General features: G+C 52.6%; 1 protein-coding gene across 2 annotated transcripts; it reads right to left on the bottom strand.

Annotated features, from left to right (window-relative positions):
- Window positions 1–36827: 36827 nt before the first annotated feature.
- On the bottom strand, window positions 36828–142712 carry THSD4 (thrombospondin type 1 domain containing 4). Of its 2 annotated transcripts, XM_029071429.1 has the most exons (18): window positions 142417–142712; window positions 134341–134455; window positions 132946–133015; window positions 125157–125506; window positions 123150–123498; window positions 122408–122510; window positions 100021–100157; window positions 49957–50161; window positions 48949–49124; window positions 46876–46972; window positions 45825–46079; window positions 44869–44998; window positions 44105–44309; window positions 42381–42554; window positions 40578–40751; window positions 39896–40075; window positions 38707–38851; window positions 36828–38015 (listed from the first exon to the last, which is right to left on the bottom strand). In XM_029071429.1, the coding sequence occupies exons 2-18, from the start codon at window positions 134370–134372 to the stop codon at window positions 37873–37875; spliced, it is 2925 nt and encodes a 974-aa protein (XP_028927262.1). In that variant the 5' UTR covers window positions 134373–134455; window positions 142417–142712; the 3' UTR covers window positions 36828–37872. The 2 variants fall into 2 exon arrangements, with proteins under 2 accessions (XP_028927262.1, XP_028927263.1); XM_029071430.1 differs by lacking the exons at window positions 100021–100157; window positions 122408–122510; window positions 123150–123498; ... (2 more) ...; window positions 134341–134455; window positions 142417–142712 and adding an exon at window positions 73738–73826.
- Window positions 142713–143666: the final 954 nt, after the last annotated feature.

The following is a 143666-nucleotide window of genomic DNA, read 5'->3' as shown; positions in this document are numbered from 1 at the left end:
GCATTCGAACCTATGACCTCTGACTCCCAAGCCCGGGCTCTTTCCACTGAGCCACACTGTTAAGTGACTTGCCTAAAGTCACACAATATTAAGGTATAGGTAGGTCTCACAAAGCTTGTTCACCTGCCTCCTTGCCAGATGTGCAGGGAATTGTGAAGAAGTGAGAATCTTGGAAATCTAAACTAGTGATGAGCAGCAGATCCGGACGCGATGCTCCTCTTGTGCCTAATGAGTTGAAAAGAAGAAGAGGGAGGAGGGTGCGTGCCGTGCCACGTTCCGGTCCGTTGCAGGTAATTAGCCTGGGAGAGGGCACAGACCCTGCCTTCTTGGCACCTCCGACTCTGGAGCTGGGGAGCGTAATTTTCTGGCCGGCCCTGATGCCAGCTCTTCCCGCTCCGGTCTGCCAACCGGCCCGAATTCTCTGCCCCTCGCCAGGTGGCAGGTGTCGGGGTCTTGGGCTGGGGAGAAGCAGGGTCTCATCGGTTGGTTGTGCTTGGCGTCCCTCTGACGGTCTCCTCGCAGCCTGCAAGAGCCTGGCTCCCTGCCGCCCCCGCCAGCCACGGCACTCGCCGGCCGGGAGTGGCAAGAGACATTTAGGTGAGGCCCCTGAGGGTTGGTTATGAACCTTGAGGGTAGAGGATTCACTTAGTGGCTAGAGCCTGGGAGTCAGAAGGACCTGCGTTCTAATCCAGGCTCCACCACTGCCTGTTGTATGACCTTAGGCAAGTCACTTCACTTGCAAGCAAAAAAATCACATTGGATACAGTCCCTCTCCCGCATGGGACTCACCATCTTAATCCCCATTTTACAGATGAGGTAACTGAGGCAAAGAGAAGGGAAGTGCTTGCCCAAGGCCACACAGTGGACAAGAGGAGGAGGCGGGATTAGAACCCATGACCTTCTGACTCCCAGGCCCGGGCTCTATCCACTCCATCATGCTGCTTCCTGGTACGCTGAAGAGATGCAGCGTGGCACAGTGGAAAGAGCCTGGGCTTGGGAGTCAGAGGTCATGGGTTTGAATCCCAGCTCCGCCACTTGCCAGCTGTGTGACTTTGGGCAAGTCACTTCACTTCTCTGTGCCTCAGTTCCCTCATCTGTAAAATGGGGATTAAAACTGTGAGCCCCACATGGGACAACCCGATCACCTCATATCCCCCAGCACTTAGAACAGTGTTTTGCACATAGTAAGTGCTTAACAAATACCACCATTTTTTTTTTACACTTTGGTGGGTCGATAGACCAATCAATCAATCAATTAATCGTGTTTATTGAGTGCTTACTGTGTGCAGTGCACCAGCCACTGAGGCCACCCATCCTGTTTCTTGGGGTGTGGCCACCCGAAACCGGTGAGGGTGTGTACCAGGACCATTTCAGACTGAACAGCCGCAGCCTTTTCTCCGCTCCTCTCCGAGCCCCTTCATTACAAAATAATAATAATTATAACAATAATGGTATTTGTTAAGTGTTTACTGTGTGCCAGGCACTGTCCTAAACACTCAGTCCCTGTTCTACATGGGGCTCACAGTCTCAGATCCCAGATCCCAGATGACCGAGGCACAGAGAAGTGAAGTGACTTGCCTCCAGTCACACAGCAGACAGGTGGCCGAGCAGGGATTAGAACCCAGGTCCCCTTGACTTGTAGGCCATGCTAGTGTCCCCCTCTCCCCCCCCGAATCAGAGGTCAAGAGATGGAACTGTGGATTTTCCGACCAGGCAGCTAAATCAAAGTCCAGAAGCTGAGAGATCAAAGCCCGGACCACACCGGGAGACTTTACGGAAAATATTAGGCATTACCTCTCAGATAGCTCCTGTTCATGACCAAAATGTTAAATAGAGGCATAACAAAACCTCACCCCTTCCTGTCTGGAGAGTCAGCAAGAGAATGTCACCTTTTCCAATCCCTGGAGTCGAGACTATTTCCTGGGGTCTTCTTTCCCACCCGTGGGACCTCTCGGAGGGAAGCGGGGCTACCGTGGACTGGGCCACTGGGTCAGGCCTCGGGGTGGTCACTGAGGCGACTGAGCCTCAAGTTAAGTGAACTGAAGGAGGGGTCTAAAAATCATCCTGCTGCCCCAGCTCTCTAGAAACTCCTGAGGGCTGCCCCGATTGTTCTCTGTCTGGAGAATAGTTGAGGGATAATCGACCTCGCGGCCGGAGGGGTACCTGCGTACACTTTACCCGTGAGGACTTCCCTTTTTTTATAGCATTTTTGAAGTGCTTACTATGGGGCAAACACTGTTCTAAGCCCTGGGGTAGGTACGAGTTAATCAGGTCAGACACAGTCCCTGTCCCGCATAGGGCTCACAGTCTAAATAGGAGGGACAACAGGTATTTAATGCCCATTTTACAGTTGAGGGAACTGAGGCCCAGAAAAGTTAAGTGATTTGCCCAAGGTCACCCAGCAAGCAATTGGCAGAGCCGGAATTAAAACGCAGGCCCTCTGAGTCCCAGGCCTGGGCTCTTTCCACTAGGACATGCTGCTTCTTCTCACCCCGTGGCATAGTGGATAGAGCATGGGCCCAGGAGTCAGAAGGTCATGGGTTCTAATCCCAGTTCTGCCACTTGTCTGTCATGAGACCTTGGGAAAATCACTTCACTTCTCTGTGCCTCAGTTACCTCATCTGTAAAATGGGAGATTGTGAGCCCCACATGGGACAGGGACTGGGTCCAACCCAAGCGCTTAGTACAGTGCTCTGCACACAGTAAGTGCTCAATAAATACGATTGAATGAATTTGCTTGTATCCACTCCAGGGCACACATTAAGCCCTTAACAAATACCGCAATTATTATTATTACAGTAAGCACACAACAAATACCACAGTTATTATTATTATTAGCTGTGGAGGGACAGGGACATCTGTCCCGATGGGACCACTGAGGGACCCGATCAGAGAGAGGAGCAAGGGTAGGGGCCGGGGCAGGGGACCGCCGCCCCCCGCCCCCCAGAGACTTGATAATAATAGTAATAATAATGATGGCATTTGTTAAGTACTTACTATGCGCCAGGCATTGTACTAATCGCTGATACTGATACAAGCAGATCAGGTTGGACACAACCCCGTCCCATGTGGGGCTCACAGTCTCAATCCCCATTTTGCAGATGAGGTAACTGAGGCCCAGAGAAGTAAAATGACTTGCCCAAGGTCACACAGCAAACAAGGGGCGGAGTCCAGATTAGAACTCATAACCTTTTGACTCCCAGGTCCGTGCTGTAGCCACTAAGGGCCTTGCTGCTTCCAGGCGTGGACCCTCCCAGGCACAGACCCCCAGGGACAGATCGGGCATTGATGTTAGATTGTTTATAAAACCCAAGGTGAGGCGTCCACCCCATTGATGCCCACCTCCCCGAGGGCATGCAGGACAGGTGGGCTGGCACATGGTCCAGAGTCAGCTCCCAGGCTGCAGTTAATAATAATAATATTAATAATTATGGTATCTGTTAAGCACTTACTATGTGTCAAGCACTGTTCTAAGTGCTGGGGTAGATAAAAGGTCATGAGATTCATTAATACATTCAATAGTATTTATTGAGCGCTTACTATGTGCAGAGCACTGTACTAAGCGCTTGGGATGAACAAGTCGGCAACAGATAGAGACAGTCCCTGCCGTTTGACGGGCTTACAGTCTAATGAGGTTGTCCCTCATGGGGCTCACAGTCTTAATCCCTATTTTGCAGATGAGATACCTGAGGCACAGAGAAGTGAAGTGGCTTGCCTAAGGTCACATAGCAGACAAGTGATGGAGCAGGGTTAGAACCCAGTTCCTCTGACTCCCAAACTCTTTCCACTGAGCCACGCTACTTCTCAGAAGGGAGCTTCCGAGTTCCCTGGCTGCATTTAGGAAGGGAGCTCTCCTGTCAGGGGAACGGGCAGGAGCAATCAAAATTAATTTTCAACTCAGGGCAGTGTTGAATCGGCCATTAACACTCTGCTCTGAGAGCAGCATTATCTAATTAGAGTGGAATGGCTCGCCGGGCTCCTGGAACCTCTCTTTTTTCAACGACAGAGGCCCGTGTCCTCTTAAGAGATTCATTCAATTCATTTAGTCTATTTATTGAGCTCTGACTGTGTGCAGAGCACTGTATTAAGCACTTGGGAGAGTACAGTGTAACAATAAATGGATATATTCCCTACCCACTTTGAGCTTACAGGCTAGAGGGAGATCTTGGGGCTCAGAACCCCCCAGCTGTTCTAGGGGTACAGGGACCATCCCCATGCTGTCTTTGGCTGACCGACTCAGCCCTCCCTAATAATAATAATTATTATTATGGAAAAAGCATGGGCTTTGGAGTCAGAGGTCATGGGTTCAAATCCCAGCTCGGCCACTTGTCAGCTGTGTGACTTTGGGCAAGTCACTTAACTTCTCTGTGCCCCAGTTCCCTCATCTGCAAAATGGGGATTAAGACTGTGAGCCCCACGTGGGACAACCTGATTCCCCTGTGTCTACCCCAGCGCTTAGAACAGTGCTCGGCACATAGTAAGCGCTTAACAAATACCAACATTATTATAATGACGATGGCATTTTTTAAGCACTTACCAAGTGTCAAGTACTATTTTAAGCATTGGGATAGATATAAATTCTTCAGGTTTGACACAGTCCCTGTCCCACAAGGGGCTCACCGTCTTAATCCCCATTTTATAGATGAAGGAACTGAGGTACAGAGAAGTGAAGTGACTTGCTCAAGGTCATAGAGCAGACAAGTAGCAGGGCCGGGATTAGAACCCAGGTCCTTTTGACTCCCAGGCCCGTGCTCTCTCCACTAATAATAATAATATTAATAATAATGATGGCATTTGATAAGCGCTTACAATGTGCAAAGCACCGTACTAAGTTCTGGAAAGGATACAAGGTGATCAGGTTGTCTCACAGTCTTAATGCCCATTTTACAGATGAGGTAAGTGAGGCACAGAGAAGTTAAGTGACTTTCCCAAAACCACACAGCTGACAAGCGGCAGAGCAGGGATTTGAACCCATGATCTCTGACTCCCCCGCCCGGGCTCTTTCCACTGAGCCATGCTGCTTCTCTAGGCCACGCTGCTTCCACAGCAGGCCAAGCGACTTTAATTCTCCAATTTACAATACCCTATGGCCAGGAGCCCGAGAGGCTTTCTGAGTACAAACCCGTGTCTCCCTCCTGCTAGAATGAAAGCTCCTTGAGGACAGGGAATAATAATTGTGCTATTTGTCAAGTGCTTACTATGTGCCAGGCACTGTACTAAGCTCTGGAGTGGATACAGGCAAATCAGGCTGGTCACAGTCCCTGTCCCACATGGGGCTCTCAGGCTCAAAATCCCCATTTTACAGATGAAGTAACTGAGGCAAAGAGAAGTGATTTGCCCAAGGCCACATAGCATCAATCAGTGATATTCATTGAGTGCTTACTGTGTGCGGAGCACTGTACTGAGCGCTTGGGAGAATACAATATAACAATATAACAGCATTGGTAGGCACATTCCCTGCCCAAGACAAGCTTACAGTCTAGAGGATGTGTCTTATTCATTCATTCACTCATTCAATCATATTTATTGAGCATTTATTGTTTGCAAAGCACTGTACTAACCACTTGGGAGAGTACAGTATAACAACAAACATGAAAGGAAGCTGGGTCACACAGATCCCGCTTCAGGCTTTCTGATTTACCAAACCAGGACCTGCTTCCTGGATCAAGTCTGGGTTGTCAGGTCCCAAATCATGGCAAAATTGGTTTCCTTGTCCTTCCGCATGCCCCTGACTTATTCCCTTTATTCATCTCCCCTTCCCGCCCCACAGCACTTATGTACAGATCTGGAATTTTTTTATTTATATTAATGTCTGTCTCCCGGTTCCTCTACCCAAGCCATTCATCTCCTCTCCTGTCTCTCGGGAGGCCACATGCAGGATGGGCAAAACCAGGAATTCCATCTCTCTCGGAGGGCAGGGGAGAGTTTTGTGCTCGTCAGGACACTGAGGACCCCCTTGATGGAGACAGGAGAGAATTTGTTTTGCCTGCATGGAGGCTCCCTTGCCCCCTGACCAGTGGATGCTGAATTTTCCCTCCTGGAAGAAGATTGATCTCCGCGTTCGTGGTACGCCCTTCCATTGGCTGCTGTCAAAGGGTGAGCTATGAGGAAAGGGGCATGTATCTTTCCCGTGACAACTCATTTATGATGTATTTAGTGCCTATTAAAACCATTATGGCCCAGATTTGGCCGGAGAAGCGGCCCGGCAATGTCACTAGGATGACGGAGAGCTGGGGGAGGAGCGGAAGGTATTATTCTCAACTCCTCGAGAGTTCCAGCCCTTTCCAGATCCTGTCTTCCCTGGGAGTTGATCAGCTCCTCCCCGGGGGGCCCACTGGGCAGGAGCCCCTCATCTTTCAGTGGCCCAAGATTGGCAGGTGACCGGGACTTGGATGACAGTGTGGGGAGAGCAGACATCCTGTAGATAGAGCAGGAGGGGTCTGCGATGGGGTGAGGGCACAGTTCTCTGTAGTCTTGGGGAGCCCGGCCTAGGACACGACCACATGATCTACTCCAGGGAACATCTATCCCAATATTCCAGGACCCCCAAGGGTGGATGGGAGCAGAAGAGATCTTCTTATCATATTTATTGAGCTCTTACTGTGTGCAGAGCACTGTACTCAGCTCTTGGGAGAGATGGGTCCTCATCAATGGAGGAATAAATGCAAAACCCATTCCCGCTCTGTGCCCCTCAGAGATCTTCTGAGGTGTGATGACTTTAATAATAATGTTGGTATTTGTTAAGCGCTTACTATGTGCAGAGCACTGTTCTAAGCGCTGGGGTAAACACAGGGGAATCAGGTTGTCCCACGTGGGGCTCACAGTCTTAATCCCCATTTTACAGATGAGGGAACTGAGGCACAGAGAAGTTAAGTGACTCGCCCACAGTCACACAGCTGACAAGTGGCAGAGCTGGGATTTGAACTCATGAGCGCTGACTCCAAAGCCCGTGCTCTTTCCACTGCGCCACGCTGCTTCTCTGATGCTACTTTAATGCTACTTTAATAAGGGTAGCATTAAGTAGGTACTTCCAGCGTGGCTCAGTGGAAAGAGCCTGGGCTTCAGAGTCATAGGTCATGGGTTTGACTCCCGGCTCTGCCACTTGTCAGCTGTGTGACTGTGGGCAAGTCACTTAACTTCTCTGTGCCTCAGTTCCTCATCTGTAAAATGGGGATTAACTGTGAGCCTCACGTGGGACAATCTGATTGCCCTGTATCTACTCCAGCGCTTAAAACAGTGCTCTGCACATAGTAAGCGCTTATCAAATACCAACATTATTACTTACTATGTGCTGAGCACTGTGCTCAGCAATGGAATAGATACAAGCTAATTAGATCAAACACAGCCTTATCCCATGCACGGCTCACAGCCTATGAGGAAGGGAGAAGAGACATTTTATTCCAATTTTATATATGAGGAAACTGAGTCACAAAAGTGACATGCCCTTGGTCACCCGGCAGGGTAGTCATGAAGCCCAAACTAGACATAGAACTCCTGACTTTGGACCGTAAGCTCACTGTGGGCAGGGAATGTGTCTACTTATACCGTACTCTCCCAAGCTCTTAGTGCAGTGCTCTGCACACAATAAGCTCTCAATAAATACGATTGCTTACTGACTCTTGACTCCCAGTGTTCTTTCCACGAGGCCGCAGGGATCCCCCACCCCCTTCCTAACAGAACCAGGTGGGGAGAAGTACAGTTTTAGCTCCATTCTGTGGGAGGGGAAACTGAGGCCCAGAGAGGTTAGGCAACTAACCTAGAAAGGTTAGCATAGTTCTTGCAATGTGTAGAAAGTCACCTAGCCAGACTGTAGCAAAGGTGGGCCTGGAAACCCAGTTTTCTGCCTCCCCATCAGGGGATCAGCCTGGCCCTTGCGGAAATATGGTCAGCAAGTTTAGAAATCGAGGGTGCCAATACTGGGAGACCCCACCAGAGCAGGGTCTTGACCAGTCAGGAGCTGGTCCACAGAGCGGCCCCCTGGAGCAGGGCCAGCTGATCCCAGAGGGGAGAAAGAGCCACCTCTATCTCATTCCAGTCAATCTTCCCTCATTGCCCTCTGGAGGGCCTTTTGCTGCTGAGATTTAAGCAGCATTTGGGAGCTGTGAAAAGTGGATGGTTTTCCCGGTTATTGAATCAGAGCAGGCTCCCCTTCCCTGATGGGTGGCACAGTGACTCCAGCTCTACCTTTTCATTTTTAATGGTATTTGTTAAACATTTACGATGTGCCAGGCACTATATTAAGGGTTGGGGTAGATACAAGCCAATCACGTTGGACACAGTCCCTGTCCCACATGGGGCTCACAGCCTTGGTCCCCATTTTACAGAAGAAATAACTGATGCTCGGAGAAACTGTGACATGCCCAGGGTCACACAGCAGACATGTGGCGGAGTCAGGATCGGAACTCAGGTCCTTCTCTCAGGCCTGTGCTCTATCCACTAGTCCATTCTGCTTCTCACCACGTGTTTGATGCGGGATCTTGGGCAAGTCATTTCGCTTCTCTGGGCCTCAATTTCCTCTTCCGTAAAATGGAAAGTAAATCTTACTCCCTCCTCTTTAGACTGTGAGGCTCATGTGGGATAGGGATTGTGTCCGATCTGATTCTCGTCTACCTCGGAGCTTGGGGTACAGTGTACAGTCTCTGGCAAAGATTAAGCACTTAACAAGTTCTTTCAAGAGAAAAAAAGGAGTTTTCACATCCCTTCATGGCAGTCATGGACAGTTCTTTTATACTCTATTACTTCCCCCTTCCTGTAATTTATTTTAGAGTCTGCTTGTGGTCCCCTCTGATCTCCAGATCCATGAAGGAGCTTTTCCCGCTCTTGTGAATGAACAGTGCTCTGCACACAGTAAGCACTCAATATATACAATCGATTGATTGATTGGTATTTTCATTCTTAAGCACCTGCCATCACTGCCTTTATCTCTAGTGGAAGTCAATGATTCTGCAGAACCAATTTTTCAAATTACCTAAGGCATTTGAAGAAGCCAGAGAAGAATGCAGAGTGACAATAATCCCACCCAATTTAGCCGCCTTGCCCAATTGGATGAGCCGGTTCTCAAATCTTTTTCCCAGGCCATCCATTAAAGTATTGATTGAAGCAGCCTTGGGACTGATTCATGCCCCCAGGTTGACACTGAATTATTGATGACTGTCCTTCCTGCATCTGTGACCACCTCCCCTCCTGATCCCCCCTGCCTGACATCAGCTAGTTCAAAGCCAGTCTCTCCCAGCTTGTCAGTGGGGCCATTTTGGGGGCTGCTGGGCAACCACCCCGCAGCCTCGTCTGTGGGGCCGCTCACTCTCTGTAGTGGATAAAGCATGGGCCTGGGCGTCAGAAGGTCATGGGTTCTAATCCTGGGTCCGCCACTTGTCTGCCTTGTAACCTTGGTCAAGTCACTTTACGTCTCTGTGCTTCAGTTTCCTCATCTGTAAAATGGGGATTGAGACTGTGAAGCCCATGTGGGATAGGGACTGTGCCCAAACCAATTTGCTCATAACCACCCCAGCACTTAGAACAGCCTATAGTCGGCGCTAAACAAAACTGAATTAATAATAATTATTATTATAATCATCCTGGTGTTCAACAGTGAAGCTGGCCTGCAGTGACCAGAGCCGAATGGTTGTTGGCCTTTATATCTCTAATTCTAATTATTTATATTGATGCTATTGATGCCTGTTTATTTGTTTTGATGTCTACCTCCCCCGTCCTCACACCCTCCCCTCCCTGAGGCTGGCCCAATAAACCTCGGAGAAACGGAGAGTTTGCTGTGGCTAGTGGTTCCTGTTCACCCCTCCAGAAACAACGAAGGGTCCCGAGGCCAAGCCGGGATTTTTGCTTGAACCAGAGGCCGTGGGGATTCTCAAACTCACACCCAAGGTCCCTTGTACTTTCTGCACTCTGGAGGCACCCGAGGGCTGGGCGGCTCACTGACTCCTGCTCTCACCCTCCGGGCCTGCCACAGTCTCTGTCCCTGACTGAACCGAATTTAGGGGACAACCGCCCCCCCCCCCGGCAAGATTTACTGACCTCCTCAGGTGCCCCCCAGGCCATCGTCAGCCACCGGGGGGTTCTGGAGAGGATCGGTGGGGAGACGCTTGAACGGTGCCAGATGGGCATCTGCTGTGCTGACCGGCACGGGCCAGTCTGCCCATCCACCGCCCGCCTCCATTCCAACACATCCACCCCCAAGACAGAATGGTGGAGTGGGAAACCAATCTCCCAGGCCACATCCCCACGCACGATACCGTCCGTTAGCTCCATTTATTCAATAACCCATCAAGGCCCGCACCGGAAAATAAATTCTAATTGTTGGAAAAAATGGGGGGTGAGAAATAAAATGACCCTGAAGGCTTCCAGTGAGTGTTTGAGAGAGTCCTTTAAAATGAGCGGCTTGGTAATTTTATAGCCAGCGAGTGAAAACACTGAGCTCATAATCGGTTTAACGGCCCAGTTATCCAGGAGACGGAAGGAGAGGTATTTGCTGAGGCCGAGGAATGCGGAGAGACCTGCTGTTTGACGAGAATAACCACCCCCCGCCCACCTGTCCTCTGCAGAACACTTTTCAATCAATGTTCTTGGGTTGCCCAAAGGCCCCTGATGGGGCAGGTGGCCCGCTCGTTTCCTTAAAGATGAAAACAGAGGACCAGAGAGGTCAAGTGACTTACCAGAAATCACACAGCAGGCCAGAGCTGCAATTGGACATAAGTCCCTTGTCTCCTAAATCTCTGCTTTTTCCACTGGGGCAGGGGGTGTCCTTTATACTGCAGGATTTCAATCTTGCTTTGAAGCCATTGCATGTGACCCCCACAGAAAAAAACACCTCACACCCTGGCCTCTAAGTTGCCCCCTACCCACCACCAGGGTATCAAACCACTCTTGCCTTGATCAATCAGTCACATTCATTTTTTAGTCAATCAGTCAATGGTCTTAGTCCTATTGAGCTTGGGTCAGGCCCAGAGCCTTGCCTTCCACTTCCTGAGGCTGAGGGTATCCTGCCACTCACCTGACACCCAGGAGAAAGTACCCAGCTCCCTTGCTGAGCCCCACATCCTCGCAGGTGTCTTTGGAGGTAGTTATAGGATTTCTTAGGCACTTATTGTTCATTCAATCATATTTGTTGAGGGCTTATTGTATGCAGAGCACTGTACTAAGTGCTTGAACCTTTAACCTTTAAATAATTTTAATAGTGATGGTATTTGTTAAGCACTTGCTAAGTGCCAAGCAGTGTTCTAAGTTCTGTGGGAGATACAAGGTAATCAAGTTGTCCCACGTGGGACTCACAGTCTTAATCCCCATTTTACAGTTGAGGTAACCGAAGCACAGAGAAATTAAGTGATTTGCCCAAAGTCACACAGCAGACAAGTGGCAGAGCCAGGATTAGAACCCAGATCCTTCTGACTCCCAGAACTGTACCCTATCCACTCTATCCTTTGCCTCAAGGCTACTCCTTCCCATTACCTGAACAGAGGGAGCAAGGGGGCCTTATCTGAGCAGCTAAGGAAACCAGATGGCCCCAGGATTCACTTCACATTATTGGCAGTTTTGTATTATCCGAGCACTGGTTTCTGTTTGGTTCGATTCTCCATTTGTGCATATAATTAGGTGTTGGAGGGAGTGACCTTTTCCATCCTCTGAAAAAGAGCTCTTTGTTCCTTCCTTGAGCAGAGGGAAGGGAAATCGGACTTAGAGAATCACGGTGGCCAGCAACGTAATCTCATTCAGTGTTCTCCAGATAAAGCCGGGCAGCATAATCTAGCCCCCGGTGCTTCCTGTGAGGAAGTCAGCGGAGACAGACCTGGAGGGCCGGGGAGTTTAATCTGACTGCCCTTAGAAATGGTCGGCTTCATGATCCCAGCAGGCAAGGGCCCTGGAGCACACAAATAAAATCAGCTGCAAATTACCCAATTAGTTCCATCCAGGGTGGCTGTGTCTCCGAAAAGGTGGACACTAGCTATCCCAAGAGGTTTAGGGGATAGTTTATGTCGATAAGGAGCTGGTACAGAGGTGGGCGGGGGATGCTGTCTGAAAGGAGAGAACACATTCTGGATGCATGGGCGAGGGATGACAAACGTCTACTGGAAATAAAAGAGATGGAAAATGTCTATGCGGAACATGACTGGTCTGATATAAGAACATCAGCCTCTGAGAAGATGTACAGGTCTGATAAAAGTGTATCTGCCTCTGAAAAGATGTACAGGTCTGTTATAAGAACATCAGCCCCTGAGAAGATGTACTGGTCTAATATAAGAAGAACATCAACCCCTGAAAAGATGTACAGGCCTGATAAAATAACATCAGCCCCTGAGAAGACTTATAGCATTGATATAAGAACATCAGCCCCTGAGAAGGTGTACTGGTTTAATAGGCGAACATCAGCCCCTGGGAAGATATACAGATTGGATAGAGGAACATCAGGCCTCTGAAAAGACGTACTGTTCTAAAATAAGAATACATACGTACGTATGTGTGTGACAGAGGGAGTGTGTATGTACCTACTTGCATTGTTTTGTTGTCTGTCTCCCCCATTTTAGACTGTGAGCCTGTTGTTGGGTAGAGATTGTCCCTATCTGTTGCCAAATTGTACTTTTTAAGCACTTACTACAGTGTTCTGCACACAGTAAGCACTCAATCAATATGATTGATTGAAAGAATGAATGAAAGAATATCAGTCTCTGAAGCAGGCCACATCCCAGCCCAACCACAAGGCCCACCCAGCACAGGGGCTCTGTCTCCACCCAGCCGACGTGGGGTGGTTGCACCCTGGTCCTCCACCACCATGGTTAGGGATGAACATCCCTGACTCTCTCCTCTCCATCCATGATTCTCTGCCAGTGGCCCAACATGAACTGTCTGTCACCCCTGATTCTCCCTTTTCCATCCCTGACTCTCCCCCAGTGACCCACCTCAAACCATCCAACACTCCTGACTCTGTCCTCTTCATCCCTGTTTCTCCCTGAGGGACCCAGCACAAACCATCCAACACCCCTGGCTCTCCCCTCTCTATCCCTAACTCTCCCCAACGTGACCTAGAAGGATGATTGTCCTTGGATCTTTCACATCTCTTCAAGAATCAGCTGATATTCCTGCCTGCATAGCTGTCTGTGGGAGTGAATTCTTTATTATTGATCCCCTCTGGGGGCAGAAATATTTCCTCCTCCTTTGAACCTGCCTGTATCCCTCTCCTATCTCCAAGAGGAACCCCTCATCCTGGAGGTGGGAGATTTGGGGAAGCATAATTTGTGTTTACCCTGTATATCCCCTCCCTGGAAACATTATCCAATCTTGGCTTCAGTGGTTCTCCTCTTACCTCACTGGCTGTTCATTCTAAATCTCTTTCACAGGCTCCTCCTTTGCCTCCCACCCACTAACCGAGGGTGCCCCTCAAGATTCAGTTCTGGATCCCCTTTTATTTTCTATCTAAACCTACTCCCATGGAGAACTCATTCGCTCACATGGCTTCAACTACCACCTCTATGCGGATGATTGTCAAATCTATAACTCTAACCCTGATCTCTCTCCCTCTTTACAGCCTCGCATCCACTCCTGACTTCTAGACATCTCTCCTAGGATGTCCTATTGTCACCTCAAACTTAACGTGTCCAAACCAGAACTCCTTATCTTCCCCCAAACCCTGTCCTCCCGCTGACTTTCCCATCACTGTAGAAGCATCCTTCCTGTTTCACGAGCCTGTAACCTTGGCATTATCCTTGACCCCTCTCTTTTATTCAACCCGTATATTCAATCTATCACTAAATCCTGTCGGTTCAACCTTCATAACATCACTAAAATCCATCCCTTCCTCTCCATCCAAACTGCTATCAAGCACTTATCCTATCTCTTTGTGATTACTGTATCAGCCTCTTTGCTGACCTCCCAGCTTCCTATCTCTCCTGACTCCAGTTCATACTTCACTCTGCTGTCCAGATGATTTTTCTACAAAATGTTCAGTTCATGTTTCCTCACTCCTCAAAAACCTCCAGTGGTTGCCCATTCATCTCCGCATCGAACAGAAACTCCTCACCATTCACTATAAAGGCCTTTATCACCTTGTCCCCTCCTACCTCGTCTTGCTCCTCTCCAACTACAACCTAACCTGCCCACTTTGCTTTTCTAATACCAACCTACTTACTGTACCCAATCTCATCTAGTCCGCCACCAACCACTCACCCACATCCTGCTTCTGATCTGGCACGTCTTCTCTCTTCTTATCCAACAGAAAATTACTCTCCCCACCTTCGAAGTCTTATCGACGGCGCATCTCTAAGAGGCCTTCCCTGACTAAGCACTCATTTCCTCTTTTCCCACTCCCTCTGCATCATCCTTGCACTAACTCCTCCCTTTATTCACCCCCTCATCCACCCCCAGCCCCACAGCATTTATGTACAGATCTGTAATTTATTTATTTATAGTAATGTCTGTTTCCCTCTCTAAACTATAAGATTTTGTGGGGAGGGAATATGTCTGTTATATTTTTGTGTTATATTCTCCCAAATGCTTAATACAATGCCCTGTACAGTAAGTGCTCAATAAATATGATTGACGATTAATTCCTAGTTCTGTAACCTCAAGCCCTACTTTTACTTCCTCCCCTTCCTATCCAAACCAGTTTATTCCCACTTTCCTTTCCTTTATTAAGGGCCGGGTACACTTCCAACTCTCTTACATTTCCTGAACTTGTATGAGAACAAAAAGGTGGTGTTTTTTTCTCAAGAAATGTGAATTCCCTCCTCCTCCTCTTTTTAATCAGTATTTCACAAGCATCTAGTACAGTGTTCCACCCCAAGGGGACTCTTAACAAATGCAAATACTTCCTGCCATATCACTACAAGAGGGAGGCAGATTCTCCTCTGCCTAGTTTGCAGATGAGGAAACTGAGGCCCAGAGAGGCAAAGCAACTTGTTCAAGTTCACCCAACAAATCCGTGGCACAGTCTGAAGGCTTCGATCCCGTTCCGACTCCCTGCCTGTGTCCCACCGGGATAATGAATGACACCTGGCAGCTGCAGCCTGGTTTTGCAAATCCGTTTTTCTCAATGACAATCTCAGTCTCAAATCTCTGGGGGCTCAGAGAAAGGTGGGCCCACCCCGTACCCTAATGGAAAGGGTCTGGGGCCTGAGAGTCAGAGGACCTGGATTCTAATCCCGGCTCCGCTTGCTGTGTGACCTAGGGCAAGTCACTTCACTTCTCTAGGACTCAGCTTCCTTATCTGCAAAATGGGGATTCAACCCCTTGGTCTCCCACCTGTTTAAATTGTGTGTCTTATCTGATTATTTGGTGCATCCCCCAGCACTTTGTACAGTGATTGACACTTAGTAATCATTTAACAAATATTATTATTGTTGTTGTTATCATTATTATTATTAGCTTGGGGTAAAACAAGGTCTTTTGTACATAGCCCGTTTTGCCTCAAAATTATGCTTCTGAAGAGGTGCCACAGATGTCCTCCAGCTTCTGGAAGTGTTAGCTTTCCCCACTTGGACATAAAATTCCATTTCTATTTCTCTTTTGCTGGATAGCACTCTAAAGCAAAAAAGAAGTCTCAACTCAGAAACTAGGGTGTGTCTACCTAGAGCTGGCAGAAGGGCCTGCCCCAAGACACCGCCACCTGCCAACTCTCTCCGGTCTCACATCACGGGGTGGGGGGAAATGCTGAGCACACCGAGGAGCCTGCCTGAGGAATCTGGGACGGTGCCTGAGGTTCCTAACCTCCATTCTGCTGAGGCAAGCAACGGCTAAAAAGCGGGACAGGCTGGGAGAGAAAAGCAATCTTTGCCAACGGGAACGGAGCAGCATTCTGTTATCCAATCAGGCCTGCTTCCATAGGGAGGACTCTACAGTGCTCCACGCCAGTAAGTGTTCAATAAATAGCATTGACTGATTGATTGGAGGGGCGGGAGGTGTCAGCTTCTATCATATTAATTGAGAGCTTGCTCTTGAGAGAGTACAACAGAGTTGATTGACACGTTCCTGCCCACAGCGAGCTTGCAGTCTAGTGGGGAGACAGATATAAATACAAATAAATAAATCACAGATATGGATATGTGTTATGGGACTGAGGGAAAGGTGAATAAAGGGAGCAAATCCGAGTGCAAGGGTGGGGCAGAAAAGAATAGAAGAAAAGGAAATGAAGGCTTAGTCAGGGAAAGCCTCTTGAAGGAGATGCACCTTCAACAAGGCTAAGGAGGGAGGGAGCGCGATTTTCTGTTGGATATGAAGAAGGAGGACATTCCAGGCCAAAGGCAGGATGTGGGCGAGAGGTCAATGGCGAGGCAGATGAGATTGAGGTACAGTGAGTAGGCTGGCATCAGAGATGTGAAATGTGTGGGCTGGGTTGTATTAGGAGGGCAGTGAGGTGAGGTAGGAGGAGGTAAGGTGACTGAGTGCTTTAAAGCCAATGGTAAGGAGTTTCTGTTTGATGCAGAAGTGGATGGGCAACCACTGTTTCCGTGGTAGAGGTCTCTCTGGGGCCCAGCCACCAAGGAACCACTGACAGGAAGCCCATGGACTTCTAGGAAGGGAGAAGATGTCAGAACTGCCTAGGTTTAGGGCCTCAGAATGGATCAGAAGGGAGGACTGGAGGTCTTCACCTCACGTAAAGAAGCCAGCAGTTGTGGCTACGACCAATCCATCGATCAGTGGTCTGTGCAAAGCGTCTTCTGAGGGCTAAGCCCTGAGCTAAGCATTTAGGAGAACAGGTCAGAAGCTAGACACACGTTTTCTGCCCTCAAGGAGTTTTCAATCAAAGTGGGGAGGCAGACAGTCAGAAATGATTTACAGAAAGTGGGCGCAATGGCCCATTCAGTCAGTTTCAAGCGACCGATTGAACAATCACTCAAAATTCCTAGGAGCTGAGAGCAGGGAGGGGTCTCGAGAGGTCAGTTGATCCAGCCCTCTGTCTCCAGACAGGAAAATAACTAACTCTTCTAGGTCAGACACCAGCCATTTCTTGCTTAAAAAGATTTCCAGCAATGGAGGCACCAAGCCTCACTGTTGTAGGGCTGTTTTCCTTGACTGGCACAAAGACCTTCTCTCCTACTGCAATTTAACCTCATTTCCTTGGGCCTAGAGTCTTATCTGTAAGTCGTCTGTCAATATGAAATTGTGACGCGGTGGCAGGAGGTGAACAAGGATTTGTCACCAAATCCTGTCAGTTCTATCTTCACAAAATAGCTAAAATCCATCTTTTCCTTTCCATCCAAACTGCCACTATGTTGATCCAAGCACTTATCCCACCTTGACTGCTGCTTAAGTCTCCTCACTGACCTCCCTGCCTCCCGCCTCTCCACTCCAGTCCATACTTCAATTTACTTGCAACCAACTCCTGCTCCGGTCAGTCCAGAGAGCTTCTCCTGGGGAGCCCCAGAACCTGGCCGAGGGGCGGACCCTCAGAGCCTTCCACCCCAGACCCTTCCTGCTGGGGTCTGTCAGACCCCAAAGAGACTTCTGGGTCTGCGCTTGTGTCTCGAGTTGGTCTGGTGGAGGCAGAGGGTTCCAAACTATCTCTCCTTTTACAGATGGCAGGATCTAGCCACGCCAAGCTCCCCAGGTGCAGGACTAGGTGCCTGCGGTGACGTGGCCCGGTGGATGGTGGGCCGGGGGGAGGTGGACCCCGGGGAATCTGCCATCCCTCACAGCCGCTCTCCTGGCACAGGGCCAGGTGGGTGGGTGGGCGGTGATCATGATAAACAATTGACGTCGTGATTGGGAGGAAGGCGTCCCCTCGGGCTACGACAGCGGGAACCACCTCACCAGCCCCCAAGGGATCCTGCCGCCCACCCAAGATCCAGAAGCGTGACTCGTGACTGTGCCTCAGCCCATGACGGTTCTTGGAAGAGCATTCATCTTCAGCAAATGATTCCTCCTCTCTTTTCCCCTTTGAGTTGCCCCCGCTCATGAGAGGCTGTGACTTCCTCGCCCCCACCATAATGGGGAAGAGTCTTCTGACAAACAACCATTCAACCACAAACTAGCACACTAATAAGAACTCTTCCACCTCTGGTTGCAGATAAAAGATAGAGAACCTCTTACTTCTGCTTTGGACACTGGCCGAGGCCAGGGGGTAACAAAAAAATAAGGAAACTCCTAGAGGCCCAGCCTTGGTGGATGATGAGGGCCACTTGCTTCGAACCATAGCCCAGTCAGTGGGTGTGGAACGAGTTTCCCCATCCCCCGTGCTTCGCCCACTTGCAGTGACTAAATGTCTTACTTGCCTCCGTGACAGGAGAGGCCTAGCAACCTGTCCCCGGTCACAAACTTGTGAGAATTTATTCATTCGGTCAACTGTATTTATTGAGTGCTTAGTGTGTGCAGAGCACCATACTAAACACTTGGGAGAGTACAAAATGACAATAAACAGATGCATTCCCTGCCCACAATGAACTTACCATCTAAAGTGGGAGATGGACATTAGTATAATTATAAAGTAAATTGCAGTTGCAGACATAAGTGCTGTGGGGCTGGGAGGGGCGATGAATAAAGGGAGCAAGTCAGGGTGATGCAGAAGGGAGTGGGAGAAGAGGAAAGGAGAGTTTTCCTTTCCATGCTGAGAAGCAGCGTGGTCTAGTGGAAAGAGCACGGCCATGAGAAGTGGAAGACCTGTGTTCTAAATCCACCTCTGCCACTCCTCTGCTGTGTGGCCTTGGGCAAGCTACTGAACTTCTCTGTACCTCAGTTATCTCGCCTGTAAATTGGGGATTAAAACTTGAGCCCCATGTGGGACATAGAATGCATCTAACCTGATCGTCTTGTATCTACCCAAGGGCTTAGTACAGCGCACGGTACAAAGTAAGTGCTTAGCAAATAACATTTTAAAAAAACCAATATGGCCCAGTTACCAGCTACTGGGAGATAGACAGATGGAACAATCCACTGGGCTGGTCAATTACGAATGGAGGCTAACTTTTGGAGCCAAGCTGCCTGTAGCACATTTGGGGGCCTGAGAGGCAGAAGAGAAAACAGCATCCGACCCTGCAGGTAGCAAATGCAATAGCAAAGGTAAGATACGTTTTCTGAAAGGATTTTTCCCTCGTCTACGATGGCCATGGTTCAGCGTGGTGGTCCCTGAGACAACCTAGGGGAACCCATCTGGTTTAGCTTCCTTGTGTGTGCCTCCTGATTGGTGCAAGAGCAGCCATGATTGACAGTAGACATCTGGGGGTGCCAGCAAGCCTGCCTTGCTTCCTCACCCTGTCTCTGAATTGTCTGCACTTAGGGAAGCAGGGTGGGGAGGATGGGAATGACAGGAGGGACATCAGCGTGGCTCAGTGGAAAGGGCACGGGCTTTGGAGTCAGGGCTCATGAGTTCAAATCCCAGCTCTGCCACTTGTCGGCTGTGTGACTGTGGGCAAGTCACTTAACTTCTCTGTGCCTCAGTTCCCTCATCTGTAAAATGGGGATTAAGACTGTGAGCCCCACGTGGGACAACCTGATTCCCCTATGTCTACCCCAGCGCTTAGAACAGTGCTCGTCACATAGTAAGCGCTTAACAAATACCAACATTTTTTTTTTTTAAATGTTCCCTGTCAATCAGAGAGAAGAACCAACGATCGTAATTTGGGGGCGGGACTAGTAGACTGCTGAGAACAGAATTCGGAGTCCAGCTGAGGATGTCGAGTCCTGGTTCTGCCCCGAAACACCAGGATAAGAGTTCTCCCAGGCTACCCCTGCAGAGAGGCAGGGTAGTATAGTAGAGGGAGCATGGAGTTGTGAGTCTTAGAACAGTGCTTGGCATATAATGTTGGTATTTGTTAAGCACTTACTATGTGCCGAGCACTGTTCTAAGCGCTGGGGTAGACATAGGGGAATCAGGTTGTCCCACGTGGGGCTCACAGTCTTAATCCCCATTTTACAGATGAGGGAACTGAGGCCCAGAGAAGTTAAGTGACTTGCCCACAGTCACACAGCTGACAAGTGGCAGAGCTGGGATTCGAACTCATGAGCCCTGACTCCAAAGCCCATGCTCTTTCATAGTAAGTGCTTAACAAATATCATCATTATTACCACTTGGCCACAGCCCTGCTGGGTGTCCGTGAGTGAGTCACTTAGCCTCTCTGGGCCTCAGTTACCTATTTTTCCAAGTGCACAGAACATAGGAAGTGCTTAATAAATGTTATTATTATTAGATAAAAAAATTTGAAAATTGATAATTTACCCAAAGCAGTCTCTTCTGGGCCTTGGCAGGATCCCTAGGAGAAGCAACTTGGCCTAGTGGGTAGAGTAGGAACCTGGGAGTCAGAAGGGCCTGGGTTCTAATTCTGGCTCTGCCGCTTGTCTGCTCTGCTTGCTTGGGCAAGTCATTTCACTTTTCTCTGCCTCAGTTACCTCATCTGTAAAATGGGAATGAAGACTGTGAGAGCCCCATGTGAGACAGGGGCTGTGTCTGACCTGATTTGCTTTAATCCACCTTAGTGCTTAGTACAGTGCCTGGCACATAGTAAGTGCTTAACAAATAACACAATTATTATTATTACTGAGGTCAGGGGGTGGGCACAGGAGATCGACTGTACGATCCTTTTCAACAGTGCTTGGCACATGGTAAGTGCTTAAAAAATACCATCAATTTTTTTCCCTCCCCGTCCCCCCTGCCCCCGCTCACACCAGAACAGGGCGCATTTCCCCAACCCTTCCCTGGAGGTTTACCCATCGCTACTCAAGCCTCCAGCGAGGAAAATGAAATTACTTCCATCTTGCAGTTTCGGTGACTCATCCAACGGGAGGCGATTTGATTAGCGTGAGCCGATGTCAACTAATATCAGCTTTATCTCTGGCACCACCCAGCACCTGGTTTAGGGGCAATCCAGAGCTAAGTCAGCGCCTCTGAGACGCCACCCACGAGCCTGATTACTTTTTCCAGGAAATCGGGCTTTCTGTGGGTTTCCATGAACTAGAAAAGCTTCCTGAACTACCGGAGACAGAGCCCAGAGACAACAGAAAGCAAAGCTGGAGAAGGGTGGGAAATGCATTACCCTCCCCCACTCCCCTCCTGGGGTGCTGGGACAGAGTGGTGAGCTAAAGCACTCTGGAAAATCGTTTCTGTGGTTGTGTGGCTCTTGCCGGGGGGGGGGGGGGGGGGGGGGGGGAGAGGGGTCTAACTGATTTCCTTCCATCAATAGATGGTATTTACTGAGCGCTGTGTGCAGAGCGCTTGGGAGAGTATAATACAAGAGAATTGGTAGACATGAGCCCTGATGCATGGAACTTTCAATATAGTGGGAAAGACAGACATTAAAATAAATTACAGATAGGAAAAGTGACAGGCTATAAAGAGAGGTACATAAGTCTGCGGGGCTGAGGGTGGAGTGAATATCAAGTGTTTAAGGGATTATCGAGACACAGTGTTGTGTTGAGGTGGGAATGGCATGAGTTTAGGTAGGAGGAAGAGAGTTTTGACTTCTTTGTCTCATCGGATCCTGAACCTCACTCTTCCGGTCAGCCCCACAAACGTCCACACCTGGACTTCCTCCTTGCAGCCTCTTCTTTCTCTAGTCCATCCTTCACTGCTTCCCAGGTCATTTATCTAATACATCATCCTGCACACATCTCCCCACTCCTCAAAAAATGGTTGTCCATCCATTTCCTCATCAAATAGAAATCCTTGCTATCGATCCTCAGGAAACCCCGCTGACTCCCACCTCTCCATCCCTGGTTCTCCCCCAGTTATCCATCATTGACCATCCAACACGCCTGATGCTCTCCTTTCCTTCTCTGACTTTTCCCAGTGACCCAGCACAGACCATCCAAAACCCCTGACTCTCCCCCATCCCTGATTCTCCCCCAGTGACCCAGCAAGAACTATCTAACACCCCTGATTCTCCCCTCTCCATCCATGACTTACCCCAGTGAGTGCCTTTAAGGCACTCACAATCAGCTCTCTCCTCCCTTCCTAGCTTTGCTCCTCCCCAAACTCTACCCAGCCTGCACACTTTGCTCCTCTAACCCCAACCTACTTATGCCTCGCTCTCATTTCTCTCACCATTGAGCTCTTGTTCATACTCACCCTCCTTCCTAAAATTCCCTTCCCCTTCATAACCGAAAGGCCAGTGCTCCTCGACTGACATCTCAAATCCCTCACCCTTTTTTCCCTCCCTCTGGGTCACTTATGCATTTGAGTCTATACTCATTAAGCACTTACCCTCTCACACACATGTACTTATCCACAACTTGGTTGCCTCCCTACCTGACATTTATCTAAATGTCTGTCTTCCCTCCTAGATTGTGAGCTCCTTGAGATCAGCAATTGCATTTATTTCCTCTATTATTCTCTCCTACGTGCTTCGTACAGTGCTCTGCACAGAATAAGTACTCAATAAATATCACTGATTGGCTAATTAATTACCTCTGGCCCCAACAACAGCACCAGGGCATTTGCAGGAATTGTGTGCTAGTTGACTTTGTTGGCCCCATCTTCATAATTAGGGATGGACCCTCCAACTCTCCTGACTCTCCCCACTCCATCCCTGACTTCCCTGACTCTCTCCCAGGGACCCAGCACCGACCATCCAACAGCCCTGATTCTCCCCTCTCCATCTCTGACTTTCCCCCAAACCAGAAACCCAGCACAGACCATCCATCAGCCCTGATTCTCACCTTGTCTCCACCCCTTTCTGCCCCCTTAGTTATCCAGCATGGACCATCCAATACCCCCGATTCTCCCCTCTCCATCCCTGACTTTCTCCAGTGATGCAGCAAGGATCATCCCAAACCTGTGACTCTCCCCACTCCTTGATTCTCTCTTAGTGACCCAGCACAGACCATCCAACACTCCTGACTCCCCCGCAGTGACCCAGAATGGACTATCAAACACACCCAATTCTCCCCTCTCCATCCCTGACTTTCCTCAGTGACCCAGCAAGGGCCATCCCACACCCCTGACTCACCCACATCCCTGAATCTCCCCCAGGGACCCAACACAGACCATCTAAACTCCCCTGACTGTCCCCTCTCCATCCCGGACTCTCCCTTAGTGACAGACCCTGCCGACCCTGTGAAGTAAAGCTTCAAGGACATGCGGGAAACAACGGGTGGTAGGGGGAAGGAAGCTGGAGTCCGGGCCTCCAGAGACTGTACAGTGGCCTGGTGGGTGGGGCCCAAAACCCACGGTGAGCTGCATCTGCCGTGTCCCTTGGTGTGGCCGGTCCATGCCCCGATCATGGGTGGGAGCACCTTCATCCCCAACCTACACCCAACTGGGCACGTGAGCATGGAGGGGGCACGAGAAGAGGCCGGGCACAGCAACTGTGCTAGGCAGTGCAGGACCCTCTCCCCGCCCCCCGGAAAAGTGAGACCTACCCGTGATCTGTTTTGCTTTGCTGTCTGTCTCCCCGGTTTGGACTGTGAGCTCGTTATTGGGCAGGGATTGTCTCTATCTGTTGCTAAATTGTACATTCCAAGCGCTTAGTAAAGTTCTCTGCACATAGTAAGCGCTCAATAAATACGATTGAATGAATGAACGGCCTAGTGGATAGAACACGAGCCTGGGAATCAGAAGGTCATGGGTGCTAAACCCAGCTCTGCCACTTGTCTGCTGTGTGACTTTGGGCAAGTCGCTTGACTTCTCTGGGCCTCAATTACCTCTTACCTCTTCTCTGGGCCTCAATTACCTCTTAGAGAAGCAGCGTGGCACAGTGGAAAGAGCACGGGCTTTGGAGTCAGGGCTCCTGAGTTCGAATCCCAGCTCTGCCACTTGTCAGCTGTGTGACTGTGGGCAAGTCACTTAACTTCTCTGTGCCTCAGTTACCTCATCTGTAAAATGGGGATTAAGACTGTGAGCCCCACGTGGGACAACCTGATTCCCCTGTGTCTACCCCAGCGCTTAGAACAGTGCTCTGCACATAGTAAGCGCTTAACAAATGCCAACATTTATTTATTTATTTATTCATCTGTAAAATGGGGATCGAGACGGTGAGCCCCACGTGGGACAGGGACTGGGTCCAACCGGATTTGCTGATATCTACCCCAGAGCTTAGTACAGTGCCTAGCATTAGTAAGCGCTTAACAAATACCATAATTACTGTATAGATCTGTAGTGTTATTTATTTATATTGTCTTTGTTGATGGCTGCCTCTCCCCCTCTAGACTGTGAGCTTGTTGTGGGCCGGGATTGTCACTCTTTAGGGCTGTCTTGTATTTTCCCAGGCGCTTAGTGCAGTGCTCTGCATACAGTAAGGGCTCAATAAATATGAATGAATGAATGAACGAATGAACTAATGAATGAACGGATGGATGGATGAATGAACGAACGGATGAATGAACGGATGCATGAATGAATGAACGAACGAACGAACGAATGAATGAATGAATGAATGAATGAATGAATGAATGAATGAATGAATGAATGAATGAATGAGCCGCGCGACGCTCCCGCGGGCCCGGAGCGGCTCGGGCCGTGGACAGCAGCGCCACCTCGCGGCCAGAAGCGCCTCAGTCGCTCACGCCCCGAGCCCTAACCGTTCACTCAGTCAATCGTATTTATTGGGTGTTTACTGTTAATTCATTCCGTAGTATTTATTGAGCGCTTACTATGTGCAGAGCACTGTACTAAGCTCTTGGATGTACAATTCGGCAACGCATAGAGACAATCCCTGCCCAACAACGGGCTCACAGTCTAAAAGGGGGAGAACTTACTGTGTGCAGAGCACAGTACTAAGCGCTGAGGAGAGGACAATGCAACATAGACACATTTCCTACCCACAACGAGCTTTTAGCTTAGAGGGACACTAGGCCAGGGATCTGCCTTTTCGCCTCTCCGGGCATATTTCCGATTCGGACTCCTCCATGCTACATAGCTGGACAGTGCCATAAGGCCACTGAAGTCCCCTTCAAGCCACCTCTCTCCTGGCCAAGTTCACTGTATCCCAACCCTGTAAAGAGAAGCAGCGTGACCTAGTAGAGAGAGCCCAGGCCTGGGAGTCAGCAAGACCTGGATTCTAATCCCAGATCTGCCACTTGTCTGCTGGCTGGTCTTGGGCAAATCACTTCACTTCTCTGGGCCTCCATTACTTTTTCTGCATAATAGGGATGATGACTGTAAATCCCATGTGGGACAGGGACTGTGATTGGTTTTTTATATGGTATTTGTTAAGTGTTTACTCTGTGCCAAGCACTGGGGTGGATACAAGCTAAAAAGATTGTATCATAACACTATTTATTTTATTTTGTTAATGAGATGTACATCACCTTGATTCTATTTATTTGCTATTGTTTTAATGAGATGTTCATCCCCTTGATTCTATTTATTGCTATTGTTTTTGTCTGTCTCCCCAAATTTGACTGTAAGCCTGTCAAAGGGCAGGGACTGTCTCTATCTGTTACCGATTTGTACATTCCAAGTGCTTAGTACAGTGCTCTGCACATAGTAAGCACTCAATAAATACTATTCAATGAATGAATGAAGATTGGACACAGCCCCATGTGGGACAGTGCCTCAGTTACATGTGTAAAATGATGATTGAGACTATAAACCCAATGGGGACAGGGACTGTATCCAACCTGATTACCTTGTATCTACCCCAATGCATAGAACAGAGCCTGGCACCTAGTAAGCGCTTAACAAATACCATTATTATTATTGTTGTTATTATATTATTATGGTTCCCAGGCCCAGGCTCTGTCCACTAGATCACATTGCTTCTCTTTGCCAGTATGGGATAAAGTCCACTCTGCCCGCCCGGAAATGGCTTCAAGGGGGCTTCAGTGGCCCATCGCTGCTCTCTGGCTGTGTAGCAAGGAGAAGTTGGAGTTGGAAATACGCAGAGAGGGGTCTGATTTCTGGGTCTGGAAGTCAGAACTCGTGACTCCTCAGTGCTGCCCTACAGAGCGATTTTCTCTGCAGCCAGAGCCCCTTTCTTGCCACCTTGAGGTGAAAGTTGCCTCCCACACATTGGCCGCTTGACGGCGGGGATCTGGGTCCTAAAATGGACCCCTCTGCAGGGGACAGTCCCCGGGGATGTCCCCAACCCACCACCCAGGGGACTTGAATAAATAGCTTTGGACAGCGATCGTGTCTACCACCTCTATTGTCTCGTACTCTCTCAATAATAATAATGTTGGTATTTGTTAAGCGCTTACTATGTGCAGAGCACTGTTCTAAGCGCTGGGGTAGATACAGAGTAATCAAGTTGTCCCACGTGAGGCTCACAGTCTTCATCCCCATTTTACAGATGAAGTAACTGAGGCACAGAGAAGTGAAGTGACTTGCCCACAGTCACACAGCTGACAAGTGGCAGTTGAGATTCGAACCCACGACTTCTGACTCCCCAGCCCGTGCTTTTTCCACTGAGCCACTCAAGCCTTTAGTACAGTGCTTTGCACACATTAAGCACTCAGTAAATACCATTAATTGGTTGATTGAGCTCCCTGCCATACTGTGTCCACACTGTGCCCATCCTGTGATGCCTGGTGGGAGGAGGAAATACAAGAGAGGAGGTACGATCCCCGTTCTCAGGAGCTTATAAATCTAAAGGGGATGACAGACAGTAGTGTACCCTAAAGATAGGAGTAAGTAATAGAGTGTAAAAGAGACATACATCAGTGCTGCTATGTGACCTTGGGCAAGTCACTTAACTTCTCTGTGACTCAGTTCCCTCATCTATAAACTGGGGATTGAGACTGTGGGCCCCATGGGGAACAGGGACTGTGTCCAACCCTATTTGCTTGATTCCACCCGTGCTTAGAACGGTGCCTGGCACATAGTAAATACTTAAAAAATACCATTAAGTGTTTAGGTGGCGTGGAAGTAGTGATGTGGGAGAGGGGAGATTAGAAATGAATCAGGGAAGACCTCCTGGAGGAGATGGGAGAGTTGGAGAGAGAGGTAGTCTGCCCAACATGAAGGGGAGGGACTTCCGAGCAGGAAGGAGGGTGTGAGCAAGAGGGTGAGAACAAAGCCCAGTGAATAAGTTGGCTTGGGAGGAAGGAAGAGTGCAAGCTGAGGTGTATTGGGAGAGGAGAGTGGATAGGGAGGAAGGGGAGAACCATGTGAGTACCTTGAAGCCCGTGGTCAGGAATTTCTGCTTGAATCGGAGAGTGGCCAATGGAAGCATAATGATGGCAACGGTATTTGTTAAGGTTTTACTTAACTTCTCTGTTCTAAGCCCCAGGGTAGATACAAGGTAATCAGGTTGGACACAGTCCCTGTCCCTCATGGGGCTCACAGTCTTAATCTCCATTTTACAGATGAGGCAACTGAGCCACAGAGAAGTGAAGTGATTTGCCCAAGATCACCCAGCAGACAAGTGGCAGAGCCGAGATTAGAACTCAGGTCCTCTTGACTACCAATCTCATGCGTAACTACAGGAGTGGCCTCCACGGCTGGGCCATGCTGCCCAACTCACGGACGCGCCCCGTAGAGAGAGAGTTTTGTAGAGCCATGTCGCTGGCTGCCATCTCCCTTCCTTGATGGAAACTTCCAGTCGCCCGAGTACTTACCCCAGGGTGAGGGCAGAGTGAACCGACAGTCCAAACCAGCAATCCCAGAATGGGTCCTCTGCCCATTGCAGCATCACTTCAGATGGCTGGAGGACAAAGACATTCTCCGACTTAAATGTTACATTTGCAAATCAGACTCAATCGGGTATTGGAGAAAATAGAGGTTGCTTTATTAGGTTATTTGTACCTGCCGAGCAGAGGCTGCTAAATAAATAACCAGCACACCCCCGATTGAGTGGAGATCGCTCACACCCCGAGGCTGCTCAGGGCCTTCACGCCCAACTTCATCCCCATGACAAGACGGAGGAGTCAGCCAGCTCTAAATAGCCAGCCGGCTCCATAATAATAAAAATAATAATAATTATTATAACTGGTATAACTGTTAAATGCTTACTCTGTGCCAGGCACTAAGTGCTGCGATAGGTACAAGCTAATCAGGTTGGACACAGTCCCTGTTCCACATGGGGCTCACATTCTTCATCCCCATTTTTCAGCCATTTTAATATGGCCCGAGAAGCGGTGTGGCTTAGTGGAAAGAGCCTGGAAGTCAGAAGGACCTGGGTTCTAGTCCCAACTCTGCCACATGTCTGCTGTGAGACCTTGGGCAAGTCACTTCACTTCTCTGGGCCTCAGTTACTTCATCTGCAAAGTGGAGATTAAGAGTGTGAACCCCATGTGGGACAGGGACTGTGTGCAACCTGATTGGCGTGTAGCTACCCGAGTGCTTAGAACAGTGCTTGGCACGTAAGTGCCCAACAAGTACCATAGTTATTATTATTATTGTTAGATGAAGTAACTGAGGCCCAGAGAAATGAAGTGATTTGCCCAGGGTCCCAGAGCAGACAATTTGTGGGGTCAGGATTGGAACTCAGGACATTCTGACTCCCAGGCCCGGGCCTTATCCACTAGGCCTTCCTGCTTCTGAACCAACGGGGCTGGGAGTCGGGGGGGACCAGACTTCTGATCTCTGCTCTGCCATTGAGCTGCTGCGCCACCGTGGGCAAGTGCCTTAACCTCTCAGGACCTCAGTTTCCGTGTCTGTAAAATGGGAAGAAGACACGTGCTCTACCTCATGGATTATGGGCTCATAGGTGGATAGGGGTTATGTCCGATCCATCAATCAATTGTTTTCATTGAGCACTTGAGAGCACTGTAATAATAACAATAATAATAATAATACTTGTGGTATTTAAGTGCTTACTATGGGCCAAGCACTGTTCTAAGCACTGGGGTAAAGGTAATCATGTTGGACGCAGTCCTTGTCCCACACAGGGTTCACAGTTTTGGTCCCCATTTTACAGATGAGGTAACTGAGGCCCAGAGAAGTGAAGTGATTTGCCCAAGGTCACGCAGCAGACACGTGGCAGAGGTGGGACTGCTGTACTAAATGCCTGGAAGAGTAAAACACAAAAGAGTTGGTAGGCTCAATTCCTGGCTACCAGGAGCTGACAGACTACAGGGTGAGGGCAATAAAATAAATTACAGATAAGGGAAATGGCAGAATGTAATGATTTTTACACAACTGCTGCAGAGGTTGAGTGGATAACAAGGACTTCAGGACCTGATTATCCCGTACCTATTCCAGCGCTCAGCACAGTGCCTGGCACACAGTAAGCACTCAAATCCTATAATGAGCTCTGGATTGTGCACCGTGGTCCAGGAGCCGATCGGTCCGTCTCCCCCGGGAGGAACATTCAGATTGGAAATGGATTGGGCTGGAATTAATTGCGCGGACAATTAGTCAGAAAGCCTGACACGAGCCCAGAAAAACAGACTCCCTGAGTGTAGGAGCAAATTAACAACCCATTATTGTTCTAACGAAGCTAACGAAGCAGGAGGCTGGGACCAGGGTGCCAGAGACGGCGGTGAAGCGATGGTGGGTTCTGTGAGGACAGCGCTGGCGAACCCGGATCGGGCAGCCGGGAACCCGGCCCGAGAGGCCCGGGATTATCTTGGGGGTCGTCAAGGCCAGAGGGATGTGTTCGGGAGAGCCGACCGTAGTGTGGCCACGGTGGACACCGGATGTAACGTCCTCTACAATCCTTTAGCTATAAACTTCTTGGAAGCAGCAAGCAAGCACTACAAATGCATCGTGGATAGAGCACAGGCCTGGGAGTCAGAGGTCATGGGTTCCAATCCTAGCTCCTCCACTTATCTGCTCTGTGTCCTTGGGCAAATCAGTTCACTTCTCTGGACCTCAGTTACCTCATCTGTAAAATGGAGATTAAGACTGTAAATCCCATGAGGGATAGGGACTCTGTCCAACCCGATTTCCTTGTACCCATCCCAGTGCTTAGTAGAGTGCCTGGCACACAGTAAGCGCTTAACAAATACTATAATTATCATTATTTGTTATCATTGTGTGCAGGAAATGTGTCTGTTATATTGTTATATTGCACTCTCCCAAGCATTTAGTAGAGTGCTCTGCACATAGTAAGCGCTTAACAAATACGAACATTATTATTATTGATAAATACGATCGATGGACTGACTGGATGTATAATAATGACAACGGTATTTGTGTGTACTATGTGTCAAGCACTCTTCTAAACGCTGGGGTAGGTACAAGCTCATCAGGTCAGATACCAACCCTGCCCCACATGGGGCTCACCGTCTTCAACCCCATTTTACAGATGAGGTAACTGAGATGCAGAGAAGTTAAGTGACTTGCCCAAGGTAGCACAGCAGACATAGGACATCGCACATCAAGCCAGGCACACAGCATCACATGACATCACACATCGTATTTTATGGGTGTTCACCTTACTTTGCCCAAAGCTGAAGTGTTCCTCCTGGGAGACCCCCATCTCCTAGTCCTTCCAGAGCTATGGCGTTCCTCTTCCGGGTTCCTGGGCACTGCTGCCAAGCTGCAGGATACTACAAGAGCTGAGACTGTCGTCTAGACTGTAAGCTTGTTGTGGGCAGGGAACATGTCTACCAACAATACAGTAGAGTGTATATTATTATATACTTGCGGTATTTGTTGAACGCCTACTATGTGCAGAGCACTGTTCTAAGCTCTGGGGTAGATACAGGGTAATCAGGTTGTTCCACTTGGGCTCACGGTCTTAATCCCCGTTTTACAGATGAGGTAACTGGGGCACCGAGAAGTCAAGTGATTTGCCCCAAGTCATGCAGCTGACAGGTGGCGGAGCTGGGATTAGAACCCATGTCCTCTGACTCCTTAGCCCGGGCTCTTTCCACTGAGTCACGCTGCTTCTCAATACAATACGAGTTGGTAGACATGATCCCTGCCTGCAAGGAGCTTACAGACTAGGCGGGGAGACAGATGTGAAAAAGAATTACAGATAGGAAAAATGGCAGAGCACAGGAAGATGTTTATAGGTGCTGGGGATTAAAAGAATCCCAAGCGCTTAAAAAGTACAGACCCAAGCGCGTAGGCGATGCAGAAGGAAGCAGGAGAAGGGGAAATGAGAGCTTAGTCAGAGAAGGCCTCTTGGAGGAGACGTGATTTTAAGGGGGTTTTGAAAGTGGGAAGGGTGGAGGTCTCTCATATATGAAGAGGGAAGGAGTTCCAGGCCAGGGGGCAGGACATGGGCAAGGGGTCAGAGGAAAGAGAGACAAAATTAATAATAATGTTGGTATTTGTTAAGTGCTTACTATGTGCAGAGCACTGTTTTAAGCACTGGGGTGGATACAGGGTAATCAGATTGTCCCCTGTGGGGCTCACAGTTAATCCCCATTTTACAGATGAGGTAACTGAGGCACAGAGAAGTTCAGTGATTTGCCCACAGTCACACAGTTGACAAGTGGCAGAGCCGGGATTCAAACCCATGACCTCTGACTCCCATGCCCGTGCTCTTTCCACTGAGCCATGCTGCTTCTCTAAAATTGAGATACAGTGACTAGGTGGGCATTAGAGGAGGAAAGTGTGCAGGCTGGGTTGTAGTAGGAGATCAGTGAAGTGAATTAGGAGGGGGTGAGCCGACTGAGGACTTTAGGCGACGGTAAGAAGTTTCCATTTGATGTGGAGGTGGATGGGCTTTTCGAGGAGTGAGGAATTGTGGACTGACCAGCTTTTTAGGAAAAATGATCCACATAGAATGAAGTATGGAGAGGGGAGAGACAGGAGGCAGGGTGGTCAGCAAAGAGGCTGATGCAGTAGATGAGGTGGAGTAGGATACGTCCTTGGATTAGAGTAGTAGCAGTTGGGATGGAGAGATAGGAATAGATTCTAGAGGTACTGTGAAGGTAGAACAGACAGGATTTGGTGACAGATTGAATATGTGGGATGAATGAGTGAGAAGAGTTGAAGATAACGCTAAAGTTATGGGCTCGTGAGACAGGGTGGGTGGTGGTGTCGTCTACGGTGATGGAAGAGGTTCAGGGAAGACAGGGTTTGGGTGGAAAGATGAGGAGTGCTATAATTTAGCACTGTGCTAAACACGGGGATAGATAAAAAATAATCAGATCAGACAGTCCCTGTCCCACCCGGGGCTTCCCGTTTAAGCGGGTGGGAGAGATGAAGACCAGCCAGAAGGTGGGGTGACTCTACCCCAAATCACCACACAACACCCCAGATGAACCTGACTGGGCTGCGCCTTCTCCAGCAAACTCCCCACACCCCCCGCCAAGGTCCCACCCCCCACCCCCTGCCTGTGTCTTGAAGAAACTGAAAACAGTCTAGAAGATGGGTCTGTTCCACCTTGTGACATGTGAGCTGGAAAAGCTAATTATCTCATTATTGCTGCAGCCACACTGCAGAACCTGCAGGTTGGCAGGCTGCAGTGTTGCCATGGAGAGCAGAGGGGAGCAAGGAGGCGGGAGGGGGGCTCAGAACACCCTCCTCTTCTTGATGGGGTTTGGCTGGAGACGCGAGGGACCCTCCAAGAGCATCGAGGAGCCCAGGCTCCCAGCTCAGTCCGAGGGGCAGCTGTGGGGACTCCCTCTGAGGAGATGGTCCAGAACAGGAGCTGGGACAGGGGCCCAGAGTCAGGCCGGCTAGATTTGGGGAAGGGAGTTTTTCTCTCAGATCAAGATGGCTCGCGGACGATCAGCTTTCAGTAGCCCCAAGGAATCTAGGGCCGCCCCAAGCTCGCCAGCCATGCCTCTGCCTGGGTAGTCCCAACGCCAGCATGCCACATGTTGGGCTTTTTTACTCATCCCCAACCCTTTGACCCCTCATTCTGCCATGTGCTGGGAGACTTCACAGTCCGTCCCTAGGTTCACCCTCCATCTGGACCCTGGAGACCCTCTTCAGTCCTCTGACTTCTCTCACGTGTGTCCCCGAGTCAGGGGTGGGGGCAAGGGCTGAAGTGGAGAGAGGGGCGGCCTCCAGGATCGCATCAGCCTCTAGGACCACCTGAAACCCCGGGATGTGCCCGGAGCAGGATGTAGCCAGGCTGCAGGGTAGGGATGTAACCAGATTTACTCTATTAAATCTAATAATAATAATAATGTTGGTATTTGTTAAGCGCTTACTATGTGCAGAGCACTGTTCTAAGCGCTGGGGTAAACACAGGGGAATCAGGTTGTCCCACGTGGGGCTCACAGTCTTAATCCCCATTTTACAGATGAGGGAACTGAGGCACAGAGAAGTTAAGTGACTTGCCCACAGTCACACAGCTGACAAGTGGCAGAGCTGGGATTCGAACTCATGAGCCCTGACTCCAAAGCCCGTGCTCTTTCCACTGTGCCACGCTGCTTCTCAATAGATCTACTGATCTATTGAATCTATTCATCTATTGAATCTACTCATTCATTCATTCAATCATATTTATTGAGCACTTGATCATATTTATTAAGCGCTCGGGAGAGTACAACAGTAAACAGGCAATGAGCTTATTCATATTAATGTCTGCCTCTCCCTCTAGATTGAGTCCTATTCGGGACAGGGATTGTGTCCAATCTGATTTGCTTGTAGCCACTCCGGCGTTTAGTACAATGCCTGGCACATAATAAGCGCTTAATAAATTCCATTATTATTATTATTAGACTTTAAGCTCATTATGGACAGGGAACATGTCTGCTAATTCTGTTGTAATATTTATAATAATAATAATGGTATTTTGTCAAGCACTTAGTATAGGCCAAGCATTGTTCTAAGCACTGAGATAGATAGAAGCAAATCGGGTTGTATCACATGGGGCTCAGAGTCTCAATTCCCATTTTACAGATGAGGTAACTGTGTCTCAGAGAAGTAAAGTGACTTGTCCAAGGTCATACAGCAGACAAGTGACAGAGACAGGATTGGAACCCATGATCTTCCGTTTCCCAGACTCGTGCTCTGGGCCTCAGTTCCCTCCTCTGGAAAATGGGGATGAAGACTGTGAGCCCCGCGTGGGACAACCTGATCACCTTGTAGCCCCCCAGCGCTTAGAACAGTGCTTTGCACATAGTAAGCGCTTAACAAATACCATCATAATTATTACTATGCCATGCTGCTTCTCCTACTCTCTCAAGTGCTTTGTACGGTGCTCTACACATAGTAAGCACTCAATAAATACAATTGATTGAGTTGAGGGGGTCCATGGGGAGGGGGAGCTGACAGGCTTTACGGGGAGAGGGCAGTGGTGACGACAGTAGAGGCCCTGTGGGAGAGATGGGCTTTCAGGGGGGCTCTGAAGCCGAAGAGGACTACGGCCTGGCTGTTTTGGGGGTGGGTGGGGCAGGGCAGACCAAGCCCCATTTGGGCTGGAAATGGTGGGGGCCGCCCTGACCCCAGCCCTCCTCCTCCTCTCCCCTTTTCTCACAAAGATGAGACTCCGTCAAGGAAGCATCAGAGCTTCATTACACCGGGAAGACATCCACTGCTGGCCACCAGCGGTGCGCAGCCAATCGCACTGCTCACTGTACCTGCGGCCTCGAGCCCGAGGCAGTCAGGTGTCCCTCCCTCCCTGGTGATGGAGTGAGGGACCACTGCTTCCGCTGCCGCCCACACTGAGGAAAGGGGTCGGGCGCCAAGGGACGGCAGAAGCCCACCATAGCCGGTGCCCACTGAGGGTTTTAATAATAATAATAATAATAATGTTGGTATTTGTTAAGCGCTTACTATGAGCAGAGCACTGTTCTAAGCGCTGGGGTAGACACAGGGGAATCAGGCTGTCCCACGTGGGGCTCACTGTCTTAATCCCCATTTTACAGATGAGGTAACTGAGGCAAAGAGAAGTTAAGTGACTTGCCCACAGTCACACAGCTGACAAGTGGCAGATCTGGGATTCGAACTCATGACCTCTGACTCCAAAGCCCGGGCTCTTTCCACTGAGCCACGCTGCTTTAACCTCCCCGCCCCCCATGGTCTCGTAGATGTACACATCTGTAATTTTTCTATTTATTTCTATTTATGTCCATCTCCCTCTCTAGATTGTAACAAGGGCAGGGAATGTGTCTGTTATAATGTGCTCTCCACATTATACCATATTATTGCTTTGCACACATTAAGCTCTCAATAAATATAATTGAATGAATGAATGGATGGAGAGCGTGTTTTCCTAACACCATCTGGCTGGTTCACCAAGAAAGAATTAAGGAACGTTCTTCCCACAGTGATAGTCTGTTCTGGTATAACGCTCCGCCACTTGCTTGCTGTGTGACCTTGGGCAAGTCACTTAACTTCTCTGTGCCTCATTTACCTGAGATGTAAAACAGGAATTAGTACTGTGAGCCCATGTAGGACATGGACTATTTCCAACCAGATTAGTTTGAATCTACCCCAGGGCTTAATAAAGTGCCTGGCACTTAGTAAGCCCTTAACAAATACCTTAAAAAAAAAACACGGCCGCCAAATTGACACAAGTGGTACACATATGTGAAAAGACGTTGGTATGATTCCCTGCTCTGCCTCATCCTTACTGCACTGTTCCACTTAATACTTGAGTTTCAGCAACATATGAGAATGAATACAATAAAATTGCAATGAGTGGCAAGTATGTAAAATGTTCTATCCATTAACAGTATTTACTGGACCCCTGCCCAGCACTGTGCTAAATATTTGGGAGAATACAATAGTCAGCAAACACAGTATAGGGGGCCAGGGCCTTCTTTCCTTACCGTTCTTCTTGGCAGTTGAATCATCCCCCAAACTCCCTCTGGACAAAAAAGTGAAATCTTCTGTCATCCAGCATCTTCCTGGGGGTTTTCTCATCCCAGATGTTGCCCATTGTAATAATAATAATAATAATGATGGTATTTGCTAAGCGCTTACTATGTGCCCGGCACCGTACTAAACACCTGGGTGGATACAAACAAATCGGTTTGGGCACATTCCCTATCCTGCATAGGGCTCACAGTGTTATTCCCCATTTTACAGATGGGGTAACTGAGTCACAGAGAAGTGAAATGATTTGCTTAAGGTCACACAGCAGACAAGTGACAGAGCCGGAATTAGAACCCATGACCCTCTGACTCCCAAACCCGTACTCTATCCACTGTGCGATGCTGCTTGCAATGTAGAAGCCTGTGTCGAAAGCCCCCTCTTCCTCATCTCCCACTCCCTTCTGCGTCGCCCTGACTTGTTCCCTTTGCTCTTCCCCCTCCTCCCAGCCCCACAGCACTTATGAAGATATCTGTAATTTTATTTATTTGTTTTGATGCCTGTCTCCCCCCCGTAGACTGTGAGCTCGTTGTGGGCACTGTTAATTGTTGTATCGTACTTTCCCAAGTGCTTAGTACAGTGCTCTGCACACGGTAAGTGCTTAATTACTATGATTGAATGAAAGTCAAATGCCTGACTTTCCAATACAAAGTTGGGGAGCAGGGGGAGGGCGGTGCAGGGGGCCCAAATAATCTGAGCCTCGAGGACCAGAGGGAGGTGTGGGGTACACAGTTAGACGCAGAGCAGTGGCACCTCACACTGTGACTGTCGCTCTGCCAGGCACCTGCCCCCCTTAAACCAGCTTCTCCACCAACGAGCCTGAGCCTGAAAACACTCTTCTCCCCGACGCCTGCTAAAGCCTGGCTCCAAAATGGAGGAGCCACCAGGTTCCACAGAAGAGGAAAGGGATCCAGACACTTAGCACAATTCTTTGCCTCAGCAAGCGCTCAATAAATACCACTGATTGACAGATCTAGGATGCTTACCGTCCGGGGGATTGAGATCCATGACCTTCGGACTCCAAAGCCTGTGGTCTATCCAGTATAACCATCCCATTGCATTGTGTGACTCTGGACAAGTCACTTTTCTGTGCCTCAATTCCCTTATCTGTAAAACGGGGATTAAGACTGTGAGCTAATCAGGTTGGTACGGTGTCCAACCTGATTAGCTTGTATCCACCCCTGTGCTTAGTACAGTAAGGGAACTGAGGCACAGAGAAATGACTTGTCCAAGGTCCCACAGCAGACAGGTGATGGACCGGGAATCAGAACCCATGTCTTTCTGACTCCCAGGCTCGGGCTCTATCCTTTAGGCTGCTTCCCCGGGGGGAGAGACCAACTGCAGGCGCTTTGGCTTTTCGCTCCTTTATTGTTTTTTTTCCACAATCATAAAAAATAAATTAGTCCTGAAGAAAAAACAAATCAACGTTTCGGCTGGAGAGGAGACGCAGGCTTGAGAAGGGGCGGCGCTGGCGCCCCCTCCCGCCCGTCCGCGGGATCGACGCGCGCGCGCTGGCGCCCCCTCCCGTCCATTCGCGGGATCGTCGTCCCGGGGCCCAAAGCATTGGTGTGAGTTGTTGGAGCGCTCGTGAACACAAGGACAGGTTAAAGCCCAGCAGAAACACTTTCCAAAATGCCTTAGCTCGTTCTAAATAAGTTGCATCTGGGGGCGAGGGCTCTGTCTGCAGCCCCCCATACGCCTTTCCTATAGAATCTCGTATTTACAATCGACCTCAAAATAAGTTACAACCCAATCTGCCCACCCGCCAGGCCGGAGGCCGCGGGCGCAGAGTGGTGGATGGTCCCTCCCGGAAGGCCAAGGGACACCCCTCCTTCCCCAGGAAGGGCGGGGTCCTTCGATTCCGAGAGGGGGTCGTAGAGGGTGGTCCTCCTGGGTTACCGGAGTGGGTCACTTAGGGGAGGATTCCCCGGGGGGCCGGTGGGTGTTGAGGTTTCGGGGTTGTCCCTCCCCCGGGACGGTGTCGCTTGGCAAAGCGGGAAGAAAGCTGCCTGGTCGGGACCGGGAAAAAGCCCGGGGAAGGTTCGAGAAGGCCCGGGCGGCCTGCAGGAGAGGAGGCCCCGGGGCCCATGGTCCACAGGGGTTAAAGGTCATTCCTGGTTGTCGGCAGAAAACGGCCCCACGCGCGAGCCCGGAGCACGGGGTCTGGGGTGGCGGGGGCGGTCAGGTCCGGAGGGCAACAGGCCCGGACTCTACCTGAGGGCCCAGAGCCCCGCCAGCGTGGCATCGTCCGGCCACGGCACAGTCGCCCCGGCCCAGGACGGGCGGCTCAAACGGCTCTGCCACGGTGGGGAGGTGAGGCCTTCCCGGCCCCGTGCGGAGGCCGGAGGGGCCGGGGCGACTGCAGACGGGGGAGGGGCCGGGGGGCGGTGGGGCTATCTGCGGCCCAGGAGCCCTACGGGCCGGCTGGCCACGCGGGCACAGGAAGCACAGCAGGCGGTCCGGTAGTAGCTGTAGACGCACAGCCGCGCCTGCACCACCACGTTGCAGTTGTAGTACTGGTCCTGGCAGTGCTCATCTAAGCGAGGGCCAAAGAGGAGCGTGAGACATACCCCGGGTTGCAATCGAGCAGGACCATCTATCTGAGCCTGCTGCGGCCGAGCCGGGGCAGGGGCGAAGGGGGGGTCCCCAGGGGAATAGTTTAGGGGATGGGGGGCACAGACTGTGAGAAGTGTGTACTGGAGGAGGGTGGTCCCTCCCACAACAGAGTCAAAGGAGGTTTTTGCCCAACGGGGGTGTGGGACCCGACTAGGTGGGAAGTTGGGTTGTGACTAATCTTGGGGGATGGAGTGAGGCTGGGGGGGGCATGGTGGGGCTGGGGGAGGGCTAATGGGGATGGTGTGGGAAGGAACGAAGGGGGCAGGGAATAATAATAATAATAATTGTATTTGCTAAGCGCTTACTATGTGTCAGGCATTGTACTAATCGCTGGGGTGAATAGAAGCAAATCGGGTTGGACTCAGTCCCTGTCCCACATGGGGCTCACAGTGTTAATCCTCGTTTTACAGATGAGGTAACTGAGGCACAGAAAAGTAAAGTGACTTGCCCAAGGCCACACACGGCAGAGCCGGGATTAGAACCTCTGACCTTCTGACTTCCAGGCCTAAACCTACACCATTCTGGAAATGGGGACGGGCTGGAACTGGGGGATGGGGAATGTTGGGCTGGGGGTGGGCACAGGGAGACAGGGTTGGGGGTAGGGTCCTCACCGATCTCCGGCATGCAGTCCTGCGGGTTGCAGGACTCCTTGTCCTGGGGCTTCAGCTGGGGGTCACAGCGGCTGCTTGGGGCCAGCTGGTCGGAGAGGCAGCGGACCTCCCGCACCCGGAACCCCCCCTCACAGGTCTTGGAGCACTGCGGGGGGACGAAGAGGGGGAGTCGAGAGCAGAGTCAGCCCGATCCAGGGGAGCTGGCTACACCTCACAATCTTTCCGTTCGGCGCTTGAAAATCTGTCCGTGAGCAAGCGTGGGTCTGCACGTGTCTAAACACATGAGTGCGGGGGGCGTCTTGTGTGCAGGGGTGTGTGTACACTCCTGCATGGCTCCACATTTTTGTGGGGAGGGCCTGGGTGGGCAAATTAATCCGTAGTCGTACAAATGAGTCCGCATAAATTAATTTACATTACTGTCTGTGCCCCCCTCCACACTGTAAGCTTCTCGTGGGTGGGAAATGTATCTACCTACTCTGTTATATTGTCCTCTACCAAGTGCTGAGTTTAGTACTGTACACAAAGTAAGTGCTAATAAATACAATTAATGATGGTGATGATAGATTACGTCTCTGTGTGTGTGTCCGCCCGTGTGTTTGGGAGAACACACACTTGCTTCCTTTGCTCTTCCCCCCACTTGGCCCCACAACACTTATGTATATATCTGTCATGTTATTTATGCATATTGATGTCCATTTATTTGTATAAGCACATAGTAAGTGCTTAACAAATACCATAATTACCGTATATATCTGTACTAATGTCTTTATTTGTATCGATGTCTGCTTCCGCCCCTCTAGACAATGAGCTCGTTCTGGGCAGGGATTGTCGCTCTTTATTGCTGTATTGTACTTTCCCAAGTGCTTAGTACAGTGCTCTGCACACAGTAAGTGATTAATAAATATGACTGAATGAATGAGTGAAAGGATGAATGGATGAATGAATGAATACCAGTCTGCCCTAGGAGCACGGAGCCCCCTCCCCCATCCCCTATTGCCACCAGGTTTTCTAGGCTTGGGATGAGGGACCTTGGCGCCTGGTTTCAGGGCGACACTTGGTTTCAGGGCGATGCCCGGAGCTGGGTGGATGGGGAGCAGGCAGAGCCCCAGGGGGAGCCAGGCCAGACTTGGGGGGGCCCCAGTGGGGCGGGGGCTGGTTCCTATCCTCACCCCCGCCCCTGTGGACTCACCGCACTCCACTCGGTGGTGAACCACTTGGCCCCGCAGGGCTGCAGGTGGCAGGGCTGTCGGTTTGGTGGCGCATCCAGAGAGGCGCACTCGTGGGGGTCCAGCACCGCGAAGCCCTCCGCGCTCTTCCGCAGGCAGACCACCTCCCGCTGCTGCGACCCGTGCCCGCACTCGGCCGAGCACTGTGGGAGGAAGCAGACCCGGCCCCAAGAGGGACACCCTCGGACCCAGAGCACGACCGCCGCGTGGCGGACATGGAACCTCAGGCTGGTCAGCATGTGATCCCGGGAAAGGGGCCGTCGAAGCCTGAGACCACGTGGTGGGTGCCCTCGGGGGCTCCTGGATGTTACTGCCCACTCTGCTACAGGCCAGGAGCAGGGGAGAGGGATTCAGGCGGCAGAGAAGGACCAGCGGGAGGTAGGTCTGGGGGGGTGGGGGAGTGGAAGAAAGGCCGGTGTTGGGAGAGGAGGAGGAGGAAGACCTGTAGGGAGAGGGACCGGGGTGAAGAGGACGGGGCGGTGGCAGGACAGGAGAAGAACCAGTGGAGGGGGGGTGAGGGTGAGGGACTTGGGGGCTGGGGAGGAGGAAGAGGATGGGTGGGAGGGGGCCAGGTGATGTGGGGGCTGAATAGAGGGCCCGGAATAGAGAACCCCATCCTTCTCCACTCTCCAGAAGGTTGCTTACCTGGCTCCAGCTGCCAGCAAACCACTCCACCTTCCCCGCACAGGGCCCCTGGTCACAGGGGGACGTCTCCGGGGGCCTGTCGTTCCCACAGCCCTCCAGGGGCAAGCTGCTCACGTGATTGGTCAGGCACACCACCGAGCGCGTCCGCACACCGCTGCCACACTCGGCTGAGCACTGTGGGAGGGCCGGAAGGGAGGGGACCGGCTCAGGATGGGGGCAGGAGACCCTAGAGGGCCGATTCGTGCACCCGGAGCAGGGAGGGAGCGGATCCGGGGAATGGCCAGAGTTCTGGGGCTGGATCTCGGGCATCTGAAGAAAATAGAGGGGTCACTGAGGTTACCCAGCACCAACCCCGGGTGATTTTCCAAAGGAGCTTCTTGATCTTCCGGAGGCCCAGCCCTGGGCAGAACTGGCAGGACCCTGCTCCACACTCCCAGTGTTGAGTTTGGGGCGGGCGTGGGGATGGGGATCACAATACTAGGCTTGAACCCTGGCTACCTTGGGCAACTCACCAAAACCCTCTGGGCTTCACTTACCTCTCTGTAAAACTAACTCATGAACCTACCCTACTTGCTCTTGACTAGAATTTATTACAGTGACCGTCTCTGCTGCTAGTCAGCACACAGAAGGAGCTCAGTAAATCGACTGAGGGGAGGCGGTGTAGCCTAGTGGAAAGAACATGTGTGTGGTAGACATGAGAAAACAGAACTGGTTTTACTCCCGGTTCTACCCCTGGCCCACTGGGTGCCCTGGGGCAAATAACTCTATATCTCTGGGCCTGCTTCTTCAGCTGTAAAATAGGGATAAAATACCTTCATCTTCCTCTCAGGTGCGTTGTGAGGATAAAATAAGATGCCATAATATAATAAAAACTGTGGTATTTGTTAAGAGCTTACTATGTGCCAAGCACTGTATTAGCACTGAGGTATACACAGGGGCTCACGGTCTAAGGAGGAGGGAAAACAGGCATTGAATTCCCATTTTACAGATGGGGAAACTGAGGTCCAGAGCAGGTAAGTGGGCGAGCCAGGATTAAGACCCACCTGAATCCTAAACCTGTGCTCTTTCCACTAGACCACACTGCATGGCCCACGGAGAAGTCCAGAGAGGGTCATGTGACAATGGGAGGGTCCAAAGCTGGCAGGGGGTGGGCAGATGGGACTGGAGCTTCTCCTATCAATAGTCTCAATTCAGGCAGCAAAACAGCTGGTCACATTACCATGACCGAGATACTAGTAGAAGGGAAGGTGATGGGGGAGGAGAGATCACGGTAGGGCTTAGATTGATTGGTGGATGACAGATCCATGCTGGATCAGTGGAGGGAGAATCCGGGATGGAGAGGGGACAGTCAGGGGTGTGGGATGGTCCAGGTTGGGTCACTAGGGGAGAGAGCGTCAGGGATGGAGAAGGGAGAGTAGGGGGTGAGGAAAAGTCCACCCCTAACCATAAGGTATGGTGTTCAGGAAGACGACTACACACAGTTTCTCTAAGTGTTCCGGGGTCCCTGCTGGAGACAGAGTCCTAACCTGGACCAGCTGCCGGGATGGGGGTGTTTAAACAGGAGGATTTTTATCCAACAGCAGCCAAGTTCACACATGGCCTGCACTGGTTTTGACAACACATGCCAAGGCCAAATCCCTCGGAATCACGAAACTAAGAGTTGCCCGCCTTCCAGCCCAGTCAGCCCCTTCTCCAGGATCGGGGGAGGGCCCCCAGCTGCAGGCAGGACCGCCCAGCAGCCCCATGACTGTGGCAGAGGGGAGGACGTCCGGGCCTGGAGGGTGGCAGGGGCACCAGCCTCACCCGCTCGCTCCAGGCGGTCAGGAACCAGCTCCTGGCACAGGCTCCCATGTCGCAGTTTTCCAGGTCGCTGGGTCGCAGCTCCAGGTTGCACTCGGCGTCGTCCACCACATCCCCCAGGTTGCTGACACACTTTACGTCCCGGCTCCTCTGTCCCACGCCGCAGGGCACTGAGCACTGAGAGCCAGCCCGCCACGGTCAGAGCAGCCTCCCCAGTCCTCCCCAGTGGGGCACCAAACACTGAAAGCCAACCTGCATGGTCAGAGCTGCCTCCTTGGTCCTCCCTCACAGGGCACTGAAGACTGAGAGCCAGGAGAGCAGCGTCCTCGGTCCTCCCTAGTAGGGCACTGAGCGTGGCAAGCCAGCCCACCCAGGTTCCCTGCCACCCTTCCTGGCCTTTCCCCCGATCCCTCCCAGTAGCTCGCAAGTGGACCATCTTGGGCTGTGGGGGGCAAGGGGACACCGCCCACTATGATCCCGAGAGCCAGCCCCCGGTTGGGTAGGAGGATGTTTTGAAGCAGGACACCTGAGGCTGAGTTCGGTCAGGGATCTGGTTTGTCCAAGAACACACATTTCCCTGCCACCCTTGTGGTCCCAGAGTGTATTTTATCACCTGCAAGGGTAAGGGTGCAGAGATGGGCATGTGTTCTGACCCACCCCTCATCTCGATTGCCTGAGTTCAAAACCCAATTTCAGGCCCCAGCTCAGAGCCTGGGGCTGGGGGCGATGGAAGGGTTGGAGGGGTCGGATATGCCCCAGGGTAATCTAGTAGACAAAGCACTGGGCTGTAAACCAGATTAGCAACTGGCTGCTGACTAGTTGCTTGGCCCCTCTGGCTAATCTGGCTAAAAGGGATCCTCTCTGGGATGTTTGCAGGGAGGCAGTGTGACTTAGTGGAAAGAGCATAGGACCAGCTTCCAGTCATAATGCTGCCCTTGGCCTGCTGTGTGATCTTGGACAAGTCACTTAACCTCTCTTTGGTCTCAGTGTCCTCATCTATATAAAGGGGATAAAATACCTGTTCTCCATCTCTCTTAGACTGAGCGCCATTTGGAACTGAGGTGATGTCTGGTCATATTACCCTGTGCCTACCCCAGGCAGTCAGGCAGTCAATTGTATTTACTGAGCGCTTACTGCATGCAGAGCACTGTATTAACCACTTGGGAGAGTACAATATAACACATTCTCTGCCCAGAACGAGCTAACCTGCTAGAGTGGCAGACATTAATATCAATAAATAAAATTACACATATATACATAAGTGCTGGGGGCGCTGGGAGGAGGGATGAAGAAAAGGAGCAAGTTAGAGTGACGCAGAAAGGAGTGGAAGAAAAGGAAACAAGGGCTCAGTCAGGGGAGGCCTCTCGGTGGAGATGTGCTTTCAATAAGGCTTTGAAGGTGGAGCAAGTCATTGCCTGTCAGATATGAAGAGGGAGGGTGTCCCAGGCGAGGGGCAGGACATAAGTGAGAGGTCGGTGGTGAGACAGAAGAGATCGAGGTACCATGAGAAGAGGAATGAGGTGCGCGGGATGGTCTGTAGTAGGAGAGTAGCAAGGGATTCAGCACAGTGTTCATGCTGCATAAATATGGGAATTATTAAAAGGGGGAGGTCATTTATATGCCAGCTCTTAGGGAAAGGAAAGGGGTGAGGGAATGCCAGAGTTGGATGGAGGGGTGGGGGTACCGTTTCCCTGGCGACCCTTGTTTCCCCGGGGACCCCAGCTCACCGATGTCCACGCGGTGCGGACCTGCCACTCACTGCAGATCTTCAGCTGGCACGTGGTGGTGGTCTCCGGCTTCTCCAGGTGCTGGCAGCGGTGGGGCTGGACCGTCAGGGTCCGGTTGGCGAACACCTGGCGGCATAGGACCTGGCGGTGCTGCATGCCCAGCCCGCAGGTCTTGCTGCACTCGGACCATTCCCCGATGTCCCAGCTGGCAGGGGGGCACGGGGCAGAGAGACGAGGGGAGATGGCTTCATCTGGGGACGGACGGGCTGGGCCCGCCCGCCCCCACACACACTGCTCCACAGGGGGAGGTCCCCAAAGAGGTGGATGCCCCAGTCTGGAGGGGGCCCTCCCTGCACTTCATCCCAACTAAAGCAGCGTGGTCTAGTGGAAAGAGCCAGCCCTGGGAGTCAAGCATTCTAATCCCGGCTCCACCACGTGTTTACTATGGGTCTTTGGGCAAGTCACTTCTCTTCTCTGGGCCTCAGTTCCCTCATTTGTAAATCGGGGATTAAGACCGTGAGTCCCACGTGGGATGTGGACTGTGTCCAACCTGATGACTTCTTATCTACCCCAACCGCTCAGGATAATGCTTGGCACATAGTGAGCACTTAAAAAATACCACTAAAATAAGTGATGGCTGGGAGCACTGTCAGCCAGCTCCGGGCCAGCTCTGAGAAGATAGCTCTCAGGCCCCCTGGGTTGGACGGTGCCCGGGGCAGGAATGGGCGACAGTGGTGGCAAGCGAGGGCAGCCGAGGGGCTTACAAGGCAGGGCACGGGAAGATGTTGCAGGACTCCTCGTCGGCCCCCGGTCTGGTGCCAGGATCACAGTAGCTGTCGGGTACCTCCTGGTGCCGGTTCCGGCTGACGCAGCGGAAGATGGGGAACTGCGACCCTGTGGGGAACAGGGGACCGGGCAGGGAGGCAGGGAGTCAGTCCGTCAGTCAGTCCTATTTATTGAGCGCTTACTTTCATTCATTCATTCCATCATATTTATGGAGCGCTCACTGTGTGCAAAGCACTGTACTAAGCTTACATTATTTAGTTATTTACTGCGCGCTTGGGAGAGTAGAAGCGACATGGCTTAGTGGATAAAGCATGGGCCTGGGAGTCAGGAGGATTTGGGCTCTAATCTTGGCTCTGCCACTTGCCTGTTGTGTGACCTTGGCAAGTCACTTAACTTCTCTGGGCCTCACTTCCCTCATCTGTCAAAATGGGGATTAAGACTGTGAACCCCATGTGGGACAGGGACTGCGTCCAACGTGACAAATTTGTATCTACCCCAGTGCTTAGTGTGGTGCCTGGCACATAGACAGCACTTAACAAATACCATAATTATTATTACTGTTATTATCATTACAATATAACAGACACAATCCTTGCCCACAACAAGCTTAAAATCTTCAGTGGCCGGTACCACTAACGTCAACAAGCCCTGGTTCTGGAAACCTCTGGAGGAGCCGCCCCAGCAGGACCCTGCCCACTGGTTACCCTCTCCGGACCCAAGGCCGATGGGGACAAGGGCTCACTGTGGAGAGAGAATGAATCTACTCTCCCAAGTGCTTAGCGCAGTGCTCTGCACACATTAAGTGCTCAAAACATACCATTGATCATGATGGTGATGAGGGAGCCCCCTCCAAGGCTCCACTGACTCCAACGCCCTGCCCGGCTCCAGGGCCCCATCGGCACCCACAGCCCTGACACCTTGTTGCGGGCCTCACCTTTCCCACAGGAGGCGGAGCACTCGGTCATCCCAACCTGCTTCCAGTTGTGGTCCCGGCTCCGCCACGGGGGCTGCCCCGCGGGCACCTGGTTGTCCGGCCGGAGGGAGGGGAATCTCCCCGGCTGCCGGACGACGAAGGTCTGGCCCGACTCGCCGGGAAACCCATCCGGCTCCTCGCCCCGCGGGGCTCCAGCCCCTGCCGCCTCCTCCACCGTTGCACTGTCGGGCACCAGCTGCCCATTGAACGGTTCTCCTAGAGAAGCAGGCACAAGCATGAGGATGTGGTGCCCACCGTCCATTTGCCCGAGACCCAGGGCTCTTCTGCGGGATAGGGAGGGAGCAGCGGTTATGGGCTGGGCACCTACTACGTGCCGAGTACTGTACTGAGGACCTGGTGAGTGCTGAGTATTGTACAGGGCACCTGTTCCTTGCCAATTACTGTACCAGGTGCCTTCTGCTTGTCTGGCACCCTTCTGGGCACTTTTGTGTGCTGAGTGCTGTGCTGAGAGCAACACTGTACTGGGTGCCTACTGTGGGTGGGGCGTTATATTGGGTGCCTGCTAGTTGCAGTAAATTCCACACCAGCCCAGGGAAAGATGGAACCAAAGGGCCAAGACCTCTCCTTCAGTGTCTTTATAATTTCTATTTAATAATCATCATCATCTTAACAATAACTGTGGTATTTGTTAAGCACTTACTATGTGCCAGGCACCGTACTAAGTGCTGGGGGGGGAACATGAGTAAATTGTCCCACATCAGGTTTGCAGTCTTAATCCCCATTTTACAGATGAGGAAACTGAGGCACTGAAGAGTGAAGTGACTTGCCCAAGGTCACACAGCAGACAAGTGGTGGAGCTGGGATTAGAACCGGGATTTATGTTGCCCTTCCCTTGCTTTCACCAGCTGCCCCGCTCTGTATTCCAGAATGTGTAAACTTGTAAGCAATTGATAATGAGGATGCTGGAGTCAAGGGAGTGGGAGAAGAGAGATGGAAGGGGGTTTTGGGGGGCCCGAAGGGTACGTGGCAACCAGAGCCCGGGCGAGGTTACCTGGTCTCCGGTGGGGCGGTAGCTGGGGACTGATGGTATTTGCACCGGGCATGATGTACTCGTAGTGGACGCCGGGATTAGGCTGCTGGTGGATCATCTGGGCAAGAAACACGGACAGGGCTTAGGGCCTGCCCTGCCCCCACCCTCAACCCGCTATAATTTGGGGCTCTCCAGAGAGGGAGGGGCCTCTCACACTCTGGGTGGCCCCCCATCATTTCGTGATGAATTTTACTGTCTCACAGCTGTTTGAGAGGAGGCCATGTGGCGCAGTGGAAAGAACGTGAGGCTCTAGAGAAGGCAGTGGGGTCCAGGGACTGGGAAGAGTGAAGAATCCCAGATTCTATGCCCAGTACTGTCCCTGGGCTGCTGCATGACTTCCGACAAGTTATTTAAACTCTCTGGACCTCAGTTTCATTGTCTCTGAAATGGGGAGAAGGGAGGGGCTGGAGGGGAGGGGAAAGGTGGGGGTCACTGGGCTTGGGCCAAGCAGATGCATTATTCATTCAATAGTATTTACTGAGCACTTACTGTGTGCACAGCACTGTTCTAAGCGCTTGGAATGTACATTATTCCCAAATCTTGGGTTGGGGGCTGGGAGAGACTCCGAACCCTGCCCTCACTCCCTCTCCCCTCTCCCACAGACTACCATCCCGCAATGAAGCTCTGGGCTCCCACACTGTCAAGGTGGAGACTGCCCTGCCCGGCAGCCACACGGTCCCCGAGACCCCAGCCTCTCCCATGCCCTTCCCCGACTCTCCCGGTGCCCTCCATCCTCCTCACCCCTCACTCCCGGCCCAGAGACCCTCACCCTCCCCCGCCTTGTCCACCGCACCAAACTTTCCAGCTGCCCCTTGCCCCAAGGTCGGAGCCGGCCTGGGTGTCCACTTTGTCTTTGACACCATTTCCCTCCCTGCTTCCCAACTGCCCCTGCCTCCTGGAGCCTGGGAGACCAAGACTGGCAGCCGACAAGACCTGGACCCTCACCAGGACTCCATAAACTCAGGACTAGGTCCCCACTAATCACCCCAAGAAGCTTGACCCTTCCTGACCCCCAGCCTCATGTTTAGGGAGGGGCCATTCGGCACCCCTGACTCTAATAATAATGATGATGATGGGATTTGTTAAATGCTTACTGTGTGCCCAGCACTGTTCTAAGTGCCGGGGTAGGTAGATACAAGGTTAGCAGGTTGTCCCACGTGGGGCTCACAGTCTTAATCCCCATTTTACAGATGAGAGAACTGAGGCCCAGAGAAGGGAAGTGGCTTGCCCGAAGTCACATAGCTGACAAGTGAGAGAGGTGGCATTAGAACCCATGACTTTTTACTCTGTCACTAAGCCATGCTGCTTCTCTAAATTTCTCATGCTGTTCCTCTAAGCCATGCTGACTCTCCCTAGTGATCCAGAATAAACCATCCCACACTCCTGACCCTCCCCTCTCGTCCGTATCTCTCTAACAGTGACATAGCATGGACCATTCCCTGACTCTCCCCTCTCCATCTCTGATTCTCTCTCCCGCAGGGACCCAACACAAACTATAACACATCTGACCTTCTCCTCTCCATCCCTGACTCTCCCCTAGTGACCCAGCACAGACCAGCCAACACCTCTGATTCCCCCTCTCCATTCCAGACTCTCCTCCATTGACCCAACGCAGCCCATCCAACATCCCCTGACTCTCCTCTCTCCATCCCTGACTCTTTCCCAGTGACCCAGCACAGACATCCATGGCTCTGTCCAAACCCCTCTGGGACCCGCGGGTATTCCTGGCTTTCAGTGAGGAGCCTCCGTGAGCTTCCCGGAGCTGAGATGGGGTGTGTTTCCCACAGTTTGGGAATGCTCTCAGGAGGAAAGACAGGGAAGGGATGGAAGTTTTGCTTTCCCATGAGCAGGCGCCCAAGCAAGTGCTCTGAGCAGGCGCTCTGTATAGGTGCCCCAAGCAGACGTCCCGAGCAGGTGCCCCCCGAGCAGATGCCCCAAGTGCCCCACGCAAGTGCCCCGAGCAAGTGCCAGGTGCCCCCAAGCAGCTGCCACGGAGCAGGCGCCCCGAGCAGACGCAGGCCAGGGCCCACTCACGTAGACGTCCAGGATCTCGTCGGTGGGCCCGTCGGCTAGGAAGGACTCGCCGGCGGTGCTGGAGATCTCGTTGGGCCGTTTGTAGGTGAACGTGGTACCACCTCCCTCGTATCTGCCCGGCCGGTCGATGGCCCAGTTCCCGTTGATGATGGAGCGTCCGGAACGGCTGCGCAGGGCTGCCGGGAGGGGGGCCATCAAGCCCTGGGACCCGCCCCTCTGGCTCCCAGGATCTCTCTTGCTCCAATGTCCAGAAGCCTTGGATGTCCTGCCCAGGCCAAGCTGACTGGAACTCCCGGGGACTCAGTACCTGTGTACTAATCCTGACTCTGCTGTATGACCTTGGGCAAGTCGCTTTGCTTTTCTGTGCCTCCCTTTCCTCAACTGCAAAATGGGGTTAAATATTCATTCTTCCTCCTATTAGACTGTGAGTCCCATGTGAGATTGGGACTGATTAACTTGTATCTAACCCAGCGCTTAGAACGGTGCTTGACTCATAGTAAGTGTTTAATAGACTGTGAGCCCATTATTGGGCAGGGATTGTCTCTATCTGTGGCCGAATTGTACATTCCAAGCGCTTAGTACAGTGCTCTGCACATAGTAAGCACTCAATAAACACTATTGAATGAGTGAATTAATAAATACCATTAAAAAACCCATCACCACCACCCTGCGACTTGTATTTCAGCCCAGGGCAGGCCAGAGAGTAGCAGGGATCCCTCTAGCCCTGCCCAGACAGAGAAGGTATCTGTACACTTGGGGACTGCCAGATTTTTCCCAGATAAGGGGGTTCCAGTTTGGAAGAAGTCCCCCGGGCCTAGGGCTTGTACACGGATGAGGCCACCTGAGCCCCTTCAGGGCACTCTGTCTCTCCCCCAACCCCGTTGTCCTGCCTTGGGAAAGAGAGACCCTCCCCCCCACACCAGTCACACATTCCCACACTCACCCACAGCCGGACATACCTACCCTCACCCTGGCCCGACTCACATCTGCCCGCGTGCGCCAACCTACCCAGGTAATTGTTGCTCTTGTGCATCTCGGTGACGTTGATCTTGGTGGCCCCCTGGGGGATCTCCACGATGCGGTGGTAGCCCAGGCTGGCCAGGGTGTGTTTGAACACGCCAGACACCACCTGGCAGCCAGTGTTGTCGCCCCCGCAGACGCCGCACTTGTCCATCACCTTGTCCGAGCCCAGGAAGTCATCGCAGCCGACGCTCTGGACGGGGACAGGGAAGAGGCTCGGGTTGGGTCAGGGCTGGCTGCGCAGCCCACCCGAGTCCCTGCAGGTTTAGGGGCACTAGGGAGAGTACGGGAGGGTCGGGGGCCGGGGTCTGGGTGACTGTGTCCATCCCAATTTGCTTGTATCCACCTCAGCGCTTAGTACAGTGCCTGGCACAGAGTAAACGTTTAACAAATATCATAATGATTATTATTATTATCATCCACAAATGGCACAACCAGCCCTGAATCCTTGAGGATTGCCTCAATGTGGCAATCCTGAACTAATAACAATAATAATATAAGAAGAATCCCGAACCCTGAATAATAATAGAACCCTACCTCTCAAGAGTATTGTGAGAGGTAAATTAGAATAAATAATGGATGGTGTAAATGGATGGTGTTCGGTAATAAAAGCACTAAATATAACTCAGATATTATTATTCCAGCACTTATACAGTGCCTGGTACACAGAAAACGCTTAACAAATCCCATTTTTTAAGAAATCCATCAAATCCCGAAATCCACCCTGTCTTCCCTGTCAGACTAATAGGGGCTGCAGGTGGGCTGACCCAAAGCTGCCAGGATTACATGTCCCAGAAACCACCAGAACAGTCACAAGGTATCAAAATGAGGGGTAATAATAATAATAATTGTGGTATTTAAGTGCTTACTCTGTGCCAGGCACTGTACTAAGCTCTGGGGTGGATGTAAGCAAATTGGATCGAACACAGTCCCTGACCCACATGGGGCTCACAGTCTCAATCCCCATTTACAGATGAGATAACTCAATCAATCATATTTATTGAGCACTTACTATGCACAGGGTATTGTACTAAGAGCTTGGGAGAGTACAGCACAACAAAATAATGGCCACATTCCCTGCTGTCTTTATATATTTTATACGCTTCTATCTGCATTTTACTTTGGCATCTGTCACCCCCATGAGGCTATAAACTTCCTTGAAGGCAGGAATCATGTACCTTTTGACTCTGCCAAGCCCTTAGCACAGTGCTTTGCACACAGTAGACATTCAGTAGAGACTAGTAATCTATTGAGAGGAGGTTCCAAGCAGTTCAACATTTCTGCAGCCCATGAGGCGGGCCTGGCACAAAGGACTGACATAACCGACAGCTGGGATCGTATAGACACGAGAGCGCTTAGTACAGTGCTCTGCACACAATATGTGCTCAATAAATGAGACTGACTGACTGGGGTGTGGAAGAGGCTCCAGGTGCACTCCCCACGTTCAATCAATCAAGCGGCCTTATTTATCTGTCCACTTAGTGTGGACAGAGCAATGTATTAAGCGCTTGGGAGAGTACAATATATCAGACGCATTTCCTGCCCACAAAGAGCTATTGTTCCTACTGACGTGGCCTTGTACCTGGGGGTGGGGGAGGGTGGGAAATGGGCCTTGACTCCAGTCTCTCCCATCCCCTCCTCCTCCCCTCCACCCGCCCTGCTTCTAGTGGCGGATAGCTCCCTGTGCCCCCACAAATTGGCACTTGCAAGCCTCCCTGATGGTCCCTGGTCCCCTCCAGGCCCTGGGCCACCAAGACTCCAGTGTCCTCGTCTGGCGAGGGGAGGGGGGTCCTCCTGGCTGGGGCTGGGGCTGGGCCTGGGCTGCCAGTCTCTATTCTTGCCATTTCTAAGTCAGATCCGGCGCCGAAGGGAGCATCGAGACCATCCCTCTGCCTCTGGGGCAGCCCTTACTCATCCAGGCCCCAGGCCTCTGTCCCAGCCCAAAAGTCCTGGGCTCCTAGGTCCCTGGACTTCATGGAAATGTCGTTGTCCCAAAGCTCTCAGGAGCTTCTGCCTGAGCTGGCTGGGACCCTCCCCAAAATCTCCTCCCCAGCCCACCAACCAAGGACTGGGGAAGAAAAGGGGGGAGGTGTTTGTGTGTATGTATGTCGGGGGGCGGGGGTTTCCAACATCCAAGTCTGGAAGCATCTCCTCACAGCCCAGCTCCTACCTCACTGAGCCCTGGGGGCTCCAGCACCGTCGTCCAGGTGGTGGCCATATGAGTTTTTCCCTCCCCTTCTTGCCAGGGTCCTTGATGGCCAAAGGTGGCAGAGGCTGGGCTGGAGTTGGGGCTGGGCTGGGGCTGGGGCTAGGGCTGGTTTGAGCTGAGGCTGGGTTGGCATGTGGTTCTCATGTCCATACAGGTGCTAAGCAAATAGCTCCTGGTGGTGGGCGTGCAGGCCCACCAGCTCAAGACCCAGGACTTCCCCATCCCAGGGCAGCTGCAGCTCTAGACCCAAGTTGAGCAGTACCTATTCCAAATTTCACAGGATTTTCTTATGTATTCTCCCCCTGGGACTCAGAGCAGGTGTGGCAGACACAGGCCGGGCAGCAGCGGGGTCCCAGCCCCGGGATGGGACGTGCAGGCTGGGTACAGCTTGGGCGGCCACGACCAGTGGGCTGAAGGCATAGGGCTTGAGGCCCCGCTCCAGTCCCGGTCTCTTCGGAGAATTCTAGCTGGTCTGACACACCGTTTGCCCATGGACCTAAAACCAATGTCCAACCCAACCTGGAGAAGTCAGTGTGACGCAGTGGCTAGAGCATGGGCCTGGGAGTCAGAAGGACCGGGGTTCTAATCCCGGCTCTGCCAAGTGTCTGCTGCATGACCTTGGGCAAGTCACTTTACTTCTTTGGTCCTCAGTTGCCTCATCTGTAAAATGGGGATTAAGACTGTGAGCCCTATGTGGGACAGGGACTGTGTCCCACCTGATTTGCTTGTAGCCAACCCAGGGCTTAGTTCAGTGCCTGGCACATAGTAAACGATTAACAAATGCCACGATTATTATTATTTACGTTTCCCTAATTATGCTATCCTTAGGGTGGACAGCAGGTAGGGAGTGCCCAAAACCACCCACTGTCCCTACTCCGTGGGGTAAGGAAGGGATGGGGGGGCGGGGTGGAGAGACCAGTAGCATTTCTAGAGAAGAGCCCAGGAAGGGAGGAAGAGGGGAGCCCTGGGAAGAAGCCACTCTGCTAGCCAAATTCATCAGGCACTAGCCAAGCCTTCCTACCCCAGGGCTTTGCACAAGGGTGACAGGAGCAGACAATAATAATGGTGGTATTTATCAAGCACTTACTATGTGCCAAGCACAATACTAATCGCTGGGCATCACAAGGGCATCACAATCTCAGAGGGAGAACAGGCAATTGAATCCTCATTTCACAGATGAGGCCCGGAGGAGTAAAGTGACTTTCCCGAAGTCACACAGCAGACAAGTGGGAGAGCCAGGATTAAAACCCAGGTCCTCTGACTCCCAGGCCCACACTCATTCCACTTGGCTACACTGAAGGACCCAGAGGTAGGGCTCAAACCAACATCCCCCAAGTCCTCCACTCCCAGATGTCAGTGGAAAACAGGGGAAGAGAGACGGGTCAGAAACCAGGAATGTCTGTGCTTTTCTGGTGCTTCCGGAACCTCCACAGAGTGAGGACAAGGGGCGTGGGCGGTGTTGGTTTGTTTAGAAGAGAGCACTAAGCTTCTGCAGGCCCATGTGGAGGAAGCCAGAGTTGGCACAAACCCGCGTGAGCCCGGGCCTGGACACCACGGCTCTGCACCACTTCCTCCTCAACATTTTCCACCTGATCTCTACCCCTGGTCGGCCCCAGACTGCACTTCCCCCGCCTAGTGCTGGCTCCATCTCCGCCTCCTCCCGGCTCCCACTGGCCTCTACAGAGATCCAGGGGATTGCTCGCCTCAGCCCTGGGCAATCAATTGATCAATGGCACGTATTGTACTCTCCCAAACTCTCCCTGCACATAGTCAGTGCTCAGCGAGGCCTAATAGGTAGAACACAGGCCTGGGAGTCAGCAGAACCTGGGTTCTAGACCCCGCTCTGCCACTTGTCTGTTGTGTGACCTTGGGCAAATCACCTAACTTCTCCATGCCTCATTTACCTCATCTGTAAAATGTAACTGTGAGCCCCATGTGGGACAAGGACTATGTCCACCTGATTAGTTTGTATCTACTCCAGATGCTTTGAATCTACCCCAGTGCTTACAACAGTGCATCGGGGTGGCCCATAGTAAGCGCTTAACAAATACCTTGGAAAAAAAATAAATATCATTGATTGATTGACCCATGTACTAATGACTACTGTATGCAGAGCACTGTACTGAGCGCTGTGTAGGGTACAACAGAAGTAGCTGGCAAGGTCTCTGTCCTCAAGGAGCTCACCGTCTAGTGAGGAAAAGCTCACTGTCTAGTGAGGAAACAGACCTAAGGTCTGTTCATGAATAAAGGAAGCAAGAAGAAGAGCAAGCAAAGAACAGGTTGTAGTGCAAATGGATTAGGATGGAATAGCCATATAAACAATGAAATATAGTAATATTCATGTGCACCTTTGGTCTGAAAATGGGAATAATAATAACTGTGGTATTTGAGAAGCAGCGTGGCGCAGTGGAAAGAGCATGGGCTTTGGAGTCAGGGCTCATGAGTTCGAATCCCAGCTCTGCCACTTGTCAGCTGTGTGACTGTGGGCAAGTCACTTAACTTCTCTGTGCCTCAGTTCCCTCATCTGTAAAATGGGGATTAAAACTGTGAGCCCCACGTGGGACAACCTGATTCCCCTGTGTCTACCCCAGCGCTTAGAACAGTGCTCTGCACATAGTAAGCGCTTAACAAATACCAACATTATTATTATTATTATTATTTGCTAAGCGCTTACTATGTGCCAGGCACTGTATTAACTCCCGGGGTAGATATAAGATAATCAGACAGTCCATATCCTTCACAGGGCTCATAGCCTTAATTCCCATTTTACAGATGAGGTAACTGAGGCCCAGAGAAGTGAAATGACTTGCCCGAGGTCACACAACAGACAAGTGGCAGAGCTGGAATTACAACTCAGGGCCTTCTGACTCCAAGTCCAGTGCTCTGTCCATTGGGTCACATTGTTTCTATTGCCTCAGTGCCTGGAGCCACTGATTAATTCCTAGAGAAATTAATGGGAGAAGGCTGACCGGAGGAGGTGGGATTTTAGGAGGGCTTCAAGAACTGAATGGAGCCCTCTCATCTTTCTTTGTAGCTAACTGGAAGTATCACTCCTTCCTGAAATACTTCCTGAGCCTCCCCTCAGCCAAGCTCTCCTTCCACTGACTTCATCTTCCAACTGCCTGACATAACACAGGGAAGCAGCAAAGCTTAGTGAGAAGACTGGGGAGTCAGAGGACCTGGGTTCTAATCCCAGCTCTGCCACCTGTCTGCTATACGACCTTGGGTAAGTCACTTAACTTCTTTGTGCCTCATTTCCCTCATCTGCAAAATGGGGACTGAATACCAGTTCCCCCTCCTACCTAGATTATGAGCCACAGGTGAGACCTGATTATCTTGCATCTACCTCGGCATTTACTACAGTGCTTGGCATGCAGTAAGATCTTAAAAAATATCACAATTATTATTATTATAACTACTCGTTATGCCCCAGCTCACTTACACGGTCACTTCTCCTTCTCCTCCACCTCTCTCCTCTCTATGCCTGTCCTGGAATTGCTTATCCCATTGGGCCCAGTTCCAATTCTCTCTCTCTCTTGACCTGCTCCCACCAGACTTGAGCATGAGAGGAGGATTCCTGAGGGATCAGAGGTCAATCGCACCAGAAGTCTCTTCTCCCAGTGTGGTTTGACACCTCTGCCTCAGGGTGGGGCCGAACTGGATACTTCCCCTGGTCTCTCAACACCTCCTATCATCTGTGGTGGGGATGGAGGGAGTGGGGTGGTCACCCTGCCAGCAGGACCTTCTGGCCTTGGCTCCCATAGGGGCGGCCAAAATCCTCCCGGGAACCAGGGGAGCTCCCCAAAACACTGTTGGACCATCCCTGCTCCCTGCATTTCTTGGTGGGGAGTCCGGAGCGAGTCACACTCCCCGACCTGGTGAGTTGCATGGATCCGCTCAGGCCCCAGAAACAGGCCCCAGCCCGGCCGCAGAGGGAGATTAATCAGGCCCAGGCGGCCTTCCGGAATGAGTTACCGAGCTGCAGACGGAAACTTTCCGTGCAGGCACCAGGGCAGAGAGGAATGCGGGAGCCGATCCCGGGCGTTCCCGGGAGACGGGACTCAGGGACCCGCTGGGGGCTGGGAAGGAGGGGCCAGGCAGCAGCAGAGCGAGCCGTACGTTTCCGGTGCAGCCTTCCCCAGCCCCAGCCCCTTCTCCTTGGGCATATGACAGTTCGGCCTGGACACTTCCCGGCCTGGGCTACTGGCCCGGCCAGATGCAGGTGGGTGGAGTATCTGTAGGCAATGCCCGGCAATGCCCACAGTAGAAACTCAGGGCCTAGGGCCCTCCGTGCCCAGCTACGGACCAGTGCTGGCCAGCAGAACCAGGACCCTTTTTCCCAGTCCAGATTGCTCCAGGACTGCCGGACAATGAGGCTCTCTCCCCTCTGACACAGCCTTCCAGACCTCCTCCACCTCGCCCTGAAAACGCCACTGTTTTAAATAATAAGGATGATATTCATTAAGGATTTATGGAGTTCCAAGCACTGAGGCAGATATAGGATTGAATGCAGTTGCCGACCCACATGGGGCTCACGGGGAGGGAGACCACGCATCTTATCCCCAGTTTACAAACTGAGGCACAGAGAGTATAAATGTCTTGCCTGAATCACACGCAGGTCAGGGCAGAACAAGGTTCAGAATGTTGATCTCTTGACTTGCAGGTCCAATCTCTAATCAATCAATCATATTTTTTGAGGCTTAATGTGTGCAGAGCACCATACTAAACGCTTGGGAGAGTTCAATATCATAATAAACACATTCCCTGCCCACAACGAGCTCTAGGCCACGCTGCCTCTGGGTGATAAAATCTGACCTTTAACCGCCAGAATCTGACCTCTAGACTGAAAACTCACTGTGGGCAGGAAACATGTCTACCAACTCTATTATACTGTACTCTCTTAAGTGCTTAGTACAGTGCTCTGCCCACAGTAAGCGCTCAATAAATACGATTGAATGAATGAATGAATAGGATTGATTGACTGACTGATGGAAGGAGCCAGTCTCTGTAGAAGCAGTATAATCAAAGGCTGAGGCACTTGGGCCCACCCTAATCAGCATCTCTGCCTCACAGGGCCCATTCTGGTGAATGTCCTGCCCACTGCTGAAGGCCAGTCCCCTGCTCACAAGGGGCAGCTCCGTCAGTTGATCATATTTACTGAGTGCTTACTGTATGCAGAGCACTTTACTAAGCACGCGTAGCAGCACAGCATTGTGGATAGAGCACGGGCCTGGAAGTCAGAAGGACCAGTGTTCTAATCCCAGCTCTGCCACTTCTCAGCTGTATGACCCTGGGCAAGTCACTTCACTTCTCTGGGCTTCAGTTACCTCATCTGTAAAATGGAGATTTAGACCGTGAGCCCCACATCGGACGGGGACTGTGTCCAACTTGATTTGCTTGTGTCTACCCTAGTGCTTAGTTCAGTGCCTGGCGCATAGTAAGTGCTTAACAAATACCATTATTATTCGTACTATTATTATTACAAGATAACAATGTAACAGACACGTTCCCTGTCCACAACAAGCTTACAGTCCAGACCTCCTGCCCAGCAGGAGCGAGACCCACCCAATTGGTGACTCAATAGGGGGTATGTCTCTCTCCCGGCCACTTGCTCCAGAGGCAAAAACCATCGAGAGCCCCTGACCCTGGACCTTCAGCGACATTCTGGGGAGGTGGCAGCCCAGGGGGTGAGGGGCCATCGGCGGGGACAGCGTCCCCAAGCCTGGAGCCGGGGCCCCAGCTTGGGCGGCCAGAGCAGCCGGCCATGGGGCTCGGATTTCACCACTCTGGGGCACCCCTGCTTCCTCGCAGCAACCAGAGGGGAAGGGGATAAAAATAAAACAAGCTCCGCACGGAGCCGGCCGGGCCGCGGAAACACAAATAAACCGCTGGGCTCGGCCCATAAACGACACGGCGGCCGGGCCCGCGCAGGGCCAAGGCCGGTGCCGGGCCGGAGCCAGGCCAGGGCCGCGGTGCCGCTTGCCATATGGAGCTGGTTTGAGGGAGGCAACTGGCTTCCAGATTCGGACTCCCCCTGCGGCGGCGCCTTTACCAGTCGAGATCACATTTTACGGGCAGTTCTCGGGGACAGTCTCAGCAGTCGAGTTACACATAAACTCTCTCAAACGGCCGCTGGAACAGATGGCCGCGTGGCCAGCAGAAAGGGCATCGGACCGGGAGTCCTGGCCCTGCCTCGGCCTGCTGGGTGGCCGCAGGCAACTTACTTAACCAGGAGAAGTAACATTGCTTAGTGGACAGAGCAGGGGCCTGGGAGTCAAAAGGACCTAGATTCTAATCCCAGCTCTGATGCATGTCTGCTGTATGACCTTATTAATAATAATAATAATAATAATAACAATAACAGTATTTGTTAAGCTCTTAGTATAAGCCAAAACTGTTGAGTTACTGCATCTGTGAAATGGGGGTTAAAAGTGTGAACCCCATGTGGGACAAGGACGGTGTCCAACCTGATTACCTTGTATCTACTCCAGTGCTTAGAAGAGTGCTTCGCACATAATAATTAACAAATACCACAATTATCATTTTTATTAACCTGTCTGGTCTTCAGTTTCCTTATCTTTTTTTTAATGGTATTTGTTAAACACTTGCTATGTGTCAAACACTGTTCTAAGCACTGGGGTAGGCACAAGTTAATTAGGTTGGACATAGTCCCTGTCCTGCATGAGGCTCAAAGTCTAAGGATGAGGGAAAATGGGTACTGAACCCCATTTCACAGTTGAGTAATCTGAGGCACAGTGAACTAAAGTGGTTTGCCCAAGGTCACACAGAAAACAATTGGAAGAGCCAGGATTAGAACCCAGGCCCTCTGACTCCCAGGCCCAGGCTCTTTCCACTAGGCCACACTCCCTCTTCATCTGTAAAATGGAGATCAGAACCCTACTTTCCCTACTTCTTAGACTGTGAAACCTGTGTGAGACAGGGGCTGTGTCCTCAGCATGACTCAGTGGAAAGAGCCCGGGCTTGGGAGTCAGAGGTCAAGGGTTCGAATCCCGGCTCTGCCACTTGTCAGCTGTGTGACTGTGGGCAAGTCACTTAACTTCTCTGTGCCTCATTTCCCTCATCTGGAAAATGGGGATTAACTGTGAACCTCCCGTGGGACAACCTGATTACCCTGTATCTACCCCAGCGCTTAGAACAGTGCTCTGCACATAGTAAGTGCTTAATAAATACCAACATTATTATTATTATCTGCTCCAGCCTTAGCATAGTGCTTAGCCCTGAGTAAATCCTTCATAAATGCCATGATACAATGTAAAATATTCACAGCAGGTGTTTGGTGAGAACTCGGAGTCTCCCCACCTCCACCTGTGTTTGGAGACCCAGCACCAACCCCTATCCCTAGCTCTGCTCACACCCCATAGCCGACCCCACTCCCAACCCCTTTCGAGGCATGGCCCAGCTCTGCTCAGAGACCACCCCGGCCCCCTCCCGTTGAGGGAGGATGTGGGTTCGCTCCCATCACAGCCCAGAAGGTGGAATCCCTCGATGTCCCCTGGAGTTCATGGACTCACAAAGAAATTCTGCCCCAGCCTACTCCTGGGAAACCTAACACCCAACCAAGCATTGCTTCTCAATCACCAATTAGTGATATTTATCGAGCACTTCCTGTGTTCAGAACGCTGTACTAAATGCTTTGGAAAATACAACAGAGTTGGCAGACACATTCCTTGCCTACAAGGAGCTTTCAGACTAGAGAGGGAGACAGAAATTTTAGAAAATTATAGATATGGACATAGAAGTGCTGTGGGGCTGAAGGTGGGACGAATATCAAGTGTGGGTGGACTAAATTTCCCCAAATTTAGCCTCCCCATATGTACCTGGTCTCCAGCACCTCTTTCCTTTTGGACTTTTTTTTAATGGCATTTAACTATTTAGGCACATACTTACATGATAATAATAATAATAATAATAATGGTATTTGTTAAGCCCTTATTATGTGCCAGGCACTGAACTAAGAGCTGGGGTAGAGACAAGCTAATCAGGTTGGACACAGTCCCCGTCCCATATGAGGCTTACAGTCTTAATTCCCATTTTACAGATGAGGGAACTGAGGCCCAGAGAAGCAAAGTGACTTGCCCAAAGGTAATAATAATAATAATAATGTTGGTATTTGTTAAGCGCTTACTATGTGCCGAGCACTGTTCTAAGCGCTGGGGTAGACATAGGGGAATCAGGTTGTCCCACGTGGGGCTCACAGTCTTCATCCCCATTTTACAGATGAGGTAACTGAGGCACTGAGAAGTTAAGTGACTTGCCCACAGTCACACAGCCGACAAGTGGCAGAGCTGGGATTCGAACTCATGAGCCCTGACTCCAAAGCCCGTGCTCTTTCCACTGAGCCACGCTGCTTCTCGAAGGTCACACAGCAGACAAGTGGTGGAGTGAGGATTAGAACTCAGGTCCTTCTGACTCCCAGGTCCATGCTCTATCCACTAGGCCACGCCGCTTCTTCCTCCTACTTGGACTGTGAGCCCCACGTGGGACAGGGACTGTGTCTAAGCTAATTAATATGTATCTACCCCAGCTCTTAGAACAGTGTTTGACACATAGTAAGCACTTAACAAATACCATTAAAAAATAACAAAAAAGGGAAGCCACCTCTCCTGCGGATCCAGTCCCCCCAGTCTCCACACTTTCCCTTTCGGCCTCCTGCAGCTCTAACTCCACCCACCCTCGCCCGCCAGGATGGCTTCTCTCCACATCTGGCTCTCTCTCCACCCCCACCCCCCATCCTGGCTACAGAACTCGGAACTTCGCTTCCTCACACTGGGGACGAGGTGGGGGGAAGGTGTGGAGAGAGAGGGAAGAGGCGGGTGGAAAATGGAGGAAAGGAAGAGAGGGAGGGAACTGGGGGAGGGCGGAGAGGATCCTCTCCAGACCACAATAAGAACACAAACTCAAGTGGACCTTAGCTTGCCTCCCACTGTGATCTGTGGTGAACAGACCCACCCCTTTTTCCCCTGGAGAAGCAGCGTGGCTCAGTGGAAAGAACGCGGGCTTGGGAGTCAGAGGTCTTGGGTTCAAATCCCGGCTCTGCCACTTGTCCGCTGTGTGACTGTGGGCAAGTCACTTAACTTCTCTGTGCCTCAGTTACCTCATCTGTAAAATGGAGATTGGAACTGTGAGCCTCGCATGGGACAACCTGATTACCCTGCATCTCCCCCAGCGCTTAGAACAGTGTTCTGCACATAGTAAGCGCTTAACAAATACCAACATTATTATTTTACTCTCCCTGCCCTGATGAGTCTTACCTCAGGGTCCTAAGGGTGCATGGAAGGGGTGGAAGCTTCACCAAGTGCTGAAGGCCTACTGAGCTGAGCAAGCCAATACCTTCCTTTCCCTGGGCAGTCAGAGGAGGAGGAGACAGGGGTGGGGGCCTGGGAGTGGGGTCCCTGAGCACTCAATAATAATAATAACAATAATGTTGGTATTTGTTAAGCGCTTACTATGTGCAGAGCACTGTTCTAAGAGCTGGGATAGCAGCATGGCTCAGTGGAAAAGAGCCTGGGCTTCGGAGTCAGAGGTCATGTGTTCGACTCCCGGCTCTGCCACTTGTCAGCTGTGTGACTGTAGGCAGTCACTTAACTTCTCTGTGCCTCAGTTACCTCATCTGTAAAATGGGGATTAACTGTGAGCCTTACGTGGGACGACCTGATGACCCTGTATCTACCCCAGCGCTTAGAACAGTGCTCGGCACATAGTTAGCGCTTAACAAATACCAACATTATTATTATTATTGTTATATTATTGTTATTATTGTTATGGGTTATTATTATTGTTATTATTATTATTATACAGGGTCATCAGGTTGTCCCACATGAGGCTCACAGTCTCAATCCCCATTTTACAGATGAGGTAACTGAGGCACAGAGAAGTGAAGTGACTTGCCCACAGTCACACAGCTGACGAGTGGCAGAGCCAGGATTCAAACCCATGACCTCTGACTCCCAAGCCCGGGCTCTTTCCACCGAGCCATGCTGTTTCTCTAGCAGGGATACCAGGGGATTCAGACAAGCAGTCCCCCTAATCCCCCAGTTTCAGTTTGGGGTGGGAGCTTCCTGAGAGGGCGGGCTGATTGCAGGTTTGCAAGTTGAGAAGCAGCATGGTTTAGTGGATAGAACACCGGCCTGGGAGTCAGAAGGACCTGGGTTCTAATCCCAGATCCACCTCATGTCTGTTGTAAGTCACTTAACTTCTCTGGGTCTCAGTTTCCTCATCTGTAAAATGGGGATGAGTGTGAGCCCCATGTGGGACAGGGACTGTGCCCAACCTGATTATCTTGTATCTATTCCAGGACTTAGAAGAGTGCTTGACACACAGTAAGCGCTTAACAAATACCATCATTATTATTAATAGTAGAATAGTGCTTGGCACATAATAAGCAGTGGGGCAGACAAAAACTAATCAGTTTGGACACAGTCCATGTTCCATATGGGGCTCACAGTCTTAATCCTCATTTTACAGATGAGGTGACTGAGGCACAGAGAAGTTAAGTGACTCACCCAAGGTCACGGGGAAGTTACAGGTATTAATATTATTATAATAATAATAATAATGTTGGTATTTGTTAAGCGCTTACTATGTGCCGAGCACTGTTCTAAGCGCTGGGGTAGACAGAGGGGAATCAGGTTGTCCCACGTGGGGCTCACAGTCTTAATCCCCATTTTACAGATGAGGGAACTGAGGCACAGAGAAGTTAAGTGACTTGCCCACAGTCACACAGCGACAAGTGGCAGAGCTGGGATTCGAACTCATGAGCCCTGACTCCAAAGCCCATGCTCTTTCCACTGAGCCACGCTGCTTCTCTTATATATAGAAGATATACATATATATATATATATATATATATATATCTTATATCTTATTATAGAAGATCGGTCCCTGGTTGGGGTCAGATCCAGATTTTGAGCTGAGGGTCTCTAGACTGTAAGCTCCTTGTGGGCAGGTAATGTGTCTACCAACTCTCTTACATTGTCCATCCAACGCCCTCAGATTCCCCCCTCTCCATTCCTGACTCTGCCCCAGAGATCCAGCACAGATGATCCAGTGCCTCCTTACTCTCTTCTCTCCATTCCAAATTCTCCCTCAGTGACTGAGCACAGACCAACCAACACCCCTGACTCTCCCCTCGCCATCCCTCACTCTCTTCCTAGTGACCCAACACCTACTGGTCTGAGTTTCTGAATATAGCAGCATGGCTCAGTGGAAAGAGCACGGGCTTGGGAGTCAGAGGTCATGGGTTCGAATCCCCGCTCTGCCACTTGGCAGCTGTGTGACTGTGGGCAAGTCACTTAACTTCTCTTTGCCTCAGTTACCTCATCTGTAAAATGGGGATGAAGACTGTGAGCCTCATGTAGGACAACTGATTACCCTGTATACCCCCATACTTAGAATAGTGCTCTGCACATAGTAAGCACTTAACAAATGCCAACATCATTATTATTATTATTATTATTTGCGTGGCTGTGTTTATTTGGCTGTGTGCGCCTGTTTGTGTGTGTGTGTGCGTGTGGGGAAAGACACATGGAGATCGGATGTGTGTGGAAAGGAAGCGGGGCACTGCCTAACTTGGGTCATTTACTTGGGTCTGTTACTAAGATCTTTTCTCCTCTTCCTCCTTTTAGTAAGTACCAAAGCTTAGCTCCTTGTCTCCCCCACTGGATTCTACTTTTACTTCTGTGAATTCCCTGAGGACCCAGTTTACTTATCTGGGTGCAATAGGTAACCAGTACAGTGCTCTGCATATAATGGATGCCTAGTAAATCTCTCTGCATGCCTTAGACACACAGTACCATGCTTTGCACACAATAGGCATTCAGTACAGTGCTCCACAGCAATAGTTCCCCCTACTTCTCGAACCATAATAGGGAGATGGATGCTGGAATGTGGAGTTTCTGAGAGTCCCTGTGTTCCTGACGACCCCCTCTCCAGAGCTGGGGGTGACAGGGAGGTGTGGTGAAATCAGGAAGGCCCTGGGAGGATGGGGAAGAATGGGGCAACTTTGCAGGAGCCATTCAGGGCAGGGGTGCGGTCAGTTCAGTGGCCGCTGGGCAGGCAACAGTGCCAGACTCATCCTAGATGCCAGGCACACAAGGATCTGCCCTCCGAAGACACCTTCCCCAGGTTGGGGTTATGGGCTGGGCTGCCCGGGGATAAAAAGGGAATCAGTGACCCAAATCCCCTTCCTCCTACCAGAGTGCAGGATCCTGGGGACACCCCCTGTTGCCCCAGTGCCCTCTAGGTCTGGCATGAGGGGGTTGCAGAGACATGGGTTGCAAAGCCCAGAAGTTTTGGTCCATTGTGAGGCTCCCCGTGGCATCAGGGAACGCAGAAGGAACCCTCCCAAACATGGATCCACTTATTGCCGCGTTCTTGGGGCCAGCTGGACCCTTTTGACACTGAGCAAGCACGCAGGGGCTCGGGCCCCGCCACCCAGCATGCCCATGAGTACAGAACAGTGGGCTACCCACCTCACCTGCAGGACCTCTGGCTACCCACCCCACCTGCAGGAGCACTGACCACTGGCCCCGCCTGCAGGATTACTGGCCACCAACCCTAGTTACAGGAGCGCTGGCCATCGGCCTCACCTGAAGGATCACTGGCCAATGGCCTCGCCTGCAGGATCGGTGGCCACAGCACACCACCAGAAAGACCACTGGCCACCACCTTCCACCTGTAGAACCTCCAGCCACTGTCCACAAGGTCACCAGCTTCCTCTATCAGGCCTACTGGGCCCTCGCCCACTGATCATCACCTGCAGGGCCACTTTCAGAATCTCCCTCTTCCTCTCCATCCAATCTGTTACTTTGCTCATTCAAGCACTTCTCCTATCCCACCTCTACTACTTCATCAGCCTCTTTAGTGACCTCCTTGCCTCCTGTCTCTCCTCACTCCAGACCATACTTCACTCTGCTGCCCAGAACCATTTTTCTTAAAAAGGATTCAGGCCACATCTCCCCCCTCCTCAAGAACCTCCAGTGGTGGCCCATCCACCTCTTCATCAAACAGAAACTTCTTACTATTTACTATAAAACATTCAATCTCCTTGCCTCCTCCCACCTTACCTCGCTGCTCTCTTACTTACAACCCAGCCCTCACACTTTGCTCCTCTAACACCAACCTACTCACTGACTCTTGATCTTGTCTATCTCACCGCTGACCCCTCACCTCTGTCTCCTCTCTGATCTGGAACTTCCTCTTCATATCTGGCAGACAAATACTATTTAAAAAAAAAGGCCACCAACTCTCCCCACTTTCAAAACCCTATTAAAATTACATCTCCAAGAGACTTTCCTTTCCCTTGCTCCCTCTCACTTCTGCATCTTGCTATGCACTAGGATCTAATAATAACTGTGAAATTTAAATGCTTATTTTGTGCCAGGCACTGTTCTAAGCACTGGGGTAGATACAAGCTAATCAGATTGGACATAGTCCTTCTTCCACATGGGGCTCACAGTCTTAATCCCCATTTTATAAATGAGGTCACTGAGGTATAGAAAAGTGAAGTGACTTGGCCAAGGTCATACAACAGACAAGTGGCAGAGCCTGGATTAGAATCCACGTCCTTTTGACTCTCAGGCCCATGCTGTTTCTCATCTGTATCCTTTAAATACTTGGTATTCACCTCACCCCCTGCCCCACATCACTTATGTACATAGCCTTATACCCTGCCATTTCCCCTATTTGTAATTTATTTTAATGTCTGTCTTGTAGATTGTAAGATACTTGTGGGTAAGAATCATATCTACCACCTCTATTGTATTGTGCTATCCCAAGTGCATACTACAGTGCTCTGCATGCACTAAGTGATCAATATATATCTTTGATTGATTCCCCAGTTTTCTCTCTCCAATCCACTATCCCCCAGCTCGCACTGTTGAGTCCTCTCAAGCTAACCTACCCACTGGACCTCGTTCTCATCTCTTCCACCGACCCCTTGCTCACATCCTTCCCCCTGCCTGAAACTTCCTCCCCATTTAAATGCATCAAACCCCAGCTCCCCAGCTCTCACCATCTTCTAAGCCCCCTACCCTGCCCCCCGAGGAAGGCTACCCAAAAGGGGCTTTCCTCATTTCTCTCCCTAGGTTTATCCCTCCACCTGCCTCTTCAGCACTTCTGTGCTACCTGAGCCCTTGTGAACTCAAAACTTTGCAAAGAAATTTTGCTTATATCTTGCACAACCTATGAAGTCTGCACTAATCCATGTACATATTCACTCATTCAATTGCATTTACTGGGAGCTCACTGGACAGAGCACTGAATTAAGCACTTGGGAGAGTACAATATAACGATAATAATGATAAACAGATCCATTCCCTGTCCACAACAAGCTTAAATCTAGCTCCTTTTCCTCTTTCTTCCAAGCTATACATCATTTCAACGCCTGCTGTCCCCTCAAGAGAATATAAGTTTGAGTCTACTAGATGAATTCTACTCTCCCAAATGCTTAGCACCCAATGCTCCACAAAGAGTAGATGCTCATAAATACTACTGATTGAATGATTAGAACACGATCCTCATACTGGTAGATTCAGCGTAGGAAGAAACGATCATGCACATGTGCTGGTTTCCAGTCGAAGCGTGAGGCTGCTATGTTCGCCAGCCCCCTGTCTCAGTTTTACTGCACTGTACCATGTGGGATTTGGGGCTTCTTTGTGTTTTTGCAACTTCACGGTATTTAACACAGTAAAATAGCAATGAGGGGCCAGGGTGTAGAGCATTCTGCTAGGATTGGGCAGAATGGGAATATAGGAATTTGTATCAAAAAATGTCTGCTATGGTGATATCTACGAACCATCTCTCCTCAGTGTGTAAGTTCCCACTGAATCCATGGTTACTGGAATGCAATTTTCCCACAACATGAGATCCTTTGGGGTGGTGGAGAGGGGGAGGAGTGAGGGTCTTAGGGAATGCCGAGAAATGGAGGTCCTTCTCTGCTGCCTTGGAGAGGGTTTTCTGGAGGCCTCTGGATCTGGTCCAGGGTGGATGTCGGAGAATGGACAGACCCCAAGGGGAGGGGAATTAATAATAATAATTATGCTATTTGATGGGCGCTTATTATGTGTCAGGCACTTTACTAAACACTGGAGTGGATATAAGCAAATCGGGCTGGACACAGTTCCTGTCCCACGTGGGGCTCACAGTCTCAATCCCCATTTTACAGATGAGGTAACTGAGGCTCAGAGAAGTGAAGTGACTTGCCCAAGGTCACACAGCAGACAAGTGGCAGAGCCAGGATTAGAATCCATGACCTTCTGATTGGCAGGACCATGGTCTATCCACTACCATGCTGCTTGAAATAAAAGACGACCCTCCCAACACACAACTCATACCAGGGGAAGGGGTGCCTAGGGGCTGCCCTGGGGAAGCTGGGAGGAGGTAAAGAGAAAATGTCCTCAGTCTTCCGACATGATTGGTGCTTGGCAACTGCAAGTCACAACCTCTCTAGGCATCAGCCTCCTTCTCCGAAATATGGGGTAAAATTCCTGCTCTCCCTAATTGATAGTTTGTGACCTCCACACAGGCCAGTGAGTGGGACCAGTGGTACAAGCCGACCCGGACTTGGGACACTTTGGGTTCCTGCACACTGCGTCCTAAGCCAAAATGTTGAAAGTAGGAACCAAGTCTCTCATAGGAGCAGAATTATGAATGGGGGATTGGTTCCCGAATGGCAGTAATTTTACCCATAATTACCGAGAATTGTGTGTTCGGTGTAACGGAGCTATACTGATGTGTTTCTATTGGATCAGAGAGATACCCCCACTGGGCAGGAAATAAAATGGATTCATCAACCCTCCCTGACGGCTCCTGCCAACTAGCCTCTCCAACTCTGTGTCCCCCAATTTTATGATCCACCGCCTCTTCCCAAAACCTGTGGCTTTCAACATGGTTTACCCATTTCTCCAAGACTCCCCTGCAGCTCCTGAGCTGATGCCATAAGAAGGCTGAGGAAGAAAGGTCCAAAATAGCCTGTTGATTATAAGCTTGTTAGGGGCATTCAGTCATTTGTTTTTATTGAGCACTTACCCTGTGCAGAACACTGTACTAAGAATTTAGGAAAGTACAGTATAACAATATAACAGACACATTCCCTGCCCACAACAAGCTTACAGTCTGGAGGGCACATGTCTGCTAATTCTGTTGTATTGTACTCTCCCAAGTGCTTAGTGCAGTACCCTGCACATAGTAAAGGCTCAATACATTACAATGATTGATTGATTGATTGAAAAGAGGAAACAGGGTGTAACTGCAGAAATAGTTTCAGTGGAAGATGGCCTGTAGCAGTGAAAGGACATTGCTGTGGCTGGGGGAGGGTCGCAGAGCAGAGGGTGGGTCTGGGCGAGCGCTGGGAGGAGAAGGGGAGCTCTGAGCAAAGACAGGGGTTCGAGCACGGGGATAGAGTTCAGGGGAGGGGACTTGGGGGAACTAACCGAGGGAGGGGCAGCTCATCAGCTGTTAGGGTCAGGGGTGCTTGGGATGGATGCTCAGGGCAGGGGGGGTCCCACGCCCTCAATGCCCCCAGTCCGTCCAGGGGTCCCCAGAGTGCCTGGCAAATCCAGCTCGGGGTCTGTCGGGGGTGGGGGTGAGGCCCAAGTCGGCCCCACCATCCACGCCTTTAAGTGCGGCGAGGCTCCCTCGGCCGCCCCCCAAACCGCCTTAAAACAAACCATTCCGCGGAAGCCTTTGACGGCGGAAAAAAATGCACTTCTCCATCCAAGTCCAGTCTGCTGCGCAAAATGACAAAGTGGGAAAGGAAACCTGGAGAGGCCCCTGGAATCCAGGGTGCCTGTGAGGTCACCAGGCGGGGCAGGGGAGGGACCTGGTCCCACCGCCCCCCAACTCACGAGGGATGGGAAGAGTGGCGTCTCCTCAGCCGCGGCCCCCTAGACTGGGCCGCAGGGGAGAGCAGCCAGGAGGCCTAACTTGAGACCTCCTGTCTTTAAACGATGGGCACTTGTTTGGTACTTGTTTTGATGTCTGCCTCCCCCCCTCTAGACTGTAAACCCACTGTGGGCAGGGATTGTCTCTATTGCTGTATTGTACTTTCCAAGCACTTCGTACAGTGCTTTGCACACAGTAAACACTTAATAAATACGATAGAATGAATGAATGAGTTCTGGGAGCTTCGGGGCTGGGTCATCCTGCAGGGGAAGGGACAGAAGACTTTGCTTTCAGATTTGTGCCTGCCACCAGGCCACTTCGGGGGTGGGGTGGGGGGGGCATAGTACTCATTAAAAATAGATGATTTCAGCATTTCAAAGTCTTCCCCGACCACAAAAATAAACACCAGCTGCAAAACTCCTGTTAGCACGAAGCCGGCGGGCCCGGGAGGGGGGCAGGGGGGTGGAGGGCCTGGATTTCGCCTCATTAGGACAAGTGGCGCATTCATAGAGCGCTGGCTCCGATCCACGGCCAGAAACACCGGGTCCCGCCCAGGCCACGAGGACCACCCCCCCCCGTGCCCCCCCGGTGACCAGCGTGTCCCACAGGCCCTGAGGCCTCCCACCCACTCCTCGCCTCGGGTCGGGAGGGGAAAAGATCAGGGAGGAAATGCAGGGAAGGTGGAGGGAAGGCGCTCCTGAATTCCTGCGGCTCTTCGGAAGTCAAAGTCTGGTTCCTAAGAAAACACCCCAGCGGCTCCCAGCGGTTTCCTAGAGAAGCAGCGTGGCCTAGTGGATCGAGCAGGGGTCTGGGAGTCAGAAGGACCTGGCGTGTTGGATAGAGCCCGGGCCTGGAAGTCAGAAGGTCATGGGTTCTAATCCCGGCTCTACCACTTGTCTGCTGTGTAGGCTTGGGCACTTCACTTCTCTGGGCCTCAGTTACCTCCATCTGTAAAATGGGATTAAGACTGTGAGCCTCAAGAGGGACAGGGGCTGTGTCCAATCCGATTTGTTTGTATTCTTTCAATCGGATTTATTGAGCACTTACTGTGTGCAGACCACTGTACTAAGTGCTTATCCACCCCAGAGCTTAATAAATACCACAAATTATTATTATTCTAGTCCAGACTCTGCCACTTGTCTGCTGTGTGATCCTGGGCCAGTCACAACACTTCTCTGGGCCTCGGTTACCTCATCCGTAAAATGGGGATTAAGACTGTGAGCCCTTTGCGGGACAGGGACTGTGTCCAACCCGATTATCTTGTATTGACCCCAATGCTTCGAACAGTGCCTGGCACATAGTAAGCCCTCCTTTCCACTTGTCCCACTCCCTTCTGCGTCGCCCTGACTTGCTCCCTTTATTCACCACCCCCACCTCCAGTCCCATAGCACTGATGTACATATCTGTAATTTATTTATATTAATGCCTTCCTCCCCTTCTAGACCGCAAGCCCTTTGTGTGAAAGGAAGGTGTCTGTTTATTGTTATATTGTACTTTCCCAAGCACTTAGTACAGTGCTCTGCTCAAAGTAAGCATTCAGCAAATATGACTGACTGACTAACAAATACCACAATTATCCTAGCCCAAACTCTCTCCCAACTCCATCACCAACTGGTTAACTCCCACCCATTGTTCTGAAACTAATTGGGTCCCCACCTCCACTGATAAAAGGCCCAACTCCTAGTCACCTCCTCCAGGAGGCCTTCCCGGTGAACTATCTGGGCATGCACAGATGCATCAGGTCAACATTCTCTGGTTCGCCCATTACTTAGTGTCATCATCACCTCCTCTCTCACTTTTAACTCTGGGTATCCATAGGCCCACCCTCCCCGGGAGGTTTTGAAACTCCTCTAGGTGGGGGGGGTGGCCCCCCAACCCCTGCTCGGGCCTAGGGAGCGCTCAGCCCATCCTGCTCCTGCTGACCCAGGTAATAACTGTGGTATTTAAGTGCTTACTATGGACCGGGCACTGTACTAAGCACTGGGGTGAATACAAGCAAATCGCGTTGGTAACAGTCCACCCGTGGATTAGCGGGGATGGTTAGGGAGCGGGGGGGATGGTGGACAGGGGGGATAGCGAGCAGGGATAGTGTGGAGGAGGGGGAGAGCAGAAACCCCTGCATCCTTCTCAAACCAGGAGCCGTCACCAACACCCCTAGCTTTCCGATCCCCCACCCGCACTTTGGCCTGGAGCTAAGTCTAACCCTCCCCCATGGCTTCCTCTCCCTGGGTTCCTCGGTCCTGGAGCCCCCCAGCCCTGGAGGGACCCCTCGTCCTCCCCCCCCACTGGCCCCCTGGGTTCCCCAGTCCCGGAACCCCCCATCCCTGGAGCTGAGAAGCAGCGTGGCTTAGTGGAAAAAGCCCAGGCTTGGGAGGCAAAGGACATGGGCTCTAATCCCAACTCAGCCACTTGTCTGCTGTGGGACCTTGGGCAAGCCACTTCTCTGTGCCTCAGTGACCTCATCTGTAAAATGGGGATGAAGACTGGGAGCCCCACGTGGGACAACCTGATTACCTTGACGCTTAGCACGGTACTTGGGACGTAGTAAGCACTTAACAAATATTATTATTATGGAGCACTCCCGGAGGTGCCCGGTGGCCCGGGCAGTGGAGGACACATGGTCTAGGGACAAATACAGGGGCCGCCTGGGCACTGTCAGCCGATAGCTGGTACAGACAGTCGGGAGCCGACGGGAGTCACCACTGGGAGTCATCCTCGGGAATGACGGCCATGAGTCACCATCGGGGGTCACCACCGTGGTCACCACCGGGAGTCACCGCGGGGAATCAGTCACCGTCAGGGGTCATCTCCAGGGGTCACCACCGGGAGCTCGTGGGCCGGTGCTGGAGCTCCGACTCCCGCCCCCCGAGGCCCCTAATTCAAACCGGCACCGGGAGAGCCAGAGCCCCGGGCCCACCGCGAGTTTGCGGGCAGGAACGGGAAGGACTGGCAAGCAGGCAGGGCAGGGCAGGCAGGGCAGAGAGGCAGGCAGGCAGACAGGAAGGGTAGGCAGTTAGGCAGGGTAGGGAGAGCAGGCAGGCAGGGCTAGCAGGGCAGGCAGGCCTTGCAGGGCAGGCAGGGCAGACAGGCAGGGCAGGCAAGGTAGGCAGGCAAAAAGGCAGGGTAGGCAGTTTGGCAGGGTAGGCAGGGCAGGCAGCCAGACAGGCAGTTAGGCAGGGTAGGCAGGCAGACAGGCAGGGTGGGCAGGACAGGCAGGCAGGGCAGGACAGGAGGGCAGGCCAGGAGGACAGGCAGGCAGCCAGAGGCAAGGAGGAAGGACGCCGAGCCTACCAGACCCACACCACCTCCGCTTGACGGGGGACGGAGGGGGAGAGGACACAGGGGTGGGGGACGGCGGGGAGGGAGGAGGGTAAATGAGGGGAAGGGGGAAGAAGAGGATGGAAGGAGGGGGAAGAGAATGGAGGGAAGAAAAGAAGGGGGAAGGGAAGTGAGGAGAGAAGAAAGAGGGGAGGGAGGAAGGAGGATGGAAAAAGAGGAGGGAGGGGAGGAAATAGGAGGGGGGGAAGAAAGAAGGGGGAGGGGGAAAAGGGAAAGGAGGAGGAGGAGGGGAATAGAGAGGGAAAGGGAAGGGAAGCGAGGAGAAAGGAAGGAAGGAGGAAAGAGGGGAGGGAGGAGAGGAAAGGGAAGGAAAGAGGGAGAAGGGAAAGGATGACGAGAGAAGGGGGAAAGAGGGGAGGGAGGAGGGGAAAAGGGTTGAGAGAGAATGGATGGGAAGCGAAGGGAGGAGGGGAGAAAGAGGGAAGGAAAGGACGAAGCCGGCCGGTTTCATCTTCACCCTTCTCCTGCCCCGCAATATGCCCTTCGTGGGGGACTTGGCCCTGCCCTGCCCGTTGTGGGGCGGAGCCGACGGTCGCGGCTCGGGGCCAACCCGCCGTCCAGCAATAATTGGCTTCAGCCCGGTCCCCGGGCGAGACCGTGGTACCCTCCGGGGTCCCCGGTCCCCAGACCCAGCCCACGGCCGCCGCGGCCCACCTCCCACGCGAGATGCCCGGGAACCGGGCCCCGGGAAGCAGAGCGCATCTCTGGAAAGACCCCAAAGCGGGGGGTTTGGACCCTTGAGTCGCCTCGACCCCGGCACACGGCGAGAGTCAGAGCCGGCTTTCACCCCGGGAGAACCCACTGGACTTCTCTTAAACTGGGGACACTTGTTCGGGGAGGGCCCCCTCTCCCTTTACCAAGGAAGCCCCTTGTGGGCAGGGATTGTCTTTGTTGCTGAAATGTACTTTCCAAATGCTTGGTACAGTGCTCCGCACACAGTAAGTGCTCAATAAATGACTGAACTGTACTGAATTGAACACCCCTGGGAGACGCGAGAGTTGAAAGGACCCACTCATACCACCTATGGTCTCCACCCGAACCTTCGGGTGGTCCCGAGCGACGCCCGGGGGCCCAGACCTGCCCCAGGCCTTCTTCAGACATGCCTTAGGCCTGCTTCAGACCTACCCTAGGCTTGCCCCAGGCCTGCTTCAAACCTACCCCAGGCTTGCCCCAGACCTCCAACAACTCCAACACCTCTGGCGGAATGGCAGCTGACTCCTTTTCCAAAACGAGAGAAGGGCAGGGCCCCCCCCCCCGCCCCTTCCCTTCCCCCCTCTCCCATGCCCCCCGAGAAGCTGGACCAGCTGGACTTGGCTCACCTCCGGCCGGGCTCTGACGGCCGCAGCGGACATCAGGGTCAATAGCAGGTAGTTGACCAACATCCCTCTCTGGAGCCGGCCCTGCCCCCGGGGGAGGGGGATGGAGGGTCCTCCTGCAGACAGCTGGCCGCTGGACGCGGGGCTCGGGATTGGGACCCCCGGACCCCCCGGACCCCTGAACCCCCGCCCGCCACCGGCAGCTCCGCTCCGTCCTCCGCGGCTCCCGACACAACTGGTAAACTGATCTCTTCATGCGAGGGCTCCAGACTGCTCCGCTCCGGGCTGGGGGAGGGAGAGAGGAGGGGGCGGGAGCCTGCCCGGGACCCCGGGAGGGAGGGGGCCGGAGGAGGGGGAGGACGGGGGGGGCAGAGGGGAAGAAAGGATAGGGGAGAGAGGAGGGGGAGAGAGGCAGGGAAAGGGGGAGAGAAGGAGGAGAGAGGAAGAAAGGAAAGGGGGGAGAGAGGAAGGGAAAGGGGGAAAGAAGAGGGAGAGAGAGGGAGGGAAAAGGGGGGAGAGGAGAAAGGGAAAGGGGAAAGAAGACGGGGAGAGAGGGAGGAAAAAGAGGAGAAAGCAAGAAGGGAAAGGGGGAGAGAAGAGAGGGAGGGAAAGGGGGAAAGAAGAGGGGGAGAGAGGGAGAAAAAGGGGGAGAGAGGAAGGGAAAGGGGAAAAGAGGGAGACAGAAGAAAGGAAAGGGGGAGAGAGGCAGAGAAAGGGGGAAAGAAGAGGGGGAGAGGAAAGCGGGGAGAGGAAGGGAAAGGAGAAGAGAGGGAGGGAAAGGGGGAAAGAGGAAGAAGGTAAAGGGGGAGAGAGGAAGGGAAAGGGGGAGAAAGAAGGGGGAAAGAGAAGGGGAGGGAGAGAAGAGACGGGCAAGGGGGAGGGCAGGGGGAAAGAGAAGGAAGGGGAGCGAAGGAGGGAGAGGGAATGAAGGGGGAAAGGAGGTCGGTCTTTCCGAGGGTACGGAAAGTGGGAGAAGACAGACAGAAAGGGGTTACGCATGTGGTCTCTCTGGCGAAAGGTAAGCGCTCCGGCGAGGCTGCGAGGGACTGCGTGGGGCGGCTCGGTCGGTCCTTACTGATTTAGGCAGCTTTAAGGCCCGGCCCCGATCTCCGGGACGGAGGTGGGGAGCGAGGACACAGATTGGGGGCACAGCCCCCCACTCCCACCAGCAGTGTGCTCTGCAATGCCAACTGGACCTCCCACCCGGCCTGGCCAGACGACCCCAAGGCAGCCCTTGGAGGGGTTCGGGTGAACCCCTCTAGAGTGGTAGCTCGTTATAGGCAGGGAACGCGTCTATAAACTCGTCCTCTAGACTATAAATTCGTGTGGGCAAGGAATAGATCTGTTTATTGTTTTATTATATGCTTCTAAGCGCTTACTGCAGTGCTTAGTGGAAAGAGCATGGGCTTGGAAGTCAGAGGTGATGGGTTCTAATCCCTGCTCCGCCACTTGTCAGCTATGTGACTTGGGGCAAGTCACTTAACTTCTCTGTGCCCTCAGATGTTCCCTCATCTGTAAAATGGGGATGAAGACTGTGAGCCCCACGTGGGACAATCTGATTATCTTGTATCTGCCCCAGTGCTTAGAAGAGTGCTTGGCATATAGTAAGTGCTTAACAAATACCATCACTATTATTACTATTACAGTAATCACTTAATAAATACGACTGAAGGTATGAATGCTATTTCTGTTGTATCGTATGCTTCCAAGTAAGTAGGATCCTATTTACTGAGCACTTACTATGTATAGAGCACTCTACGAGGCGCTAGGGTGAAAACAATATAACAGACACACTCCCTGCCCAAAAGGAGCTAAGCGCTCAATAAATGTCATTAATTAATTGATTGATTAAAGCTGTCTCCCATCTTCAGGTCCCCAGGAGCTGATTCCACCAAGGGCCAGTCCCTCTAGACTGTAAACTCAATTTGGGCAGGGAATGTGCCTGTTATAATGTACTCTCCCAAGCACTTAGTACAGTGCTCTGCACACAGTAGGTGCTCAGTAAACACAATTGACTAAATGACTGCCTGGCTGGGGGCACCCAGACACCTCTCTGAAACAGCTGTGGCTCCTCAGCCACCCTGGGAGAAAGCAGTTCCAGCATTTAAGCTCTTACTTTGTGCCAAGCACTGGGCCAAACGCTGGAGCAGGTACCATATCATCAGAACAGACATGGTCTCTGTCTCACATGGTTCTTTAAGTTCAGAGAGAGGGTCAGAGGTATTGTGTCCCCATTTTACCAAAGAGGAAACTAAGGTGGAGAGAGGCTAAATTATTATTATTATGGTATTTGTTAAGCACTTACTATATGCCAGGCACTATACTAAGCGCTGGGGTGGATACAAGCAAATCGGGTTGGACACAGTCCTTGTCCCACATGGGGTTCACAGTCTCAATCTTATGTTTACAGATGAGGTAACTGAGACCCAGAGAGAAGTGAAGTGACTGACCCAAGCTCACAGAGCAGACAAGCGGCAGAGCAGGGATTAGAACCCATGTCTTTCTCACTCCCAGGCCCATGCTCTATCCACTCTGCCACTTCGGTCAAGTCACAGAGCAGGCCAGTGGCAAAGTTGAGACTAGAGCCCTGGAGACAAGAATCTCCTCAGTGAATCAATTATATTTTTTGAACATGGTACTATACTATCAATCAATGATCTGTATTGAGCACTTACTGTGAGCAGAACCCTGAACTAAGCACTTGGAAGGGTACAGTTTAATAGAGTTGGTAGTCACAGTCCCAGCCCACAAGAAGCTTACAGTCTTAGCGAGGGGAAGACAGACACAGATCTAAATAAATAAATTACGGATAGGCACAAAAGTGCTGTGGGGCTGAGGGTGGGATGAATAAAGGCAACCCCCACCTCAGCCCTCAGTAAGATGGGTGAGAAGAGCTGATGGCCAGGGAGGGGGTCAGGGGCCAGGGGATGATCCTGCCTTGGTTTACTCAAGCAGTCAGTGAGTCTGGTCATTATGGCCTCTGAGTCCAATAAAACATCCATGGTCTCTGTCCTTTGGAAATACTTCCCAGGACTGCAAAAGGGATAGTCCATTCTCTCAGTTTGGCCCACTGGGCACCCTCTGAGTGGGCTCAGAGAGCCCATCAACCCTCTACCCTATTCTGCCCTGGTCAGCCAATGGTGGGGACGTTTCCTTGAGCACCTTTGAGGGTGAAGCGCTATACTAAGAGTTTAGGGACCACTGCAGAAGTATGACCCACACTCCCTGCCTTCAGTAAACTTAACTCTTATGGTGTCCTGGCAGTGGTCACAGGGAGGGGTGCGGGCGACATCCTCAGGCCATGTGGTGGCTCTTTCCCTGGTGATGGAGCACCTGTCCCACAGTGACACCAGATGCCCTGGACTGTCCAAACGGCTCACCAGTCACCTTGCCCACACGGCCACCTGACCATCCTGACCCGTCCACACAGCCCGCCAGCCGCCTCACCCAGACGTCCTGCCAATCGTCCTGGCCTGTCCACACGGCCCACCAGCCGCCTCACCCACACAGCCGGCCAATCGTCCTGGCCTGTCCACATGGTCTACCAGCCACCTTGCCCACACGGCCACTCATCTGTCCTAGCCTGTCCACACAGCCCACCAACTCCCAATGGTAGGTCCCCATGGAAAGCCTAGGCTGAGTAATTGCCATCCCCGGAGGGATCGTATCAGGGTGTCTCTGCAACCAGTGAGTTCGGAATCAGGGGTAGCCACTCATGATGGGGCTGAGCTGGGCGCTAGGCTCCCCGCAGCACTGCTAATGCTGGCTCTGGGCTTCAGGGACTGGGGACGTGGACTTAAACACAAAATCTGCTTGTTCCCCATGCCCCCCACCTCCAGCAGCCCCCACAAGAGGCAGGAGGCCGCCGTCATCCCCAGCCCCAGCAGTATCAACTGAACGCTCCCAGGAGCATAGACAGGGAATTCTAGGGGAAGACCCAACCCTGCCCCTGAGGGTCCATCAGCCTAACCTGGGAGACAGACACACTCACCCAGGGAGAAGCAACCATCCCCAGGGAATCATCATCGTCATTACATTTATTAAGCGCTTTCTGTGTGCCAAGTACTGTCCTAAACATTGGGGTAGACACAAGATTTGGGAAGCAGCGTGGCTCACTGGAAAGAGCACGGGTTTTGGAGTCAGAGGTCATGGGTTCGAACCCCGGCTCTACCACTTGTCAGCTGTGTGACTTTGGGCAAGTCACTTAACTTCTCGGTGCCTCAGTTACCTCATCTGTAAAATGGGGATTAAGACTGTGAGCCCCACGTGGGACAACCTGATTCCCCTGTGTCTACCCCAGCGCTTAGAACAGTGCTTGGCACATAGTAAGCGCTTAACAAATACCAACATTATTATTATTATTATTATTAAGATTATCAAGTTGGACACAGTCCCTGTCCCAAAAGGGGCTCACAGTCTAAGTAGAGCGAGTACAATTAAATCCCCATTTTACAGATGAGGAGACTGAGGCACAAAGAAGCTCAATGACTTGCCCAAGGTCACACAGCAGACAAGCGGCAGAGCTAGGATTAGAATTCAGGTCCTCTACCAGACCCGAGCTCTTTCCACTAGGCAGTGCTGCTTCGAAATTACCCTCCCCCAGCAGATCCCCATCCATTCATTGATTTATTGTATTCACTGAGCGCTTGCTGTGTGTACAGCACTGTACTAAGCCCTTGGAAGAGTACAATACAACAATAAATGGACACAATCCCTACCCATTTGCTGGGGGAGCTTGAATTTGCCTTCTGACAAGGGTATCCCTTTACCCCTTAACCTCAGCACTTCCGGATCAATCCCTGCAACTCCACCTGTGGTAATGTGGTCAGTGGTCATCCTCGCTTGGCAGTGAGCAGTGAATAATGCCCCACCACACGCAGCAGGTAAAAAGCAAAGCCGAAACTCCCCCAGACAGTTACTTGTCACCGCTCCAACCCTCAAAACCCCTTTCAGGGAGAAATGGGAATGGATCTGTTATATTGTTGTGTTGTTCTCTCCCAAGCGCTTAGTACAGTGCTCTGCACACAGTAAGTGCTCAATAAATATCATTGATTGAGACCTCCCCCACGCCCCACCATCCCCGCAGTCAGTGTGTACAGAGTAGAGGAGAGGAACAGCCCAGACCGGGTTCGGGGGAGGGGGTGGGGGGCCTGGAAAGCCAAGATTTTGGAAGGAGGGTTTCTCGGCAGGAAGAAGGCCCTCAGAGCTGCTAGTTATACGATGTGTCGACCGGGTCGCCCTTTTCAACTTGAAAAATTAATCCCCACTGCCTCCCACCCAACATCTGCCTCCCGTTATGACGATTCCAAGAGGAAGCCGCCTTCTCTGTTGGCCTAAGAGGATAATCTCCTTGCCTGCAAACCGTCAGAGGCTTGCGGATTGTTTAAGAGATCACAGTCTCTTAACTTGGCCAGGCCTCAGTGTAGATCAGCTACTGCCAAGACTGCGAGCTCCTGTTCCATACTCCCCATGGGCCCAGTATAGCACTCTGTGCCCAGTACAGCGCCCGCCACGGGTTAGGAGAAGCAAGCCAAGAGGCCGCAACTCCCTTCACTTCCCTCCTCCCCGTTTCAAGTTTGGGGTTCCAGCCCCAGCCACGTCCAATGGGAGAGGTCAGATATTTGCTTCTGGAGTTCTCTGCCAAGCTCTTAGTACAGTGTTGTGCACACGGTATCAATCAGTTAATCAATCCATCATATTTATTGAGTGTTTATTGAGCAGAGCACCGTACTAAGCATGTGGGAGAGTCCAATACAACAGAGTTGGTAGACATGTAAGTGCTCAATAAATACGATGGATTAATTGCCGGATCGATTGGAGGGCTCGCTAAGGCTACCGACCCGAGTCCAATTTCCAGCTGTGCATGATTCAGCTCCCTCTCGGGTCCCCCCCAGTGTCGTGACACCGGTGACTGCGGTCCCGTCCAGGCCCAGAGAGAGGCCAGCCTAGAAATCAGGCAGCGGGAGTAAAGGAAACTGCCCGCAGGCCGTCACTGCTGCAGCCAGCAGTCCAAGGGAGGAGAGTGTACGAGGGGTGCTGCAGGTGTTGATAAATCCGTGTCCCCCTCTAGCAGCCAGGAGCTTCCATGAACCCAGATTACACCAAGTGCCTAATAGTTCTAGACATGGGACTTGAGAGATGGGAGACTCGGATTCTACTCCCACTGCAGACACTGGCCTGCTGTGTGACCTTGGGCAAGTTACTTAACCTCCCTGAGTCTCTGTTTCCTCATTGGTAATAATAGTAATTGTGATATTTATTAAGGATTTACTATGTGCCAAGTACTATACTAAGGAACAGCGTGGCCTAGTGGAAACAGCGTGGGGTTGGGAGTCAGAGGACATGGGTTTTAATCCCACCTCCCAACACATGTCTGCTATGTGACTTTGGCAAGTCACTTCATTTCTCTGTGCCTAATCTGTAAAATGGGGATTAAGACAGGTACTATGTCCAACCTGATTATTTCGTATTTACTCCAGAGTACAGAACAGTGCCTGGCACATAGTAAGCACTTAACAAATACCATGATTACTATTATTATTATCATCACTAAGTGCTGGGGTAGATGCACTATAATCAGGCCCCACATGGGGCTGTCAGTCTAAGGAGGAGGGAGAACGGGCACTGAATCCCCATTTTGTAGATAAGGGAACTGAGGCACAGAGAGGTTATATGACTTGCCCAAGGTCACACAACAGGTAAGTGGCAGAGCCAGAATTAGAACCCAGGTCCTCTGACTCCTGGGCCCATGCTCTTTCAAATAAGCCATACTGCTTCTCTGTAAAATGGGGATATGCTATCCAATCAATTAAGCAATCGTATTATTTCATGCTTACTATGTGGAGAGCACTGTATTAAGCACTTGGGAGTGTACAGTATTCCCACAAGAAGCTTACAGGCTAGAGGAACAATAACAATTGTGTTATTTGTTAAGCACTTACTGTGTGCCAAGGAGTGCACTAAGTACTGGTATACAGACAGGTTCCATGTGGGGCTCACAGTCAGTGTAGGATGGAGAACCGGAAATGAATCCCCATTTTGCAGATGAGGGAACTGAGATACAGAGAAGTGAAGTCACTTGCCCAGGATGACACAGTAGGTATGTGAAGGAGCTGGAATTAGAAACTAGGTCCTCTGACTCCCAGGCCCTTTCTCTTTCCACTAAGCCATGCTGCTCCTTTCTTCTGAGCTCGTGAGCCCCGTGTGGGACATGGATTGGGTCTGCTCTGATTGCGGTGGCAGAGTGTTTGAAATTTCCAAAGCACACAATAAATACCATCACTATTAGAGGCAGCGAGAAGCCTCTGGGCCTCTTCCAAGCCACCCAGGAGCCTTTCCCATTGGATGGTTATTGGGAAAAAAGACAGTTCAGCTGGAGCAAGGAGCTGTGATGTGAGAGGAAAATGGGGAGGGGGAGACCCATCAAGGGTCTGGTCGGGTGCCCCTTTGCTGAGGGCGAAATGGCGAGGGACGAGCCACAAGCGGCAGTGTGGCTGGACCGGGAGGGTGGAGTTGGTTGGTGGAAAGATGAAAGGTCAAAGTTAAAAGGGTTTGATCTGGAAGCCGCTAAGGGCGAGAGGGATGGAGTGACGAGGCTGAGTGGGGAGAAAATCGCTGGTGGCCGCCCTCCCCGGCCCACCCCTCCAGACTTTTCACCGGCAAGCCAATCCGTCACGCTCTGACCTTTCCTCCGAGATCCTATTTTCCGCCCCATTTATCATTGCTGCCACACCCTCGGTCCCTCCATCCCATCACAACATCCCACTCAGGTCAGGGAATGCCAGATCAGGCTGCTCCTAGGTTCACTCCGGCCGGGGAAGGGGATCCACTCGGCCTGGGGTCGACTCTGACCTCCAGCTCGTCCTCGCCCAGTCAGCCAGCCCCTCTTCTGCCTAGAGCAAACCAACCGGTCTCAGCTGGCTGGTCGTCTTCACCTCCAACCCCGCCTTTCATGGTGTTTCCCGCTCCCTCTCTCCCACCCGCACACCTCTTTGAAGGGGGCTTTGTGGCTCCATTCTGTCAGCGTGCAACGTGAACCCCTCCTTGGGCACGGCCTGCCCTTGGACATCAGTGGGCGGGCACGGCAGACTTAATTAAGCAGGTCCCCGGCGAAGACCGTGGGGGTTTTAATGAAGAAATAGTTCCACCTGAGATCAGTATCTGGGATTAATTCCCCTTTTATTTCTAAAATCCATCACTGTCAAAGGCTGCCCCCTCGTACTCTTCCACCTCCGCAAAGGCACATTCTTCATTCCAGGGCAGGTTGGGGCCCCATGTGCCACCCCGGAGGGCGGGAGGATGGGTGTGTGCCAGGGTGGGGGAAGGAAGGGGATGGGAGAAAGGTACCCTAGATGGGCAGACTGGAGATTAACTGCATACTCCCGAGGTGCCCACCTCAAGGCCAGGAAAGAGGCGTTTGGTTGGCATGGGTTCCCCTTCCTTCCCCATCGACGTCAAAAGCCTGGAAAAGCCTGGGTGGGGCTGGAGGGGAGGTCCAGAAGGCAATGCTTTCAACCTTTCACCCTCACCTGGAACAGTAGTGTCCCCACATCCCCCACAGCCTTGGCCCTGCCTCGACCACCCCCTCTTCGATCAGTTTCCTGGGTGGACCTGGCACAGATACACTGCTGGAGGGGAAAAGAAAACTGTGTCCTGGAGCTGTCCTGGCCCACCCAGCCTAGGACTTGCCTATCCGGCTCAGAGCTGTCCCGGTGTTCCCCTGATCAGCCTGGGGACCAGCTCAGCCGCTGAGCCTGAAAGTCCCTGAAATGTTCCCTTTCTGGGCCTGCTGGTCCGTTTCCCTTGGCAATTGTTCCCAGGTGGCCTCCAGTGGCCCCAACCCATCTGACACAGGCCTGGAAGGAGCTGGGCGGAACAGGTGTTGGACACAGTGTCTGTGAGGTTAGAGGTGGAAAGGGGCAAGGGTTTGGGAGGATGGGCAGATTGGGGGGATGGAGAGCGGCAAGCTGGCTGCTAACACGTCAGAATTGTCCAACTCGGGGTCATTCCTGCTCGGCTCCATGGATTTTTCACTTCCCCCCTTCTAGACTGTGACTCTCATATAGGACAGGGACTGAGTCCAAAGTAATTGACTTTTTTCTACTCCAGTGCTAGAACCTTGCTTGACACATAGTAAGAGTTTAACAAATACTAGTATGAATAACAAGTACCATTATTATTACACTGTAAGCTCCTTGTGGACAGGGAAGGTCTCTACCAACTCTGTGGTACTGAACTCTCCCAAGTGCTTAGTACATCGCTCTGCATATGATAAGCACTCAATAAATACCATTGATTGATTGACTGATCAGAGACCTGGTATGATCAAAGCTAGTTGTCTGGCCCAGTAGCTCAGGGGAAGGCAGTGGAGGTTCAATCGATGGTATTTTTGACCACTGCCAGAGCACTGTACATTTGGGAGAGTGCATTTGAGCATTTGGGAGAGTGCAATATTACAGCATTTATAGTCATGATCATGACCTCAAGGATCTTACAGTGTTGGAGAGATTACTGATAGGTGACATAGCAGACTAAATGGATATTATTTACATAACGAGGAGAAATCTGGGACCTGGGGGCATGAGTTCCCAACAACTGGAAATCTGGGGGCACCCCCATCACCCCCACACTGGTACCAGCCCGATCACCCCTGCAACTGGAAACACGGGGGCACCAGCCCCCTCACACTCATAACTGGAAATATCAGGGCACCGGTCCCATTAGCAGCATGGTGTAATGGATAGAGCACGGGCCTGGGAGTCAGAGGTCATGGCTTTTAATCCCGGCTCCGCCACTTGTCTGCTGTGTGACCTTGGGCAAGTCATTTCATATCTCTGCACCTCAGTGACCTCATCTGTAAAATAGGGATTGAGTCTGTGAGCACCACATGGGACAGAGACTGTGTCCAACCCAATTTGCTTGTACCCACCCCAGTGTTTAGTACAGTGCCTAGAACATAGTAAGTGTGTAACAAATACCATAATTATTATAATTACTACTCTTATTATCATCCCAAAACTGGAAACGGGGCCGATGCCCAAGGAGCTGGTGTCCACAGTGAGCTGTGTTTGGACCAACCATGCTGAAGGGGAGGAGTGAAGGGCAGAGGGAAGGGGTCACCAACAGCTTCAAAGCGGACTTGGAAGGGGCTGGGAAAGCAACCCAAAGGCAGCTGGAGTCCAATCACGGAGCAGAAATGCCAAATATGTTTCCCCTCATGCTCTGCGGGGCCATTAAACAGCAGGCCGGCTACCGCACGCTGGCCACCGCCCGCCACCCCCGGCCGCGGCTCTCGGACCCTGGCGTCCGAGCCCGGCGACCTAATCAGCTTTGGTGTGTCACCGAGCCTGATAGATTTCAGATCATTTCCGGCTTAGCCTCTGGGCCTGACAGACGGACAATGTGCCGGAGCAGCAGGGCCTCGCTGGTCAAACAGCAGTCGGGGACTTTGGTTCTCACGGAGGCCTGGCCAGGAATGTCAACCCCACTCCTTTTCTCTCCCGATCCCCTCCCCTGCAAGTTCCCTCGGGGGGCCAAGCCTGGGCCAGGCAGACCTGGGGTCATCCAGGTTGCTGCTGAGACTCGCACCTCTGTCTCCACTTCTACCTGTCCAGGAGGATCGGGGACAGTGTGGGTGGGACCCAGGCTCTGAAGACCTGGAGAGTTTCCGCTAGCCCCATGGACACCGCTCCAGTCTTGGCTGGAGCCCTGGGACTCTATTTCCAAGGATTCACCAAGATTCAATTTCCCAGGATCGCTGTGATTCTATTTTCCAGGATCCCCTGGATTCCATTTCCTAGGACCCCCTGAGGGTGTCCTGTTCTGTTCCCATCCTCACCCTCAGCCTGGCCCCAAAGGAGCCCCGTGGGAAGAGTGGAAGAGCATAAGACTGGGAGGGAGGGAAGCTGGGTTCTGGGTCTGCTGTGAAACCTTCGGCGAATCATTTAATTAACCCCTCTGAGCCTTCTTTCCTCATCTGGAAAAGGGGAAGGATAATCTCAGCCTCTCCTTCCTTCCCAGGGTTGTGGTGAAAATTAGGTCATGGCTGGGAAAAAACTGAGAAACATGGGCACTCCACCCATTCAGGGTGTGCTATTCTCATTAACCGACCTCTCATCCCCATCACGCTTTCACCTCCTTAGCACCTTGATACTCACCCTAACCCCACAGCAGTGAAGTACACATCTTTATACTCATTGTTTCCCCTTCATGTAATTCATTTTAACGTCAGTCTTTCCCGTTAGATTGTAAACTCCTTGAGAGCAGGGATTGTATCTACTTACGCTATTCTACTCTCCCTGGTGTTTAGCACAGTGGTGTGCAAGCAGTAAGTGCTTCAATAAATACTGTTGAGGGGAAGCAGCATGGACTAGGAGATAAATCACGGGTCTGGAAACCAGAGGACCTGAGTTCTAATCCTGACGCCACCGCTTGCCTGCCGTGTGACCTTAGGCAAGGCACTTCATTTTTATGTGCCTCAGTTTCTTCTACTATAAAATAGGGATTCAATACCTATCCTCCCTCATACTTGACTGTGAGCCCCATGTGGGGCAGGGACTGTGTCCCATCTGATTAATTTGTATCAACCCCGGCATTTAGAACAGTAGTTGACTCATAGTATCATATCTATAATTTATTATATCTTTAATTTATTTATATTAATGTCTGTCTCCCCCCACCCAGACTGCAAGCTCACTGGGGGCAGAGAATGTGACTGTTGTACTGTACTCTCCCAAGCGCTTAGTACAGTGCTCTGCACACAGTAAGCGCTCAACAAATATGATTAAATGAATAATAATAATATTGGTATTTGTTAAGCGCTTCCTATGTGCAGAGCACTGTTCTAAGCGCTGGGGGAGATACAGGGTAATCAGGTTGTCCCACATGAGGCTCACAGTCTTAATCCCCATTTTACAGATGAGGTAACTGAGGCACAGAGAAGTTAAATGACTTGCCCACAGTCACACAGCTGACAAGTGGCAGAGCCGGAATTCGAACCCATGACCTCTGACTCCCAAGCCCGGGCTCTTTCCACTGAGCCATGCTGCTTCTCATGGCTGAATGAATGAATAGTAAGGATTTAGCAGATACCATTAAAAAAAGGAAAAAACAAACAATTGATAGTTTTTGAGTGAGCGTCTCATCTGTGGTGCCCTCCTCGATGGGGTGGCCCAAGCAGGGTCAGTTTGGGATCAGCTCTCTGAGTGAGTGGGTGGAGTATTCATTCATTCATACATTCAATTGTATTTATTAAGCGCTTACTGTGTGCAGAGCACTGTACTGAATGCTTGGGAAAGTCCAATACAACAGTAAAGAGTGAGATTACCTACCCACAACGAGCTCACAATCTAGAGTGGGGGACACAGACGTCAAGATGGAGAGGTCGGGCTAGGAGGTGGCCGTGGGCCCATCTCTAGCCAGTCGCTCCACGGGTGACCACTCCAAGGGGTGGGGTCTCACCACTCCAGCCGGGTGACCCGGGTGGTCCGGGCAAAGGCAGCAGCATTGGCTCCACACCCACCCTCAGGAGGTACAGTGGCCCCCAGCACCAGCCACGCATGCTCCTAGGACTCAGTGGCTGGGGCCCGGGGCTGGAGACTCTTCTCAGAGAGGTGTCCCTGGGAAGGGTTGCCCCCCTGCCCCACACCTGGGCAGGGACAGTTAGGTAGACTCCCCCCTCTCTCACCATATGGTAAGGGAAACCCTTCCTGTTCTAAGCTGGGGCCAGGCTTGGGGGAACAACTCCCAGGACACGGCACATCTGGTTGGCGGGAGCACTGGTTTGGGAGTCAGAGGACGTGGGTTCTAATTCCCATTCTGCCACTTGTCTGCTGTGTGACCTTGGGCAAGTCACTTAACTTCTTTGTGCTCAATTACCTCATCAGTAAAATGGGAATTAAGGCTGTGAGGCCCACATGGGACAATCTGATTACCTTGTATCTACCCTAGATCTTAGAACAGTGCTTGGCACATAATAAGCGCTTAACGCATACCATAATTATTATTATTATTATTATTATTATTAAATGGTTTGGATCAGAATCTGGGTGCCGGTGCGGCATGGACAGGGTACAAGGTCCCCCAGCCCCGGGGCCAGCTGTGAGGTTGGGGCTCAGAGCCCAGGGAGAGCTGTGAGCTGGGGGCTCAGGGCCCTGGGATGAGCTATGTGTTTGGGGTTAGGGGCCCGGGACGAGCTCGGGGCCTTGGATGAGCCACGAGGTAGGGGCTCAGGGCTTGGGGCGAGCTGTGGGGTTCAGGCTCGGGGTCTGGGGATCAGGGCTTCAGCTGGCAGCAGGAAAGCATGAGTCTGGCCAAGATCCCACTTCAGCAATCTGGAAACAATAGGGCAGGGTCCCCTCCAGGATCCGGTTTCCAGAGAGGCCACCCTCCCTTCCCAGCCTCGGTTTCGGCATGGCGGTTCCTATCCCCGCCGCCGGGCCGCCCCCCGAGCCTAGGCCCACTTGACCCCTTGACTAGCTCTGACACCAGCTCCCCCCACTCCCAGACCAAGGGACCTCAGCTCGCCCTCAAGCCCCTCCACTCTTTCTTCTAACTCTACCCCAGCTCGCACTCTCCACCTCTCAGGCAAACCCCCGACACCAGCCCTCACTCTCAACTCCCCAGCCTCCCAACCATCTTCCTTCTCCCCAGGCCACATCCCGCCCTCCCCCCCAACTACCCCCTCCTAACTCACTGAGTCTGCGTACACATCAATTTAAGTACGCTACTATGTAAGCACTTACTCATCTACATAGTCATCTTTCCATTCTCCTTTTCCTCCTACATGAAATTATTTTGCGCCTGTCTTCCTCACTAGCCTGTGGGCAATAACTTTGTGCTGGCTCTATTCTAGTGTACCCTCTAGTCCTGGAATTGGTCATATACCAACTCAACTATTGCATTGACCTTCGTAAGGGTCTGCCTGCCTCCAGACCCTTCCCATCCAGTTTTACTCTAGGGCTTGGATTATTTTTCTAAAGTCTTGTTCTGTACAAGTCTCTCCACTCCTCAAAATCCTCCATTCCTCTCTGAATCAGGCCAAATTCATGACCATCGATATTAATCAATCAAAGGTATTTATTAAGCAGTTACTGTGTGTAGAGCACTGTACTAAGTGCTTTCGTGAGTACAATACAACATCAATCATCACCATCATCATCAATGGTATTTATTGAGTGCTTACTATTGCTTGTCCACTGTGTGACCTTGGGTAAGTCACTTCATTTCTCTACATCTCAGTTACCTCATCTGTAAAATAGGATTAAGACTGTGAGCCCCATGAAGGACAGGAACTATGTCCAACCCAATTTGTTTGTATCCAGCCCAGCGCTTCATACAGTGCCGAGCACATAGTATGTGCTTAACAGATGCTATTATAATTATTATTATCAGAGCTGTGCTAAATATTTGGTAGAGTGCAAAGAGTTGGTACATTCCCTGCCCACAAGAGGCTTTCGAATCCAGAGGGAAGACAAACATTTCCAGCATTCGATCAGTTTTCTTCCCCACTTGATGCTTCACTCTTCTCCCACTACACTCCCAGCTCATATGCTTCTCTCTTCTTCAGCCAATCTAGTCGCTGTGCCACATTCTCATCTCTTCCCCCTCCAATCTCTTGTTCACACACTCTCTCCTGCCTGGAACTCCCTCCCCCTTCAAATCTGGCACACCCCTGCTCTCCTCATCTTCAAAGCCCTTCTGAAATCACATCTCTTCCAAGAGGTCTTCCCTGATTTAACTGCAACTCCCTGAGCTATTTCCCCACTATCATCACTTCAACACTTCCATATCACTTAAGATCAAAGGTATTCACCCTCTCGCTTCCTCTCCCCATTGAAGCATTTATGTACATATCTTTTAAACTCTATTATTTCCCCTTATCTATAATTTATTTTATATCTGCCTCTCTCGAGATTTTAAGGTCCTTGAGGGCAGGAATCATGTCTACTATCTCTCCCAAGCATTTAGCACAGTGCTTGGCTCCTAGGAGGTGTTAAAGTAATACCATAATTAAAGCAACCTGGCCTAGTGGAAGGAACACAGGTATGAGAGTCAGAGGATCTGGGTTCTAATCCCAGCTCCACCACCTGTCTGCTGGGTGACCTGTCTGCTGTGTGACCATAAATACAAATAAATACAATTACAGATATGTACATAAGTGCTGTGGGGCTGCAGGGGAAGACCAAAGGGAGCAAGTCAGGGCGACGCAGAAGAGAGTGGGAGAGGAGGAAAAGTGGGGCTTGGTCTGGGAAGGCCTCTTAGAGGAAATGGGCCTTCAATAAGGTTTTGAAGTTGGGGGAGAGACATTGTCTATTGGATTTGAGGAGGAAGGGCATTCCAGGCCAGAGACAGGACGTGGGCCAGGGCTCGACAGCAAGGCAGTTCTACGTTCTGTGGACACAGAGGTTTCGGGGAGCTGACCCCTCTCCAACCATAGAAAACTGTCCCCCAGCACCACCCTGGGGAGACCCAAGATCAGTTCCCTCTGTGCCACCCCTGAGTCGCGTCTGATTCAGTGGAAGCAGCAGTGGCCCTTTCCATTCAATTAGTGATACTTATTGAGCACTTACTTGAGCACTGTACTAAGCACTTGGGAGACCACAGTACAATAGATTGGTAGACACGATCCTGGCCCTCAGAGAGCTTATTGTCCATCAGTGGTACTTATTGAACGCCTACTGTTTGCAGAGTCCTGTATTGAGCACTCGGGACAGTACAGTTCAGTAGAGTTAGTGGACACCATCCCTGTCCTCAAGGGGCTTAATCAGTCAGTCGAAGGTATTTTTAGAGAAGCAGCTTGGCTTAGTGACAAGAGCAAGAGCAAGGGTTTGGGAGTCAGAGGTCGTGGCTTCTAATCCCGCCTCCACCAATTTATCAGCTGTGTGACTTTGGGCTTAACTTCTCTGTGCTTCAGTCCCTCATTTGTAAACTGGGGATTAAGACTGTGAGTCCCATATGAGACAACCTGATTACCTTGTATCTACCCCAGTGCTTAGAACAGTGCTTGGCACATAGTAAGCGCTTAACAAATACCATCACTGTTATTATTATTATTGAGCACCTACTGTGTGCACAACACTGTACTAAGCACTTAGGAGAGTAAAATACAACAGTGTTAGTAAACATGATTCCTGCTTTCAAGGATTTTACAGACTAGTGGGGTCAAGCTCCCCAGCCAGAACTGTTCCCCGCCCTGTGGGGGTGGCCACGTGGCTCTTTCCAATGCTGGTCCCCCGGGCAGAGGGTTCCCATCCTGATCCCATTTCTCCGGCCCTTCGCCATCTCCCACCCCCCTGTCGTATTCACAGGAAACTCACTGACGACATCTGGTCTTTCAATAAACACGTCTTGATGACTCGACAAACCAACCCTCCTCAGCTCCCTGCTTCTCCCCCTCTCCCGGCTGGCTACCCCCCAGCTCCCTGCCCACTCACGCTCCACGTCCCCCAAGGTTTCTGCCCCTCTAGCTCCCTGCCCCCCACGACCTCCCCCAGCTCCCTACCCCCACACAATTCCCCTAGCTCCTTGCCCCTTCTTGACGACCTCCCCCCAGCTCCATGTCTGCAAGGCTCCTACCCCACCTCCCAATCAATCAATCCCTCACAGTGTGCCGACCACTGTACTAAGCGCTTGGGAGAGTAAAATATAACAGAGTTGGTAGATGCGTTCCCTGCCCACAACGAGCTTACGGTCTAGAGGGGGAGACAAGCATCAATATAGATGAATGAATTAAAGATATGGACATAAGTGCTGTGGAGCTGAGGGAGCGGTCTCTTCCTCCCCACTGTGTGTCTGTGCAATCCCAGAAGTGGACCAGGACTCCTGACGCAAGTCTTCTCTACTACAGTGGATAGAGCAGACGTCTGGGAGTCAGAAGGTCTTGGGTTCTAATCCTGGCTCTGCTGCCTGTCTGCTGTGACCTTGGTCAAGTCACTTCACTTCTCTGTGCCTCAGTTACCTCTTCTGTAACGTGAGGATTGAGACTGGAAGCCTCATATGGGACAGGAACTGTGTACAAACCGATTTGCCTGCATCCACCCCAGCACTTAGGACAGGGCTGGTACACAGTAAGTGCCTAATAAATACCAAAATTATTATTATTATTACTCCCCCTTGCACTTTGTAGTGTCCTATCACGATAGGCACTCAATAAATATGACTGAACAGTTGACTATGAATCACTTCACAGGGTCAGCACAATGCTATGGCAATTCCTTAGACTGTGAGCCCCATAGGGAACAGAGATCGTATACCTTCTGCATCTGTAGTATGTACTTGGATAATAATAATAATAATGGTATTTGCTAAGTGCTTACTATGTGCAAACACTGTTCTAAACGCTGGGGCAAGATACAAGCTAATCGTATTGGACACAGTCCCTCAGTCAGGCTCGCAGTCTGAATCCCCATTTTACAGATGAGGCACAGAGAATAATAATTATGGTATTTGTTAAGCGCTTACTATGTGCCAGGCACTGAGAAGTGAAGTGACTCACCCAAGGTCATACAGCAGACAGATGGAGGAGCTGGGATTAGAACCCACAACCTTCTGACTCCTTGGTCCGGGATCTCTCCACTAGGCCATGGTCACAGCCTCCTCTCACCCCTTCTCCCCATTCCCCCACCCGCCCAGAGGGCCAGGTTGCCATGGGCTGATTTCTCTCTCTGACTCCGGGCATGGGGCGTGGGGAGGCAAACACTTAGTACAGTGCTCTGCACACAGTAAGGGCTCAATCAAGATGATGGAATGAATGAATGAGGGTTCTCTGTTATTAACCCAGTCCATCCCTCCCTTAGGACTTCCAGCCACACTCCCTTACCCCTGACCATTCCCACGGGCCCTCTCAATGCCTGACCTGCCCACCACCCACACACCCACCCACCCTTCGTGACAATAAACATTCATTAAAGAAAGATGAGCGGCACTCAGATCCCAGCTGTCAGATCCCAGCTTCTACAACCCTTTTCATGCTCCTCCCACCCCCTCAGCTCCCCCTGCCCCCAGGACTGACCCAGCCAGGGGCAGATCAAGCCCGGTGTCCACCCACCCCCAAGTGACCAGGGTCTAGGGCCCGAGGAGGCTGGACAAGTCACCTCACTTCCCGGCCCGGGGAGGCGCCCTATGGGAAGCACCAGAAATGCTGAATGATAATAAAGACGGTATTTGTTAAGCGCCTACTATGTGCCTGGCACTGTGCTAAGCACTGGGATAATGGTATTTGTTAAGCACATGGTATGTGTCAAGCACTGTTCTAAGCGCTGGGGTAGATATAAGCTAATCAGGTTGGACACAGTCCCTGTCCCACATAGGGGTCACAGTCTCCATCCCCATTTTACAGATGAGGTAACTGAAGTACAGAGAAGTGAAGTGACTCGCCCAAGGTCACAAAGCAGAAACGTGATGGAGCTGGGATTAGAACCCCCTTCGTTCTGACTCCCAGACCCGTGCTCTACCCACTACGCCATGGTTCTGAACAAATGCAGTGTGGCCTAGTGGCTAGAGCCTCAGTCTGGGAGTCAGAACGAAGGGCGTTCTAATCCTGGCTCCACTACTTGCCTGCTGTGTGACCTCGAGGAAGTCACTTCACTTCTCTGGGCCTCAACGTCCTCAACTGTAAAATGGGGATTAAGAGTATCAGCCCCATGTGGGACAGGGACTGTGTCCAACCTGATTAGCTTGGATCTTCTCCAGCACTTAGTACAGTGCTTGGCACAAAGCAAGTGTGTAAAAAATACCATTAAAAAAAAAAAGTGAGTTTACAGTTTAGAAGACTGGGATTGGAGGTGACCCAAAACTAGAGAAGCAGCGTGGCATAATGGAAACGGCACCAGCTTGGGAGTCAGAGGACATGGGTTCTAATCCCGGCTCCACCACTTGTCTGCTTTGTGACCTTGGGCAAGTCACTAACTTCCCTGTGCCTCAGTTACCTGATCTGAAAATGGGATTAAGACTACGTGCCCCAGGTGGGACAACCTGATTACCTTGTAACTACTCCAGCGCTTGAACAGTTCTTGGCACATAGTAAGCACTTAACAAATACCATTACTATTATTATTACTGGGATCAGAGGTGACCATCCTCCACTTGCTGGGGTCACAGGGACGGTCGCCCCGGCGGCCCCCAGAATTGGTCACCAACTTCAGACTTCCTGCTCTCCCTCACGGCCCCCCGCCCCATCCTGACCACTACAGGGGGCCAGGCACAGAAGTGACCAGAGCGGAACAAGGATTGTCCAACCCAATTCACTTGTATCTACCCCAGCACTTAAAATAATATTTGACACATAGTGGGTTCTAATCCCGGCTCCACAACTTGTCTTCTGTGTGACCCTGGGCATGTCACTTAATTTATCCATAATTTATGTATTTATATTAATGTCTGTCTCCCCCTCTAGACTAGCCTGCTCATTGTGGGCAGGAAATGAGTTTACCAACTCTGTTATATTTTACCCTCCCAAGCACTTAGTACAGTACTTTGCACACAGTAAGCACTTCTCCAGTGGTTGTCTATCCACCTTCATATCAAACAAAAACTCCTCACCATTGGCTTTAAAGGACTCCATCCCCTTGCCCCCTCCTACCTCATCTCGCTTCCCTCCTTCTACCTCCCAGCCCGCATACTTCGCTCCTGGTACCATTAACCTTCTTACTGTGCCTCCCTCTCACCTGTCTCAGCATCGACCCCTGGCCCATGTCCTGCCTCTGGCCTGGAACACCCTCCCTCCTAAAATCCACCAATTATTCTCCACCCCTTCAAAGCCTTATTGAAGGCCCATCTCTTCCAAGAGGCCTTCCCTGACTAAGCCCCACTTTTCCTCATCTCCCACTGCCTTCTGCATCACCCTGACTTGCTCCCTTTGCTCTTCCCCATCCCTCCAACTCCATAGTACTTATGGATATATCTATAATTTTATTTATTTGTATTGATGTCTATCTCCCCCCCTCTAGACTGTGGGTTCATTATGGGCAGGGATTGTCACTCTTTATTACTGTATTGTACTTTCCCAGGTGCATAGTACAGTGCTGTGCACACAGTAAGTGCTTATTAAATATGACTGAATTAATATGATTGAACTCCGTGCCTCAGTTCCCTCATCTATAAAATGGGGACTGAGACTGTGAGCCCTACTGTGGGACAGGGATTCTGTCCAACCTGATTATCTTGTATTTACCTCAGGGCTTAGAACAGTGCTCAGCACACAGTAAGCACTTAAATACCACAGTTATTACTATCAGAGAAGCAGCATGGCCTAGTGACAAGAGCACGGCATTGGGATTGAGGCCATGGGTTCTAATCCCCGCTCCGCCACTGTCTGCTGTGGGACCTTGGGCGAATCACTTTTCTCTGTGCCTCCGTTACGTCATCTGTAAAATGGGGATTAAGACTGTGAGCTCCACATGGGACAACCTGATTACCTTGTATTTACCCCAGTGCTTAGGACGGTGCTTAGAATGTAGTAAGAGCTTAACAAATACCATTATTATTATTATTATTGATAATAATATTTTTTAAAAACTGCACCGAAGCCTCACCTGGGGCTATAGTATGAAAAGAGACCAGGAGAGGGTGGCCAAAGCCTCTTCTAATGGTTCCCTGGGCCCTAGGGGCAGGGGGCTATGATGTCCTCAGCATCCAGCCCACCCACACCCCACCTCGGCCTCCCTCACTGTGAACCCGGAGGCCCCTGTCAGAAAAAGAGAGGATGCAGAACCGCTGCTGGGAAAGCTGGCTGGGGGCTGCAGGGCCTCCCTGGAGCCCAAGGCAAAGAGGGGATGTTCAGCCAGTCAGTCGACTGTATTTACTGAGTGATTACTGTGCGCAGAACACTGTACTGAGCGCTTGGGAGAGTACAAACAGTAAACACATTCTTTGTCCACAATGAGGTGACAGTCTAGAGGGGGGGAGATAGACATCAAGAGAAATAAATAAATGACAGAAGTCGCATGGCCTAGTGGATAGAGCACAGACCTGGGAGTCAGAAGGTCATGGATTCTAATACCAGCTCTCCCGTTTGTCTGCTGTGTGACCTTGGGTGAGTCACTTAGCTGCTCTGTGTCTCAGTTACCTCATCTGTAAAATGAGGACTAAGACCGTGAGCCCCACGTGGGACAGGGACTATGACTAACCCTATTTGGTGGCTCAGTGGAAAGAGCCCGGGCTTGGGAGTCAGAGGCCATGGGTTCTAATCCCGGCTCTGCCACTTAGCTGTGTGACTTGGGGCAAGTCACTTAACTTCTCTGTACCTCAGCTACCCCATCTGTAAAATGGGGATGAAGCCTGTGAGCCCCACGTGGGACAACCTGATTACCTCGTATCAACCCCAGCGCTTAGAACAGTGCTTTGCTCATAGTAAGCGCTTAACAAATACCATTATTATTTGCTTGTATCCACCCCAGCGCTTAGCACAGTGCCTGGCACATAGTACCTCTCCTCCCTTCTCTCTTTCTACTGCCCACTCCGCACGCTCCGCTCCTCGGCCGCCCACCTCCTCACCGTCCCCCGTTCTCGCCTATCTCACCGACGACCCCTGGGCCACGTCCTCCCGCGGTCCTGGAATGCCCTCCCTCCTCACCTCCGCCAAACTCATTCTCTTTCATTCAATAGTATTTATTGAGCGCTTACTATGTGCAGAGCACTGTACTAAGCGCTTGGAATGAACAAGTCGGCAACAGATGGAGACAGTCCCTTGCCGTTTGACGGGCTTACAGTCTAATTCTCTTCCCCTCTTCAAAGCCCTACTGAGAGCTCACCTCCTCCAAAAGGCCTTCCCAGACTGAGCTTCCCCTTTTCCCTCTTCTCCTTCTGCTCTCCCTCTACCCCCTCTTCACCTCCCCTCAGCTAAGCCCTCTTTTCCCCCCTTTCCCTCTGCTCCTCCCCCTCTCCTCAGCACTGTACTCGTCCGCTCAACTGTATATATTTTCATTACCCTATTTATTTTGTTAATGAGATGGATATCACCTTGATTCTATTTATTTGCTATTGTTTTATTGAGATGTTCCTCCCCTTGATTCTATTTATTGCCATTGTTTTGTCTGTCTCCCCCACTGAGACTGGAAGCCCGTCAAAGGGCAGGGACTGTATCTGTTACCTATTTGTCCATTCCAAGCGCTTAGTACAGTGCTCTGCACAGAGTAAGCGCTCAATAAATACTATTGAATGAGTGAATAAATAGTAAGTACTTAACAAATACCGCAAAAGACGGGGGCCCCAAACGGGCGGGATGAACTGGCTAGTGGAAGTCATTCCGCACTCTCGTCGCTAGGGGGCGCTGCCCACCCACTAACCGCGGAGAGCGGGAACCTCGACCCCAGAGAACGTGTGGGACCTTAAGTAGAACGTACGACCCCGAAGCAGCTTGACCTAATAATAAAAATAATAATGTTAGTATTTGTTAAGCGCTTACTATGTGCAGAGCACTGTTCTTGTAGATACAAGGGCATCAGGTTGTCCCACGTGGGGCTCACAGTTTTAATCCCCATTTTACAGATGAGGGAACTGAGGCCCAGAGAAGTGAAGTGACTCGCCCACAGTCACACAGCTGACAAGTGGCGGAGCCGGGATTCGAACCCATTACCTGACTCCCAAGCCCGGGCTCTTTCCACTGAGCCACGCTGCTTGTGCTTAAGAAAAACCACAATTATCACTATTATTAAGTTATGTCAGTAGTACTAGATGGTCCGCACAGACTTACTAGACATTCTGCTCTTTTTCCTGCTCTTGGTTTGGATGGCTATTTCCCGGAGAGCGGGAGGACCTTCAGGGGTGGGTGGGTAGCGGGCTGCGGGTGTTGCCCCGTCCCTAAAAGTCTGGCTCAGCTCTAGAGGAGCAGAGTCAGTAGGCGGCCTCCCTTGGCAGCCTCCAGAGCACACTCATCTCGCACCCTGGGCACAAAGTTTAAGTAGACCCAGAGCCTCCGAGGGGCATGATTAGCATGGAAAGGGGTGAGGTTAGGGACAGTCCCAAAAATGGAGTAGTTTGAAGGGGGAGGAGGGGAGGGTCCGTCTCTGAGGCTTCCAGTTAATGTCCCCTCACACTGATTTCCAGGATCTGCAGAGTTTGACCTCGGTCTGGGAATTGGGCCCCTCGTGGCCACTGATTCCACCTTACCGATGGCTTCCACGACCGACCCTTTCCCGAAACGACCTCACCCCACCCCAAGAGCAGGAACCCGTCCCCAACTTAAGTCCCAGTTATATCCCGTTTCACCCTCAGTTGTGTGCCTCAGTTATGTCCCCTGGTTAGGCACCCTGCTTTGTTAGGCATCAGATCCATATGTGGAGAAAGGGCAGGGTTGGGGGGGGGGGCCTCTCACAGGTCCTGAAGTCGTCACAATGACCCACAGCCCTCGAGGAAACCTCGGAGCGTGTGCGGCTACCTCCCCCTTCAAACAACAATGAGCGATGCCAAAAGCGCAGGCCTAGGCCACTCAGACGGTCTTGACACAACCCCTTCTGGCCCCGAAGGGACGATGGGGAGGGAGATGCCACCTCAACTTTCCCCAGATCTGTCCCTTCACCCCAGGCTTGAGGACTAGTGGGCTGAATGCTTCCTCCCCATGGGTGGTTCGAGCCCTACAACACCAGCCAGCCCCTCTCTAGTGGCCACTGTCTGCTTCTGACTTTGTTTCTTAGTGCCCGCTCGATTTCCCAGTGGCTCCTTCTCCCTCGGTGAAAAGGCCGGCATGGCCCCGGGTACGCTTGGCACTCTGAGGGCATTACCCAAGAGCCTGGGCCCGGCAGAATGCCAGTCGCAATCCGGCCCCGCCAGAACCAGAGTTGCCCCAACAAGGTGTAAACTCAGATATGGGAGGCTGGCCTCCAGGGTTTCAGTCGGTCAATCGTATTTATTGAGCACTTACTGTGTGTAGAGCACTGTACTGAGCGCTTGGTAGAATAAAATGCCTAGAATTCCTTAACTCCCATTCTCTCCTAGACCCCCTCCAATCTGGCTTCCGTCCCCTCCACTCTACCGAGACTGCTCTCTCTAAGGTCACCCATGACCTCCTTCTTGCCAAATCCAATGGCTCCTACTCCATTCTGATCCTCCTTGACCTCTCTGCTGCCTTTGACACTGTCGACCATCCCCTCCTCCTCCGTACCTTATCTCACCTTGGCTTCACGGACTCTGTCCTCTCCTGGTTCTCCTCTTACCTCTCTGGCCGATCATTCTCGGTCTCCTACGCTGGAGCCTCCTCCCCCTCCCATCCTTTAACTGTTGGAGTTCCTCAAGGGTCAGTTCTTGGCCCTCTTCTGTTCTCCATTTACACTCACTCCCTCGGTGAACTCATTCGCTCTCACGGCTTTGACTACCATCTCTACGCAGATGACACGCAGATCTACATCTCCGCCCCTGTCCTCTCCCCCTCCCTTCAGGCTCGCATCTCCTCCTGCCTCCGGGACGTCTCCACCTGGATGTCTGCCCGCCACCTAAAACTCAACATGAGCGAGACTGAGCTCCTCATCTTCCCTCCCAAGCCCGGTCCGCTCCCAGACTTCTCCATCACCGTGGATGGCACGACCATCCTTCCCGTCCCGCAGGCCCGCAATCTCGGTGTCATCCTTGACTCGTCCCTCTCGTTCACCCCACACATCCTATCCGTTACCAAGACCTGCCGGTTTCACCTCTACAATATCGCCAAGATCCGCCCTTTCCTCTCCACCCAAACGGCTACCTTACTATTACGGGCTCTCGTTATATCCCGGCTAGACTACTGTGTCAGCCTTCTCTCTGACCTCCCTTCCTCCTCTCTCGCCCCGCTCCGGTCTATTCTTCACTCCGCTGCCCGGCTCATCTTCCTGCAGAAACGATCTGGGCATGTCACTCCCCTTCTTAAACAACTCCAGTGGTTGCCTATCGACCTCCGCTCCAAACAAAAACTCCTCACTCTAGGCTTCAAGGCTCTCCATCACCTTGCCCCTTCCTACCTCTCCTCCCTTCTCTCTTTCTACCGCCCACCCCGCACGCTCCGCTCCTCTGCCGCCCACCTCCTCGCCGTCCCTCGGTCTCGCCTATCCCGCCGTCGACCCCCGGGTCACGTCCTCCCGCGGTCCCGGAACGCCCTCCCTCCTCACCTCCGCCAAACTGATTCTCTTTCCCTCTTCAAAACCTTACTTAAAAATCACCTCCTCCAAGAGGCCTTCCCAGACTGAGCTCCTCCTCCCCCTCTACTCCCTCTGCCATCCCCCCTTTACCTCTCCGCAGCTAAAGCCTCATTTTCCCCTTTTCCCTCTGCTCCTCCACCTCTCCCTTCCCATCCCCACAGCACTGTACCCGTCCGCTCAACTGTATATATTTTCGTTACCCTATTTATTTTGTTAATGAATTGTACATCGCCTTGATTCTATTTAGTTGCCATTGTTTTTACGAGATGTTCTTCCCCTTGACGCTGTTTACTGCCATTGTTCTTGTCTGTCCGTCTCCCCCGATTAGACTGTAAGCCCGTCAAACGGCAGGGACTGTCTCTATCTGTTGCCGACTTGTTCATCCCAAGCGCTTAGTACAGTGCTCTGCACATAGTAAGCGCTCAATAAATACTATTGAATGAAATACTATTGAATGAATAAAATATAATAGTTCAGACACATTCCCTGCCTACAACGAGCTTACCGCCAAGGGGAAGATGGATATTGATATAAATATATGTTACAGAAATGGACAATAAGTGCTGCGGGGCTACAGAGGGGATGATTAAAGGGAGCGAGTCGGAGTGACAGAAGGGAGTGGGAGAAAAGGAAAGGAGGGCTTAGTCAGGGAAGGCCTCATGAAGGAGATGTGCCTTCAGTAAGGTTTTGAAGGAGGGGAGAGTCACTGTCTGTCAGATATGGGGAGGGAGGGTGCCTGGTGCCCTTGAATTACAATCCACACCTCAGTGATGCCTCCGGAAGCTTCACCGGTGCCATCAATTTAGAGTGCACATTTCACCAATGCCCCCAGGACGATACTTTCTCCCAGCCATATCTGCACTGCCAGAGGAGCCTCCTGTCCCCATTCAGGTTGCCCACCCTGGCTGCCCTAGCATGCCCAGCCCAAGCTACTGAAGATACCAAGAGATAAAGGGTGGATACCCTATCCCCAGACACACTTGCAGCTGAGGGGACACCATCAAGTCTCCGAAATAGGGGTCCAGTAACACCTGAGTGTCCAACTTACCAAAGCTTCTGCCCCAGTTGGACAGCCTGGCCAAGCATTTCCTGGCAACACAGGGTCCATGGGGAAAGGGTATACATAACCATCTCCATGACAGTGGGGGCGAGGGGCCTGGCTCGACCCAGGCAGGCACACGCTTACCTTACACTGCCCCGCCACGCAGATGGCTGTGCCGTTCTGATCGCAGGGCGTCCCATCGATCACGGTGGCCGCCTGCCGCACGTAGAAGCGGTAGCCGGTGGCCCGGCAGTTCAGCTCACACTTGTGGTCACCCTTCACTGTAAAGAAAGGGAAAACATGGCTAGTCACATGGCCCGGGACCAGCCTGGGGGGGTCGGAACCACCTGGGGCACCCCTCCTAAGCCCAAAACCTGCTCCCACCAACACTGATGCTCCCTCCTGGCACAGACTTACAGCGGCTCTGCCCTTTCTCCCTTCCCACCCCACCCCCCTAGGCTCCTTTTCCACAATGGCTCAAGTCCCTTCAAACGTGCAGAGAGGATCCTTCCCAGGGAGCCTCCAGCTGAGGGAGGAGGGGAGGAGATGAGAGATGGGAGCAGCTGGGAGTGATAAATCAAACAATCAAAAGTTATTGAGCACTTACTATTCTTTTTATAATGGTATCTGTTAAGTGCTTACTATGTGCCAAAGTAATGTTCTAAGCACTGGGGTAGATACAAAGTAATCATTTTGGACACAGGCCCAGTACCAGCAGCGTGAAGCAGCGTGGCTCAGTGGAAAGAGCACGGGCTTTGGAGTCAGGGCTCATGAGTTCGAATCCCAGCTCTACCACTTGTCGGCTGTGTGACTGTGGGCAAGTCACTTAACTTCTCCGTGCCTCAGTTCCCTCATCTGTAAAATGGGGATTAAGACTGTGAGCCCCACATGGGACAACCTGATTCCCCTATGTCTACCCCAGCGCTTAGAACAGTGCTCGTCACATAGTAAGCGCTTAACAAATACCAACATTATTATTATTATTATTACCACATGGGGCTCACAATCTTAATCCCCATTTTACAGCTGATGAATCTGAAGCAGAGAGAAGTGAAGTGACTTGGTCACTTGGTCACACAGCAGAAAAGTGGCAGAACCGGAATTGGAACGCAGGTCCTCTGACTCCCAGCTCCATGCTCTATCCACTAAGCCCGTGCTCCTTCTTGACCCCCCTCCATTGGGTACAAGAGTGTTTCCTGCTGTTTGTTCTGCACCTTCCCCAATCTGGATCCAGTAAAGTAGCATGGTCTAGTGGTTAGAGCATGGGCTGGGAATCAGAGGGCCTGGGCAAGTCACTTCACTTTTCTGTGTCTCAGTTACCTCATCTCTAAAATGGGAATTAACTCCTACTCCCTCCTACTTAAACTGTGAGCACCATGTGGGACAAGGACTGTGTCCAACCGGATTAACTCGCATCTAACCCAGCATCTAGAAGAGTGCTTGGCACATGGTAAGTGCTTAACAGCTCCCATAAACAAACAATAACAATGGTGGGTGCCCCCAGCCGGGCAGCAAGGCGTAGTGGATTGAGCATGGGCCTGGGAGACCAAAGGTCATGGGTTCTAATCCCAGTTCTCCCGTTTGTCTGCTGTGTGGCCTTGGGCAAATCAGTTCACTTCTCTGTGCCTCAGTTACCTCATCTGTAAAATGGCGGTTAAGACTGTGAGGCCCTGTGCAGGACAGGGACTGTTCCTTGTACCCCCAGAGCTAAGGATAGTGCCTGGCACATAGTAAGTACTTAAATACCAGAATGATTATTATTAATAATAATAATAATGATAATTCAGTGTGCACCCTGTCCACAACCTCCCAGGTTCGGCAGATCCCCCACCAGGGCTGCAGACTCTCTCTGCAGTCAAGGCACGTGCAGGGGGAAGAAGAGCCCTGGAGAACGGCGGGCAACAGCCAGGCTCCCCGGCCGTGGTCAGGAGAAGAAAGGCGAGGCCAGAAACGGTCCTTTGATCCCTCAGAGGGGCTTTCTGAAATGCAGAAAACAAATGCTCCAGTCTAGCCTGAGACCCAATGAAATCCAAATATCTCACCGCCCTGCGGGAGCAGGAGTTTGGGCCGATACATGAAAGGGGAATTGTGTGGCCTCCATGGAGACTGGGTGGGGATTCCCCCAAAGACCAGGGCTACACTGGCATGGGAGAGCTGAGGCAATTATCTGGGGCATTCAAAGTAAAGAAACCAGACCCTGAAACCCTTCCGGGGATCTGAACAGCGCTTAGAACAGTGCTCAATCAATACTACCGATTTTTTTTAATGGTATTTGTCAAACACCTATTATGTGCCTGGCACTGTCGTATCTACCCCAGCGCTTACTATAATGCCTGAAATGTAAGCAGCGCTCAACAAATGCCACAATTATTAGTAACTGCTGGGGTAGATACAAGCTAATCAGATTGGACACAGTCCATGTAATAATAATAATGTTGGTATTTGTTAAGCGCTTACTATGTGCCGAGCACTGTTCTAAGCGCTGGGGTAGACATAGGGGAATCAGGTTGTCCCACGTGGGGCTCACAGTCTTAATCCCCATTTTACAGATGAGGGAACTGAGGCACAGAGAAGTTAAGTGACTTGCCCAAAGTCACACAGCCGACAAGTGGCAGAGCTGGGATTCGAACTCATGAGCCCTGACTCCAAAGCCCATGCTCTTTCCACTGAGCCACGCTGCTTCTCATGTCCCATGTCCCACGTGGGGCTCACAGTCTTAATCTCCATTTTACAGATTTGGTAACTATGGCACAGAGAAGTTAAGTGACTTGGCCAAAGTCACACAGAAGACAAGTGGCAGAGCTGGGATTGAAACCCAGGTCCTCTGACTCCCAAGCTTGTGCTTTCTCCACTAGGCCATACTGATTCCCAATTGATTGATTGGTAGAACATTGGAGATCAGGTACTACACTGATCACTCGCCGCCCCCCCCCCCCCGCCCCCCCCCACACCGCCACTTATAAGTAATACAGTTATTGCCACAATTACTTAGCTACTGTTTGATACCCACTGACGGGGACAGCCCACCTCCCTCCAGAATCCCCCCCCCCCGGAGGGGTCAGATAAACCAGAGAGAGCCCTGGGAAAGAATTTCACTCTGGTCTCCTGGGGCCGAGTTCACCTCTTTCCAACCTTCCAGGGAGAGGGAAAAAGTGGCTGGGAGTGACTGCTGCATTTGGATTTGCACCCTTTATTCACCTTTCCCTCCGTCCCTCAGCATTTATGTGCATTTCCGTAATTTATTAATTTATATTATCGTCTGACTCTCCCTCTAGACTGCAAGCAACTCTGTTATACTGTACCCTCCCAAGCGCTTAGGTCAGTGATCTGCAAACGGTAAGCACTCAATCAATCAATGGTATTTACCGAGTGCTTACTATATACAGAGCAATATTCTAAACCAGTCAGTCGTATTTATTGAGCACTTACTGTATGCAGTGTGCTGTAGTAAGTGCTTGGAAGAGTGCAATAAAGCAATATTCCACACTCGCTGCCCACAATGAGCTCACAATGTAGAGGGTGAGACAGACATCAATATAAATAAATAAATTTCAGATATGTACACAAGTGCTGTAGGGCTGGGGAGGGGGATGAATAAAGGGAGCAAGTCAGGTCAACTTAGAAGGGAGTTGAAGAATCGGAAAAGGGGGCGTCGTCAGGGGAGACCTTTGGGAGGAGATAGCAATTGTATTTGTTAAGCTCTTACAGTATGCCAGGCACTGTACTAAGAGCTGGGGGTGGGAGAGGGAGGAATACAAGCAAATCCAGTTGGATGCAGTTCCTATCTCACATGGACCTCAGAGTCTTAATCCCCATTTTGATAGATGAGGGAACTGAGGCTCGAAGTGAAGTGACTTGTTCAAGGCCACACAGCAGACAAATGGCAGAGCCAGGATTAGAACCCAGGTCCTTTGAGGACACAGTGCAAGAGAATGTCTCCTGGCCATAATGAGCTCACAGTCTAAAGGTGATCTGTCTTGATAAATGTGAGTGATTAATTAGAAGTAGCATAACTTAGAGGATAGAGCACGGGCCTTGGGAGTTGAAGATCATGGGTTCTAATGCCACCTCTGCCACTTGTCTGCTGTGGGGCCTTGGGCAAATCACTTCACTTCTCTGGGCCCCATCTGAAAAATGGGGATTGAGACTGTGAGCCCCACGTGGGACAGGGACCATGTCCTACTTGATTTACTTGTATCCACCCCAGTGCTTAGTACAGTGCTTGGCACAGAGTAAGTGCTTACCAAATACCAAAGTTATTGTTATTGACTGGGGAGGGAGAGTAGGAGGAAAGGGAAGACAGGGGCATTGGCATGTACATGTGTGTGTGTGCCCAGCAGGCCTTGCCTCTGCCCTCGCTACTGTTGCCGGAAGAATCCGCTAGGTGTCACAACGGTTCCACCCCACTGCTGCGGACACATCCTCTCTCCGGACAAGAGGGGCGAGTGGACAGGTCACTCCGGGGCCAAAGCTCCCTTGGCCCCTCCTTCCCGCTCACTCTCCACTGTCTCCCCCTCAAAACTGTAAACTCATTGTGGGCAAGGAACTTATATGTAATAGTGTACTCTCCCAAGTGCTTAGTACAGAGTTGTGCACACAGTAAACACTCAGTGAATACGATTGACTGCCCTGGGAGGCCCGACACACCTGGAGCTGGGGATCTGCTGAGCCTCTCCCTCCACTCCACACTCACAGGTGGGAACCACTCGGGGAGGCCACACACCCCACCTTAATGGGACCCAGGCCTCTCACCTGTCCAGCAGGCCAACCTTGGGGTCAGGGGTGGCATGGAAAGTGGGCCCACAGGTGGCATGGAGAGTGGGCCCGCATGTGGGGGAGGAGAAGGGAGACGGAGCTCAAGGAAGGGGGGAGGAAGGTGGGAGTCGCACTCCCACTTTTTTAAAAAAAATCTGTTAGGTGCTTATTATGTGCCAGGCACTGTATTAAACACTGGGTGAGATACAAGCTAATTAGGTTGGACACAGTCCCTGTCCCTCATAGGGCTCACAGTCTTAATCCTCATTTTACAGATGAGGTAATTGAGGCATAGAAAGGTGAAGTGACTTACCCAAGGTCACATAGTAGACAAGTGGCAGAACTGACTCCCAGGCTGTTGCTCTTTCTACTAGGCAATACTGCTTCTTGTCCACTTCCCCCTTTCCTCCAAACACCCAGCTACCTCAGGGTTGAGGCGTTTCCTCTCTGTTATCCCCTAAATTTGTTGAGGGCCCCGCCAGGGCAGAAGCTCCAGCCTGCTTGGCCATTCTGCACATCAGGCCCCTTCCCTCCTGATGCCCGGGGCCTGGGGTGAGGGACAGAGGGGCCTAGTGTTCTTGCTTCCTGCCCTAGAGGGAAACCAGTTCCGTTCCTTGGCCACATGGAAGACGCTGGGGCCAGCCAGCTGGGAAGAGAGCAGGGTTTGGGCAGCCAACTGAGACTGGATTCTAGTACTATGATTCCAGCCCAGACTATCCTACTCCTCAACCTCTCCGCTCCCCCCACCTACCCATACCCCATGTCGCAGACAAAAGAAACATGTTTTCTTGAGGGATCAGAGAAAACTGCTCGCACCAGGAGCCCAGGGGTGGAAAACCATGTAGTCTTCCCGCTCCAGCTCCCCACTACACACTGCCCCCACTCCCGGCCCATAGGGAAATCCACTTGAGCCCCCAGGACAACAGGTTCAGTTCCCAGCTGGTCCAGGCCCCAAAGCACATTCCTGCAGCTGCGGTGCCCGGCTCCCCTGCCCAACCAGAGTGGCTTTAGAAGACCCCAGGGAGAAGTCCCACAGCCTCAGGAGGGAAGCGACCTGGATGGCCCACCGTTTGGAGGCATTTGTGCTGAAAAAAACCAACCCTTCGGCAACACAAACAGGAAACGGCCGCCTCTTGTTAAAATTAAAGTTCCAATCTGTTCTTTCTAAGACTTTCCCTGCACATTTGCCCTCTCAAGAGGCCACATGGGTCAACCCCCTGACTTTGGGCAAGACAACCGAGCCACCCAGGCCGTTGCCCCCACTCCCTGAAACAACCAATTAGCTCCATTTCTCCTCTGTCCCCTCTTTCTGCTGACCGCAGCAGACTGTCAGAGAAGGGAGAGGTGTCTGGGGGGGAGCCCTGGTGTTGGTGAGTCGTGAGAAAGGGAGCTGGGAGTAGTTGGTACGTGGAGAGACGTAAGGGTGGGCGAGGTGTTGGTAACAGGGCAATGGCAGTGCAAACTGTGCAGGCTGGTGGCAATTTTGACAGGCTGGAATCTCTCTGCAAAGCTGGTCCATCCCCCTCCGATCGCTGCTCCCCGGCGACAATCTCCCTACCACCACCAGCCAGAGATGGGCCGGGGACCCACTCAGAACACTGCAGCTGCGGTGGTGGTGGCAGGGAGCCTGGCTCGCCCTCAGGGTCTAGGTCCCAAGTTGCGGTCTCCAGTTATTAGTAAACAGACAGAGGCCGAGCATTCCCTGGTCGTGAGGAGAGGAGTGCTTAGCCTTCCCCGGAATCTCTGCCCCGGGAATCAGAGTTCAGGAGTCATGCCCTGTGATCCTCGGCCTCACACGCTCCCAGTCTGAGGAGGAAGTGCCCTCTCTCCCTCCTTCCAAATGCAGCAGCTCCACTGGGACCCCTCTCCACCCCCAGCTGCCCAGTCCAGACAATCCCTTAAGGGGAGGGTCTCCAAGGACACCAGTCACCATGGGCACCCGGAAGGCCCATCTAAGGTGATTCTGCAGGCTGGCATGATCCAGTGGGGCTGGCTTGGCTCCACTTCACTTTCCCTCCAGGAAATCTCTGGGAGCTTTCCCATTTCAGAGCGGGGGAACTGAGGCCCAGAGAGGTTAGGTGGCTTTGCCAAGGTCTTACAGTGAGTCCCTGGTTGGAGAGGCAGAACCAGAATCTAGGAGTCTTGACTCCCAACTCCTTGCCAGGGAGCAGTCCCGATTCTCCGCTTCATGGAGGAGACTCATAGCCACCAGCTGGGCTATGACAGCTCCAGGAATATTGGAACATTGTGGGAGCTGAACGCTCAGGGCGACCGAGAGCCAGTAGCTGGGAAGGGTTGACTTCAAATTGATAACCTTTTGGGATGTGGGAAGAGATTGTCCAAGAGCCAGTGGCTGGGAACAGTCAACCTCAAACACAGAGTGTGGGCAGGGGATGACCGAGGGCCAGTGGCAGGGAATGGTCCACTTCAAACTCAGGATGTGGGGAAGGGGTGACCGAGAGCCAGTGGATGGGAACCATCGACCTCAAAATTGGGGTGTGGGGAGGAGGTGACCAAAAACCAGTGGATGGGAAATGTCAACTTAAGCTCGGGGTGTAAGGAAGGGGTGATGAGAGCCATTTGATGAGAGAAGCAGCGTGGCTTAGTGGAATGAGCATATTGGCTTGGGAGTCAGAGATCGTGGGTTCTATTCCTGGCTCCACCACTTATCAGCTGTGTGACTTTGGACCAGTCACTTAACTTCTCTGTGCCTCAGTGACCTCATCTGTAAAATAAGGATTAAAATTGTGAGCCCCATAAGGGACATGGACTGCATTCAACCTGATTAGCTGTATCTACCCCAGTGCTTAGTACAGTGCCTGGCACGTGGTAAGTGCTTAACAAATACCAATTAAAAAAACAAACTGTACTTGGATACAAGATAATCAGAGCTGATACAGTCCCTGTCGCACAGGGCTCTCTGTCTACAGAGTAGGGAGAACAGGGATCTTATCTCCATTTTACAGAGGAGGAAAGAGAGGCCCTGAGGAGTTAAGTGGCTTGCCCTAGGTCTCTCAGCAGGTATATGGCATTGCCTTGAGGCCCTGAGAAGTTAAGTGCCTTGCTCAAGGGTATTCAGTGGCTGTATGGCATTGCTGTGACTAGAATTTGGGTCTCTAATCCCAGGCCTTGGTCTTTTCCTCTAGGTCTTCCCCCAATCCCCATCTTTGTGTCTCCCCGGCAGAGGGCCAGGGTGAAGGGGGAACAGAGGATGGGGCGGGGGGAGCTGAGCTGCCGGCATTAGCCTCAGATATGTCCTCCAGAGGGGAAGGGCTGTGGACAGATAATAATAATAATAATGATAATAATAATGTTTCTCGTTAAGCACTTACTGCATGCCAAGCACTGTTCTAAGCACTGGGATAGATACAAGTTCATCAGGTTGGTAACAGGCTCTAGCCCCTTCCCCCGAGCTGGCGCATGCAACGCACATCTGGATGTGATCCCATTGTGAGTCTATATATAGAATAATGGAGGGGACAGGAGGGGGCTCCAGAGCCTCTGGGCATGTGCAGGATTGTAGGATGGGAAGTGGGTTGAGGGACAGGGGCACCAGGCAGGTGGGGTGAGCTGGGGAACCTGGAGGTTTTGTGGCCACAATTGAGGCTCTCTTCGGGCCGCACCTGCCTCAGCTGTGGTGCCCGAGGTGGCGCTGCGGCCAGACCTTACGTTCGGCCCCTCCTGGCACCCCAGGGGAGGATCACCCAGGACCCACAGCACCAGCCGCAGCACCGGTGGCACCGGGCCCCTTGACTTTCTGGAGTCCGACAGGCAGTGCCCACGACTCCCAGGGTGCGCCTGGGGAGACACCTGAACCCCACCGCTGGGAGTGGCCCTCCGTAACCCGCCTCTGACCCTGCCTCCTCTCCCTCCCGGCCCTAAACGGGGCTCCACAAGGTCCCCCAAGTCCCTCCCTACTCATACATCTGGCAGGGAGGGGCATGATTTGGACTGCTGTCCTTTGCCCAGGAATGGGGTGGGGGCAGCAAGCCCCTCGGCCCCTCCGACACTGACCCCCTTCCATTCCACGCTTGGAAACGGGCTCTGGGTGGCCTGGGGGCTGGATGATGTGGCAGAAAAGGGGGCTACTGTCACCCGACCCCCAGGTTTTGCTGGGACTGGAACCCCCAACCACCAAAGGGTGTGGAAGTGTGGCTCCAGAGATGAATGAATGAATGAATGAATGAATGGGATACTTGGCCTCAGCCTGGCCCCTTTTCTGGCCAGAACACAGTCCCCTCTCTCTTCCCTGCTCAAGGATTTCAGTAGGCCATTTGGTCCAGCCCCCTGCCTCCAGACAGGTGAATGTCTAAACAGCCTGGGACAGATAGGCCCTGCTCATTCCTTAAACCTCCCGGCTGGCTCCACCCCTTTTTTATGGTAATTGTTAAGCACTTATTATGTGCCAGGCACTATACTAAGCGCCGGGGTAGATACAATCTAATCAGGGGTCACCAGGATGTTCTTCCTTACATCCAGCCATAATATCTCCTACTACAACTGCAGCTCATTCCCTCTGGCCCTTGGAGGACACAGGGAATGGCTGGTCAGTGCCCCCCGCCCCAAAACCTTCCAAGACCTCAGCGTCCCGCCTACCACCACCACCCCGGACCCACCTACACCTTTCCAGACCAAATGAGCCAATCCGCCGACCCTCCATTGCCCCCAAGTGCCCCCTGGATGACCTAGCCCACAGGAGCCCCTATCCTGCTCTCATGTTCAGGGATGGACAACCAGAACAGATTCTTTCCAGGACAGCAGAGGCCCGGAAAGCTCTGCTTCTCCTCAAGTCCCGCTCCCTGGCTCCAACTTCCGACCTCACGGACCAGGCCGGAGAGGCCCCTGAGGGTTTCACTGGCCACACCCTAATCCTGTCCCCACTCTTGTTTGGGGGAGGTGGCTGGAAGGAGGAGAATCTCTGCTGGGGCCTCGAATTGCCAACTCAGGGTGCAGCCAGACAATAGGGCACTCTATGCCACTGCCCCCACACACCTGCCTCAGGGATCCTGCTACCAGGCTGGGGTGGGGATCAAACTCCAGCCTCCCTCCCCACCACGGGGCCTATCGTAGTTGGAAAGCCTGAAGCGGGGTCCGCAGAGGGGTTCAGGAGAATCTCCGGAACCATTTTCACCCTTGGGGGAGGCGCACCTCGGGACCCCACAGATATATAGGATATGTCCCCTCCTCTCTCAAGTCCTCTTGGCTGGTACGGTCAAGAGACAGGTGAGAGGGTCTCTGAGAGGCAGAGGCTGGGGAGCCCCGAGAGGGTTGCCCACACCTGCCAGGTGGCAACAGACAACCGTTCTTCCAGCAGACCCTTGGGCGGAGATGGGGCAGAGCCGCTACCCAGGGCAAAGCTGGCTGGTGCTGATGGGGAAGCGCCTCAAGGTTTGCAGAGACCAGAGAAGACTTCTATTCACCTGGGGTGCCCTCGGAGGGCAATGAAAGAAGGGGTGGGGAATGAGGGAGACACACCTGGGGAGCAAAAGAGATGGGGAAAGTCACTGGGAATTGGGATTTTACGGTTCTGGTCAGACTAGGCCTCTGATGAAGGGGATGGGAGGGGGTGATGGGTTGGGGGAATAATTACTTTCCAGGTGATGACTTAGAGACCCAGAGAGGTTATGGGGCTAACCACCCAACATACAGGTCTGAGAACCAGAGCTGGGGCCAGAAGCCAGGCTTCCCGGCTCCCAGCCATCAGTCCCACCTCTGCTCTGAAACAACATATCTCTCTAGCGACCGGCTCCCAACCTCCCTGTCTCGACCGTGAGCTCGATGTGGGCAGGGAATGGATCTGTTTGCTGTTTTATTGTATTCTCTCAAGCGCTTAGTACAGTGCTTTGCACATAGGAAGCACTCAATAAATACGATCGAATGAATGACCCCGAGAGCCCCCTCTCTCACGGCCCCCATAGGTCCACAAATCCCGAGGATTGGTGGATGCTGTCACCTGCACCTCTTCCTCAATGTCCCAAACCCCAAAGACTGATTTAATCACATCAGGAGTACCCCAACACCCCAGCCACCCAGGCCTGACCTAGACAGAGCACAGGCTTGGGTGCCAGATGACCTGGGTTCTAATCTTGGCTTTGCCACTTGTCTATTTGACCTGGGGTAAGTCACTCAACTTGTTGGTGCCTGAGTTGCCTCACCTGTAAAGTGGGGATTAAGATTGCAAGATCCTTGTAGGACGTAGACTGTGTCCAATCTGATTAGGGAAGCAGTGTGGCATAGTGGATAGAGCAGAGACCTGGGAGTCAGAAGGTCATGGGTTCTAATCCCAGCTCTGTCACTTGTCTGCTGTGTGACCTCGGGCAAATCACTTGACTTCTCTGTGCCTCAGTTTCCTCATCTGTAGAATGGGGATTAAGACTGTGAGCCCTGTGTGGACTGTGTCCAACCTGATTATCTTGTATCTACTCCAGCATTTAGAACAGTGCCTGGCACACTTAACAAATATTATAATTACGATTAGCTTGTATCTACTCCCAGCACTTATTACAGTGCCAGGTATATAGTAAATGCTTAACAAATATGATTGGAAAAGAAGACGACTAAAGGGCCCTCCTCCACCCCACCCCGTCCAGGAGGTAGAGTGTTTACTGAGATTTCCTGAATCTGGTGAGTCTTTCGAGGTCCTCAACTTGTCTCTCTCTCCTCCCCGAAAGACACCATAAAAGGAGCCTGGCTGAGGGGCTGCAGGGGCTTCTCCATGATCATCTTTCCCCTGTAATAAGGGGGAGGAAGTCCTGTGCTAGACTCCCCACCCCCCTCGCCAGCCAGCTCTGAGCCCAGGGCCCTTGGGATGCCCCAGAGAATAATAATAATAATATTAATAATAATGATGGCATTTAAACGCTTACTATGTGCCAAGCACTGGGGTAGATACGAGGTAATCAGGTTGTCCCACTCACAGTCTTAATTCCCATTTTACAGATGAGCTAACTGAGGCACAGAGAAGTGGAGTGACTTGCCCAAAATCATACAGCTGGCAAGTAGCAGATCCAGAATTAGAACCCACAACCTCTGACTCCCAAGCCCGGGCTCCTTCCACTAAGACATGCTGCTTCTCTGCTCCTACTTCTCTACTTCACCCAGAGAAGTGTGTACGTGACGAAGCAGGGGAGGGATGGGGCGGGGGTGTACCTCCTGCTTGTAATTTACTTTTACCGTACATCTGCCTGGAGAAATTGTATGCTTCTTGAAGGCAGGGATCATGTGTACTCATTCTATTACACTCTCCCAAGTGCTTAGTACAGCACTCTACTTACGGTAGGTGCTCAGTATACACTATCGAATAACTGATGTTTAATAATAATAAATATCTAAGCACTGGGGTAGATACAAGTTAATCAGGTTGGACAGAGTCCCTATCCCACATGGGACTCACACTCTTAAACCCATTTTGCAGATGAGGTAACGGAGGCACAGAGAAGATAATTGACTTGCCCCAGGTCACACAGCAAAGTGGTGGAACTGAGACTTCCAGGCCAATGCTCTCTCCACTACACCTTGCTGCTGCCTGCCCCAGCCATGTTGGAGGAGGGTTCTTTGTCATCGTCCCGCCCCGACTCCAGTCCTCCACCCCTCACCACCCCCATCGCCTTCCCACTGGGGCTGGGTTTCTGCCAGCTGAGTTTTTCGGGAAAAAGGTCTGAGTCGGCCACACCGCCAAGCAGCAGGGGCAGAGAGGGTGCCCTGAAGCCGTTGGGAGGCCCAGTCAATCAAACGTATTTATGAAACGTTTACTGTGTGCAAAGTACTGGACTAAAGTGCTTGGGAAAGTACAACTCAACAAAGTTGGTAGATCGGTTCTCAACCCACAAGGAAGTCACAGTCTAGAGGGGGAGACAGACATTAACATAAACGAGGTTCTTTTGTGGTATTTGTTAAGCGCTTACTCTGTGCCAGGAACTGTACTAAGGGCTGGGGTAGATACAAGTGAATGAGGTTGGACACAGTTCCTGTCTCACTTAGGGTGCTCAGTCGTAATCCCCATTTTTCAAATGAGATAACTGAGGCCCAGAGAAGTGAAGTGACTTTCCCAAGATCACACAGACAAGGTCACCCAGCAGACAAGTGGCAGAGCCAGGATTAAAACCCATGAACTTCTGAGTCCCAGACTCATACTCTATCCACTAGGCCACACCCCCTGGCTCTCGCCCTGCAAGCTGACCCACCCTCTGTGGGGAGCTCCAGTAAACCGAGGCCCCGAGGGCCAGCATGACACTGCTCCAAGAGCAACAGTCTCCCCCTCGCCCCAGGCTATATCGAGGGGGGGCCGGTGGCGGCCACGAGAGTAGCACGGGGCACTGGGCGAGCTGCGGGCCCGGACACGCGTGGAGGGAGGTGGCCGCCTCGTTACTCCGCCCGCAGCGGCGGGCACGGTGCCCCGAGTTCCCATTCCCAGGCGTGCCAGAGCCGGCCACACCCACCAGCCGCATGCCCCGCGCATTCCAGGCAATGGGCCCTTCTGCCATGACCAAGCTCCGCAGGCCAGCCAGAACATGGCCCTGGGCCCGTCCAACCGCTGCCCCAGGAGAGAGCCCAAAGAGGTTGGGCAGTTTGTCAAAAGAGACCCAGCTGGCCTCCCCTGTCCGCCCCGGAAAGTCTCAGCCACGGGGTTGGAAATCCCAGGGGGGTGATGGTGAGGGGAGCCTCTGGGGCAGCTTTACTACCCCTCCCCTAAGAATGATTATGTTTTATTGGATAGAGCACAGGCCTGGGTGTCAGAAGGACCTGAGTTCTAATCCCAGGTCCTCCACTTGTCTGCTTTGTGACCTTGGGCACACTTCCCTGTGTCTCAGTTCCCTCATGGGTAAAATGGGGATCAAGACTGTGAGCCCCATGTGGGACAGGCACTATGTCCAACCCGATTACCTTGTATCGCCCCCAGTGCTTAGAATAGTGCTTGGCACATAGTAAATGCTTAACGAGTACCATAATTACTATTATTATTATGTGAGGAGGGGGGCCTGGGATTCACAGAGTGGGGGGAACTATTAGATGTTTCTTCCTAATCCCAAAATAACGGAGGCCGGAAGTGCCAGGAGGCCAAAGTAGGGTGCTGGAGGGCCGGTGGCCCACTTCCTATCCATAGAGAGCCAGCCCAGATCAGCCCTGCAAGTGGGCTCGGCCGGCCGGTGCCCCGTGCAAGAGTCTCTTGGGGGAAGAGTCTCCTGACCAAGCACGCCGTCCCCTTCCCGCCGACGGTCCGACTTCAAAGTCGGATTTCTTCCCAAGAACTTGGCTGCTGCCGACATTTTTCTTGAGACTAACTTCAGGAGAGGCAATTGCTCAAGTTTCCAAATCCAAATTTTCCTCCCCCTCCGGCCCCGGCGGCGGCCAGACAGCGACGCTCCTCCCCGCTCCGGTGGCCCCGGCCAAACTTGCTCACGGCCAGGGTCTGCGGCTGGAACGGGAGCCCAGGCTGCCGACGGGCCGAGACCCAGGAGGGGAGAGGGGAAGCCCCCCGGTTCCAGAGAGTCACGGGTTTGTGTCTCGGTCCCATTGCCGTAGGTCTCCGTGGCCCCAGGAAGGCCTAGGGGTGGATCGGTGGAAAGTGCTTGGAGATTCCCGTGTCCCCTACTGTCCTGCTGTTCCCAGAAGCTTCGAGCCACCTAGGACAATCTTTGGGTGACTTGCTATCTGCAAGCCACCGTTAACACCCTTGACAAGAACTCTAACTTGGTCCGCATGAGCGGCCTCCGCTGCCATACCATCCCAGTGCCACGGGGGTGCCAGCAGCGTGAACCCAAGTGCAAGTCGGCATGCCCTTCCTTGCAGGCTGGGTCGGGCTGCTGCCAGCTCTCCACACATTTCCTCTAAAGCTGCTGCCCCCACCAGCGGCACGGGCCCCCCAAAACGCCCGCTCTCCCCAGCTGGAGCCCAGCTGGGGCTCTCCCCATCCCTGCCGGGCGGTACGGAACAGACTCATTGGCTGGCTTCTCCGGGAAGCTGAGAGGATTTCTGGCTCCCACCAGAGTCTGACCTAAATTTAGCTCGGCTCCCAGCAATGCCGCAGAGCTGTGCCCAGCTGCGGCAGAGCCTCTGGGCCTTCACCTGCCGAGCCTCCGGGCCTCCACCTGCCGAGCCTCCGGACCTCCCACCCACAGCTCTGATACGACTCAGCTCCCCAGCCGGCCTGGGGGTCCAGGACCAGACACGGGCCGCTCGGCTTCCTGCCACAGGCCAAGCAGCCAAACTCCTTCCCCGAGGCCCCATGGGGAGCTGGCAGCCTGGCACTCTGGCCCCCGGAGGGGACGATGACCACCAGGGCCCTCTCTAGCCAAAATAATGAGTTCTCAGTGGGAACATTTCAAAGGGACCACGGGTCACAGGGGCCCAGGAGGAGAAGGAAACATACTCCCTAGCCCAAATCCCCATGGGCCTGCACACTCAGTGGACGCACTTCGGGAGGAAAGCCACCAGCCTCACCACTCTGACCTCTTGCCTCAGAGCAGCCCCTCCATCGTGGGCCAGGAAGGGTGAGGGACAAGTAGAGGAAGGGGTCAGTGAGGGGTGGAAAAAAGGGAGGATCCCTTGCTCTCTTGTAATTGCTTCCACCCACAATTGCTCCCACTAATAGTACTTGTGCTCTCCACACGTGACACTGCAGGTGGTGCCAGGGAAGGATAGTACTTAACCAAGGCAGCCCAACCTGTGCACGAGACTCCACAGTGGGATCTGAACAATGGGGCTCAGGGTAGCTGGAGCCTGTGAGAAGGAGCAGCTGTTTTTTCCAGACCACGGTCAAACCATGCAGCCCCATCCCTGGCCAAGCACCATGGGATACACCTGGCCTGGCAAAACTACCCATCTAGGGCTGGATTAGTGTGGGGGCTTCAGGCCGGAGCCTTAGGCTTTGGAAACTCCCGAAGAAAATAAATCCATACTTTACTTATGCAAAAAATTAATGCTTTATGATTTCGTTGGGGGAAGGGGTGTGGGTGTGTGTATAATGCCTGTTGTAAGATAAGAATCTGGCTATTTTGAATTAAACTTACATTCTACATGTTTTAAGACTGAAATGTAGCCACAGAATGGCTTTGTTCATTTCAAGGGAAGTTTAGCATCAATAGCCTCAACTTCAGACTTGCGATGATTTTGTTTCTAATTAGGAGAAGATGTGTACAAGGGGGCCCCCCAAATTTGCTACCCTCAGACCCCCGGGAGAGTGAATCCAGCTCCGCCGCCCCTCCCCCAGCATGGCTCCTGGCTCGGCTCCCTGCACCGCTGCTGGCCGGGCTGCGACCGGGAGTTTCAGAGCAGATGTTCTGGAGCCGGCCCAGGGGCCTCCGCTCTGCAGTAATGAGACATACGCTGCAGCGGAGGAAACCGTCAGAGCGTTTGCCATAATGGATTTCACATGCCGGGCCGGGCTGGGCCGGGATGAGCTGGGGGCAGGGGCAAGCCGGGGGGCCGAGAAGGGCAGTAGGAATATCAATTATGGGTGAAACTCCAAGTTCCTCTGACACTCCATCGCTACCCGATACCAGCGACCAAAGCTATTTCCCAAAGATTAAAGGTTATCACAGCCTTGGGTGGCATCTTGAGACTCCTAATGCAATAGGAGCCAAAGCGTCACCTGCAGCAATCCATCGATAGTATTCACTGAGCACCTACCGTGCCAGACTTGATTATGTTGTCTCTACCCCACTGTAGTACAGTGCTTGGTAAGTGGCATTTAACAAATACCACAATTATTTCTATTACAGGGCACTGTCCTAAGCTCTTGGAAGAGTGCAAGACAGAAATGATCCCTGCCTTCAACAAGCTTAGACTCTAGCAGGGGAGCAGGTCATTGAAATAATTTACAGACAGGAGGAAGAAGAGGATTTTAAACCTAGAAGAGGATTTTACATGTCTTGAAGAGCAGGTTCTCCATGAGCCTTTCCCACCGCTCCACTTCCTCCTGCCCTCCTGAGCTCTCTGGGGCAGAGAGAGGCTGTCCCACGCCCACACCACTTAGTTTTCCATCAGCCGCTGCTCCAACCCCGGAATAATAATAATAATGTTGGAATTTGTTAAGCGCTTACCATGTGCAGAGCACTATTTTAAGTGCTGGGGTAGATAGAGGGTAATCAGGTTGTCCCACGTGAGGCTCACAGTCTTCATCCCCATTTTACAGATGAGGTAACTGAGGCACAGAGAAGTTAAGTGACTTGCCCACAGTCACAACTTCCAGCAGCAGCAGTGCAAAGCTTCCCAATTTTAGAACACTGAGAAGGTCATAGCCATGACCACGGTGGTGTCTTCTGTGACTGAACTGTTCCCATTGTCTTTGTCTTTTTTTTTCCTCTTTCCTTTCGTGTCTGTTATCAGTCCCCTCCCTGCCTTAATCTTAGACTGAGAATCCTTTGGAGTCTAGGGATGCTTTATCTGTGCCAGAGCTTGCTATTTCTACCACTTCTTACTCCTACTACTATGGCATCACTTAGTGCTTAAATAGAGAAGCACCATGGCCTAGGGAGAAGCAGCACAGCCTAGTGGATAGACCACCCCAACCAGAAGGACCTGGTTCTAACCCCAGCTCCCCCACTTGTCTACTCTGTTCATTCATTCATTCAATAGTATTTATTGAGCTCTTACTATGTGCAGAGCACTGTACTAAGCGCTTGGAATGTACAAATCGGTAACAGATAGAGACAGTCCCTGCCCTTTGAAGGGCTTACGGTCTAGTCGGGGGAGACAGACAGACAAGAACAGTGGCAATAAATAGAATCGAGGGGAAGAACATCTCATTAAAACAATAGCAAATAAATAGAATCAGGGTGATGTACATCTCATTAACAAAATAAATAGGGTAATGAAGATATATACAGTTGAGCGGACTAGTACAGGGCTGAGGGGATGGGATGGGAGAGGGGGAGAAGCAGAGGGAAAGGGGGGAGAAGAGGGTTTAGCTGAGGAGAGGTGAAGGGGGGGTAGAGGGAGCAGAGGGAAAAGGGAAGCTCAGTCTGGGAAGGCCTCTTGGAGGAGGTGAGCTTTAAGTAGGGTTTTGAAGAGGGGAAGAGAATCAGTTTGGCGGAGGTGAGGAGGGAGGGTGTTCCGGGACCGCGGGAGGACGTGGCCCAGGGGTCGTCGGCGGGATAGGCGAGAACAGGGGACGGTGAGGAGGTGGGCGGCAGGGGAGCAGAGGGTGTGGGGTGGGCGGTAGAAAGAGAGAAGGGAGGAGAGGTAGGAAGGGGCAAGGTGATGGACAGCCTTGAAGCTTAGAGTGAGAAGTTTTTGTTTTGTGCGGAGGTTGATAGGCAACCACTGGAGGTTTTGAAGAAGGGGAGTGACATGCCCAGAGCGTTTCTGCAGGAAGATGAGCCGGGCAGCGGAGTGAAGAATAGACTGGAGTGGGGAGAGAGAGGAGGAAGGGAGATCAGAGAGCAGGCTGACACAGTAATCTAGCCAGGATATTACGAGAGCCTGTAGCAGTAAGGTAGCCGTTTGGGTGGAGAGGAAAGGGCGGATCTTGGCGATATTATAAAGGTGAAACCGGCAAGTCACTTCCCTGTGCCTCAGTTACCACATGTGTAAAATGGGGGTTAATTCATCCCAGCGTATTTATTGAGTGCTTATTGTGTGCAGAGCACTGTACTAAGCGCTTGGGAGAGTATAATATAACAATGAACAGATATTTTTCCTGCCCTTACAGTCTAGATTAATACTGCAAGACACATGTAGCATATGGATTGTGTCCAGCCTGATTAGCGCATATCTATCCCAGGGCTTAGTTCAGTGCCTAGAAAATAGTAAGCACTTAACAAGTACCATAAAAAAATAGGATAAGTGGATGAGAACAGAAGTGCTTGGGGAGGATTGGAGTAGGCCAGTGCGTAGGAGGTGTGGAAGGTACGAAGTGGTTGTTGGGGGTGAGAATCTGGGTAGATTTAGAAAGAAATCTTTCCAGCCAGTGATTGCATGTCCTTCTCAATCTGTCCAGTGCACTGATTTTCTTTTGTCCTCTCCACTGGGCATATTCTGGGCACTCCTCCCCCCACTCCTTGTAAACCTCCAGTGGTTGCCCATCCACCTGCACATCAAACAGAAATTCCCAACCATCTGTTTCAAGGCACTCAACCAGCTCTCCCCCTCCTACTTCACCTCGTGATCTCCTACAACCCAGCCCGCACACTTCACTCTTTTAACACCAACCTACTCACTGTACCTTAAGCGCGACTACCTCACCTCCAACCACTTGCTCACGTCCTCCCTCTGGCCCGAAGCTCCCTCCCGCTTCTTATCTGATGGACCAGGCTCCATCTTCAAAATCCGGCTGAAATCATATCTCCTCCAAGAAGCCTTCCCTGACTAACCTCGCTTTTCCCTGCCCTAGTCATCCTCCCTTCTGAGTTACCTAAGCATTTGTGTCTAGGTAGTCCTTAAGCAACTTGATACCCACCCCATCCCCAGCCCCTCAGCACTTACCTATTTTCCTCCTACTCTGCCCTTTCCTCTATCTGTAACTTATTTTTTAGTGTCTGTCTCTCCCATTAAGTTTTAAGCTCCCTGTGGACAGGGATCATATCTACCAACCCCACAAAATAAGTTCCTTAAGAGCAGTAATCATCTCTACCATCTCCACTGTTTTGTACTCTCCCAAGCATTTAGTACAATGCTCTGTACATAGCAAGTGCTCAATGTGCCACTGATTAATCGACTGGGTGGCTGGATAAAATCAGGATTGGCGGGGGAGGTCTTCTTCCTCCCCGCTTCCTCCTCCTCCTCCTATCTCCAAATTCTTTCAGAGTTTTTCTCCCTGCTGGGCTCTAAACTCCATGAGGACAGGGAATATAACATCTCGTTTCTACTGTACCATCCCACGTGCTTGGCACTCAGCAAATGCACAGTAAAATGCCAGTGATGGCTTGGTTGAGGAGCAGACCCCAGAAAACTGACTAGCCTGATCCCCATTAATGACAAAGGAATCATACTCCCCCAACAGTCACCCACCCCGGGACTCCAGAAGGAGAAGGACTTTTGACTCAGAGGCCCAACTGGACTCTGCACTGCCTCAGGACTTCTTGAAGGAGAACAATATTGCCTAGTGGTTAGAGCCCGGCCTGGAAGTCAGAGTACCCAGGTTCTAATCCCAGCTCTGCCAATTGCTTGCTGTGTGACCATGGACAAGTCACTTCTCTATGCCTCAGTTTCCTCAGCTGTAAAATGGGGAGTAAACACCTGTTCTCCCGCTTATTTAGACTGTGAGCATCATGGGGGACAGGGACTGTCTCTCACCTAACAACCTAATAAGAGCTTAATATCATTAAAAAAAAACTGACCCTAATGACCCCAATCTAGCTCATCACCCCCACCAGGGACAACTGGTGTGCTCTCCTCTCAGTGCTCCCCAGCTCTCCGATCTGTGTTATCCATGCTCTCAGGTCTTTCTGTCAGGGACTTGCAGTGGGAGGAGCTGAGGGTAGAAGAACGAGGAAGTCTAGGCTTGGATGCTCCTCTGGCCCCCTCCGAGCCGGGCATGCCGACGAGGAAGAGTTAAGAAATTCTCCTCATCAGAAGCAGCACCAGGAGGACATGGACCCGTGCCAGGGCGCAGACTACAAAGCCAGGGGAGCCGGGCTCCTCTGACTCAGCTGTGGGGAATGTGGAGATACGCCCACCTCCTGCCCCCTAGCCCGCCCGCCTCCCACCTCCTGCAAGCCGACACGGAGGGTAGTGCCATGGTGGAACCCAGACAGGTGGGCCAGGCCCGGGGTCTGGGACCCAGGCTGGGGGCTGGGGTAGTGCCAGTTCTTCCTCCCAGGCACCGTCGGGCAGGGGCTCCGGTCCCCCCGAAGGAGTTGGGCGTGGGGGATTCCTGCATTTGATCCAGCACCCTCTGTGGGCACTTCAGTCCTCAGAGTTGGCAGCTTGGATAGGCAAGGATCCAGTCAAGGCTCTAGGACACCTCTAGGCTGTAAGCTCGTTGTGGGCAGGAACTGTGTGTTTGTTTATTATTGTAGTATACTCTTCTAAGTACTTAGTACAGTGCTCCACAAACAGTAAGCACTCGTAAGTACAACTGAATGACTGGAGTCGTGATCCCTCCCCCGCCCACTGCGCTGCAGTCTGACACTCAGAAGGAGACTGGAACCGGTCACGCATAGCTGCCCCGGTCCCCGTGCCTCTTTGAACAGAGAGATTGCTCATCACTCCCCGGGCTCTCAGAGGGACCCTCACCCCCATCTGTTCCGCCACCCTCAGTCCCCACCTCAGCAGCCCCTCTCCCTGACCCCAGGTCAGGAACCTGGGGTCCACGTCAACTGTGGGAGCCCCTCGGACAGCTAATAATTATAGTAATAATGATAATGATGGCATTTGTTAAGGACTCACCATGCGTCAAGCACTGTTCTAAATATTGGGGTAGGTACAAGCTAATCAGGTTGGACACTGTCCCACATGGGGCTCACAGTCTTAATCCCCATATTACAGATGAGGTAACCGAGGCACAGAGGAAGTAAAGTGACTTGCCCAAGGTCACACAATGGACAAATGGAGGAGCCAAGATTAGAACCCAGGTTCTTCTGAGACCCAGGCCCGGGCTCTATCCACTAGGCCTGTGCTCTATCCACTAGATCATGCAACTTCCCTCAGACACTGGGCTCCCGCTGCTGACAAGGAGGCCTGGGCACCGTGGCGACACAGGAGGCTTGGAGATCTGGGACCGGGACGCCCAAAATGGCTCTTTGTAGAAACTGACAGAAACTAGAGTGGTCACCAGAGAGTCACCGTGTCCCTGGTCCCTATCAGCATGGGCACCGTCTCTGAGCCTAGGGACTCATGGCGGGAACTGAGGGGAAGGGAGACTGGTACTGCAAATAAGTGTGCCAGATGTAAAGGTGCCCAGGACTCTCTGTCCTGGCTGGGGATGTCGGACAAGGGACCACATCAGAGCCAAATTCAGTTGCGGCCCTCAAGGGCGCTCAAGGCCAGTGACTCCATCCCCCTCCCCTGAGCCCCGATGGCTCCCGCCCAGCCCCTGGGTAGCCCAGCTTCGGCCACAGAGCATCCGGGATGGTGGTCCGGGGTCCCCGTGCGGCTTCCTGTCGGAGGGTGCGGGTGCTCAGCCGCACTGGCCGGGTCCGGTGGGCAGAGCCAGGATGGAGCAGTCTGACTCACAAAGGCTGGGCCCTTGGCGCCAGGAAAACCCGCTCCTGCAGGAAGGGGATGGGACGGCTGTGACCGTCTCCATGCCCTGGCCCTGCCCGCCCAGCCCTCCCTGCAGGGGGCTTGGAGCCGGGCATGGCCGTCCTCGGCCTTCCTCCCCTCCACAAACATCCCACCCGACCTGCTGCCCTCCCTCCTCCCCACTGGCCTGGCGAGAAGTCGCTGGGTCAACGAACGATGACGCTAAAGAGCCTGGGAGGTCGGGGCAGAAGTAACCGAGCAGGTGACCAGAGCGTTACAGGGAGGACTGCCACATCCCACTGACCAGTAGCCCACAGGGACTCGGGCTCTGGGGCAAATATCTGAACAGAGACCAGAGACCGGCCCCAGCCAGGGCAAACAACACAAACAGGCCCACAGCCTTTGACCAAACCACAGAGAAGGTAAGAGTGTGTCAGTAACCATCCACACCAAATGTCCTGCCCATCCCAACTGCCCCAGAACCCAAGACCTCCCTGACCTTCTTAGCTGGCCCTTTTGTCCGGTCTGCCTGAGCTAGTCCCCCCACTCCAAACAGAGGCTCCCCACGAGCCCTTCCCCTGCAGGTGTGGCCAGCAGTGGCCACCGTCTGCCCGCCCACCTGCCCGCCCGGTGCAGCGAGGCCCGGCCGTACCTTCAGCAAACGGCTCCCACTCGTAGAATCGGCCCATAAAGACCTGGTTGTTGTAGGACGCGCACTGCACCTCCCGGATGGCCCGGCTGCTCTCAGGGCAGGGCTGGAAAGCAAGCGAAGATGGTCGTGAGGACAGGGTCTGGCTGTGGGGTCCGGCACAGTGCTCGGCACACAGCGGCTGCCCACCACGGTGCTCAGCACACAGTGGCCACCCAGCACGGTGCTCAGCATGCAGCGGCCCGCCGCCCTAGTGCTCAATTCACAGAGGCCACCCAGCACAAACCCCTGCACACAGTGGCTGCTAGGTATAGAGACCTATTCATTCATTCAATCGTATTTATTGAGCACTTACTGGGTGCAGAGCACTGTACTAAGCACTTGGGAGAGTACAATATAACAATAAACAAACCTACACACAGCAGCCACCCTGCTCAGAGCCCTGTACACAGCAACCGCCCAGCACACAGTGGGTGCCCAACAAAGCGCTCCACGTATATTGGGTGCCCAGCACAGCACCCTGTACACAGTGGATGCCCTGCACAAAGCAGGTGCCTAGCTGCACTTAGTAACAGCAGGCACTTGGATGGCACAGGACCGGGGGAAAGGGCAGTGTCAGATCCAAAGGATTTGCAAATGTGAGCCAGAGGGACCCCAGTACGACCAGCCCAAATGGGAATCCAGGAGACCGTGCCCCCGCCCCCCGCACTGAGGATAGGTCCCGGCCCTCAGCCCCATGACTCACGTTGATGTTGCAGAGCTTGTACTGGCGGTAGCTGCCGACACACTCGATGTCCGTGGCCCCCGGGCGTGGGGAGTGGCCTCGGCCCACCTGACCGTAGTACAGGCCTGGAGAGGCCGCACGGTGGTCCCGGGCGGGGGCCGTTGCCGGCTGGAAGACGGAGGCCGCCGGGGTCCGGGCCCCGGGGTCTCCCCGGTCCAGGCCCCCTTGCTGCTCGGGCCCCACCTCCACCCGACGCCTGCGCCTCTTCAGCCACAACGGGGCCTGCCCGGGGTCCGTCCGCAGTGGGACGATGTACGGCGCCTTGCCATAGCCAAATTCTCCGGGGGCGATGGGACCCTTGTTTCGGCTCCTGCAGAGACACAAGGAACCCGCTGAGCGGGGTCTTTGGCCATGAGAGGTGTGGGTGGGGAGGAACAGGGCAGGTGTGGACACTTGGGGAAGAAAGGGGGAGTCAGTAAATCGAGGATAATTTTGGAGTACTCATTGTGTGTGTGTTGAGCATTCTAAGTGCTTGTTATATTGTACTCTTCCAAGCACTTAATACAGTGCTTTGCACACAGTAAGTGCTCAATAAATAGATCGAATGAATGAGAGTACAGAACAACAGAGTTGGTAGACCCAAACTCTGCCCACCATGAGCTTCCAGTCTAGAGAGAGTCTTGGCAGGGAGGGCCAACCCCTGGGTTGTGGCAGGAAGGGGAAGGTGGGAACAATGACAAATTCCCTCCTTCCCTCCCCCATCCTTAGGGGAAGACTTTCCAGCAGTCCGTGTAGACAAGTATGTGTGTGTGCGCACATGTGCGCACATATGCTTATGTGTGCACGTGTGTGTCCCACAGAGGGGAAGCGTGGGGCCGGGGGAACGCATGGCAGAGCGCATTGCTTGGGTATTGATTCAGACCATGTTCACACAAACAGAAACAGATCTGCTTCCACTGAGCGTAGAAGGCTGTTTCCATTTTGGGAATCCCACAGCTGGAGAAACTGCCCCCAGCCTCAATCTCCCCTGCAAGATGGAACAGGGGGCCGGGTGAGAGGAGAGGTCTCCCAATCCAGTCAGATAGTCCAGACAGCTCCCCGGCCTGCCTGAGGGGAAAATCACCAGCTCCCAGTGGGAAATGACAAGAGGCAGGGACCCCCGACACGCAGGCCGGGACTGGGGCCGCCATCCACTCCCAATGGCAAACGGCACCTCCTGCTTTCCTTTGTCACGTTGCCAGGACCCACCCCTTTCTGTCCATCCAAACAGGGCCACGCTGATCCGGGCACTAGTCAAATCCCATCTCTACTACTGCATCAGCAGTAGTAGAAGCAGCGTGGCTCAGTGGAAAGAGGCCAGGCTTGGGAGTCAGAAGTCATGGGTTCAAATCCCGGATCTGCCACTTGTCATCTGTGTGACCGTGGGCAAGTCACTTCACTTCTCTGTGCCTCAGTTACCTCATCTGTAAAATGGGGATGAAGACTGTGAGCCTCACGTGGGACAACCTGATTACCCTGTATCTCCCCCAGCGCTTGGAACAGTGCTCTGCACATAGTAAGCGCTTAATACCAACATTATTATTATTATCAGCCTCTTAGCTGACCTCCCTGCCCCTAGCCTCTCCCCTTTCCAGTCTTCACTTCACTCTGCTGCCAGGTGATTCTTCTAAAACCCCATTCTGAGCACTTCTCCCCTTTCTGCAAAAATCTCTAATGGTTGCCCATTCCTCCCCATCACCCTCACCATCAGCTTTAAAGCACTTGATCAGCTCTTCAAGCCACAACTTCTCTGTGACTCAGTTACCTCATCTGGAAAATGGGGATTAAGACTGTGAGCCCCACATGGGACTACCTGATTACCCTGCATCTACCCCAGTGCTTATAACAGTGCTTGGCAGATAGTAAGCGCTTAATAAATACCATCATTATTATTATTACCGGTTGACTGATGAACTCCCAGTCTAGGGGAGGGGAGAGGGAGTGGGGTCTGCAGAGGAGCTTTAGGGGGCGGGAGGGGGGTGGTAATACCTTCTCTCTGACTTCGACCGGAGCCTGTGGGAGTGTCGGCTCCCCCTCGGGGTTCCCCGACTGTGGTCGCGAACTCCCGAGGGAGCTTCCAGCCCCGCTTGGAGGGGCTCCTGGCCCCGGTGCAGAGGCAGGGAGGGGCGGATGGCGGAGACCACGCTGCGGCGGGGGTATGGGAGCCCGTTGGGGCCAGGGTCCTGGGAGCGTCTGGGCAGGCAGGGCCGGGTCTGCTGCATCACCCCCCCGCTGCAGCTGCGTGAGCAGGCGGACCATGGGCCCCAGGTGCCCCAGACTCCCAGCAGGCTGGCCCCCTCCTCCGGGCCCCTCGCTGGCTCCTCCATCGCCGGGGGGACCTGGAACGGACAAGCCAGATTATTCATTCATATCTATTGAGCGCTTACTGTGTGCAGAGCACTGTACTAAGTGCTTGGAAAGTACAATACACCAATAAAGAGAGACAATCCCTGCCCACAGTGGGCTCAGAATCTAGAGGCAGGGAGACAGACATCAATACAAGTAAACATGTGGGAGGTAGAGGGGTCACTGGGGTTGGGGTTGGTGGGAGAAACAATTTCTTCTTTCTTGGGTCATTTCCTGCCAGGTTCTCCTGCCCTGGGTCAGGACCCCTGCCCTGAGTCTCAGCCAGTCCTCCCCATCCCAAATCCAGACTGCCACCCCTCCCTGCCCTGCCCCAGGGGTTAGCAGGAACCCCAGGCTGTGGCTTAATGGATAGAGCACGAGCCTGGGAGTCAGAAGGTTACGGGTTCTAATCCCAACTCTGCCATATGCCTGCTATGTGACCTTGGACAAGTCACTTCACTTCTCTGGGCCTCAGTTACCTCATCTGGAAAATGGGGATTAAGAGTGTGAGCCTTATGTGGGACAGGGACTGACTACCTTGTATCTACCCAGCGCTTAAAACAGTGCTCGGCACATTGTAAGCGCTTAACCAATAGCGTAATTATTATTGTGTCATTACCCAGGGCCACCCCCGCATCCTCCACTCTGGCAGAGACCTGGCCCTTTCTGGGCCTCAGGTCCCACGGGAAGGAGGCCAGGACCCTGGGTTTCTCAGTCTCCTGCCCCAGCGCCGACCCAAACTCAGGCTCCACCCCAGCACCGGCTCTGACATGTGGACCCCGGACCCAGAACCCATCTTCCCCAGGAAGGGGCAACTAAACCACCTCCCTGACTCCACTCCATGCCCTGATCCTTAAGGGAGACGGCAGACACTCTCTGACCTCCGCCAGGCCCTGCGTGATCCATCTTGATGGCCTATGGATGGCCGGGGGGAGATCACAGACCCACATGTGAAACGTGAGGTTCCCGAGCTCCAGGGGTCACATGCACTGTGGGACCATGTGATTGGCTCTCTCCTGGGTCAGGGGTCATGAGCCAGAACCAGATCAGGATTGGAACTCGGCACTGACCTCCTGAAGAAGGAGGAGGGATAAGGCTGGGGTGTAGCCCAGGGTGGTCACTCAGTGGGGGGTTGAGGGGGAGTGTAAGGGCTGAATGAAACCACAGATCTTTCTGCCTCCCCCAACCCAGGGTGGTTAGTTCCTCTTAGTCACAAATCCTGACTGCACCCCAGCCCCTGCGTCTCCCGGCCCCACCCATCCTAGAACACAATTTCACACCAACAGCTGCACAGCGAGGGAGAGCACCAGGATTGCAGGAAGATAAATGCCTCCGGAAACCCAAACTGCCTTTGGAGCAGAGTAGAAACCTCCCAAACCCCCAGACAGACCTGGGGCTTCTGGGTCTGAATGAGTTTCACAGATTTAATTATTGCGTCGAAATGAAAACAACATGGGACTATATGAAAACATTAAGTGGGGAAGAGGCGAGGATACCAAAAGGTAAAGGAGGGGGAGAGACAGGGAGACCCCAAAAGATAAAGCAGGGGAAGAGGCAAGGAAACAACGAGAGATAGAGCGGCAGGGAGAGGGGGCAGAGATAGAGGGACAGAGAGACAGAGGGGGCAGAGACAGGGAAACAGATCAAGAAGGTCAGAGACAGGGAGATAGAAGGGCAGAGAAGTAGGGAGACAGAACGGGCAGGGTCAGAGAGACGAGGGGGCAAAGACAGCGAGGCAGAGGGGGGCAGAGAGAGAGAGACAGAGGGGGCAGAGACAGAGGGGGCATAGTCAGAGAGACAGAGGGGCCAGAGTCAGGGAGGCAGAGGGGGCAAAGTCAGAGAGACAGAGGAGCAGAAAAGGGAGACAGAGGGTCAGAAAAGGGAGACAGAGGGAGCAGAGACAGGGGTAGGGAAGGGCAGATTCAAGGAGAGAAACTTATTTTCACATCTTTCTCCCCCATTAGACTGTAAACTCATTGTGGGTAGGGATTGTGCCTACCATTTCTACTGTACCCCCGCAAGCACCTAGTTCAGGGCTCTGCATGCAGTAGCACTCAATAAATTACCATTAATCAAGTGTATTTATTGAATGTTTACTGAGTGCAGGACACTGTACTAAGTGGTTGGGAGAGTACAGCACAATAATATAACAGACCTATTCCTTGCCCATGGGCCTGATCTGGGTAAGAGGAGCGGCTGGGAAATTGTCCTCCTACTCAGTGACTGTGTACGCAGCTGGGGCTAGGTGTCCCAGCAGTCCCCTGAGACCTCTGTGCCATCACAGAGTCCCCCTCAACCACAGGACCAAGGCAGGCCCAGGAAGCTCAGCTCACGGGCTGGGTCAGCGTTTACTGGGCCAGATCAGGGCTCACAGGGGACTGGCACAGCCCATAGTGGCTGGATTGGGCAGAACCGGGAAGGAGAGCAGCGCTCTGCAGGGGGTGGAAAGGAGGAAGGTCAGTCTGCTGGCGGGACAGAAAACATGCTGTGATGGGACCCGGATGGGGGTTTGGGAGGTTTCTGCTCTGCTCCAAAGGCAGTTTGGGTTTCCGGAGGCATTTTTCTTTCTGCAACAGGGAACGGGGTCGGCATCCACCCATCCACTCAGATGGTCAGAAACCCCAGCCCTGCCCAGCCCTGCTCGGCGGAGCGAGTCGGTCGGGTGCTATTCCACCATGGAGGTGGGACAGATAAGGACTGTTCTACCAGTCACAGTGTGTCCTAGTGGGAAGAACCAGGGCCTGGGAGTCAGGGGACCTGGGTTCTAATCTCAGCTGAGCCACCCCACCTGCTGTACGACCTCGATAAGTCACTTCACTTCTCTGGGCCTCGGTTTCCTCCTCTGTAAAATGGGGAATCAGGACACAGTATTATTAAATCGTTTTTTGAGCGCTTACTGTGTGCAAAGCGCTATACTAAGTGCTTCAGAGAGGACAGTATAGCATCACGTTCTCCCTCTCCCTTGGACTGTGAGCCCCGTGCGGGACAGGGACCGTGTCCAACCTGTATGTTCTCAGTACATTGCTTGACACATAGTAAGCACTGAACAAAAACCAGAATTATCATTATGAGGTGGGGCCAGGCTGAGAGGGCTGCAGGCAGGGAATACAGGCCTTCTGCAGAGTTTGGAAGAAGGGAAGAGATTTGGTGAAGAGGAGAAGGAGGGGGGAGGGCATTCCAAGCTGGGGGATGGGGTGTGCAGAAGGCCGGAGGGGAGAGAGGGTGGAGAGACAAGGAGGACAAGCATGAATAAACACAATGAGAGAAGACATAAACAGACCCAGTCACTCTCCACGGATGGGAAGAGGGTCTGGGAGGTGGGGGGAAGGAGGTGGGAAGTGCTTGATTTCTTCAAAGACCCTCGAGAACTCACTCCTGGGGAGCCTAGCAACCCCCCTGGGCCCCCTCGCCCTGGCCAGAAGGATTAATTGGGGGGGGAAGGGGCTCCCCCCTACTCCCCCAGGGTCTTTGTGGGGCTCTGAGTGTTCTTGAACTAAGCCCACACTAATGCCCTAGAGTGAGGGGCGATAGACGGGGGTCACTGAAAGATTTCAGAAAGGATCCTCTCCCACTGGCCACATTCCTGCTGGCGACCCTGGCACTGGACTGGCTGAGAGCTCTATTTTCATTTATTTGTGCTGGCCCCAATAATAACCATAATAATTGTGGTATTTGTTAAGCGCTATGTGCCAGACACTATATTAAGGGCTGGGGTAGATACAAGATGATCGGGTTGGACACAGTCAAACCTCAGTCGGCTACTGGAGAAACAGCACGATGTAGTGGATAGAGCACGGGCCTGGGAGTCAGAAGGTCCTGGGTTCTAATACCGACTCCGCCACTTGTCCATTGTGTGGCCTTAGGTAAGTCACTTCATTTCTCTGTGCCTCAGTTACCTCATCTGTGAAATGGGGATTAAGACTGTGAGCCCCACATGGAGTAAGGACTGTGTCCAACCCAATTTGTTTGTATCCACCCCAGGGCTTAGTACAGTGCCTGGCGCATACTAAGTGTTTAACAAATACCACAATTATTATTACTGGGACTGCATATCCCAGGAACTCACTTGCAGTTGTTTGGAACAACAAACTCTGGGAGAAAAGCCCTGCAGTCTCTCTCCCCCTGTAGACTGTAAACTCCTTTTTTTAATGGTATTTGTCATGCACATATTATATGCCAGACCCTGAAGTAAGCACTGGGGTAGATACAAGCTAATCAGATTGGACATGGTCCATGTCCCATATGGAGCACATAGTTTTAATCCCTATTTTACAGATGAGGGAACTGAGGCTCAGAGAAGTGAAGTGACTTGCCCAAGGTCACACAGCAGACAAGTGGTGGAGTCAGGATTAGAATCCAGGCCCTCTGTCTCCGAGGTCTGGGCTCTAACCACTAGGTCACACTGTTTCTCGTGGGCAGGGAATGCGTCTACCGACTCTGTTTTATCGTACTCTCCCTAGTACAGTGTAGTGCTCTTCACACAGTGAACGCTCAAAAATAGCACTGATTATTTGATTGAATGATTGACTTACTGCAGGCCTAGTTGCATCCTTGCCCTAATAAAGCTTAACAGGGCAAGTGCCTCTATAGCTTTGGGCTAAATATTCCAGGCTCTGGCTTGGACGGACTTGGCTTGGGATGGGGGCCCCATCTAAGGTTCCCCATCTATCCATCTCTCTGAGCACATACTTCTGCATAGCTCTGGCTTCATCTCTGCAGACTTAATTCTGGGCCTGGAAGCAGCAGGAGGGCAGGCGGGGGGGACAGGCCGGTGAGCTTCCGGAGGGGTGGCTGGGGATGAACCAGCAGTGGGAATGGTTCTCCCAACTACCAGCTGTAAAAAGAGTGCCGGGACCATCCTCACTCCCCAGTCCTCCCCACCCTCTCCAACCCCCAAAATCTCAGGAGAGAGTTTAATTGTGGAATTTGCAATATTGGGACTGTACCCCACATTCAGAGTCCTTCCCTCCACTGCAGAGTCCCAGAGGGGAGGGAATTCAATGTCTTTTAGTCCCACTGCCTGATTTTTTTCTTTTATTTTTTAATTAATGGTATTTGTTAGGCACTTACGATGTGCCAGGCACTGTATTAAGCACTGGGATAGATACAAGCTAATCAGGTTGGACACAGTGCCACAGAAGGCTCAGTCAGTCAGTCAATCGTAATTTTTGGGTACTTACTGTGTGCAGAGTACTGTACTAAGCACTTGCAATAGTACAGTATAACAATAAATACATTCCCTGCCCACAAGGATTTTACAGTTTTAATCCCCATTTTACAGATGAAGTAACTGAGACACAGAGAAGCAAAGTGACTTGCCCAAGGTCACAAAGCAGAGAAGCATCGTGGCCTAATGGAAAGAGCACGGATCTGGGAATCAGAGGATCTGGGTTCTAATTCCTCTCAGCCAACTGCTTGCACTGTGACCTTGGGCAAGTCGTTTCATTTCTCCATGCCTCAGTTCCCTCAACTGTAAAATGGGTATTAAATACCCGTTCTCCCCCGAACTTAGACCCTGAGCCCCATGCGGGACAGGGACTGGGTCCGATCTAATTAACCTGTACGTACCCCAGTGATTAGAACAGTGTTTGACACATAGTAAGCGCTTGACAACTACAAAAAAGTAAAAAGATGAGCTGGGATTAGAACCCAGGTACTTCTGACTCCCAGGCCTGTGTTCTATCTACTAGACCTCACTGCTTCTAGCGCAGTTCGACTTCTTCGTACCCTGGGCTGTGATCCCAGCGCGATGGTGGCTGGAAACAGAGCTCTGCTGCTACCCTCCTCCTTCTCCCTGCCTCCTTCCTTCTTCTCTCCCCACCCCACACCTTCCTCCCAAGCTAATGGGGAAGAGGGGCCGAGTGATCCTGACAGTGAGCCAGCATGGACACTCATCCCTGGATCTGTCCATCTCCCACAGGACCTGCTGGTGGTGTTCCCAGCTGCAAATTTACTTGTGTTTGTGATTTGAGTGAGGCAGCCCTGATAATGAAGTTCATCTGGGGCAGTGTTGCAATCATCTTTCCCCCCCTCCTATCTTCCTTCCCCAATCTCCTACTACAACCCAGACAGCACGCTCTGCTCCTCTAATGCCAGCCTACTCACAGCACCTCGATCTCATCTATCTCACCGCTGACCCCTTGGCCACATCCTTCCACTGGCCTGGAACTCCTCTCCCTTCATTCATACATGAGAGATGATTGCTTTCCCCACCTGTGTTATTAAAACCACATCTCCTCCAAGAGGCCTTCCCCAACTAAGCCCTCAATTTCTCTATTCTCTCTCCCTTCTGTGTTGCCTGAGCACTTGGATCTGTAGCCTTTAAGCACTTGATATGCATCTAACCCTCAGCTTCACAGCACTTCTGTACATATCATAGAGCAACAGCATGGTGTAGTGGCTAGAGCACAGGCCTGGGATTCAGAAAGTCATGGGTTCTAATCCTGACTCCACCCCATCTGCTGTGTGACCCTGGGCAAGTCACTTCACTTCTCTGCCTCTCAGTTATCTGTAAAATGGGGATTGAATCTGTGAGCCCCACTTGGGACAGAGACTGTGTCCAACTTGATTTACTTGTATCCACCCCAGCACTTACTACAGTGCCTGGCACATAGTAAGTGCTTAAACATCATCAATATATTGTAATTTATATTAATGTCTGTCTCCTCTCTAACCTGTAAGCTCCTGCAAGGCAGGGAACAATCCTGCCAACTCTGATTATTACTCTCCCAAGTTCTTAGTACAATACTCTGAACACAATAATAAAATAAATACCACTTGTTGATTGAGGAGGAAGGCAGAAAGGGAGGGGGAAAGGGATGAAGGAAGGAGAAGGGGGGTGAGATGAGGGGACAGATGGGAGAGGAAAGTAGGAGAGGATGAGGCTGTGATGACTTAGTTCTCTTCAAGTCTATCAGTCAGTCAATCGTATTTATTGAGCACTTACTGTGTGCAGAACAGTGTATTAGGTGCTTGGGAAAGTGCAATGCCACAATAAACAAACACATTCCCTGCACATAACATATTACAGTCTAGAGGGGAAGACAGACATGCTTAGACTAGGGCTTGGCATATAGTGAGTGCTTAACAAATACCATTATTATTATATAAATAAATTACAGACAAGTCCTGCTCCTTGCGGTTTTCACCCTACCTCTTTTTAGCAGCCTGGATCCCCTGCCTCAGAGAAATCGGGGAGGCCAAATGGAAATCAGGCAGAAAGGGCATTTCATATGCTGCTGTCTTCTTATTGTCTCTATGTGTGAGGGTCTGGGGTCCCATTGGAGGTGGGTGTGGGGGACCTAGGGGCTCTGGGCAACAGGCCCTGACCACCAGAGGAGACAGAGGCCTACAGGCTCAGGCCGATTCACCCTGACCCCCCAGAGAGGGGACAGGGGTGTGGGCTCCCAGACAATTGGCCCAAGACACTCACCTTTGTGTGCCCGGCAGGTGCCTGGGGCGAGGCAAGCTGGGCTCCAAACAGCAGGAGGGGGCCAAGCAGCCTGGAGGAGGAGAGATGGCAGTTTTTGATGAGGGGAACAGGGAGCCAAGAGGGCCAGCAAATGCCACAGAGTGGTGCCTCCCTCCTCCCCAGCCCTCAGGGTCCCACACTGCCTTCCTCCCTGCTCCCGCAGGTGCTGGAGGTGTTCCCCAATTGATTGTCCTGCTTCCTGATCCTGCCACCTTGAGATCATGGATCTGTCCACCTGCAAGTGATAGACTGATTCACCTCGGGAGTGTTTTTTTCTTTAATCTGCTCTTGCCCTTTTTTTCTGACAGTCAGAATTTTCTCTCTCCCTCCTTCCTTCTTCGCTCCCCATCCCATCCCTCACCTTCCTCAATTTTTGTCTCATCTCATTTGCCCCTTGTTGGCTGGGACCTTGTATTTCACTTCCCACTAAAGATTTTCAAGTGCCCAGGGAGGTGCCTGGTGCCCTTGGGCTCCCCAGGGAAAGCTCAGGGACGGACCCTAGGCCCAAGCCACAGTCACCCTCTGACCAAGAAGGGATCTGCAGTCCTAAACCAAACCCTCTCCTTTGTCCCTCTGTCCGCTGAGCCGGAACAGGACAGGGAAGGCCTGGCCAGGTGGTGTGAGGGAGGGCCTCGGGCCTCTCTGTGGGTGGCCTCATCTGTCCAGGCTCAGCTCCAGCGTCGGGTCAGGGTCCGGTCCCCTGTCCAGCCTAGAAAATCTGGCCCGGGCCCTGGTCTCCCCACCAGGGGCTGGAAGCTGCATCCTTGGAGAGTTTGGAACATTGCCCTGACGGCCCAAACGCTGTAGGCTGCACTGGGAGTCCGCAGTGTGACTCCTTCAAAAAGGCCACCCCACACCCCGAGACTGGCCCCCCCCGATGGCCCAACTAGGTCCCACCCCCAATCACTCCTACCCACTCCCCCAAGCCTCACCCACACCACCAGCCCAGAACTGTCCATTCCTGGGGTGGGGAGAGGCGACCTACCCTCTGCATCCGAGCGCTGGTTCGAGGCCGGACCCCAACAGCACTACAGAGGGCCCGATCTTCCCCACCATCTCCCCTGAGGGCTTCTCTGGAGACCCCCAACCCTTCGCCCAGTCGGGTGATGACCCCACTGCAAGTCTAGCTGGGGGCCAATGGGTACATTCCCTGTCTTCTGGTGATCCCTTCCCCAGCTCCTCTTCCAACAGTCTTTTCACATTTCCAGGTGACCTCTGACCCTGAGCGCTGTACTCAGATCAGGTGTGGGGAGGGCTCAGGTGGGTCTGTGAGCTCAGAACTCCATCCAGCCCCCTCCCAGAGGGCAACCGGGGCCGGCTCACCCTGCCCCCCTCATCTGCCAAGCTGCCACTCACCTGAGCCACATATCAACGAGTGGGGCAACCATGGTGGGATGCGGGGAGGGGTTCGGGGCAGAGAGCGGGGCACAGGCCTCTACCACCCTTTGCTAGGGCGGGTTGTGTCCGACACCTGCGGAGAGACAGGAGGGTGAATCTCTCAGCCCCTTTCCCCAGGGCCGTTCTCGGGCTCCAAGCAGGTCGGGGGCAGTGGGCACGGGCAGGTGGGCAGCCAGTGGGAGCAGTGGCCCATCCCCTCCCTCCCCGCCACGCTCGGCCACCTGCCCCGCTGGATAGACTGATCTTCCTGGCACTATGCCAGAATGAGGGCACCGGGCCAGGACACTCGCTGGAACTGCCTCTCTAGTAAGCACAGCCACCCTACCTCCCCGCTCCCCAAGCCCTTCCCCGTGCCCAGAGCTGTTCACTCTCTGCCGAGAGCCCGAGCACCGGGGAGGCCCGGAGACCAGCATTCCTGGAGCTGAGCTGAGACACTCCTGCCTGTCCCAGACGGACACATAAAGGCAGGCACACGCCCGGACTTGCACCCCTCAGGACCAGAAGTTGCACGGCAAAGTGGATAGAGCAGAGGCCTGGGAGTCAGAAGGACTTGGGTTCTAATCCCGGCTCCACCGCTTGTCTGCCGCGTGACCTTGGGTAAATCACTTCACTTCTCTGAGTGATCAGTTACCTCCTCTGCAAAATGGGGATTGAGACTGTGAGCCCCACGTGGAACAAGGACTGTGTTCAACCCAATTTGCTTGTTTCCACCCCAGGGCTTAGTACAATGTCTGGCACATAGTGAGCACTTAACAAATACCACAGTTACTAGTATTATCCACACACCCACATTCAAGGACAGAACTTCACATAGTATGGTGTAGTGAAGAGAGCACAGGCCTGGGAGTCAGAAGGTCGTGCGTTCTAATCCTGGTTTTGCCACTTGGCTGCTGGGTGATCTTGGGCAAATCACTTCACTTCTCTGTACCTCAGTTACCTCATCGGTAAAATGTAGATTGAGACTGTGAGCCCCACATGGAACAAGGACTGTGTTCAACCCGATTTGCTTGTATCCACCCCAGCGCTTAACAGATACCACAGTTATCATTACATACACACATGTGGGCACAAACGCATGCCTGCACCCAGTCAGCCACGCGTGCGAGCAAGTACACGAGGAAGTTTCGTTGAGACCCAGTAGTTGAACAGAGGGAGTGGAGAAAGTGAAGCCCAAAATAAGGGGAGAATGGCCCTTCCATCTGCCCCAGGCCCTAGCCTAGTGGTCAGTCTTGCTTCACCTCTCCAACGATTTACAGCTGCTCTCAGGACAAACCAGTCTCCCAGATGACCCCACCGTTCATCCCAGCCCAGGCTCCGTCTCTTACATGAGCATTTGGAGGAACCGTGTGCTGGTCGCCCTCTTGGACACCCTCCCTCATGGTTAAGGCTGGACGATCTCAAACCCCTGACTATCCCTTCTTCATCACTAACTCTCCCCAACTGAGCCAGCACAGATCATCCAACAGCCTTGATCCCCCAGTGACCCAGCACGGACCACCCATTACCCACAACTCTCCCTCAGTGACCAGAACAAACCATCCAACACCTCTGACTTTCCCCGAGTGACGCAGCACAGGCCATCCAACAGTGACCCAGCTCGGGCCATCCAACCCCCCTGACCATCACCTCTCCATCTCTGACTCCCCTCGAGTGACCTAACACAGTTTCCATCCAACATAAACCTGGGCTGACTTTGGATTTTTCTGCCTCTAAAAATTGCATCACTGACCGGAGTATGACCTCCCCGCCCCATGTCCCCCACACCCGACCCAGCTCCATTTAGAAGGAAGCCAAAACTCATCTCCTCTAATGGCTAAGTTTGGTCCTCGGCCATTGGCCGTGGGCTGGGATAGTCTGAGATTTGAACAAGACTGTTTGGGCCAGGCTTACAGTGGTCACCTCCTCTTGGGGAACACAGCTGTGCCCCAGGATGAGCTAGCATCTGGTGCCCCGGGGTTTCTCACTTTCTCTTTCAGGTGAGGGAAAGTCATGTACTCATGGGCTGGTTTCTTTATGTTGTCTTGTTTTTGTTTATGTTGTCTTGTTTTTGTTTTGTTCTGTTTTGCTCTGCTGTCTGTCTCCCCCGACTAGACTGTGAGCCCGTCATTGGGCAGAGACTGTCTCTATCTGTTGCCGAACTGTACATTCCAAGCGCTTAGTACAGTGTTCTGCACATAGTGAGCGCTCAATAAATACAATTGAATGAATGGTTTCCCACAGGTTTCCAGGGGGGCTGGTTTCTGTCAGGTCCAATCTCATGTCTGCCAGAACCAGGCCAATGGGCCCCGGGCTAAGCTGAAAGTCTGGCCCAGGGGACTATCAGTCGTCCAGGGGACACAAGAGCAAGCCGGGATTGGGGCAGGAGGGTGCCAAGGTGGGAAGCGGAGGTGGCCTCTCTCAGAGAGCACCTCCTTCTCCCCAGCCAGACTGCCTGCTCACCCACTGCCCACCTCTACTATGGGAAATCAAAGGTCCCCGCACATCTCCTGGGAAGATCGCACAGCTCTCCCACCTGCAGCTCTCACAATCACTCCCCACAACATCTCACATCTTCTTCCTGGTCCTGCCCTGGGCCTGGGCCCGTCCACCCCACAAGGCATCATCAGCCCCGGGCCCGCGGCCAGTCCTTCCTTCCCGCTGAGGCGCTCACCATCCAGGGTCATGACCAGGGTCCAGGGCCACCGGCCAAGCCACCCCGGCGGAGGCTGCTCTCGAGTCAAGAGTCAATGCCAGTGAGGCTGGCCCATGGCCCGCCGGTTCTGGGCTCCAGCCAGAGGGAGGGGCGGGCGCTGTGCCGCACTGAAGGCCGGAAGGAGCAACTCCGTGGGGGAGAGTGTTCCCACGGGGACATGGGCAGCGGGCCTGCAAAGGGCAAAAGGGTAGGGCCACCCCCACCCTCTCTGGAAGTAACCCGTGGGCAGGCCGCCTGGAGCTGGCTGGGGTGGGCTCCCCCAGAGTGCGTCTGGCACTGCCTGTTCTGATCGTGGTCATTCCTCCTCATCCCTGCCCTGTGGGCCTGGGGCCAGCTCCGTGGGGGTGATGGGGCCTGTGCCCGCAGATAGCAGCTCTGGGGGAGGAGGGAGGCCGGTGCCCCTCTGGTATCACTCATGTCCTGCCTCCCCCCAGAGCTAAGGACCCCCGAGCAAAGTTGGAGAGACCCTGTGTCGATATCTGTGACCCGTAAGCTCCACGCAGCCAACCTCCCCTCCTCCACCCCATGCCCCTCAAAAGCCAACCCCTTTGCCCCCAAATTTAGAGTGGGTAAGCCACTGGTGAACCTGTTGTTGGGCAGGGATTGTCTATCTGTTGCTGGATTGTACATTCCAAGCGCATAGTGCAGTGCTCTGCACATAGTAAGCACTCAATAAATACGATTAAATGAATGAATTGATGCCCACGCTCCGAACTCCCGTGGACCTTCAATAGCCAGGATTGCCCATGCAGACGGGGGCATTTTCTGGGCTCTGTTCCCGCTTCTCCTCGGAGCTGCCTCAAGGGTTCTTAGCCTATCTTCCCGGTGGACTGCAGGTGTTTCCAGTGTTTCCGGTCCCCAGAGATCCTCAAGAGAGTCTTTGGGGAAGGTCCTGGGGGCCAGACAGCTACAGGGAGGGATTGGGGTGCAGTTGTTTCTTGGGGGGAGAAGGGAGCACACCCTGGGACAGAATTTCGATTTAAAAAATGCCTGCCCGGCCTTGGTTTTATGCTTCGCAGCCACTTCATCCTATGTGTGCACTGTACGTAGTAAGTGCTCAATATGGACTAGCAGATAGAGGATGGGCCTGGGAATCAGAAGGTCATGGGTTCTAATCCCAGCTCTGCTAGTTTTCTGCTGTGTGACCTTGGGCAAGTCACTTCACTTCTCTGGGCTTCAGTTCCCTCATCTGTAAAATGGGGATTAAGGCTGTGAGCCCTATGTGGGACAGGGACTGTGTCCAACCCGATTACCTTGTATCTACCCCAGTGCTTAGGACAGTGCTAACCATCACTGTTATTAGTTATTTTTATTAGTAATAATAATAATTAAAAAAAAAAATACGATTGAGGGAAATTGTTCAGCGCTGTCTCTCTTGCCTCCACCAGAGGGCGAGCCCTGCACCGGCTCAGCTCATTCATTCATTCAATCGCATTTATTGAGCGCTTACTGTGTGCAGAGCACTGTACTACACGCTTAGCACTATTCTAAAGCTCCCCAGGCCCCCCAACACCCTCACGCCCCCTCCCCCGCAAAATAGGACCGCTGGCTGAGCATGTGCAGAACTTCCACACATGCACTGGTATTCTAATGGACTGCTGGGACTATAAGTCCCAGTCCCAGCCACTGGAGCAACTGCTTGGGAGCAGAAGCTTGTGCAGAAGCATCCCTTCCACCCCCCAAACCCCAGAATGTGGGGTTCGGTCCAGGGACAGACCCGAGCACCGGGGTCCCCGATCCTGAGGGTCGGCCCCTGCCTCGGATGCCATGTGCTGGGTCCCTCTCGGGGCAACCTTCAAGCACGGAGCTCGGTTTCCTCGTGACGCTACAGGGAAGAGCCATCTATGGCTTCAGGGTCGTGACGAGTGAGTCCTGTCCAGCTGAGGGTCAGCCCACAAGCCCAGGCTCCAGAAGGAGGCTCTTGAGGGTAGCGGGGGAGAGGGCCCCGGCTCCCGAGATCCAGAGAGGAGCCCAGGCTGGGAGCCCGGTTGCCAACGTTCTCTGCCCAACTCGGCCCGTGACTTGCTGTGTGACCCGGGCCAAGCTCTTGCCTTCTCTCTCTTTTTTTAATAGTAATAATAATGGTATTTGTTAAGTGCTTACTATGTGCCAGGCACTATTCTAAGCGCTGGGGTTGATACAAGATAATTGGGTTGGACACAGTCCCTGTCCCTCATAAGGCTCACGGTCTTAATCCCCATTTTACAGATGAGGGAACTGAGGCCCAGAAAAGTGAAGTGACTTGCCCCAGGTCACACAGCGGACAAGTGGCAGAGCCAGGACCAAAAGCCATGACCTTCTGACTCCCAGGCCTGTTCTCTATCCACTGGGCCGTAAGCACTTGTGCCCGTAAGTACTACGTGCCCAGCACTGTCCTAAGCCCTGGGGTAGATACAAGGTAATCGGGTTGGACACAGTCCATGTCCCACCTAGGGCTCACAGTCTTCATCCCCATTTTACAGATGAGGTCACCGAGGCACAAAGGAGTGATTTACCCAAGATCACACGACAGACAAGGGGCCGAGTCAGAATCAGAACCCAGGTCCTTCTGACTCCCGGGCCGGTGCTCTATCCACTAGGCCAGGCTGCTTCGCTCTGAGCCCTAGCTTCTCAATGGGGCCGGCACCAGCTCACCTGGAAATGCCACAGCTCCAAACTACCTGCCCCAAGGCAGGTGTGGAGCACGTCCTGGCTCTTGGAGGTCACACCCCCACCCACCTTCGCCCAGGGCAGTCCACCTTGTTCCCCAGGTGACCCCGGCCAGTCCTTCCCTGAGGCCCCAGGCCCAAATGGGGAGGGGGAAGCTGAGCCGCAGGGGAAGGAATCAGTAGACTCTAAAATCCTGGGGGGGAGAGATCCTGACTCTACTGTATTATTGCATCCCACCTGATTATCTTACCAATCACATATTTATTGAGCTCTTACACTGGGTGCAGAGCAGTGTGCTAAGCACTCAGGAGAGAACAGTACAACAATAAACAGACACATTTCCTGCCCCTGGGGACCTTAAGGTCTAGAGGAGTTACAGTCCAGAGGAGCTAGAAGAACTTACAGTCTAGAGCTACAGTCTCCCATATGCATCCTGACTTCGATTTGAACAGTTCTTGGATCAGAGGATTGAGGGACTGAAAAATGAGCCATTTTATCCCAGAACTCTAGGCTGTAAACTCCTTTTTTATGGTATCTGTTCAGCGCTTACTATGTGCCAAGCACTGAGCTAAGCACTGGGGTAGATCCAAACTAATCAGATTGGGGACAGTCCTTGCCCCACATGGGGCTCACAGTTTTAATCCCCATTTTACAGATGAGGTAACTGAGACCCAGAGAAGTTAAGTGACTTGCCCAAAGTCACACAGCTGACAAGTGGCGGAGCGGGGATTAATAGCGTTGGTATTTGTTAAGCGCTTACTACGTGCAGACCACTGTTCTAAGCTCTGGGGTAGATATAGGGGAATGAGGTTGTCCCACGTGAGGCTCACAGTCTTCATCCCCATTTTACAGATGAGGGAACCGAGGCACAGAGAAGTGAAGTGACTTGCCCACAGTCACACAGCTGACAAGGGGCAGCAGAATTAGAACCCACAACCTCTGACCTCCAAGCCCATGCTCTTTCCACTAAGCCATGCGGCTTCTAGACTGTGAGCCCGTAGTTGGGCAGGGATTGTCTCTATCTGTTGCCGAATTGTATATTCCAAGCGCTCAGCCCAGTGCTCTGCACATAGTAAGCGCTCAATAAATACTATTGAATGAATGAACGCTTCTGCAGTTAAGGACGGAGAGCAGGGGTGAAGGACCAGAGCCAGCCAGGGCCGGACACCCCACATCTCCCACCCCCACCCCCTGCCCCACACCCTCGGCAGGGTGCACGGCAATTGCACACACACACAAACACCCCCAGCACACACAAGGAGATACACACGCACGTGTGCACACGGAGTTACATCTCCAGGGACACTCCCATACAGTCACCTACACCTACACAGTTGGGGATACGGTTGTGCTGGGTTATAGTTACATATGCAGGGACGCATAAATGCAATTTGATTCATTCATTCATTCACTCGTATTTAATTGAGCTTGGAAATCGAGCGTGCAGAGCACTGTACTAAGCGCTTGGAAAGTACAGTTCAGCCACAAAGAGAGAATCCCTATCCACAACGGGCTCACACACTAGGGACACACGGGGCTTAGACCGGACAGAATTACACCCGCAGGCACACACACACGGACACACACAGAGTTACATCCCTAAAGACACACTCCCATACAGTTCCATACACACATGCTGGGGTTGGGGGGAGGTGGGGGGTTGTCACACACACTGCGGATACAGTTATGCGGACTTAGACTTCCCCTCCCAGGGACACACAAGTACAATTCGATACACACTAGAGACGCACACAGACCATTCGATACACACTAGAGACACACATATACAATTCGAAACACACTAGGGACACCCGGACCTAGACTGGCCAGAGTTACACTCCCAGGCAGGGACACACCCACCCAATTCGATACACACGAGGGACGGACGGACCTAGACCGGACAGAGTTACACCTCCAGGCCCAGCCACCCCCACGGACCGACCTATACATTTCGATACACGCTGGGCAGAGGGACAGAGCGGAGAGTGTTCCGGGCCCAGGGAGGGAGACCGAGACCCTCCAGGACGGACACGGAGTGGCAGCCCAGGGACCGTTCCCATGCAGGTGAAGCAGCGTGGCTCCGTGGAAAGAGCATGGGCTTTGGAGTCGGAGGTCATGAGTTCAAATCCCGGCTCTGCCACTTGTCAGCTGTGTGACTGTGGGCAAGTCACTTAGCTTCTCGGTGCCTCAGTTCCCTCCTCTGTCAAATGGGGATGAAGACTGTGAGCCCCACGTGGGACAACCTGATTCCCCTGCGTCTACCCCAGTGCTTAGAACAGTGCTCTGCACAAAGTAAGCACTTAACAAATACCAGCATTAGGTCCGTACACACATGGCGCGGGTGGGGGGGCGAGCTACACACCGTGGCCAGTTGCGGCTGCACTTTATACCTGCCCGGGGGTATAGTCAGACGGCCAGGGGCAGACACACACAATTGGATACACGCTAGGGGCCCAGGGGCAGACATACGCGACTGGATAGACGCTAGGGGCCCCGGGGCAGACACCCACAACTGGATACACGCTAGGGGTCCCGGGACAGACACACGCAATTGGATAGACGCCAGGGGCCCGGGGGCATAGACCGGTAAGGGGGCACACGTGGGCACCGAGGGGCACCCCCACGCAGCAGCCCCCGGGGTGGGTGGGGGTGGGGCAGCAGGTAGAGGGAAAGGGGCGGGCGCTGACTCTCACCTGGCCGCCCCGGGCCCGGAGGAAGAAGCGACTGCGTGCGGCCCCGTCCGGCTCGGCTCTGCCGGACCCGGTCCGGTCCCGTCCCGTCCGGTCCCGTTCGGGTGGGTCCGGGTGGGCTCCTCCCCGCGTGGTCCCCGCTGCCCGTTGCCCCCACTCGCCGCCGCCTCTGCCGCCCCGGGACCCTCGGCCCCGATCGATCCGATCCGATCAGCTCTGGGCCGGACAGAACCGGACCGGACCGAGCAGGACGGGAGCGGGAGCGGGAGCAAGAGCGGGAGCGGGACCGGACAGGAGCAGGAGCGGCTCCCTCCTCCTCCTCGTCCCCCGGGCCGGGCCGGGCCGGGCCGGGCCCCCGCGCTGTCAGCCCGGGACGGCGCCGCGCGCGCCTCCTGCTGGACGCCTCGGGCACTGCGGCCCCGCCCACTCCGCTCCCAGCCCCGGTCCTGGCAGCACCCCCTGCTGGACGCCTCGGGCACAGCGGCCCGGCCCGCGCCCCCGCCCCCATCGGCCGCCCCTGCTGGACGCCTCGAGAACAGCGGCCCGGCCCGCGCCCCCGCCCCCATCGGCCCCCCCTGCTGGACGCCTCGGGAACAGCGGCCCCGCCCTGTCAGCACCCCCTGCTGGACGCCTCGGGCACAGCGGCCCCGCCCACTCCGTTCCCAGCCCCGGCCCCGGCAGCACCCCCTGCTGGATGCCTCGGGCACAGCGATCCCGCCCCCATCGGCACCCCCTGCTGGACACCTCGGGGAGTGCGGCCCCGCCCATTCCGCGCCCCGGCCCCCATCCCGTCAGCACCCCCTGCTGGACGCCTCGGGCACAGCGGCTCCGGCCCCCGCTCAGTCCTACATTCACTCATTCAATAGTATTTATTGAGCGCTTACTCTGGGCAGAGCACTGGACTGAGCGCTTGGAATGGACAATTCGGCAACAGATAGACACCATCCCTGCCCAATGACGGGCTCCAAGTCTAGAAGCCGCGTGGCTTAGTGGAAAGAGCATGGGCTCGGAGGAGACAGACGGCAAAGCAAAACGAAACGAGCAGTCTAGCACAGACATCATCAAGATAAATAGAATCATAGAGCTATACACATCATTAACAAAATAAATACGGTAATAAATAATATGTACAAATGAGCACAGTGCTGGGGGGAGGGAGGGGGAAGAGCAGAGGGAGGAGGGGGAATGGGGAGGTGGGAAGAGCAGAGGGAAAGGGAGGGCTCAGTCTGGGAAGGCCTCCCGGAGGAGGTGAG

Source organism: Ornithorhynchus anatinus, chromosome 8 (genome assembly GCF_004115215.2).
Source record: "Ornithorhynchus anatinus isolate Pmale09 chromosome 8, mOrnAna1.pri.v4, whole genome shotgun sequence".
NCBI classification, from domain to species: Eukaryota; Metazoa; Chordata; class Mammalia; order Monotremata; family Ornithorhynchidae; genus Ornithorhynchus; species Ornithorhynchus anatinus.
This window is presented reverse-complemented; position numbering and strand designations above follow the sequence as displayed.

What these genes read in the sequence shown, in the direction of transcription:
- THSD4 (XM_029071429.1), bottom strand. Translation starts at nt 134,372, where the DNA reads ATGGTTGCCCCACTCGTTGATATGTGGCTCAG. An exon ending in GTGGGAGCCGTTTGCTGAAG is followed by an intron (nt 100,158 to 122,407) that starts GTACGGCCGGGC and finishes CTTTCTTTACAG; the next exon opens with TGAAGGGTGACCACAAGTGT. An exon ending in CAAGAGCAACAATTACCTGG is followed by an intron (nt 49,125 to 49,956) that starts GTAGGTTGGCGC and finishes CCCTCCCGGCAG; the next exon opens with CCCTGCGCAGCCGTTCCGGA.